The 144,179-nt window shown below is 43.6% G+C and overlaps 1 protein-coding gene across 2 annotated transcripts; it reads right to left on the bottom strand.

The window, feature by feature from the left end:
* Nucleotides 1-5,254: 5,254 nt before the first annotated feature.
* PDGFRA (platelet derived growth factor receptor alpha) lies at nucleotides 5,255-89,037 on the bottom strand. Of its 2 annotated transcripts, none has more exons than XM_029587569.1 (23): nucleotides 88,775-89,037; nucleotides 64,380-64,443; nucleotides 61,007-61,321; nucleotides 57,098-57,361; nucleotides 54,261-54,391; nucleotides 51,818-51,989; nucleotides 51,510-51,699; nucleotides 42,651-42,766; nucleotides 41,095-41,221; nucleotides 40,764-40,957; nucleotides 38,760-38,854; nucleotides 36,026-36,158; nucleotides 33,600-33,704; nucleotides 33,022-33,132; nucleotides 31,636-31,789; nucleotides 29,543-29,709; nucleotides 24,577-24,692; nucleotides 23,168-23,290; nucleotides 18,673-18,784; nucleotides 15,612-15,711; nucleotides 15,377-15,482; nucleotides 12,890-13,125; nucleotides 5,255-9,477 (listed from the first exon to the last, which is right to left on the bottom strand). In XM_029587569.1, the coding sequence occupies exons 2-23, from the start codon at nucleotides 64,429-64,431 to the stop codon at nucleotides 9,330-9,332; spliced, it is 3,267 nt and encodes a 1,088-aa protein (XP_029443429.1). In that variant the 5' UTR covers nucleotides 64,432-64,443; nucleotides 88,775-89,037; the 3' UTR covers nucleotides 5,255-9,329. The 2 variants fall into 2 exon arrangements, with proteins under 2 accessions (XP_029443429.1, XP_029443423.1); XM_029587563.1 differs by lacking the exon at nucleotides 88,775-89,037 and adding an exon at nucleotides 87,679-87,853 and having other exon boundaries at nucleotides 9,330-9,477.
* Between the last annotated feature and the right edge of the window lie 55,142 nt (nucleotides 89,038-144,179).

Consider the following 144,179-nt stretch of genomic DNA (forward strand, 5'->3'; position numbering starts at 1 on the left):
TCATAAATTAGATTGACAAACTAAAGCATAGTAAATCACTCAGACCAGATGGTATATACCCTAGAGTTCTGAAAGCACTCAAAAATGAAAATGGACATAAGAACATAAGAAATTGCCATGCGGGGTCAGACCAAGGGTCCATCAAGCCCAGCATCCTGTTTCCAACAGAGGCCAAACCAGGCCACAAGAACCTGGCAATTACCCAAACAATAAGAAGATCCCATGCTACTGATGCAATTAATAGCAGTGGCTATTCCCTAAGTAAACTTGATTAATACCAGTTAATGGACTTCTCCTCCAAGAACTTATACAAACCTTTTTTAAACCCAGCAACACTAACTGCACTAACCACATCCTCTGGCAACAAATTCCAGAGCTTAATTGTGTGTTGAGTGAAAAAGAATTTTCTCCGATTAGTCTTAAATGTGCTACTTGCTAATTTCATGGAATGCCCCCTAGTCCTTCTATTATTCGAAAGTGTAAATAACCAATTCACATCTACTCGTTCAAGACCTCTCTTGATCTCAAAGACCTCCATCTCATCCCCCCTCAGCCGTCCCCTCTCCAAGCTGAACAGCCCCAACCTTCTTAGCCTTTCCTCATAGGGGAGCTGTTCCATCCCCTTTATCATTTTGGTTGCCCCTCTCTGCACCCTCTCCATCACAACCACATCTTTTTTGAGATGCGGCGACCAGAATTGTACACAGAATTCAAGGTGCGGTCTCACCATGGAGCGATACAGAGGCATCACGACACCCTCTGTTACATTAACCATTCCCTTCCCAATAACTCCCAACACTCCGCTTGCCCCCCCCCCCCCCCCCCCCGACTGCTGCAACACACTGAGCCGACGATTCCAAAATATTATCCACTATGATACCCAGATCCCCTTCCTGGGTGGCAGCTCCCAACATGGAACCCAACATTGTGCAACCACTGCAAGGACCATTCCTTCCTACATGCAACACCCTGCACTTGTCCACATTAAATTTCATCTGCCATTTGGATGCCCAGTCTTCCAGTCCTGCAAGGTCCCTCTGCAATGTATCATAATCTGCTTGTGATCCAACCACTCTGAATAATTTTGTATTGTCCGCAAATCTGATAACCTCACTTGTCATCTTCCTTTCCAGATCATTTATAAATATATTGACAAGCACCAGTCCAAGTACAGATCCCTGAGGCACTCCACTGTCCACCCCTTTCCACTGAGAAATTTGACCATTGACAGGAGATCTGCTACTGGTAATTTGTAACCTATCATTGGGATTGTCCATTGTGCTTGAAGATTGGAGGGTGGCCAATGTAACCCCGATCTTTAAAAAGGGATCCAGGGTGATCGGGTATACATTCTCCCACCTAATTCCATCTCCCCCTCTCTGCCTCCTCCCCCCCTCCCTGTACTTAGCTCCTCCCCCTCCCCTATGCCTTTCTCTTAACACTTTGCATTGAACCCAGGCTATCTTGGTCAATTACAGCTTGTAATTATATATATTAACATCTTATTTTCTGAATGACGTATATTAACATTGTAACATAGTTATCTTATTTTCTGAATGACGTATTATGCTTCTCCCTGCTAACAATATATATATGCCACCACTTGTACATAGTCTAACACAGATATGTTAAAGCTATTCTCCTAACTCTTTTTATTTACACCCTGACCCCTGTCTTTTATTACTCTACTGTTAACATTTGTTCCATGTAAATGTTACAGTTTCTTGTAAACCGATACGATGTGCAAACGGTTATCGGTATATAAAAGCTATTAAATAAATAAATAAAATAAACATAGACTGGTGAGTCTGACTTCAATGCCGGCCAAAATCATGGAAATTATTCTAAAGAACAAAATCACAGGACATATAGAAAGATATGGTTTATTAGGACACAGCCAGCATGGATTTACACAAGGGAAGTCTTGCCTCCCCACTGTCCTACATTTTTTGAAGGGGTTAATAAACATGTGGATATGGTGAGCCGGTGGATATAGTTTGTATGGATTTTCAGATGGTGTTTGACAAAGTGCCCCATGAGAGACTCCTGAAAAAATTGAAAAGTCACGGGATTGGAGGAAATGCCCTATTGTGGATTGGAAGATAGTTAAAAAATTGGAAACAGAAAATAGGTCTCTCAGAAATCTGTACTGCTTTTTAAAATATTTATAAATGATCTGGAAAGAAGAACAATGAGTGAAGTGATCAAATGATTCCAAGTTCTTATCACACAAGCAGATTGTGAAAAATTGCAGGAGGACCTTGCAAAATTGGAAGACTAGGCATTTAAATGGCAGATGAAATTTAATATGAACAAGTGCAAAGTGATGCACATGAGGAAAAGTAACCCACGCTGTAGTGGCATGATGTTAGGTTCCATATTAGGACTTAGCACCCAGGAAAAGGATCTTGGCATCATACTGGACAATACTTTAAAATCCTCTGTCCAGTGTGCATTGGTGGTCAAAAACGCAAACAAAATGTTAGGATTTTATTAGGAAAGGAATGGAGAATACAATGGCAAATGTCATAATGCATCGGTATTGCACCATGGTGAGGCCATACCTAAAGTATTGTGTGCAGTTCTGGTCTCCTCATCTCAAAAAAGATATGGTTGCATTGGAAAAGGTTCAGAGAAGCGCAATCAAACTGATAAAGTGTATGGAATGGCTGTCTTGTGAGGAAAGGCTTAAAGAGGTTAGGGCTGTTCAGCTTAGAGAAGGGACGGCTGAGGGGAATTATGATAGATAGAGGTCTATAAAATCATGAAATGACTTGAATGAGTATATGTGAATCAGTTATTTACTTTTTAAAAAAATACAAAGATTAGGAGACACTCCATTCAGCTAGTAAATAACACATTCAAAACAAAGCAGAGAAAATTATTTTCATTCAATACCCTAATAAGCCTGGAATTCATTGCTAGAGGATGTGGTAAAGGCAGGTAGCATATCTGGGTTTAAAAAAAGCTTTGGAAGAACTCCTGGAGAAGTCCATAAACTGTTAATTAAGTTAATAGTTAACTATTAACTAAGTAGATTTAAGAAATGGCCTTTTGGATGCTAGGAGGGGGTTGCCATCTCATCCCTCACCTCAGGCAACAGGTTGCCTTGAGCTGCCCCTATGGTCTGTGCATACCAGTCTCTCGCTTGCATGGCTATACACTCAAAAGCAATTTTGTATGCTGCTCATTTGTTGCATATGTCCTCATTGGATTTTATTTTTTTTTATAGTAATACTAGTTTTTTCTTCTCTCTTTGTTACATGAGCAGAGGTTACTAGTGGTCATAATTTTGTTTCTTTGTATGTATAGCTATGTTTGTTTTCTGAATATCGCTTTGCATTATTGCTGGCCAATTCAGTTTTATGCCTCTGCTTCTCCAGTGGTATGACTGCAGCTCTTTGTATTAGGCCATATTTAATGAAGATGTCAAGCACTTGTAATCAAGTTATTTTTTCTCTTCTTTCACAACCACGTCACAAAATGCTGCTACTGTGGCTGAAGGAAGACTGCCAAGAAGAGAAGAAGCAGAGGCCCCAAGTCCCATCCTCTGCCAGCACCTGTGAGGAGAGTGGCCATGCCCTACTCCAGTCCATTCCCTCATCATCTAGAGCCATCCGTCAATTTAAATTTTCATTTTTCTTTTTTTAAGCTGTCTGCACTCTCGCTTCTGCATAATTGTTATTTCTTGTGTTTATTAATTCATGCCTTAAATCTATTGTGTGCTGAGAGGCATGCAATAGAAGGTATGAGTGGTCAAGTGGAAACTGAGATGTTATAAATGTGGCCAGGCAACCACTGCTAGTGAAATTTGCATGGATCAATTTGTGTGGTTCAGATTATTGCAGTTGTATGCGTGCGTGGTTGAATCCTGCGTTGTAGGATAGTTCTTATGTATCACAGTAATCTAAATTTAGAACAAAATGTATGAGATTCTTCCATATGTCTTAAGTAGATGAAAAGGAGATGTGTTTATATGAAGTTGTGTCCGTGTGGAAAGTGTGGTGAGGGGACAGTACAAATGTTTCCAGTGTGAAAGCATGAGTACGGCACAGAGTCAGGAAGTTTAGCTGTGAATGAGGAAATGTACGTTTAGAATACGAGACTAGAGATAATGGGCCGGATTTTAATACCTACAGCTGCGCGCATGTTATAAAATCCGGGGTCGGCGCGCGCAAGGGGGTGCACAGTTATGCACCTTGCATGCGCCGAGCCCTAGGGGAGCCCCGATGGCTTTCCCTGTTCCCTCCGAGGCCGCTCTGAAATCGGAGCGGCCTCGGAGGGAACTTTCCTTCCGCCCCCCCACCTTCCCCTCCCTTCCCCTACCTAACCCGCCCCCCAGCCCTACCAAACACCCCCCCCCCGACCTTTATTTTTCGAGTTGCACCTGCCTCTGTAGGTTGCACGCGCCGGCCGAGTGCTGGCGCGCGATCCCCCAGACTAGAGGCCCTACAGAGGCCTCTGGCCTCTGGCCACGCTCCCGCCCCACCCCTTTTTTCAAGCCCCGGGACATACGCACGTCCCGGGGCTTGCGCACGTCACCGGGCCTATGCAAAATAAGCTTGGCACGCGTAACCCTTTGAAAATCTGGCCCTTTAATGAAATAAGTTTCCCTACACCGCAACATACGTGCGAATACATGCAATGCATTGAAACAACATATAGAAATAGATTGAATGCTTGTACATTTCCTACCTATTTTAAAAATATATGTGCATATATTTTAAATGCAAAAATAAAGTAGAGCTTACATAAGTCCCAATTTATGTGTGTAAGTCTGCCAATTAGCATGCACACGTAAATAAAATTAACCAGTTTACCAATTAGCCCACAACTTGCCCAGTCCTTCTCCAAGTCTTCGAGACCCTCCTGGCTCTTCAGCCTGACCTCCCACCCCGTCAGTACTACACAATAAGCACATTTAACATCGCTTACGCCAGATAATAGGAGGTGTAAAATAAGTAAGTTGGCAAATGCACATGCGTGTCTTTTAAAATAGCAACTTCCGTGTGTAATCGCATGCCCTGCCCGGGAACACCCCTAGACTACCTCTTTATTCTGCACATATGTGTGCACACAAAAGTGAAAGCGCGCACGTGTTTTTTACTTTTATAAAATACAGAACATATGAATAGATGCTACTTACACTGGTATTTGCTCATTTTTACGCGTATAAAATTTTGAAAATTCACCATTTTGTGCGTAAATACAAACCCCCTCCCCATCTTTGACCCCCAGGAATGCCTGCCCTTACTTCAGGGAAAAGTACATGCATGGAAGGCCCTATATCACCTGCAGAAAGGGCTTTGAAAATTATACTTGTTGTGTCTAGAAACAATCATTACATTTTTAGCATTCTAGAGCAGCCACAGTACCATCATGTTGGAAACACTTAATTTTTATTACTCTAAAATATAATTTTCAGACATTCAAAAGTGCAACAGTTAACATGCCTGTGGGGTATATCACAGTCATTAAAAAAATAATAAAAAAAAAACAAAAAATCCATGGCAGTGATACAGCTTAACATAAATGTCTGGCAGTATTCCAAAAGACTATATTGAAATACATATATACAAAATTGATGTATAACATCATCATAGTTTATGTCCCATTTCAGATAATAGGACTGTTTTAATACATCAGACCATATTTTACGGAATCTATAGCCATTCCAATACTGAAATTGTGTTCCTCTACATTTTTTTGATTGTCATTTTCCATACATAAAACAGGAAGAACCAGCAGTCATCTTTCTTTCCACATGCAAGTGAAAAGAAATGTATGGTTAATGTGTGACACGGAAACAATAGCAAGATCTAACTCTCTTTGTAAGATATGCCTGTTTTTTATGTCCTGGAGAAACTAGAAAAAGCATAGGATCAGGTCTGAAGATCTAATTCCCTAAAAGAAGGATATGTGATTTTAGAATGATGAATATTTCCCAAAATATCAGGGTCTACCATCCAGAGCCAAAAGCAAGACATTGAAAGCAATTACAGACAGTGTATGTATATGTTCACAAGGAGACTGATATTCAAAACGGCACTTAGCCAGCTAAGTGGCATCACTGAAAATTCAGCTAGGATCAGTGAGTGCCACTTAACCGAATAAGTCACTTATCTGTCTAAGTTTTTAGCTGGCTAAATCAGGGGCGGGGAATGGGCAGATCAGGGAGGAGTTAAGTTGACCGGATAAATTACCCGGCTACCTCGATATTCAGAATTAGCTGGTTGAATTATATGGCCAACTCTGTTCGGGCCATAGGGCTGTCCTAAAGTTAACATAACATACAGCACTAGTTAGCCAGACAAGTTTATCTGGCTAACTAGCAGAGCCATGCATTGGCTGCATATGGACATATATATATATATATATATATATATATATATATATATATATATATATATATGCAGTATAGTCCACTAACAGAGAGAGTATCACTTTTACAAAACAGAATTAAAAAATTAGAAATTGGAAATTTTGCTAAAGTTGCTTGCTAAAGTTTGCATCAGCAGCAAACTTTAGCAAGCTTTTCCTAGCTGACAGCACATGCCAAATCTGGTTGCTGAGGACATTCCATCTTATTATCTCAAATGACATCCCGTGATCAAAAATAAAATTGCAACGGAAAACAAATATTTTTTCAGGGGCTGACATCTGCAGTCATAAAGGAAGTGTCTAACAGTGTCAGTTTCCGAAAGACAGTAGAACCCCCGATGAGGGCAGACATTGCTTTTAGAACAAGGAATTTAAACATTTTCTAAAATGTTTTCCATAATCTTCTTTTTGATTGTAGGGTTGCTAACTGCCTTTTTCAGTAGAAGTTGATCCAGCCTTGGTTTCACCCTATTGCATGCATGAACATGTAATGCCAATTCCCCTATTTATATTCCTAGAAAAAAAAAACAAACCAGAACTACAAGTCATAAGAGGCATAAGATCAGACCTGAATCAGTCTGCCCTGAAAAAAAAAAATGGAGCCAGTTGCCAAACCTACTCAATTGCCACATTAGCCATGAAAATTCAGTAGGTTTCTTCAGTGAGATGGTGTCTTCTAGACCTCACAGATGACTGTCTGAAATGCACATTCCATTTTTATAAAACAAACAAAAAGAGAAGAATAAAGAACACAAAAGGACTTTACAGACATTCCTCTGTATCATAAAGTGTAACATGCTTCAATCAGAAACTGCCAAATTTCAAGCCTGCAGCTTTGAACCTTGGGAAGTTTGGCCCAGTCAGATTGCCATTTAGTTTCCCAACTGTGAGGCCAATGTACTAAGCTGCAATAATGTGGGCCGATATCACGTGTTAATTAATGAGGGATAATAGCCCATTTTAATCGCATGCAAATGAGTTTGGAGGTAAATAGCACACATTACATTTCTCATGTTAATGCAGCCATTGCCATGATAAAAGAACCATGCCTCTCAGAGGTGTAGTAAAGATTTGTGCAATAATGACTGTGTTGACATTCACGCATTTTAATGAATGTTATTTACTATGTGAACATAGGTAATGAGTGATTTACATGATGCTGCTGCTCATTATCTAGATTTGCATAGACATTGCACTCAAGTACACCATATCTAAATAATGCATGCTAAAACCGCAAGTAACACACACACACACACACCAGATTTCACAAATGAAATAGCCTGTGTTATTTGCCATTTTAGCACTCGCTGAGGCAGTGGCAAACCTCAGGGCTGTTAGTACATTGGCCTCTTAATATGAAGATACAAAACTATTAGACTTGTAGGCAGTTGAGAGAGCGCAATTGTAGTAGACCTGGCAAAATATCTTCCAAAGAATCACATATCAATAATAAATACAAATCTTGTAGCAAATATGAGCTTTTGGTGCCTATGATTCCAGCTATTAACATATATGTCAAATACAGTGGTTTTCATATGTCTCCACTGGGATCAGCTCATCACAGTAACAAATCCATCAGCATGAGAAACATTTATGTCACATCTTTAAGAGCTGAGAAACTACTAAATCCAATTCTAAGGGCTATCACAAGAACATATGCTATAAAACAGAGTTCAGATGTTGCCATTTGAAACCACTCTTAGTTGCATTGCTGTTGGATGCCAGACCAGCTCATCATTACAACCAGTGCTTCCCATTCTGATCCACTATAAATTCAGTCCTGAGATGTATAACATTATTGAGAGTTACATCAGTAATGTTAGTAATGTTTTCATTTCTTGCACTTCCACTTTGAATTAACATAAGTAATCTTACAGAAAAGAGATGAACACTTTAAAAGAGGATTACTGATAGTTTGTTACATAAAAATACTTATGTACATTTTAAGAGTCTTAGTACCACACAGGTTATTAAATTCTTTTTTTTATCCACTGAATGGGCAAATTCATGTAGTGGTCAAGGCAATGTTGACTGATTAGACTAACCAAAGTTCTTCTAATACATATTGTCAACTAGTTTTAATCTATATTAAGCACTAATATAATTGATCTATCCACACAGAACTGAAATCTTTAAATTTAAAAAAGTATATGTTCAGCTATTCGGTATGTTAAACAATTGTGCTTTTGCTGGCATTTGCATTATCAAAAAATACATTTTCTATTTATTATTGACAATGCTAGAAATTAATTATACAAAAAGTTATTTGTAACAACTTGACCAGGTATAGACAAACTTCTAATACCCACAATCTGTTATAGAACTTTATCATTATTATTTTCTCTTTGTCTTTATCTACTATAAAAAATAATACTTGATAGTACCTGTACCTTTATACTGTATTTCAAAAGTGGTTTTTACACGTCCTCTCAACAACAGCATAGCAACAACCAATGTTGGGTCGGAGGAGAGTTCGCACAGGAAATGTTGATTGCTTTCTTCTGCAAGTCCAAGAATATGTTTCCCTCATACCTGAACCCATTTGTGATTAGGCAGAGTGCATTATTTACATAATTACAACAGTGAAAATTGGCTGCAGAATGAATTCTCTTCAGTCATGAATGCCCTTGAATCACAAAGTTGCATTTCTATGGCCTCTCCCATTGCTCATCCACTTTGTAAAACTATTGACTGATTTTGAGATGCTGCTAAATTACCACAAGTAATTACTCTGAAAAGCCACTTTTAATGTCTCATTTTGTCACATTCCGGACAATCTCTTTGCCCTCGGTTGAGCCCTTGCTTTGAAAAAAATCAGATTTTCTTGCATATTTTTTGTTTTTTTGTAATAAGTGGTTTTTCATTTGAAAAGTAAGAAGTCTGCAGATGGTATGGCAAGGTTCCCTTTTTTTAATGCTGGCAAATGTCCACCCATTGGGCACCAAAGGTTACAGGAAGCTGTCTTCAACCAGGTCTGAGGAATCAATTCCTATGTCATCTATCATCTCAATGTCCTCAATGGTTTCATCCTCCCGCTTGATGAAAGTAGAACTGCTTGAACCCGTCTCGATGGCACTTTCATCAGAGGTCTGAGAGCTGTGAAAAACACACACACACAAAAGCGAGGTCAATCACACCACAAAACTCAAATAGCTCAGCTCTATGAAAGAGCTGTGCACCTAACTCCTGCCACAAAGGAGATAAGAGATTAATGGGTAATCTTGGAATTTATACTCTCCAGATCACTTGAGCTTCAGTATAATGAGGCTACCAGGAGTGAAGGACCCTGGATTTCAAAAGGAGAAAAGCAAGAGGTTCCCCAGCCATTTACTCACACATATAATACCTGTCCCTGAATTGACATCAGTAGCATCTAAATGAATTTTGAATCAAGTACATTAGGGATGTGAATCGTGTCCTCGATCGTCTTAACGATCGATTTCGGCTGGGAGGGGGAGGGAATCGTATTGTTGCCGTTTGGGGGGGTAAAATATCGTGAAAAATCGTGAAAATCGTTAAAAAATCGAAAAATCGAAAAATCGAAAAACCGGCACATTAAAACCCCCTAAAACCCACCCCCGACCCTTTAAATTAAATCCCCCACCCCCAAATAACTTAAATAACCTGCGGGTCCAGCGGTGGTCCGGAACGGCAGCGGTCCGGAACGGGCTCCTGCTCCTGCATCTTGTCGTCTTCGGCCGGCGCCATTTTCCAAAATGGCGCCGAAAAATGGCGGCGGCCATAGACGAAAAAGATTGGACGGCAGGAGGTCCTTCCGGACCCCCGCTGGACTTTTGGCAAGTCTCGTGGGGGTCAGGAGGCCCCCCACAAGCTGGCCAAAAGTTCCTGGAGGTCCAGCGGGGGTCAGGGAGCGATTTCCCGCCGCGAATCGTTTTCGTACGGAAAATGGCGCCGGCCATACGCGTATGGCCGGCGCCATTTTCCGTACGGAAAATGGCGCCGGCAGGAGATCGACTGCAGGAGGTCGTTCAGCGAGGGTTCCGGCGCCTCGCTGAACGACCTCCTGCAGTCGATCTCCTGCCGGCGCCATTTTCCGTACGAAAACGATTCGCGGCGGGAAATCGCTCCCTGACCCCCGCTGGACCTCCAGGAACTTTTGGCCAGCTTGTGGGGGGCCTCCTGACCCCCACGAGACTTGCCAAAAGTCCAGCGGGGGTCCGGAAGGACCTCCTGCCGTCCAATCTTTTTCGTCTATGGCCGCCGCCATTTTCGGCGCCATTTTGGAAAATGGCGCCGGCCGAAGACGACAAGATGCAGGAGCAGGAGCCCGTTCCGGACCGCTGCCGTTCCGGACCGCCGCTGGACCCGCAGGTTATTTAAGTTATTTGGGGGGGGTTCGGGAGGGTGGGGGATTTAATTTAAAGGGTCAGGGGTGGGTTTTAGGGGGTTTTAGTGTGCCGGCTCACGATTCTAACGATTTATAACGATAAATCGTTAGAATCTGTATTGTATTGTGTTCCATAACGGTTTAAGACGATATTAAAATTATCGGACGATAATTTTAATCGTCCTAAAACGATTCACATCCCTAAAGTACATCCTCCAGCACAGTGTTCCCCTATCCTATCCCGGAGGCACAACTAATTGGTTTGGTATCATGATAGTCAAAATGAATATGGATGAGATAGATGTGCATGCATTGGAGACCGAGGGTTTGCAAATCCATCTCATGCATATTTTTTATGCCTATCCTGAAAATCAGTTAAGCCTCCAGGACTAGGATGGGAAACACTGCTGTAGCATCCTCGTGCCACTCTGAAGGTGAATACATCTCTTCTTTTTAAGTCAGTCAAATTTCTGTTACCAATACAATTCTACTTAAATAATTTACACCAGAGCTTCCCAAACCTGTCTTGGAGACCTCACAGCTGGGTTTTCAGGACTCTGCATGAAATAAATATGCATACATTGGAAACCTATAGAAATTTACGACATATTCTTTGTAAGGATGTGCTGTCATTTTGAAAATTAAAGAAAAGGAAATCGAATGTTGTTCGCGTTTCATTTGGTACCGTGCTGCCATGTTTAAAAACCAGGCTGCCCAGTTTCAAAATAGGTCCCCTCCGTGCCTTATCCCCTGAAGGCCTCCTGGACTCACCCGCAATGCCGGGGTTCCCCTGGGGGCAGAAGTGATCCCCAGTTGCTCCTGCCCTTCTGGTGCCTATTCCAAAATAGTACCAACTGACCAGAAGCCGGCACCATTTTAAATTTTGCTATACAACAAGACAGAGCCAGCCATCAAGAAGCCAATGCCATTTTGTTGTACGGCACTATTCAAAATGGCTCCAACCTCAGGTCATATGGTGCCATTATGAAATAGGCACCAGCGAGGCAGGAGTGACTGGGCATCGCTCCGGCTTCTTTACACACCACGGACGAGGTCGAAGGATCAGGGAAGTGTGGGGGGGGGAGGGGCAATGGGGCGAGGACCCAGGAAGAGTTCTTTGTTACTGCAGCTAAATGCAGTAGGGCCCAGATCCAAGCAGACTTTTTTTTTTTATATCTCATTTTGTTTTTCATTCCTATTTTAAAATGTCATTTGTTTGTTTTTTTTATTTTAAATAAACAAATGAAACAAACAAGAAAAAATAAGAAATAAAAAATATTTTTGATGCCTTGTGGGTATCCTTAAAACTCCTACTGGCTGTAGAGTCCCCAGGACAGGTTTAGGAAGCCCTGGTTTACACTGTGACTACTGCAGCAACAGCCGAGTAAATCCAGCCCTCCGTTGCTAGCCTGGTTTGCATGTAGCCGTGGTATAAAATAAAAGAATAGAACACCTCAGAATGAGAGGAGGAGAAATACGTTCAGAATGCTCTTTTCCTTTCCATTTCTATTTGATGACTTCATTTGAACAGCAGTATTCATAAATACAAGATTTGGAGCCTTTAAGAGCTAGGTTTTAGTTTTGTGCAAAAATAGGGCAATATAAGCCTGCAGATCAGTTTGCTTCTGCTACACCGAAAGAGTACATCTTTTACCTAAGGATTCAATTTCTGCAAGGGGAAAAAAAACCACAGAAAAAAAGTCTGTATACAAAACCTACGGGACGTTTTTGTCAAAATCAAGCATGTATTCCACATGATTTTTTGTACAAGGTTTTACTAGCACGTTTTTCTTTTCCCCCCTGTGGGAATTTATCCATTCTAAAATGACAGTTCATAGAACAATATTTTTGTGGATTTTTCAAAACGTTTACTGTAATTGATATAAAAAGAATTACTTTACCCTTCTAGTCAGACTTGTTTCAAACATTTTACTCACATAGACAATCCCCCCCCCCCCTCCCAAATTCCTACTGGAGGATATAGGCCTTTTTTGAGTCTCCTAGTATTCAAAATCTTTACAAAAAATGCAACTACATTAAATTATATTCTGCAAAACAAAATATTGCAGGTAGTTAATTTGCTTGCCTCCAAAAGCAAAGTTATTGTCATGCTGATTGCTTAGTCAGCAGCTTAGTCTAATAACATGTACATGTTGATACCTGTGCCTGTTCCTTTTTCCCAGTTCATCATCCGAGACCGGGTCAATGTCAGGCAGGGGGATGATGTAACCGCTGTCTGCGCTCAGCCTCTGCTCATCAAAGCCACTCTCCCTGTCCTTCAGCTTGTCTTCATTTTTGTAAGTGGTGTCAAGGTAGGTGTTATCACACTCTGATCTCATACGTGTGACGGCAGGATGATCGCTCTTCAGGAAGTCACTGTGGATTTTTTCATAGCTCTGTAACAGGATATATTTTTTAAATCTCTCTGCATGTATAATGTAATAGCTAAAATGTTCCCACCACCGCAACTCATCTCAAATTAAAGTCCAGCAATTTCCTGAAGCTTTTATTTGTTAATCCACCAACATGGAATTCCTGTAGCCATATTTACCCTACGGAAAATTGTTTGGTTTTTTTTGCAGGTTATCAAACTTTTTATTTATTTATCCAAAGATGATTTTGCCTGGGAGTTTTCCAGGCCCTCTGAAGTAAGGACTTATGTGCTCTTGTAAGCTCATGAAGTCATCAGCTGTGGATAATTCTTATGTTGGTCCATATAAGGATATCACAACCTGAAAATAATCCAGTTTAATCCACTAACAAAATTATCAGCTGTGATGTAGTATGATAAGAAAAAAATAGAACAAAAATAAAAGGTCTTTTTCTTGTGCTGGCCCAGCCTTTTGGGTATGAGTTTCTGCTGAGCCTATATACAACTACAACTTTAAGTAGCTTTAAATCTGCACCAGACTGTCTGATAGCTAATATGGGGGTCATTTTCTAAGCCAGAAGAGGAAATACGGTGAGGTTTTCCAAACTGCAGTACCTGCAGTTCTTGGTACCGCAGCTTAGGGAAACCGCATTATTTTCCACCGTGGGAAAAATACTGTAGCTTGATGCCCTCACAAATGCCATACAATGGCATCCCTCGCAGCCCAGGGCTGCCATTGTGTTAAGGGGCCAAAGTGGCCTAAATGAACCCCCTCCAGCATCCCAATGCTGCACTCCTGCACTCGAATCGTGTTGCCGTATTAACCATATTAACCGTATGGCCATTTTGCAATACGGCAACACGATTCGAGTGCAGGAGGTCGCTCCCGGACTCCTGCTGGACTTTTGGCAAGTCTTGTGGGGGTCAGGAGGCCCCCCAAGCTGGCCAAAAGTCCCTGGGGGTCCAGTGGGGGTCCGGGAGTAATCTCCTGCGCTCGTGACGTTGGGGGACAGGAACCAAAATGGCGCCGGCGCTACCTTTGCCCTGTCATATGACAGGGCAAAGGTAGCGCCGGCGCCATTTCTATTAACACACCTGTGGCCCGAGAGTGGAAGATCACACCGGGACCCCCCCACTGGACCCCAGGTAATTTAAGACATTTTGTGGGGGTTCGGGAGGGTGGGGGATTTATTTTAAAGGGTCGGGGTGGGTTTTAGGGATGTTTTAGTGTGCCGGTTTTCCCGCCCTCCCCCGATTTACGATTTACACGATTTAAAAAAAAAACAAAACCGCGACAATCCGATTCCCTCCCCCCCCCCAGCCAAAATCAATCGTTAAGACGATCGATCACACGATTCACATCTCTACTGGGGATGTTCCTTGAGCCCAGGTGGAGGGCGGGGGTCAATTGTATTAAAGGGATGGGGTTGGAAAGGAAGGAGATGAGCTATGCCATGTAAATTTCTTTTTTTCTTTTTTTCATATCAGACAGGCACTGGGGCTGCTTCTAAGGCAGTGGGGAGGATGGAAGGGGGTCATTCTAGACATTGCGGGGGTTCATTTGGGCCATTCTGACCCTTTTAACTGTCAGCCCTCATAGCATCAGGATCTGTGTTAGCATCCCAATGTACCCAGAGAGTTAGCCGCAATTCTTAAGTAGTAGCTGACTCATTAAAATAACATGGCTTGCGATTTTTCAGGCAAGCCACATTATTTTATGTACATAAAATTGCCTAGTAATGAGCTATACCAGCATTGTTGGGGGTAAAATAATGCAAGGTTTTCAAAATACCATGCATTATCTTTACTGCAAGGCAACTTATCAGGTGGTAAACATCAAACATGGCTTGATAAATTACCCCCTATGTTTCCAAATCTTTTGACACACTACTCATGTAAAACTCTGAGATAATTGTTGTATTATTTCCCTTTCAATATGAGTCATTAACTCTCTACCTCCCAAACCATTGAAAGCAAAGTTTGGTCTTGCTCTGGTTTTCCCAATCAGTAAATAGAAATAAATATAATTTAATAGATGAATGAATGTCATATACCACTGGATGAATTCATATTAGTGTTAAATCAGAGAAAAGACCCAGAACTATTGCTGCATTCAGGTGCTTAAAATAATGCAACATCAGGTCCATTAAATGACTGTACCATTTTGTGCAGACAGCACAGTAGGTAACATTCACCTTTGGTGTACTTTTCCATACAACTAAATTTAAACTGATGTACAATCAGGTCTTGAAAATAGTGATTTCTAATGCACATACCTTCGTGTATTCCCCAGGTAAAAGGCTTTCAACAATTTCACTTAGATGATAAAAGGAAGGTCTTTTTTCTGGTTCGGTATTCCAGCATTTCACCATTAGCTCATACCTGAGGGTAGGACAGAAATAAAAGTAAGCAAATAATTGCAGGGAATTCCAAGAGAGAAAAAGCAATACTACACTAAATACTACATCAGAAAAATGAACAATTAGGTCAGAAAAAAATGCATTTGCATACACTTCATGGGTAGCATGATCAGGTTTTGCCATTCTGTAGCCACTTTTGATCTTGTTGTAAAAAGTAGAATCTACCATCATTCCAGGGTATGGTGTGCCACCTAGAGGGGAAATTATGAAAGGTTTGTTTTATTAATTGTTTTTTCAGTGTGCTTAGAATGATAGAGCACAAATCTTCCAAAAATTCTGTAAGTTTTCATAATGCTGAAATACTATGGGGGTAATTTTCAAAAGAATTTATGCACATAAAAGAATTTTATATCATAGCAATATTCAAAATCCCACTTATGCATGTAAAGTAGGGTTGCGAACTGGCTCCAGATTTTCAGGACAGGGTAATCCAGTCCTGGTTTTACCCCATTGCATGCTGGGACTTAGTCTGCTTTCCTTATTGCATTCCCTAAGAAAAGCAAGACTATAAGTACCTACATGCAGAGGAGTAAAATCATGACTGGATGAACCTGTCCTGAAAATCTGGAACCAGTTGCCAACCCTAACATAAAGTCCATTTACATACGAAAATCCAGCTTTAAGCACATAAACCCTTTTGAAAATTACCCCCTTACAGTGCAAACTCTCCCCAATCCTCACCGTTTTTATGGGGGTAATAATTTCATAGTTTAAGATAACCAACTTATATGAATGAATAATTTTTTTCTGCAAATACATCCTGAATAAAGTAATGTGTCTTCTATGTTAGTTAACTATGGGCCTTATTTTCCAATATCGCATTGGTAACGCATTAGGGGGCGTTACCAATGCAAATGAGGCTTCTTTCGTGCAGTGGGGAAACATCGTGTGCGGCGATGTTTTCGCCATTCGCGAACCCCCGACGCTCATACCTAATCCCCACCCCGAGTTAGTAGGTAGCCCTCCCATAGGGATTCAAATACCTATGTAGGGCATAAGCACTATAGTAAGTCTCTCTCTCTCTCTCTCTCTCTCTCTCTCTCTCTCTCTCTCTCTCTCTCTCTCTCTCTCTCTCTCTCTCCACACAGGTTCCCGCTTTACATATGCTCCGCCCCAACTCCGCCCCCTGAATACCAAATAACTAATTTGCATTTGCGAATCGCGTTAGATGCTGCAGAAGGGAAGGTGCTAGATAAAATTGTTGCATCAGCCAGAAAGTTATAAGACCACAGTATTACAGAGTTATGTTTAGAACACACCAAGGTCTTTGGCACTTTAGCATAGCTGCAGACTCATAGATAGCATTTGCATACAGAGTGAGAGCGAATTTACATACAGATATTTTGATTGTTTATAAAAATGACCAGTCATAGAAATATTTTGACAATTCTCTAACCCAGTTATTGGTTTAGGGGTTGGAAATATATGAAGCATAAACCTTATATAATGCCTTATTATCAGTAAAATCATCCGAGAGAGAGCTTCCTATTGGTATCTTGCATGGCACTCTGCCACTCTCGCTCCATAAGGAATGCTTTATTACATTATTTGAAGGATTTAATAAAATAGAATTTTTTTCTCCAGAGCTGTTGGCTCTAAATGTTTATTTGATCCATAACATTTCATCAGGTCAGTGCACTTCAAAGAGATACAGAGAATCCACAGAAGAGCTATTACACTGGTATCATGTCTGTTCTTTAAGCTTCATAAGGTGAGACTTGAGCACTGCCAGAGAGGGCAGGCAAAGGGAGATAAAACAAAAACATTAAAATACCAAGATACAAATAATAAACAAGAGAGAAGAATTTTTGGTGGAAAGGAAGTACTAGAATACTTAAGCCTGGATTTATCAAAATGTGCTAAGTATCGCATGCGATAGTAAAAGGAGTGTGTTTTATGCTAATATACAGTTTATCACAATTTGTGCTAATTACCTATGCAAATAGCTAAGTTAGCGCAAATTGTGATAACATTTTCAGACTTTGCAATAAATGTCATACCTGTTGTATTTCCTGCATTCAACCACTGGGGGGGGGGGGGGGGGGAGGGATACAAATACCTATCTAGGGAGAAGACATTATGGCTAGTCTCTCTCTCTCTCTCTCTCTCTCTCTCACACACATATGCTCCAGGAGCTTCAAATCTACTAAAACAGGCCTTTCCAGAGACATCACAAAATGCAATAAAACCTTACCATCCTGTAATACAAGCTATTGCATGGCTTAACAATATTGTTTTTCAGATTTGCATCGCATGATATGGTGCTATCACATACGTTAAAGATGTTTTCGCATGCAATGCCTTAGCGCATTTTGATAAATGACCCCCTTAGTCATGATAGATTGAATATGTGTCAACCAAAGAGAAAGTATTTCTGTACAGAAGTGGTTGAAGATGCATGGAGGAATCTCCCAGTGGATGGAGCAGAAGCAAAAATAGTATCAGAATTAAAAAAGTCATGAAACAAGTACAGAGAATCCTTAGCAGTGGACAAGTGAGCGTAAAGTTGGAAATCAAGTGAGGTTTATGATATTACAACAGGTAGGAAAAATAAGCAGACTAGATGGGCTAGAAACTGGCACCATGAGACTTCATTCATAACTACCAGGGAATTTTTTTTTCCTTATTTTATATTCCCTGCCAATTCAGTTAGATCAGTCCCTTCAGTGACAGTCCTTAGTTGGGGACTACACTGCACATCTCTGTCTAATAGACTGCAATCATGGGCCCTATATCTAGCCACTAGGTGTCACCATTGCAAAATGACTAAGTCTCCATATCTCCAGGTGCTCCAGATCTTCTGCTCCAGCTAAACCTAGGAGCAGAAGCCCTGATAAGGGAATCAAACCCAAGATGCCCTGCATGGCAGTGCACAGCACTGCCGCTGAACCACCGGGATGGCTCCTAAGTTTATTGTTTTGATCTGTACTGTTGTTTTGACTTCAAGGTGCACTTATGAGCATGTAGATATTAGACTAGGGCATGCACAGCAACTTTTAAAGTGATATTGAACATCTGACCCAAGGCAGACTCTGAATGATTCTGTGAGTTTTCAGTCTACTAACTTAATGAATTTTCAAAATTGTGAAAAAATGCATGCAATTTATGTGGAGGCTAATATGTTATGCTCAAGAAATGTGTCTACTACATACCCAGGGAAAAGATTTCCCACAGCAGAATGCCATAAGACCAGACATCACTCAATGTTGTGTACAGATTGTCAAAGATGCTTTCAGGTGCCATCCATTTCACCGGGAGAAATGTCTGCAGCAAGCAAAACAAGCATGAATAATTAAATAACAGCTTTTGAGAATATAATATTACAAGATTATCACTGATTAATCAAGCACCAGTAAAATGTTTGATGCTTAGAAATGTATGAGCTTTGGTGACCTTTTATGTGCCCCTCTGTTAAACCTGATAAAAACTGTATATGCAAATTCCATTTAAAGGTCTTAGCAAAGCACAGACATAGGCCCAAGAGTCTACATTACAGGAGTAATTTTATAACAGCGTGCACAAATTTGCAGGTTGTTATGCACCTAAGTTACACCAGGCCCAATATTCATTAAGCCAGTGATAAGTTATCTGGGTAACTTGTCCTGGATATTCAGTGAGATAAACATCCCATTGAATATCTCTGATTAATGTTATCCAGCTGTAGCCAGCTAACTTTAAACCTAACTGGCCAGATAATCTGCCACACAATCAGAAATCTTCAAAAGATATCTGGTAAAGTAGAACATCTATATGTAATGGCTCCCCCAATCTGATTACCATTTCGGCCCTGGGAAAACTCCTTTTGAGCTAGGGGCAGACAGATTGTGAAATGAAGGGGAGAAACCATTCATGTGCAGCCTCTCTCTTTGAGGGTGCATGGATGGTCGTCCCGGTGAGGTTATTTAAGCAGCTGTCTACTGGGAGACTGGAGGCAGTGTTTTGAGTTGGAGTTAAGTGGCAGTACAGGCAAGTTGTTTTGAGTTGGATTTTTTTTACCTACTTGGAGAATCCAGGTAAGCCCTGCCTGGGGAAACTGAGCAAGGTCAGGAAGCTGCTCTTCCAGTCCACTAAATGGCTGGTTGAGTGAACATCCGGGTTGTTTTACCAGGGCTTTTGCATCTTTTCTGTAGCAGAAAGCCTGGAAAGACCCCTGGGTGTTGCTTGGGGATAGGGCACAAGGAATAGGGGGCCCAGGATAAGGAAGACCTGCCCTTCTGCACCCTCGTTAGGGGACCAGTGGTGACTTGATTCTAGGATCTTAATGACTCAGTTGTAGGGGGACATTTTTTTTTAGATTAACTAGGAGGAAGAATTCTGCTGCCCATTCCTGCCTGAAGAAGAACACCGAGCTGCAAGTTCCTGAGATGATCTCCTCATCATCGGATTCGAGAAAAGCCAGCTAGAGAGAAACTCTGTTAACAATGAGTAATATCATCTTGGAACCTTTTGAAGACTCCCCCATCTGGAGTCTTCACCCCCTGGGGAGAGAGGATTTAAGAACATAAGAAAATGCCATACTGGGTCAGACCAAGGGTCCATCAAGCCCAGCATCCTGTTTCCAACAGTGGCCAATCCAGGCCATAAGAACCTGGCAAGTACCCAAAAACTAAGTCTATTCCATGTTACCATTGCTAATGGCAGTGGCTATTCTCTAAGTGAACTTAATAGCAGGTAATGGACTTCTCCTCCAAGAACTTTTTTTGGGACTCTCTGTGCTGAGACTGTAAGTTATCCTTTTTATCTGCGTTGGAAGGATTTTCCTGCCCAAATAGAGATATCCTGCCCACCTGGGGCCTCACTAAACCCAAGCCCTGGAAAGTGAGTGTCTCCGCAGCCCAGGTAGTAGAAACCCATGCACAGATCGAGGGGAAAGACTGTAAACTGAGGTTAACTGTGGTGCTGAGGATTTTGTCAATTGTAACCCAAAATCCCTGCCTGAGCTGATGCAGCAACACCTAGATCTCCCACATCAGTGGGCAGCAATGGCAACATTTAAATGGCGTCATGTCCTTCTGCTGCAGAGCCAGTCTCGCGAGAAGAGCTGAAAGATCACCGCACGTCTCGCGAGACTGGCCCCGCAACAGTAGGACATGACAGCATTCAAATGCTGCTGCTGTTGCCGTCTCATGCTGGAGATCTAGGAGTTGATGCATTGGATCAGGCAGGGGTTTGGGTTACCTTTGCCCAATCAGATAACTAAATCTGAGCTGGCAAGCCTCCTTTTGTGGCTCCTATGCCATGGTTGGTCTGCTGGCCTTTTCTTTACTTCAGACATTTTGCTGCTCCCGCTGCCTGCTTACGCGGGAAGGAGATTCTGACCGTAATAAACTGCACCAGGGAGTGGGAGGAGGAAGAGCTCGGGGAGGGCTAAGAGGCTGGAAATGACTGGGTGAGAAGGTGGAGGAAGGACATAGAGAGCGGGAAGGAATAAAGTGGGGAAAGCATAGGAAGGGATGATAAGAGGGGAGGACGGAGCCTATAGACGAAGGGAGAAGGGAAGAAGGGGAAAAAAGCTGAGGTAGTGACTCACTAAGGGGGGAGCAGAAACTATAGAGGGACAGGGATGGGGAAGAACTGAGGTAATGAGAAGGGGGAAATATTTAGATGGAGGGAGGGAGGGAAGGGGATGAAAAGTGAGAGAAAGAGTAAGGTAGTGTGGGGGAAGGGGAGGAAGAGATGAGGTAGTGAGGGAAGGGGATGAGAAGGGAGGGAAAGAGCTGAGGTAGTGGGGTCATCCGGTAGACCCCCCCCCCATCCCATCCTCTGGTGGCCTAAGCTAAGAAGAGGCTGCAGGCTGCCAGTGGACCCCATCTCACCAGCAGCCAAAGTGGAATGGAGGCCAGCTTGTTATCCCGACCCAATAGAGGCAAAAGTGAAGAGGTGAGCCCAAGGATGCCAGGGGAGCAAGTAGAACAAAAGAAAGTGAAGCCCTGTGTGAGAGAGAGCAATGTCTGTGTGTGTGTGTATGTTTGAGACGGAGCATGTATGTGTGTGTGTATGAGAAAGGGAGTGCATGTGTGTGTGACAGAAGTAAAATGTTAGAGAGGTAATATGAATGTGTGGGAGTGTGTGTGAGAGAAAGATTATCTGTCTGTGTGTGTGAACATATGTGTGAGAGGGAATATGTGCATGTGCGTGCGTGCGTGTGTGTGTGTTTGTGTGTGTGTGCGCGCTTGCACGTGGGAGAGAGGAACTGTGTGCATCTAAGAGAGGAAACATGAGTATGTTATGAGAGAAAGAAAGTGAGTGTTCATATATGAGAGATAGAGAGGAGAAAGTTTGTGTGCCGTCCCTCCCCCACTAATCCACAACAATCTCAGGGTTACTAGAAACCAAAGGTTCCCAGGTATGAAGAGCGGGATATTTTATTTTATCCTTATTATTTTTAATTATTGAGTGTTAGTTGATGTCTGCTATTTTGAAATATTTTATTGGTGTTTGGGAAATGTAAAAAACAATTTATACGAGTTTTTAATTATTTAATGTCTATTCTTCAGCTGTCTTGAAATATTTATTTTCATTATTAATATGGTTTTATTATTATGATTGATGTTTTATATTTCTTGATTTTATTGTTTTATGAAGAATGGTGATGTTTCTGTTGTTGCACTATATACAGAGTATGCCTTGTTGCAGTTTCCAATTCAGTTTATGTCTGCAAATTTTTATTTATACTTTATTGTCTCTTTTTATTCTGTGATGGACTTTTTATTTAGTGATGAACTGTCTGTGTTCTGTATGTGTGACCGAGGTTAGGAATTATGCTAGCAAGTAGCTTCTGTGTAGGGATGTATAGCAGCCTGGCTTGTTCTGTTTTCCTAATAGGAGATGCATTGGTATTTTAGGAGCTGGTTTATATTTGCAGTGTTTCTTTTTCATAGGTAAAATTGTTATTGTTTGAGTGCTGGCAGTTAGTGCTGATTTGGTGTGGGAGGTTTACTATAATTGTTTACTCAAGGCTTTCTGAGGGTCAAGCCCACATCCAAAATGCATTACAATAGGCCTAACATCATATGGGTATTTTTGCAGGGTTTCTGGTTGGCATCACAGCAGTGCATGCAAATATAATATACAGGTTGTTGAACGTGATCCTCAGAAGTCTGTACTCAGAATGTTCTTTTTAATGTAAAATCTGTTATTATAAATGCATAATTTTTAACTGTGTATGCATGTGTGAGTGGGCCTTAAAGTTTGCCTGTGATATCTAATACCCTTGCACTGACCATGGGTTCCAGAGGAGAGAGGGTAGACCTGGGTAAGGAGGAATGTCAGATTTTAAAGTTTAGATTACTAGAGGGAGATGAATGAACTGGGGGCTGGGGGGGTCCAAGCACAGTAATTGCACATGGCAGCAAAAAAAGCTAGCACCGGCCTTGGTCGCACAACTTTCTAATTGGCCATTTCTGCAGGTAAAGCACTGCTTTACCTGCGGAAATCCCTTTGAAAATTACCCTTCCTCTGCATTCCTGTATTTCTACAGACAATTATATCAGAGAAAGATAATTAAAGGAGAGCTGCTTTTCAGCTTAACTAGAATATTGGCTTTTGGAAACATGAGCTGGGTGAAATTTGGGTTGTGAATGTTACCCTTTTCCCCAGGTTGCAGAAAAGTAAAAAAAATGTAACCAAACTTGAGAAAGTACGTACACTGCCTTTAGAGACGTAGTTGGAATCATGCATGATGTCTCTTGCCAGACCAAAGTCACAGATCTTCACGATCTTCCCCTGAGCTAGAAGAACATTGCGAGCGGCCAAGTCACGGTGTACACACTGCTCAGGGAAAAGGAGAGGAAAATATCAACAGAAAGGTGCTACCTACCTGGCATTGCTAGATTATGTGGCCAGGGTACTTAAGCGCATTAAGGGTAAAGCAGATTTACTGCATGCTAAACCCGCATTAGCATGGACTCAATACACATTAAGGCTGCATCACCTTTAATGTCCATGTGGGTTAATCCTCATTAAAGACACATGCTCACACCTTTAAAATAGTAATGCATTACGCTGCATGCAAATGAATCCTAAGCAGGTCATTAAGATTAATTGTACTAAGCAGGGTGATTTGCATTTACCTGCTGGCAAAGTAAAAAGAGAAGAACACCTCCCAGATGTGTAGTTAAGATTTTGCATTAGCATCCAGGGACTAAAACAAAGCTGAACATGAGTCGTGATTACCATTAAGGCTCTGCCCCAATAACAGTAAAAGGCCAAAGGACTCCCCCCCCCCCCCCTTCCCCCTGTTAAATAGACCCTGCAGGCCAAAGGAGCCTTCCTCCTTAAAAGGACCTGCAGACAAAGGGGCCCACCTGGTTCCTCTTCCTCCCCATTATAATAGGAAGAATTTTTAATTTGCCTTTCCAAATAATGCTCGGGGTGGCTTAAGGTATTTCTAGAATTCAGGTACAATAAGTTCCTTTCCCAAAATGCTTATAATCTAATTGTGTACCTGAGGCACAACTGGCTTGCCCAAGGTCACAAGGAGCTTCAGTGGAAGACGTGCGATTTGAACCCTGGTTTCTATGGTTCTCAGTTCACGGCTCTAATTAATAGGCCACTTTTATCCATTCCTGAAGCTGCAACTATATTTTAAGGGGAAGAGGAGAGAGCAGTAGCCCCTGACATCCTGCTGGCTTCTGCAGATAAAATGGTGCTGGCTGACCACGTATGGGAGCATTTTGTGGGGAAGGGGTGCTCCGTGGGGGCCATTTGTTTGGAGGGTGGAGGAAGAGGAATGAAGATGACTGTGGGAGGGGGCTTTTTTGCTACAGGGGCCCTTTGTTGAGGGGAAGTGATGAGGGAGTTCCAGAGTGGGTCTTCTTTGGCCTACAGGAGCCATTTTCTTTCATTTGGGGAGGAGGTTTCTGGGGTAAATATGGCCCAAATTAAACTTTGCTTTAGCTCTCACCGTGCTCATCAGTACATTAGGCAAGTTACACAGCTTATTGCTGGAGATAAGGCCATTAAAGCATGTTAATGGCCAGTTTTAATGCTACTTAGCATATAGGTTCCTATGTATAGAACTAAAAAAGATCACATAATTCATAGTGTCCACTTACATTTTTAGATGCCAGAAACTCCATTCCACGTGCAACCTGGTAGGTAAAGCTCAATAAATCCAGTAGTGAGAGGCCATCAGAACTTTCATCTGAGAGGAGGCTTTTAATCTCAGAGTCTGTCGAGAAGCGAGCAAAATGTAAAATAAAAAACGTTCTCAATATCTAAAATGTCATCTTAAAAGTGTCTCAACAGGTTGCCTATGTGAGGTTGCTCTCTGACTTTCAGCTCACATTTGAATATTCGCTATCTAAAATCTCCTTATCATACACTCACTCACCAGACAGGGAAAACGAAGAAGAACGCACTCATTCTCTAGCAAGTATCATCAGTCCTTCAGACAATGACCATCCTAAAGTCTGATGACACCGGCCGCACAAAGAAAACATTCTGAGCATATTGAAAGTCTCATTTTTGCTCTACAGCTTTTATCATGGGGGGAATAATTCCATAACATCATGGCAAAAATGCACATAAGTCTGCCTTGAAAATTATCCCCTATTCACCAACCAACCTCGTTTCCTTTGTGCAACAACTCCAAATGTCAAGGAAACCCCTTGATATGTGCACACAATTACACTTGCTATTTGGGGCCATAGTTTTGCCCAAAGAATTTATACGCATGCTTTTTTAAATCAAAAAGTCTGTGTATAAGTTCCAACCCTGCCCAGACTCTGAAATATATCTCCCTATATTCATAAAAGTATGTACATAGAGGGGTGAATTTTCAGAGTTATGTGGATAAAAATGAGAATATATGCAGGTAAGTAGCATGTATTCAAGTAATCGCTGTTTTATAAACATTGAAAGTACACATATGTATGTGTGCAAAAAAGGGGCCATGTTCCAGGGTGGAGCCAACAGTTAGGCATGTTCATTGCTATTTTGATAAGATAGTTACGTGCATACATTTGGCAGCTTACTTGCTTAATTTTACACCTAAATATCTTGTGTAACTAATATCAAACTTGTTTATTACACAGGTAAAGTGCATTTACACGTGTAAAACCCAATTTTAATGCGTAAATATTTTTGAAAATCAAGCCCAGAATGCGAGTACTTTTCTTACCAATTTTAAAAATATATGATGTATATTTTACCTGCCGAAAATAAGATTTGCTTGCATACAATCTGATTTATGCTTGGAAATTAGTATATTTTATATGTGCGCGTAATTGAAATTACCTATTTTCTGATTCCCCTACCAGTTTGCCTAATCCTTCTCCAGGTTACTGAGACCTTCCTAGTTCTTCAGCCTGAACTTTTCCAGTTCACCCAACCAATAGTTCACATGTGGGCTTTTGAAAATTGAGACAATATATGCATTTGAATTGTCCACATGATTTACCCACATAAGTACACTTTACATGCATAAATGGATTTTGAAAATTGCTGTGATAGCATATTACATTTATGTACTCAACGCCTTTGAAAATTCACCTCTCAGTGCACTGAAATATTCACTTTCAATATATTGCATATGTTCGTGTATAAGCTTACATGCGCACGTATGTTGGGGAAGAGATCATATGCATACTTTTTAATATGTGCGAATATGATATGCACTGTTGCTAAAATACAGAGTTTTTTTTAAAAGTTATTCTCTAACAGGTGAATTTTAAAAGGAGTTACACCATTTATGTGTGTAAAGTGCACTTACATGTGAATATCCTATGGACAAATCTATATAAATAAAAATGTAAATGTTCGTTTGTTCAAAATCTTAAATCTCCGAAAGTTCTTCACCGATTGCTTTCAAATTTGGACACAACATTGCATTCGATTTCGCGCGTGTTTCTATATACCTATATTATATAGATGTCACACCTGTGACAGGTAAAAACATGCTTTTTGGGAAAAACAGCGCCATCTATTGGACATAAAAGCGACACACGCTATCTCTGACCGACGGACTGCAAATGCGCAGTAGAGAGCAGCTCTACCATGCATGTGCGGACCATTGAGCTCTGCGCTACGTGCTGGGTGTCACAGAGGGGAGGAGAAAAGGGCAGACGAGTCGCCACTCCGAGAAACTGCTTAGCCCGTTCCTCCGCTGCTGGGGAAGGGGGAGGGAGTAGGGACTGCCGGACAGTTACACACAGGAGGAGGAAAGGGTAAAAGAATCGCTGAGCCAGTCCATCCACCGCCGGAGAAGGGGGGGAGGGAGTTGAGACGGCCGGAGCAGAGCTAATGCGCATTGTGAAATTAAACCAGACTGAGCCACGGCAACGCGTGGCCGGGTACAGCTAGTATTGTAATAATTTTTAAAAGCCTACTTATTCATGTAAGTGGGCTTTTGAAAATTGCTACAATATTTGCCATTACATTGTCCATCAGATTTACTCGTGTAAGTGCATTTTACTCAAGTAAATGGCTTTTGAAAATTGCTCCCATAGTAAGTTACATTTGCGCGCGTAACTCTTTTTGAAAATTACAATTGCAATTTTCTAAAGGGTCATTTCTGCAGGTAAAGTGCTTCTTTATCTAAAGAAGTGAAAATTACCCTCCCTAAAGACAAATGTGAGATCACAAACTGATAATCAAAAAATCTTCTCTTCACATAGTGCTCAGTTGCTCTGACCAGAACAAATGTCTTTTAATGGTCAAAATCAATTATTGCATTTTTTTCTGAACAGATTTCTTTCAGGAACTCCCTAATTTTTCCCATGGATAAACATTTTTTTTTCCTCTGGAGCAAGAAGAAACATACTGAAAGTATAGTAATAATTTTTAACAATTATCAGCTTTCTCTGTGCTTTTTTTTTTCATGACAGGCTGACCCACTCCTGATTTTACTATACTGTGCACTTGTATTTCTAGTCCTGCTTTTTTTAGGGAAGGTCTGAAGCACATGCACAGAATGGGATAAAACCAAGGACTGAATTAACCTGTCCTTAAAAAAAATTTCAATCATATGGTAAACAAAAGAACTCTCAAGAAGTTTAAAAATTGTTTTTCCTTAATCAAACCCTCACTTCCCCACCTTTTGGGTTGAGTGAATTTATTGCTGAAAGACACCTGTCCTGTTCCAGGCTAAAGTGGCTGTGCTGATAGTTATGAAGGGAGACTGCTGTTTGCATGATGCAGTGAAAATGCTTGTCAGTGAATAAGAACATAAGAAATTGCCATGCTGGGTCAGATCAAGGGTCCATCAAGCCCAGCATCCTGTTTCCAATAGAGGCCAAACCAGGCCACAAGAACCTGGCAAGTACCCAAACACCAAGAAGATCCCATGCTACTGATGCAATTAATAGCAGTGGCTATTCCCTAAGTCAACTTATTAATAGCTGTTAATTCAACTAATTAATAGCTGTTAATGGACTTCTCCTGCAAGAACTTATCCAAACCTTTTTTGAACCCAGCTACATTAACTACACTAACCATATCCTCTGGCAACAAATTCCAGAGCTTAATTGTGCGTTGAGTGAAAAAGAATTTTCTCCGATTAGTCTTAAATGTGCTACTTGCTAACTTCATGGAATGCCCCCTAGTCCTTCTATTATTTGAAAGTGTAAATAACCGATTCACATCTTCTCGTTCTAGACCTCTCATGATTTTAAACACCTCTATCATATCCCCCCTCAGCCATCTCTTCTCCAAGCTGAAAAGTCCTAACCTCTTTAGTCTTTCCTCATAGGGAAGCTGTTTCATTCCCCTTATCATTTTGGTTGCCCTTCTCTGTACCTTCTCCATCACAACTATATCTTTTTAGAGATGCGGCGACCAGAATTGTACACAGTATTCAAGGTGCGGTATCACCATGGAGCGATACAGAGGCATTATGATTTCCGTTTTATTAACCATTCCCTTTCTAATAATTCATAACATTCTGTTTGCTTTTTTGACTGCTGCAGCACACTGAACCGATGATTACAAAAACAACATGCATAGATATGGAAATGCAAAATTACATGCATTGAAATTTCCTTTGGCCTATTGCCATCTCGGGAACACCTCTTTGACACTGCAGATAAATGTGTGTACCTTATACAACAACACAGTTTTATCCACATTCAGGATGGGAAATTGTCAAATAGCCCTTTTACCCATGTAAATAGCTATGTAGCTGGGAACATGGTGACATTTGAAAAAATTACAATCTTTAAAAATGAAGTAACTTTTCTGTCTTGCTTGTGTGTCTGTAGAATTCGTTTTATTTGATTTTTCAGTAGTGAAAAGAAGTCCTCTATTGCTGCTACTACTACTACTACTACACATTTTTATAGCGCTTCTCGACATACAGATCACTATAATCTAAGATATTGGTGTGGGGAGGGAGAGGAGAATCAGCTTAGGCAGTAGATCTCAAGGATGAGGAGAGAAGAGGAATTGGTGATCTCAGGAATAGGGGATATTAGGAGGTAGGGTACTAGAATTAGGGAGGGGGAAGAGGAGGACATAACACTCTGAGACTGGAGGTGGTAGAGGGAGAAAATGGAATAGGTGCTGGGATTGGGCAGGAGGAGGTGTGTTGGAATCCAGAGAGAGCAGGAGTAATAGAATCCAGGATCAGTAGAAGGAGTTTAAGGATCGGGGGAGGGGGAGGGGGGACAGAAGATAGGATCAATTTAGGGAGGATCCAAATTAAAGATCAAAGTTACTAAACTGTTTCCCACAGAAACAGAATGGAAAAGCCTTAGTAAACCAGGCCCTTAATCTAGCCCTTTGATCTTTATGGGTATAATATTGTTGCAATTTATTCTTGTCAATATTTCTTAGAAGGATACTTCCCAATCTCATCAATGTCATAAAAATAAGGCGATGTTTACTGATTGTTTTGAATGTCTTTTGAGCATGTCATGAGGAGAACAAGTTGAAGCCCATCCTTTTCAGGCTGGCCCAGAGTAAAGAAGCGATATGCCTTACTGCCACCTGTATCTAGGCTTGTGCATGGGCTCTGGCTCCAACGCCTGGTGGCAGAAGCAGTTGGTTCTATTCTGAAGTAAATGAGCTCCATTTTACAAGTACCTGATATGGATTTCTTCTTGTATGAGGCAGGACGATCATACATGGACCTCTGGATATCCGAATATTTGGAGCCCTCCTTCCGTTCAAGCATTGGCACGTACTGAGTGGTATCAGCCTGCTTCATGTCCATGTAGTCCCCATTATTCTCAAAGGACAGAATAACATAACTGCAAATAAACAAAATAGTTTTTTAACCACCTCTTAAAAGTCAGTATTTCACAAGACAAACCCATAGTCCTGATTCTGAGGTACAGTTTGTTATGGAACAGAAAACCTTTTTTCTGTGAATATCTATTTTGCTCTCTTATGCATTGCATATAGAGATTAGACAGCAGACAGAAATCCCATGTACAGTGAACCCATACTACATCCTGGATTATTGAGTCAACACAAAAATAAACTCTTGCTCTTTAGTTCCTACCAAGGTATATTTAATCTAGAAGCATTTCTCAACTGTTATAGTTTTATATCATTAATGGACATAAAACAATCCCCACTCTTTCCAGCCCTGCCAGAATCCTTTAAAAAATGGTACCATCTAGCCCTGATAAAAGCATCAAATGTGATGGCAAAAAGGCACTGATCTCAGGGCACTGATCTTAAGGATCATTTCAGCTACTTTTAGCAATTTCTCCAGCTTTGCTAAGGTCTACTCTTTCTTCTGCAATTATCCTGACTCAGCATTAACTATGTATGTGCTTTTTATGGAAAAACATATGCTGGGGGATCCAGATGTGACTGCACTATAAAACATTTGTAAAGGCAATATCACTTCTGTCAGTGCAGGGCATCCCAAACCAGCCTTGGGGATCCCACAGTCAGACAGATTTTCAGGGTATCTGCAATGAATATATGCAGATACATTTCCATATAATGGGTCTCCAATGTATGTGGGTTTATCATTTGCATATTCATTGTAGATATCCTGAAAGCTCAACTGGCAGAAGAGTCATCAGGACAGGTTTGGGAAGCCTTTTATTAGAAAAATAAAAACCCAGAGTGGATGGATATGCATTCATAGTGTAATCTACAAAGTGATGCTTTAATAGAGTTTTTCATCTCTATCTCTTTGGACAAAGGTTTAGGGATGTGTACATGTTTGAAACGAATGGGTAATCCTAACCAAAATGGGCTATTTTTGTTTCAGTTCAGATTACTCAAATTGGATGCGCCATTCCTACAAAAAGCCGAAACATTTTCAAGTGTTTTGATTTCCATAAATAGAGTGCACATATTTGTAAATGGTGCACACTGTTTCCTAAGGAGTACAAAAAATGTGGCGTCTACCGCTAACTGGGGCTGAGGCCAACCCAGCTGAGTTGAGCTAAGCCTAACTGGGGCCTCCTTGGGCTCCTTCGACCCCCTCGGTCCCTACAAAGACATCAGGTAGGGCTGAGCTGAGCCAAGCCAAGCGGAGGTCTTCCTGGGTCATCCAACCTCCTCCCATTTACCCCCCTCCAGATATCAGCCAGGGCTGGGGATCTCACTGGCCAATGCTTACCCTTTATGTGGGGGCCCACAGGCAGAAAATAGGGGCATACAACGGTGCAAGGAAATGGTGCTGGTCGGCCCTGAGATCAGTGCCTTTTTGCCATCACATTTGACGCTTTTATCAGGGCCAGATGGTTCTATTTTTAAAAGGATTCTGGCAGGGCTGGAAAGAGTGGGGATTGTTTTTGCTCCTTTCGTCTGCCTTGGAACCACATGGAAGAGGTAAGTGGAAGCCAGGGAGGTCCCAAACCCTGGCTGATTTCTGGGGAAGCAGGAAGAGGGGTAGAGGGGTCTGAGGAGGCCCTGGCTGGGCTTGGCTCAGCCAAATCAGGCAGATATGGGCCCTGGTGTCTTGAAGGAGGCCCCGAGAAGACCCAAGGAAATGACAGTGAGAGCCTGGAAACATCCTGTTTCAGTTCTTTTTATTTTGGGAGTTTAAAAAAAATTTTTTTTTTTGGTTCAGCAAATGAACCAAACTGAAATAAACATTAAAACAAAATGAAAAAAACAACCACCCCACGAAACAAAAAAAATGAACCATAGCAAATATATTTTGGCTGCACATCCCTACAAAGGTTTTATTATATTTATTTGTGCTTTACCTCCTTGTGCTCTCATCTGCTGGATTCATCCCAAATATATCCAAGTCTTTTTTCAGTTTTTCTGGGTGTCGGCTCAGGAAATTGTCCCTGTTCTTGTGCAGGTAGTTTACCAAATCCCCATAGAAGCAGTATTCAGTAATAATGTAAATGGGTCCTTAAGAAACAAGGCAGAAAGAATAGGCCACTGTCAGATATTATTATATAGACAATGAGAAATGTAAGTGCAGCTCTGCATAAAGGAAGAAGGAAATGCATTCAAGAGGAAATGGTCAACAGGACTTGCTGTGAGTACTAGATGTCAATAAACAAAAGTTAACTGATAGCACTCTCTTATGACCATCATATCTTCAAATCACCAGACGATTTAATTGCCAAATCATGGCTATATGAATTAGACATAGTAAGCCATAATAGTGCATTTGAGATACGGCATTATCAGGTACTCCCTTGTATTTCTGGAGACATTGAACTCATAAGGGATTGCAATCTCATAGCTACTAATGTATTAGCATTTATAGTATAGATATTTTGGTGAAGAAAAAAGAATATATGATGTTTAAAATGTGACAGCATTAAGAGGTGTAACCGATAGGGCTGAGCTCAATATAAATATCTGAATAATTCCACACTACTGAATCTGGATGTAGTCTCAAGCATATATTAAAAATAAAAATACCATCCCAAATTTTAAAGAGAGCAAGTCGTCCATTATTCTCACCCTCTTGCTAATGAAGGGGAGGGCTACCCACCAGTGCTGAACACCTTGTAACATCCAAGGTAAAAAAAAGACAAAAAAAATTGAAAAAACTACCTTTGAAGCTGAGAGGAGAATGCCCTGGGGAAAGCCATGATTGCGAGACCCGCCCCCTCCCCCGATGTCATCACAAACGGAGCTGGACCGTTGAAAGGCACCAAGCCAGCAGGCGCTGCGCGCCGTGCGGCGCACACCAAAGGGGCACAACAAAGGGGCACTCCCCTTTGTGCACCCCTTCGTGCAACCCTTAGTGTTAACCTTTCCCATGTTTTTATCTCCCTTGTTAACAATTTCCATGTTTATTATTGTTCAATGTATTGACAAAGGAAACGCTTGATTCCCTGCATTTTTTGTTGGAATGTAAACCGATGTGATATGTAAAATCGAACACCGGTATATAAAAATAAATAAATAAATAAAGAGGTCTCTCATAATAAATTATGGCCCCAAAATAAATTATGTCCTGCTAATAAACATGATCCTGCATCTGTCTAACAGTCATTCCGTTTTCTTTTCAAAGACTCTATACTATCCACAGACATGGAATGGTAGGAATGCTTTGGAAAACAGAGCTCGTAGCGTTTGCCTTTCCACATATCACTTCCCTAGTGAATACCAGTTCCATAGCTCACCTGATTTTGTGCATGCTCCTAACAAGTTTACAATGTTCAAGTGAGGCCCAAGATGAGTCATTATTTTCAGCTCTGACATCAGAGCCTGCTTTTCACTAGATCTAGCTGTAGCTGTTAAAGAAGAAAAGAAAGTTTCAATTAAGAAGGCTCTTACCAATTTTTGAAAGCATGACTATTGCATGGTGATTGAAAATGTGACGTCATGCAATTTTCATACAAAAAAGCATTGCACTTTGTTTTTTGATTTAAGCTTTTGATGATATCTTATGGGGGCCTTCAGAGTTTGGCTTAGAATGACATAGCCAAAGGATCAGACAGGGAGGTTTCAGGTACAGATAAAGACTATTGGTTGCTATACTCTGAGAAATGTAAAATTTGTGATTCCAATTAGAGATTTCTGAATCTACAAGTGTCTGTGTGTGCTAACGTAAACCATGTACTCATAGGTACCAGCTCTCTGGGTGCTTGGCTAACCGCAATATTAAGCAAACTCTTTTACTGTGTCTAGGGAAGGGTAATTTGTGTTGAGTTTAGCACCCCAATTAGTTTTAAAAGTCAGCTTTCATACATATACTCACGTTTTAGCATTTTCACAGCTACCTTCATCACTGGCTGAGAACGACTTAAACCATATGCAGTTCCCTCAACTACTTTGCCAAAGGCACCAGACCCAAGAATTCGACCTGTGTAGGATAGATATCAATTGTCACTAACCTTTCATGGAATCGTTTATGCAGTATTGATAGAATTATTCCTTATACTTCCAATAAAGGCATACATATATTCCTTTTAAGGCCTTCTTTACAGGGAGTGCCAGAACTGCCTTATCTTGATGTTCGTCCATAACTTTTTTCAATTTATGTGCAGAACTTTCCATTGCCAGGAAAATCACGAGTAAGTTAAAAAAAAAAGGGGGGGGGCATGGATGGGAATAAGCTCTTCCCTCTCCGGTTTCTGAATCTATTGGTCACTCCCTCCTCTACCAGAGCCACTGGTACTCCTCCAGCTTCTGATAAGCTGCTGACCCCATAGGTGTTGGCATCTTCTAAAGCCAGAGATCAAGTGAGGTCTATGGTACTGCACAAGGGTGTAAATTGGGCAGACTAGATGGGATTTATGCGCCTTACCTACCGTCATATTCTTTTATGTAAATATATTACAGGACCGCCACAATGTTCTCAAGCCTTCCTACAGAGCCTACACGTGAACTGCTGCAGAACATCAGGGGTTCTTACCATAGCTATGCACATTAACCCTAGTAAAGACTTAGAATATGATTTAGTAAGGTTTTTTTTCCCATACTGTGTCTATAGGAGGAAAAAAGCTTACTAAATCAGTCCCCTTATATATACCATCAGAGGTCATGTGGTTTTGGCATAGGATTCCTGCATTGTGATCAGCCAAATCAGTGGACTTTATAAGGATGCTTCTGGCACTGCAAACAACCAGATAGTAAATGTTGCCTCCAATTTTCAGTTTTGGAAGAATTTATAGCAGAAAAATGATGTAATAATGACTTCAGAAGTAACTGTTTCCCATTTGGAAAGGACCCAGTTGGAATGCAGATACCATGAAATGGGCTTATCCTTAGTATTGTTCAACTAAAACAGAGGGTGTGAGACTTCTTTTAATCAGCATTTGGTGGAAGTTAGTAAAGAAATAGAGGTTTCCTTTAGCTTGATTTTTCACTTATGTATGTATAGTTGCTTCGAAAAGGTTGTTTTTTTAATGAAGGCAGACTATGTAACTAAAAAGATGATTATAATAATGAGAATGCACTGACCAGTTTTAAAAACTATCCAACAGGGTCATTCATCTAATCATGTTAGGGCCTTATCACGGACATTAGGGCCCTAATGCCCATGATAACGCTATAACACGTGTTATTTATCGCATCGCGAGATGCATATGCAAATTTTTAAATTGTAGTCAAAAGGGAGGAATTTGGGCAGAGTTTATGAAAATAGGGGGGAGTTAATGTTGCATGCGATAGCATAACACACATTATCACTACACCTTTTTTCTGGCATTATGCTGTGTGATATGCCCAAACCAGGATCTGCACTAAATATTGAGGGGAGGGGGGAGGGAGAGAGAGAGAGAGCCTCTGGAGCAACCCACATATTAATCATCTATGTATCCCACTGTAGGAGGGTCAACTAGTAACTCGAGGTGAACTTTTGGTGGTGTGCTAGGTTTTGGAGGGCAGTTTTACATGCACAGTCAGAGGTACGAAAGCACAGTACACATCAGAGAAGATTTGATGTGATTTGGAATGAGGAAAGGTACACAAAGATAACTTTTGTACAATTTACTCTCACCCTAGCTTGATGCACTCTCTACCTAGCTAGAGCCTGACTTCATGCTCCTTCCACTCCAGCTCTGCAATACTACAAAATCCAATTCCTCATCTATCATCTACTCTTCTGCTTTCCATACTGCACTTAAGTTCCACTCTTGCTGCGTGCTCTGAATGGGCTTCCTGTTAAATGCCACATCATGCTTAAACTCTGTATGGTCATTCACACGTGCATTCACAACCATTCTTCTAATGATATCTTGATTCTTGTTCTCCATTATAGAGCCTATTATTGCTCACTTCACTCTTCTCTGCATCCTTTCCATGGTTTTTCATTGCTTGCACCAGCTCTTTGACACAAACGTGGATCTCATGTCCAAGATGCAGCCCCCTTAACTGTCTGGAGAGTTGAAATGAAAACATATCTTTTCTAACTGGCTTTCCCTGACCCTTACTTAACTTCTTGTATTTTGCTCCATTTATCTTCTTACTTTATCTTACGAGGTGCCCTAGTCAAGGCTCCCAATAGGAAATGAAAAACAAATGAATGAATGATTGCATGAATGAAGGATGGAGTGAAGGAATGAATGATTATAGTATCCTGCATGACTACATTCTTTTCTATTCCCTCTCATTCCCCATTCTCTGTTTCCCTCTTAAGTGTGTTCAAAAGCCAGCATGAAGGGCATGAAGGTTTATACTTACCCAACACAAGTCCGTCTCTAGGAAATTCCCATCTTGAGTCATAGGGCAACTGCATTGGGTCCACATAAATGTACTCATGGCCATCAGGGCTAATGGACTCAATCACTCGCCATCTTATTTCATACCGTGGTTTCTGCAACACCAATAAGAAGTCACTTTTGTTTTTTTCTTCTCACAATCTCTGGGGCCAATGTACTAACATGAATTAACATCAGCCATTAATAAGTATACTAAAGGTCAATGTTAATGACATCCGCAAGAAGCAAATGATAAACTACATCTGTACTTGACCTACAAATGATATTGTAAGAACTTAACTATACCCCCTCAAAGTCCTGTTAAGTATTCCGTATTAATGGATTGGCAAAGCAATTAGCATGCTTAATTTTCACTTTGCCGATAGATAATATTTTGTTTCCTGTTTTCAGCATCTAAGGATTTTGCATTTTGGGGGTCCTCCCCCTGCTATATTTTTACCTTTTTGTGGAAAATGACTCAAGGATATAAATTTTCCCTTTAGCATGTGATTTTGGTCTTTGCCTCTCCCCAAGGGGAGTGATCTTTCTGCTTCTCTGATAGATGGTGCAAAGGAGAGTGGAGATTTTTGAGAGTAGGACAGTACTGGAATTTTAGAAGCTTTGGAAGTTTGGATTTTTGAACCAGTTTCCTGATAGAAGGGCAAACTCCCAGTATCTTGAAGGGCTGGGTTCTGGATCTTTTACCTTTGCAACCAGTTAACAGCAGAGGTTGAAGATTGTGGAGTTTTGAGTCTCTGAGATTATTGGAGAGACTGTTGGTTGGAGTTATTTATTTTGGAGATCTATTTTTGAACAAGGGATTGCCATCTGTTCAGCCCTTGTTTCATGATGGAACTTGAGAGAGGTTATCCTCTGTATCGCTGCATGGTGCGACCTCATCTCGAGTATTGTGTTCAGCTCTGGTCACCACATCTCAAGAAAGATATAACAGAATTAGAAAAGGTACAGAGAAGGGTGACCAGGAAAAGAAAGGGGCTGGAACAAATCCCCTATGAAGAAAGGATAAAGAGGTTAGGACTTCAGCTTGGAGAAGAGATGGCTGAGGGGAGATACGATAGAGGTCCATAAAATAATGAGTAGAAAGGCATGAGTAAATGTTAATCAGTTGTTTACACTTTCAAAAAAGTACAAACACCAGGGGATACACAATTAAGTTATTGGGTAATACATTTAAAACTAAATAAGAAACTAATAAGAAATTATTATTATTGTTCAACTGTTCTATGTAAAGCCCACTACTCTTTTTGGGCATTTAAAAGTTGTATGTAAACCGGATTGATTTGTAGTTCCTACAAGAACTTCGGTCTATAAAAATTAAAAATAAATAAATAAATAAATAAATAAGAGAAAATATGTTTTACTTAATGCATAATTAAGCTGTTGCCAGAGGATGTGGTGAAAGCTATTAGTATAGCTACGTTTAAAAAAGGTTTGGACAAGTTCCTGGAGGAAAAGTCCATTAACAATTATTAAGGGTAAGTTGCAGAGGTTCACTGTTTATTCTTGGGACAAGCAGCTTGGAATCTATCTACCCCTTGGGATCCTGCCAGGTACTTGTGACCTGACTTGGTCACTGTTGGAAACAGGATGCTGGGCTTGATGGACCCTTGGTCTGACCCAGTATGGCAAGCCTTATGTTCTTATTCTACCCTGCAAGAAAAAGGAAATCTAGAGTTGAACACTGGTTCAACTGGGAGAAGAACTACTAGGGGAATTACCATGGACAAAGAGAATATTGCTTTTTTGATCATCATCTTTCTGATCCTGTTCCTAATTTTTTTCCATACTGGTCTGGATTCTTATTTTCAAACTTTAAGTAAATTTTCTTTGAACACTATTCTTAGACTTTGTGGTTATTTGCTAATTGAATCCCCCGTGGACATACGTTGCCCACCTGAGAATACCACTTACTGGTGATCTGAAGAGTAGGGTGAGTGTGATTTTCATGACTGTATCTGTGACTACACCAGGGGCCCAGGAGGTTAATCCTCCCCCCACCAGATAAACCCCGATGTGTCCAGGGGCTCTTGCAAAGCATGTATACGAAAAGGCAAGGCCCGGGATATGGAAGAGCAGCCTGGGGAACTTTGTGACCCCCCCTAAATTTACTACACCTCAGAAAGGGGGGAGAGCAACACATAGTTTTGTATCTCATTACTTCATTATCATCGTTTTTGTGTTAAAATGCATGCAGGTTAGTTTACATGCATTAAAAGCAGTTAACATGTGTAAACTAGCTTGCACATGTTACCAGCAATTTTAATGTACATTAATGCTTGTTAGTACATTGGCCCCTGAGTGTGCGCTTCCAGTTGCTGATTGGCTGCAGGTTATTGGATGGACCACTATGAAGTAACAGTGTTGTGATTTCAGCAGAAAGATCCGTTCATTTTTGACATATCAATTAGATTTAGGTGAAACTGAGGTCCAGGGTAGGAGGTAAGCAGTTAAACTAAAGAAGGCGGAACATTTGCCTTCACAAATGGAATCTATCAAAAAGAAAGTAGAAGGGAAAATAGTGTAAGAAACGGCTATAATAGCATGGTGGGTGCCACTTAATGCCCCTTATGCTGAATGTGCGCCAGCCGGGAAAAGTCACCTGGGGCAAATATCTCTGTGGTGGATGTGGCTTGGGAAACAAAAGCAAAGTTAAGAATTTAAATTCTAAGAAATATAAAAGAAAACTGGATTCAAACCTGTTTCCATATGATGACCAGAACAATCAGTGAGATGATCACAATCACCAGCAGTACCAGAACTGCCGCAGCCACTGTTAATTCAGAGCGTAGCGCTGCAAAAACACACAACAAACAACTACAATATTCATTTACCCATTGATGGAATGCATATTTTAAACTCCTTGGAATACTGGAATTGTTTTTTGGTATAGGACTTTTCTATATTAAAATCATCTATGAATGCCACCAAACTCATAATATGTTTTAAAATATAAATTATGTGTGAATTCAGAGGTACCTGAAATTAATGTGTGAATTTATTAAGCTGTTATTTAAAATGGAAACCTCAGCAGAACAGTAACTATAAACTTAAAACATTGCTACACTCAGGGATAAATCGTTAAAGGTACGTGCGGGCGCAGATTTGTTCGCGCAACCCGGCGCAAACAAATCTACGCCCGATTTTATAACATGCGCATGCTGCTGCACGCATGTTATAAAATCCAGGGTCGGCGCGCAGGGGGGTGCACAATTGTGCAACTTGTGCACACCGAGCCGAGCAGCCTGCTTCCGTTCCCTCTGCCTCCCCCACCTTATCCTCCCTTCCCCTATCTAACCCACCCCCCAGCCCTACCTAAATCCCCCTCCTAACCTTTATTGAAGAAGTTACATCTGCCTCTGGGCAGGTGTAACTTGTGCACGCCAGCTCTCCAACCCCAGGCACGGCGGCAGTGCCAGAGGCCTCGGCCCCGCCCCGGCACGCCCCCAGGCCGGTGCCCCGCCCACATCCCCGCCCCCGGAACGCCCCCTTTTGCAAGCCCCGGGACTTACGTGCCTCCCGGGGCTTGCGTGCGCCGCTGAGCCTATGCAAGATAGGCTTGGTGCGCGCAGGGGGAGTCAGGGGTAGGTTTTCAGGGGTTGCGCGCGTATCTTACGCGTGTAACCCTTTGAAAATCTACCCTTCAGGGAACAAATAATGCAAAATATACTATAAAATAAGATCTATGCCTTGATGGTCATCATGACCCCTTACTATTGTTCAATTGTTTGTTATGATTGATTTGTCTAGTATGTTATTTATATGTTAATGTTGTTCTATGTTTTATATGTTAGCCACTTTCAATGTCTTTGGAAAATGTGGATTACAAATTAATAAACGGAATACAATTTTGATGATTTTACGTATATTTTTATAACAGTTCCTAGTTACTAGTAAATGAATATAAAGTGATGCATGCATTTTATTGCTGATACTTACCTGGCACTTTTCTCAGAAACAGGTTAACAACTCATTTTAACACGTTTGTGCAATACTGAATTCATAACAATACATTCAAAAGGAATCTAAAACAGGGTTATGGTTCTCTAGGTGTGACTTTAACCAGTGGTAATTGAGCAAATGTCAGATCTGAAAATTGCATTTTCTTGTTGGCGGAATATTGTTGAAGTAAATTGCTTCTACAACATTTCCATCCATCCTGCCAGCTTAACTTGCATTGGCTTTACAGAAGGTCACCTGCCCCATTCTCTAACTAAAAGGAGGATTTGCTGAGACATTAGTCACCATAACTAGAAAATTAATGTTGGGTACTCCTGAACAGGAAGAAAGCACTGGCAAATGGTGGGTGGAATAATCCAGCACACATACTGCTTCTCTCTTGGTCAAAAAATTATGAACAATGAATTTTGCTTCGGTGTCTAATTTAAGATTCATGCAAAATCTCTCGCAATTTACATCCCTCGGCAAGGAAATGCTACACGCACACAAAAATCCACCAAAATGATACAAATAATTTCCTTTCAGAATTTTGAAGTAGCTTAAGTTTTGCGCAAGGTATTGGTTTGGCGTTAAAACAAAATCCTGCACAGAACAAAAATTGCACTTACTAAAAGATGTGTAAATGGTGCCACCGGCCTTTTTCTCACTTATTAAATCAGGAGCTTAATGCCATTGGGCTTTGGCTGGTATTCTTTCTGCAGAGCTTGGGGCCCAAAGTGATTATGCTAATCCTTTATACTCACTGGGAGCCACCAGCTTCAGTTCCCGAGCTACGGCACCAAGATCATTCTTTGCTATGCATCGGATTGCTAGAGTTTCTTCTACTTTCTGGAAGGTCACCTGACTTTCCACTGTGTTCTCATCATCCAGATGTGTCTCCATGCTAATATCTGAAGCATTGGTTGTCAGAGGAGCCCAAGAGCTATCATCATTGCACCTGAAAAAAACACATTCTAGTCATTAGATAGAAGGTAGTCGTTAGATATGTTCTATAGGTCAAGAACATACACATGAGGTAAATTAAGGAAAAATGTCAACATTTGTAAACAGAATAAAAGCAGCATTTTCTCTCACTTTGTAATGCCTTTGCAAACCATCCATTCCACCATAGGGACAGGCATTCCTTTTGCCAAACATTCCACTGTCTGCCCTCCAGTAGACCCATGGTGATCATCTACCAGATTTAAAATCAAAGCTGGAACTGCAAACGAACACAAACAGCATCCATTACAATGGTTTCTTAAATTCTCAGCCTGACCATGACCTGATAAGTATTAGCAAAGAAGTGTACAACAATTTCCCTGCATAGTAAACCGGAGGAAATGCCCAAATAAAACATGAAAGGCCCCTCTCACTCTTTTTCTTCTCACATGCACAAATGGAATGGAATACAGTGTTTGAAAACATCAACTACTTTTTGGACATTCATGGTTATTATAAAAACTAATTGCTCATTGTTTTCCAGATTACTGGAAATCAATAATTAAGAGGTTTCTCTACTTACGACCTATGGAAAATGATATTTAGTAAATGTGACTTAAATTTTTCTGGTATTTATTTTTGAAAGCAAAACTAAACTAAGGAAGCCAAAGTTCAAATATACATAGACAAAGAGAAGAGAGAACGTTTAGGAGATCCTGAAGCTATTCATCATCTCAACCCTGTTAATGAAAATAGGCATCATAGCCCTGTTCAATTCAACCCAATTACACCAGGGGAAAAACAATCTTAACCACTTGCCCCTTTTTTTTTTTTACTTTTTTTTAAACAAAAATGTTCTGTATTTCAGAAACTACTGTAATAGTGGAAAAAATATGTACAATTATTGCAAAACATGTTATGTAATAATTATGCTTCTGTTCTATTCTCATTCAATTCTTATCTGCTTTACAGAAGGGCCCTCTGTAGATATTTAAATTCACACCCATACAAGAGTTCTTAGTTTAGTTCTCTCAGCTGGAGTATGGTGAAAAAAAACCAAAGGTCTGCAAGCAAGTCATTGAAAAGTTTGCACATGGTTAACAAAGAACTGTTTAATGGATTGGAATTTACATGTTTATGGAGGATATGTTTGCAAAGCAGACAAGAACTGAATATGAACAATTTGTTTTTAACAATGTTTTGCAATAATTGCACATAATATTTCGAACTGTTAATTTTTGGAGCACAGAACATTTTTGTTTAAAAAAATTGTAAATCATTTGTAAAAAATAATTATTATTTTTTTTAAATTAAAATAGATTTGCACAAATGGGATGAAACAATGTGATTTGCTTTATCCTATCAGCTAAAACCATCGCTAACAGTGAAACTGGGTTGGCTTGAACCTATTTTCCTTAACAGGGTTGTCATGAATAGCTTTGGGCTCTTAAGAAGATTGAATCTTTCAATGTTCTCTGCTCATTGGATGTGATTCTGGCAGCAAATGTGATATGACATGATTAAAAGTTGCTTTCGGAGCCAGAATCAATGATTTACTTCTAGTGAGATTTTATTTATGAAAGAAACCTGGATCAGCTCTGTCTTCAGACACTAGCAGGTCTCCCTACCCCAGCAGATTTAGCACCGCTGGAGTTTTGCCAGGCGTAATCTCTGTGCAGCACGCTAAGCTTCTCTTGTTAAAGGCATACCTTTAATTTGCAGTGAAAATGTGTAACTTTGTGTCTCATCCCCATTCTGAGCTACAATAGTATAGAATCCACTGTCTTCTTCTTTGGTACGAATCAGTTTTAATCTACTTTCATACCTGCAACAACAACAACAAAAAAAGTTTACTTTTCTTTACTAAATATTAGTAAGGCAACAATAAGATTTTTTGCAAACGCAGAATGGGCCGGACCAGCGGTTGAGCGGCAGAGCTGCACAATACAGCAGTTCAGTTCTCAGCTCGGGTCTTTTATTCCCTGGGTTGGTCAGGGCTGGGAGTGCTGTAGAATCAGAATTCTCAGTCTCTGGGGGAGGGGGCCATCGTCCCGCAATGGCCACACTTAATGGCCAGGTTTAAGGCCCATGATTTCAGAATTGTGGAAGGAACCCTGATGCATGGCCCATGACCCCAGCAGAGCATCGTTGTTACAATAAATTCACCTACAAGTTAGAAGGCACCATAAGATAGGGAAAAATAATCCTTGGTTCATTGCATGGTATTGAATCCCAGCCCCACTTTTAATTGAGCTAGAAACGCAAAGGAACAGTTGGAAACTACCAGCATTCTGTTAGGTGCCGCGGGTGGCCACAGTCGACCCCTCCTACCTCCTCCCCGGGCGTTGGCAGTTGCGCGGTGGCAGAGAGTCACTCCCGCCGCAAGCCTTGGCCCTCTTCCACACCCGCGGGTCCGGTGCCGCACTCTGAAACTGCAGGGACGATTCCCGACCCTTCTCTTCGTGGCACCAGGCTACAAGCGTCTGTTCCTGCAGCCTACGTCAGGCAGGGCCCTCCCTAGATGCATGGGCCAGCTCACCTTGATGCAGCCCAGCCTCTTGGATGACATCAGGAGCCAGGTACTACTTATGGGAGCCTCCTCTTCCTGTTCCTGGACTTGGCAACTAGTCTGCTTCAATTCAGTGAGGTGTTCAGTGCTTCATGAGTCCTGTTCCTGCCTTCCGAGTCCTGTTCTTGCTTTCAGAGTCCTGTTCCTGCCTTCCGAGTCCTGCTCCTGCTCCTGTTCCTATCCTCCAGTTCCTTTGGACGGATCTTCTGACCTCAGACTGGCTTCAGTGACTCTTCTGGCTTCTGACCTCGGACTGGCTATCGGCAACTCTCTGGCTTCAGACTCTGGACTGGCTATCAGCGACTCTCAGGCTACCGACCCTGGGCTACTTATCATCATTGCTTCCAGCTGCGATTCCACCGTCTTCACAGGGGTCCACCTATGACCAGCCAGCCCCACAAACCCAAGGGCTCAATCCGCGGGGAACAGGGTTGGTATTGGTGAAGCTCCAGCCGGCCCCTGCATCAGTTCAGCCTCGCCTCCCGATGGTAGGAACCTGTGGGGGTTTACCCTCACAGGTAGCGCCAACTCCTCCTTGGGCAAAGGGTCCACATTCCCCTCCGTGAGCACAACAGATTGCCAAGTCCATGGACCCGGCAGAGGTCTCGGTCCATCAGGCCACTCCTGGCCTGGCACAGTGCATTCTGGAACAGCAGAAATTTTTGGAGACTCAGTCAACAGCCCTTGATCACCTGACCACTCGCTTGGATGCTGCCCCTTTGTCCGCCAAGTTAAGTCCCACTACTATGATTGACAAGCCTCGCCCTACAGTGCCATTGTCCGCACCTCCTCGGTTTTCTGGAGAACCTCGTATGTGCAAGGGTTTCTTGAATTTGTGCAATATGCATTTTTTTCTTCAACCTGTTTACTTTCCAGATGAGGTTACCAAAACCACTTATATCCTCTCGTTATTAGATGGGAAAGCCTTGGCTTAGGCGTCGCCCCTATGGGAAAGAGCCGATCCCATTCTATGTGACCTACCTAGGTTCTTAAACCTGTTCTGGTCAGTCTTCGATGATCCAGGTCAAAGGGCCACATCCAGATCTTCTCTGTTACACCTCCAGCAAGGTTCAGGAACCTTGTCTGACTACATCGTGAAGTTCAAAACCCTCGCCTCTGAGCTCCAATGGGACTTTAAGTGCCTCTGGGTCATCTTCCTGGAGGGTCTTAGCTCATGAATTAAAGATGAGCCAGGCGCCCGGGAATTACCTGAGTCCCTGGACTCATTAATTGATCTCACGGGTCACATGACCGTCATCTGCGAGAATGTTCGGCAAAGATTGAAAAAGCCCGGAGAATCATGCCCAGTCCAATTCGGATTCACTGCATGTCTTCTCCTATACCTGACAACATCCCATGCTATGCCATCATGTCCGGTCGATTCAGGAGATATCCAGGCCAAGGTCCTGCAGGAGGACTTCTTCTAGGTCTGACCTCGCCCGCTCCTCCAGTGACTCTGCCTGTCACCATCAAGGAAAACAGCTAGGAATTTCATACCCTGGTCGTTGTGGACTCAGGGCCCGGGAGCATCTTTATCCTGAGACAACTGGTAGAACACCTCCGGGTACCCACTGTCTGCTCTCCCAGGTAGAGGGAGAACCTCTACCTGGGAGAGTCGCATTTTCCACGACTCCTATTCAATTCCGCACTGGGTCGCTCCATGTCGAAAACCTACCTTTTTTTGTCTTAGTCAAAGCCATACATCCAGTGGTCCTTGGTCTGCCATGGCTTCAGCAGCACTCTCCACAATTTGATTGGGTTAGTCTACAACTCTCTTGCTGGGGCACCTCTTGCCATCACAAGTGCCTGGATTCCGTCAAGCCCATACAGTGTTTTTCCGCTATGGTATCCCTGCCAGACCTTCCTCCACAATCATTCATGGATCTTCTCAAAAAGGGCGGCAGATGTTTTGTCTCCTCAACGCTCATACGACTGCGCGATCAATTTGTTACCTAATTCGGAACCTCCCCGGGGCCCCGTCAATCCATTGTCCGTCTCAGAAACCCTGGCCATGTCTGAATATATTCAGGAGAACCTGGCAAAAGGCTTCATCCAGTCTTCTAAGTCACCCACCAGTGCGGGCTTTTTTTTTTGTGGGCAAGAAAGACAGTTCCCTCCGACCATGTATCGACTATCATGGTCTAAATGACATCACCATCAAAGATCGCTACCCGCTGCCTCTGATTTCTGAATTCTTTGATAGACTCCAAGGGGCAAGGATATTTACCAAGTTGGATCTCAAGGGAGCTTACAACCTAGTTCTCATCCGTCATTGTGACGAATGGAAAACAGCATTCAACACATGTGATGGGCACTTTGAGTACTTGGTCATGCCATTTGGCCTCTGTAATGCCCCAGCAGTGTTTCAAAACATGATGAATGAGGTCTTTAGGGACATGCTGTACCAATGTGTTGTAGTCTATTTAGATGACATCTTGGTGTTTTCTCACGATCTTCAAACCCACTGCCAAGATGTCAGCCAAATTCTTCAACGACTGCGGGAAAATCACTTATACACCAAATTGGAGAAATGCTGTTTTGAAAAAGGGACCATTCCATTCCTTGGATATATAGTCTCCAGTTAAGGCTTTCAAATGGACCCCCAGAAGACTATGAGCATCCAAAACTGGCCTCAACCTACTGGTCTCAAGGCCTTACAGAGGTTCCTCGGCTTCATGAACTACTATAGGTCATTTATTTTGCATTACTCAACTTTGACTGCCCCACTTACTGCCATGACATGCAAAGGGGCCAATCCTTCCCAATGGTCTCCAGAAGCCATGACTGCCTTTCAGGACCTCAAAGAGGCCTTTCTTTGAGAACCATGCATTTGCCACCCAGACCCACAGTGTCCATTCATCGTCGAGGTGGACACTTCTGATGTCAGAGTTGGGGCCGTACTTAGTCAGTACTCGACTAAGCACACATTACATCCCTGCTCCTTCTTCTCTTGGCGCTTTACTCTGGCTGAACGCAACTACGCAATCGGAGACAAGGAACTACTGGCTATAAAACTAGCTTTTGAAGAATGGCTCCCCTGGCTGGAAGGAGCACAGCATCAAATAATGATGTATACCGATCATAGGAACCTAGAATATCTCCATCACGCCCAACGGCTGAACCATCGTCAGGCCCGATGATTGCTGTTTTTTACATGATTTAATTTTGTGTTGCGATACCGTCCAAGTGACAAGAGTACTCGAGCCGATGCCCTCTCTTGCTCTTTCGTCCCGGAGGACGATCCAGAGGCTCCTCGGCATATCATTGACCCTGTTAGAGTACTGTTCTCCACTACTGTACCCGTACCTCGAGGGAAAACTGTGGTTCCCTGATAGCTTCGGTGAAAATTACTCCAATGGACGCATGATTCATTGATGGCAGAGCATCCTGATCAGGCCCAAATGCTTTCTACTCTGCTGAGATACTATTGGTGGCCCACGATCAAAAAAGACACACGGGCATACGTGGAAGCCTGCCCTACGTGTACCCGGCACAAGCCCCCTGTTGGTCATCCTTTGAGTCTTTTGTAGCCACTTCCGGCACCGGATGAACCATGGAGCCATATAGCTACTGACTTCATTGTGGACCTCCCCAACTCGAGTGGCAATAACACAATTTGGGTCACAGTAGACCGCTTCTCAAAGATGGCACACTTCGTGGCATTTCCGGGTCTGCCATCTGCCCCCATGTTAACCAACTTGTTCGTCTGGCATATCTTCAGGCTTCACGGATTGCCCAAACATATATTGTCCAACTACAGAGTCCAATTCACAGCTTGTTTTTGGAAATCCCTTTGTCGGAAGTTCAACATTTCTTTAGACCTGACTTCCGCATATCATCCCCAGGCTAATGGTCAGACGGAGAGAACCAATAGGACTCTTAAGCAGTTCCTTCGATCCTATGTGAATTCGCGGCAGAACAACTGGGCTGACCTCCTCCCTTGGGCAGAATTTGCATTGAATTCACCCCTATCCACCTCTACAGGATCCTCACTCTCCCAGGTGGTCTATGGATGCCAACCACTGCCTCCTCTACCACTTCCATTAGCGGTTCCGTCTCCCGCAGCTCAGGTGACCACTCAGGAGTTACACCAGTTATGGAACCACACCAAACAACTGCTTCAAAAGGCCGCTCAAACCTCCAAAAGGTTTTATCATACCCAACACTGGGAAGTGCCACGCTTCAAACCAAGGGCCATGGTCTGGTTAAGTACCGCTTCATACGACTCAAGCTACCATCGTTCCATTTCACACCCAGATACATTGGACCTTTTCTAGATCTTCGCCAACTGGGCCTGGTCACATACAGCCTTTGCTTGCCCTCATCCCTCAGAATCCACAATGCCTTTCACATATCACTTCTGAAACCTCTGGTCCTATCCGTCTTCTCCCGAAAGCCACCGGAACCTCAGGCCATGTCTTCTGAAGCGGATGTCATATACCAGGTTCAGGATGTACTGGATGTCAATAGAAGGGGAAAGAGATGGGTATACCTGCTGGCGTGGGAGGGCTTCTGCCCTGTGGAAAATAGTTGGGAGCCCATTGCCAATATCTTGGACAAGAACCTTCTCGTTCAGTTCCACCGGGCCCATCCTTCCAAACCAAAACCACCGGGAAGGCACCCTAAAGAGGGGGGTACTGTTAGGTGCCATGGCTGGCCACAGTCGGCCCCTCCTACCTCCTCCATGGGCGTTGGCAGTCGCACGGCGGTGGGGAGTCACTCCTGCCACAAGCCTCAAGCCTCCTCCACGCCCGCAGGTCCTGCCGCGGGATCGGTGCCACACTCCGCGGTGGCTGGGAAGATTCCTGACCCTCCTCTTTGTGGCACCAGGCCACAAGCCTCTGTTCCTGCAGCCCACATTGTGCAGGGCCCTCCCTAGATGCGTGGCCATGCTTCCTCTTATAGGAGCCTCCTCTTCCTGTTCCTCGACTTGGCAACAAGTCTGCTTCACTTCGGTAAGGTCTTCAGTGCTTCGTGAGTCCAGTTCCTGCCTTCCATGTCCTGTTCCTGCCTTCTGAGTCCTGTTCCTGCCTTCCGAGTCCTGTTCCTGCTCCTGTTCCCATCCTCCAGTTCCTTCGGATGGATCTTCTGGCTTCTGACCTCGAACTGGCTTTGGTGACTCTTCTGGCTTCTGACTTCGAACTGGCTATCGGCAACTCTCTGGCTTTGGACTCTGGACTGGCTATCGGTGACTCTCAGGCTTCCTACCCTGGGTTACTTATCATCATTGCTTCCAGCTGCGATTCCACCGTCTTCACAGGGGTCCACCTATGACCAGCCGGCCCCATGAACCCAAGGGCTCAACCCGTGGGGAACAGGGTTGGTATTGGTGAAGCTCCAGCCAGCCCCTGCATCAGTTCAGCCTCGCCTCCCAATGGTAGGGACCTGTGGGGTTTTACCCTCACAGGTAGCGCCAACTCCTCCTCGGGCAAAGGGTCCACATTCCCCTCCATGAGTACAACACATTCCCCCTACAACCACAAAATAAATTGCAGAATATTGTAATTTAACAAAAGGTAAAGCCTATTCACTAGATAACATAATACCAGCTACCTATGCTTCTGCTATAAATGTCTGTGCAATTATTTCATCTGAAGCTTCCAACCAAGGTCAAATTGAATAATGATTTAGAAGAGATTTAGGGACCTATTTCTAAAGTGCTTTAAACTTGGTTTTGAACTGTATTAATGTCAGTTTTTAAGGTGGGCATTATCCACCTATTTAAAACCCAATTACTAAAGGGCATGCTGCATTTAGTAAATACAGTATAAAAACCAGTTTGGCAAGGTATTTAACGCTAATGCATCATTGTTGTCGGTAGTCCATTATTTTTTTTTTTTTTTTTTTTTTTAATATCACTTATATTCCACTAATCCATGACAAAAATCTCAGCAGAGTATTAAAAAAAAAAAAAAACAGTGCATACATCAAAAAATCATAAAAGGAAATAGCATAATTCACTTGCAATAAAAAGGCAGCAACATAAACACAATAAACATCAAATAATCATAACAATAATTCAAAAAAATCACAAGTGATAATATACAAAAACATTAAGCATGGAATAATCAAGACATATGAAAACGTATAAACACAAAAAAATCTGTTAAAAGCCTGGGTAAAAAGCAAAGCTTTAATTTTTTTCCCAAAAGTCATGTAACAATTCACAGATCTAAGCTTAGAGGGTAAAGTAATCCATAAAATTGGAGTGTTAGTGTTACTTGAAGGGAGTTCTGAACACCTCCACCACCATTAAGGCCCCACCCGCATGGCCCAAGTAACCTCCTCCAACCCCACTTCAAAAGTAAAAGTTTCTGTTAGGCTGATGGTTCCTCCCTCCCTGGTTGTATCTCCCACCCCTGAATCAAAAGTATGGGTTGACTATGCTATGATTGAATCTCTTCAGTCAGGTTATTCCCCCACCTACACCATTTGCAGGTGTCAGATAGTGAAAGCAGGACAAAGAAGACCTCCCTAATACCCCACTTACTAGCCAGTGCCATTTCTTTTGAGTCAGTGGATTGGGAGAGAGGCCTTCTGTCTCCTGCCCCCATCGTCAATTAGACATTTATGGGCAAAGTTGGTGGGAAGCTAGTACCTAGCCTAGGAGAAGAAGAGAGGCCAGGGAGGGTCAATCAGACTATGATAGGCCCTTAAATACAGGGTGGCGGTTACCATAAGTTCACCAGAGATGCTTACTTTAAGCTTGAGGGGGCAGTGGAAGTGGGGGAAGTACCACTGGTCTGGTAATGGCCCTTACTCTAGAAGTGAGGTGGAGGTGGTGAAGTACTTGAGGCCACAGGGGTCTTGATGTTAATATAGGGGCTGGGGGAGTTAATAGCTATTTGAGGACATGGGGTAGGTACCCTGATGTTGACTTGGCTGGTGGGTTACTTGAAGCCACATGGGCCTTGATATTGACACAATAGCTGGGGATGGGGAGCTATTTGAGAGCATGGGGAGGGAGCCTTCATGTTGACATAGGGAACATGGGGATCAGACCAACGATCTCCCTTCTTTTGCATTAGGAAAACTGGGCTACAGACAGTATTTTATGTGTACTTGGGTGGGGGATAACCATATCAGGAGGTGCATTAACCTATCAAGTCATCCAATGTGAAAAGTGTTAGCAATGGTTTCAGCTGATAGAATAAAAGAAATCACTTTGTGTCATCCCATTTGTGAAAATATGCTTTAATATTAATAAGCTACTTTACATTCATTTGTATATGACACAGCTAATAGAATGCTTTTCACATTAGTCTGCATTATGACTGCACTAACATTAAATTAAACTAGCAATGTAAAAGTGTGTTAAATAACACAGTCATTACTACATGTTTTAGGGTGATAGTGCATTTTAGCATGTATTTAGAATGTGTTACTTGTGTTAGCATTGACACACTTTAATAAATATGCCCCTTAATTTGGTGATGCAATTAAGCAGCATTTGTTATGAATCATATTCAATAAACAATAACAGAAAATGTCAGTCATAGACCTAATTTACACAGGGTGTTTACCCATGTGTAAGCTATCAATTAAACAATCTCTGCACAGAAAGCACCCAACAGCACCAAAGATTTCTGTATGTGACAGATCTTACATGAACAAAGTCCTGAACAGATAATGTTGTGCCATGATTTTGTTCGCAAAGTAGCATCAGCACAACCAGAGTAAATAAATCATGGTATGTGGAGAAGCACAAATTGGCAGAAGGCATGAGATGCTGGTGTCACATTATAGTTGGTTATATACTGATTATTTAAGTATAACTAGGCCCCAACCAAGGAAGACTCAACCACGCAGTCTGAATAGGAACAGGAAACTTCTTTATTACTTCCTAGAGTGGCCTCTGCTGCCCCATGACCTTTACTAACAACTTTATTAACACTATCTTTAGCTCAACATAACACTTCATATCACAGCTGGATGTCTTAGCTGGATGTCTTTAAGCTAAGACGAGAGTAACTATAACTAACCCATGGTAATTTCTTACCGGGTTTCTTCGGTTTCGATCATGGAAGCAATGATCTCTGTAAGGTTCTCAATCAGCGTCATATTGTCTTTCATCCAAAACACTTTGGGAGCTGGGTAGGCTTGCACATCCACTGTAAACTCTTTGACTTCATGCAGATTTGCCGATTCCAAAATTCCAAATTTGGGCTCCAGCCTAATGAATCCTTTTTCTGCAAAAATCATTTTTAAAAAGCTTGATAAACTATTTGTTTCTTGAACTGATTTGCTAAGAATGTTGTGTGCCTACGCAATAATTATCTTTGGGTACTTGTAATAATTGTGTCGTACCATGAACTGCAATAGAGATCCTCTTTATTTCCTTGGAATCCAGTGTGGCATGTGCGACTTCACATTCGTACTCTCCCGAGTCCTTCTCTGAAGCATTAGCAATGGTCAGGGTGTACTCTATCTTCAGGGATGGGACTTTGGTTTCATCAACTTGTATAGTACCTCTTCCTTTCTGCATTTAAAATAAAGTACACATGCATATTAAACAACCTTGCTCAACAAATAAAAATTAAAGAACTGCCTTGAATGAAGAGATAAGAAGCTCTTGATATGTACCCTAATAAATTCTGCACTCCAAAATAACAGTAAGTCAAGCAAAATTGTCAAACAGTTTCCACTTCTGCCCAGAGCTGGTTTTTCTGTTAGGTAAATTAGGTCGTTGCCTACATACAAAACTTTGGTGGGCAAAACACCAGAAACCTCCAGGTACCACCGGCCGACTTTTAAAGCACAACATTACAAGAGAGAAGGGAAGGGATTCTGGTTAGATGTGGAGAACAGAGCCCAAGAGGAAGCTAGTAGGGATGTGAATCGTTTTTTGACGATTTAAAATATCGTTCGATATATTTTAAATCGTCAAAAATCGTTAGAGCCGCGATACAATAACAATTCCCCCGATTTATCGTCAAAAAATCGTAAATCGGGGGAAGGGGGAGGGGAAGGGGGAGGGGAAGGGGGAGGGCGGGAAAACCGGCACACTAAAACAACCCTAAAACCCACTCCGACCCTTTAAAATAAATCCCCCACCCTCCCGAACCCCCCCAAAATGCCTTAAATTACCTGGGGTCCAGAGGAAGGGTCCCGGTGTGGATCTTTCCCTCTCGGACCTCCTTGCGTTGTAGAAATGGCGCCGGCGCTACCTTTGACCTGTCATATGACAGGTCAAAGGTAGCGCCGGCGCCATTTTGTTTTTTGTCCCCCGACGTCAGGAGATTAGGAGATCGCTCCCGGACCCCCAGGGACTTTTGGCCAGCTTGGGAGGGCCTCCTGACCCCCACAAGACTTGCCAAAAGTCCAGTGGGGGTCCGGAACGATCTCCTACCGCGAATCGTTGTTCCGTACGGAAAAACGATTCGACTGCAGGAGGTCGTTCCGGACCCCCGCTGGACCCCCAGGGACTTTTGGCCAGCTTGGGGGGGCCTCCTGACCCCCACAAGACTTGCCAAAAGTCCAGCGGGGGTCCGGAACGACCTCCTGCAGTCGAATCATGTTGCCATATGGCCGGCGCCATTTTGCGCCGGCCATACGGCAACTGGACCCCAGGTAATTTAAGGCATTTTGGGGGGGTTCGGGAGGGTGGGGGATTTATTTTAAAGGGTCGGGGTGGGTTTTAGGGATGTTTTAGTGTGCCGGTTTTCGATTTACACGATTTACACGATTTACACGATATTTTAAAAACCCAAACTGCGACGATCCGATTCCCTCCCCCTCCCAGCCAAAATCGATCATTAAGACGATCGATCACACGATTCACATCTCTAGAAGCTAGGTGGGTAGGGAGAATTGTGGAGAGAGTGTACTTGGCAGGCGGAGAGAGAGGGGGATACTGGGCACGTGAGGATGGGGAGGAGAGAGAGAGAGAGAGAGGATTCTGGGCAGGCAGGTGGTTGAGAGAGGATGCTGGCCACCGTAAAATGGGGGCAAAGAAATGTGGGTGATGCTGGTGTGCTGAGCAGGGCACAAAGGGGAGAAAGAGGAAGATGCTGAAGGGGGAATAGAGAAAGGAGGGATGATGAACAGAAAGAGAGAAGGGATGTTGGCATTGTGGATGGGGAAATTGAGAGATGCAGGAGCTGGCAGAAGGTGAGAAAAGAGAGGTGGAGGGCAGGGCTCAAAATTGAAGGATTGCTCATGGTGCCTTTTACCAGTCACCAGCTCTGCTTCTGCCAGTTGTTCTTTTTGCCCTAGAGATCTTCCCCTTCCTTTTCCACCTTGGCTCCATCTATAAATATTGAAATTAGTAAGGGCAAATTATGAGGCAAGGGAAAGGAAAAGAAGACGCCTTCCATTTGGTAGCCTCTTGTTGCAAATATCCTCTGAATCTCTTGGCAAAACTCTGTTCCAACACTGAAAGGTCCAGCAAATCTTCCATGTGCTAGCAACTTTGTTAGCAGCGCAACCACTTGGTGGCAGGGTTTGCAAGAGGAGTATTATAGCATCACACCATACACATATTTGCAAATGTATATGCATGTGTAAAATAGATCAGCATTTACCAATAATTGCTACGATTATCAAGCACTGATCAGGTGATTTTCGCATGCCCCATGCCCTGTGCAATTTCCAGTTTCAGCCCAGTGCTGTCCTTGAGGCAATGTGTGGCTCCTTGAGCAATGAGACGTCCGTTCCCTCCTCAAATGCAATCACAGAAGGGGCCCCCAGATGGAAAACCAAACTGGTAACAGAATTCAGTTTTGCTTTCATTAACAAAAGTGGCACTAACCATGCTTCCAGGATACTTCCATTCTAAATCGACTACTTCATTGTCCAGGACCACGCATTTAATTGCGATGTTTTCCCCGGTTTTGAACACAGTCTTCGAGGCCTCAATGTGGACTGGAATCTCTCGTGTAGCTAGAAGGAAGTGTGGGGAAAGCAGAATGCTTTCAAATCATTTCTTCTTTCTATTCGCCTGCGCAGAAAGCTCAAAAAAAAGTGCAAAGTGCTTGCATACTTTAGCCTGCATTTTCAAAGTGGACTTGTGTACCATTGCGCGTGTGTGCATCTACGTGCAGGAAGCGATGCCCACATTTACGCGCACACCATCACTTCCCCACCCTAACCCTGCATCCAGGGATGCCTGTACACATAGAAGAATGGGTGAAATTAATTCTGTGAGTACTTTTATGCATACAACCCCAAAGGCAATTTTCAAAGGGCCTATATACACATGTAAAATGGCATTTTACACGCATATATGCTATTGAAAATTCATTCTGATAGCGGTATCTGTGGTCTTAAGGCATATCTTGCCATATCTCTAACAGGAAAAAAAAATGGCGGAAGATAGAAAGGGGAGAGTGTAAGTGATAGAGTGATAGAAGAAAAGTGTAAAGACGTAAGATGAGACATAGGGAGCGAGAAGAGAGATGTCACAGAGAGATGAGAGAGAAGAGCAAAAGAATAGATGGAGATAAGGGGAGATGGAGGATTAGGAAGGTACAAAGAGGGTGAGAGATGTGTGGGGGGGGGGGGAGTTGGAAAGGGAAAAATTAAGAAAAGATGAGGAGGATTGAGAAGTAATGAGGAGAAGAGGAACTGGAGGGATGAGAGACACATGAAGGCAGAACTGGAAAAAAAAAATCACAGGTGCCAGGTCATTCAAGAGCTGAACCTTTGCTGTCTGCTGCTTTGTGCTCCCCAGAAATCACGGCACTGGCCCCAGGAGAAGACAACTCCCTACTTGGCCCCCTGCCACTGGGCTGCCCAGAAAAGAAAAAGGTTGCTGAGGCCCGGAGCTGCCACATTTTAAAAAAAAAATAGGCTGAGGGTAGGCTCTGCAAGGGAAGAGAATAGAGGAAGGGAAAGAAAATGGGAAACATCGGAAGGAAAAAAAGAAAAAAGCAACAGAAATAAAAGATGACATAAAAATTGGAAAAAAAAAAAAAGCATGCAGGGGAAGGTGGAGGCAGCAAAGAGATTTAAAGAAGCATTTTTGCCTGGCTCTTGAAACTTTTGACAGAATCCTAATTTTTTCAAAAGAATTTCTAGCCCTTCCCGTAGTGCATAGGAGAGAAAGTGAGAAGGGAGCGAGCTAAAGAGGTAGTAGAAATAAGAGCAGGCAAAGCATGGTCTTTGTTTAGGTCTCCTGCTGGTCTGAATTTTTTGCTTATGGATAATGCTTCTGTTTATGGGTTGCTGCTGTTTGTCTCACTGTCTGAGTTTTAGATAAACAGCAGAATGTTGTTGTTTTTATGTGTTTTGTTGCTCGCTGCTATGAGCTAATGGAAAAGCATGTCATAAGTTTGCTAAATAAAAAAACAGAGGAGGGGGTGACGTGGAAGAGAAGAATCCTTGTCAGAGAAATGGACGGGGAGGGAGACAAGAAACGAGACGCAGAAGGAGTTAAAATGGAAAAGAGGATCAGGAAAAGAAATCAGGAGAGGACAGACAAGTTGAAAGTACAGGAGAGACTAAAAAAAAAATGTATGATGAGGAAAAACAAACTTCACATAACTAAAATAAAACAAGTTTATTTGCAGTTTAGATGTCAAGGTATGTGACTTATGTAAGTTTTACATTATAATATGTGGGAGGGTAATTTTAAAAACATTTTACCTCTGTAACTAAGCAATTACCCGGGAGTAATTGTGGGTTGAAAATGATCCTCCCCATGGGGGTGAAAGGTGCAGATATTGTTACTCATAGCATAAAAGGGTGGGGGCCAGGGTGAGAGGCGGCAGGGCTGGCTGACAATTCACAGGGGATTTCCTGCGCTTGATTTTCAGTATGCGCTTTGCATCTGCCACCAGCCCTCAAATGCCCAAAGGAAAACTCCACAGGGAGTTTCCTTTTGAACCTTTGCTTGCTGTCCCCTCCGGCACAAAGTAACCCAGGAGCCAGCAAGCTCTGCATATATTTTCTGAATCACGTGTAATAATTAACCAACAGCACTGCTTTATCCTCTGCTCAGCATTATCTGTGCTGCTGCTGCAGCACACCACAGCAAGTGCTCCAGACGTGGCTCCCAGATGTGGCTCTCGGCACCATCCCAATCCCTCTGGTTTCCCACCACAGGATTCCGGATCAGAGCCGGACTCTATGGGGCAGTTTTCTAACTATCTGCACTGAGATTGAAATCTGTGCATATTTTTGACCTGTGGACTTTGCAGCAATCCTCAAAGCAAACGTCCATGCATACTTTCACTTCGAAACTTGTCCCCAGGTGCAAAGTCACTGTAGTCATGTGCACCTGCTTTCTCTGCAGGCAGATCTTTGCTGGAAAAGCATGCATGAAGATCTGAAAATGCCACCCACTTGTGACCAAAACCCACCCTGGGGAACACCTCTTCTCCGTGTGGCTAAAAGCTGCATTGAGGGAAGGAAATGCTCTGATGGCTGATTAATGCCAGAAAGACACTTTCAAAATTGTCCTCTGGATGTGAATGTGGGTGGGGGGACTGAGCCAGAAGCTTTAGTGGCCCAGTTTCAATCTCTGTGAATGACTCGGTGGCCACACCTTAGCAAACTTACTAAAATTCAAAGCTGAATCCTTGAGCAGACTGTCTGAAAAGTCAAATGATTCTTTGCTGTATTTAGTTTATTCCATTGTTAGATTACCTTTCCAAAGGTGCAAGATAAAGGGCTCCGTTTGGAACTCTATGCCATTGATTGTTTTGCAAACATACGACCCTGCTGGAAAGTGGCCAAGAAAGCCCAGCTTGCTGTCATAGGAGGCGTTCACTAGCTTGGGCTCCTCCATTTTCATCAAGGTGACCTTGGCTTTGGGATCCGTGGCACGGCAGGGAATGACGGCCTCTTCATATTCTTCCACGACAACAAAATGATCCAGGATCGAAGAGGGGACAAAGGCTACCGCTGGATCTATTACAAAAAATAAAAATAAAAACAAATAAAAAAAACTTGCATCTTGTTTTTAAAAAGTCTGTAATCTTCCCATACCTGCAATGTGTAGTGCATTATGCACCAAATGCTGTTCAATACATTTTCAATTTCATGATATTTTGGTGGATTAGTTTAAATCCTAGACTGTAAGTTGCATAGCCCTGCAGAGAATCAAAGACCTTATTTAAAAAAAAAAAAAAAAAAAGACCCTTACTCACCCTTTCCCATTGTAAACATATGAGAAGCAATTTATAAAATCTGTGTGGCGCCTGCAGAGGGATTTTCAAAAGAAAAACTCCCTGCGTATATTTTATTCCCTCCACCCTGAATCCCTTTCCTGGGCCAGGCCCTTTTTAATGGGTCTAAAACTAGACATACTGTACTTTTCTCCACATGCACAGGAGCAATGTTCAAAAGGCGTTTTTTTGTTTTTTTATCAGGAACGCACAACTTTATGTGTTAAAGCTTTCAAAAATTGCCTTCCTCAAGGTTAATTGCTATCGTTTAATACTGTTCTACTGTTTATTAATTGTGCTAACAACAACACCCATCTATCTTTCTCTATAGTTTTCTTTTTTTCAAATTAAATGTGAGATGTTAAAAATTCTGTAAACAATCACTGATCCTCACATAAGGAAGCAACAGAGGAAGCAGTTTCTCATGGGCAATACAACAAATACAAATTTGGTACAACAAAGGCATAGAAGTTGATTCAGCTTTACAGCCCAATAGAAACAACCAGTTTTTGACATTATGGAACAAATGCTTTTACAGTGAAGCATTTGGTGGTCAGAGATTAGTTTTCCAGATATTTTGACTACATTACTAAACTTAACAAAAGTAATAATCATGTGGTGATTTGCAGAATCTGTGACCTAAAGTAGAACCTAATTCTACTGAGCACCATTCCTGCCTTTCTAGATTCAAGGTACTCATGATGGAAATTCACATGATAATGGTGATTATAGGCACTTGTCATAGCAGATGATGGCAGATAAAAACAAACTGGCCCATCCAGTTTGCCCAGTTATCCTGGTCTACACTGCTAAGTTGCCAAATGCAGAAGCTGCGCTATTTGTAGATAGCACTCTTTATCTAGGTCACTTTTTGTTGTCTGACTCTTCTTTGGTTCTCTACCATCCTGGATAGATGATCATACAAGTTTCCACACTAAATTCAGTCCTCCCCATTCCCTCCCACTCATGCCCCACCACCAAGCTCTGTAATAATCTAAAACACTACCAAAATTAGCAAGGCTGTTTCCCAAATATCTAGCCACCGGTGGCCCCATAGCCTTGCTGGGTGACACTTAAGCCATCATCCACCTGCCAGCATTGATGTAGTTGGTTTATGGGAACTTGTAGCTTCCTAGTTGTCATCTGACTATTCTGTGGCCTGCAGTGTTGCTAGAGCATGCTTCCTTTATCCGTGCTTTGTGTTCTCCTTCTCACCTCTCCCCTTGCTTCTGCTCTTGAAAAAGTCAAAGGTGGGTTATTTGCAATAATGCAACCTCTTACCCTTATTCGCACCATTTCTGTCCTGAGAATGTCTGAATTCTTTCACAGTACTGTTTTCCACCACCTCTGGTGATTCTTCTCCTTAGGCAATCAAGTATACTCTTAGCTTACTCAGTTCTATTACATTGACTGGCTACCTACAGGTCATCCAAGATGATTATTCTTAGATCTCTTTCTTGTTGCCCTTCTTGACCTTCTAATTGATACATAGTTAATGGATTACTGTGTCCCACATGCATGATTTTTAATACTGAGCTCATTTTCCAAACCCTCGACCATTTTTCCAGTTCTGTCAAGATGCCTTGCATTTTCTTCACTCCTTCTTACATGTCTACTCTGTTACAGGTTTTTGTATCAACTGCACACAAGCATATTTCCAATTAAGTTCTTTAGCAATGTTGCTAATAAAGATGTTAAAAAGAAACAATCCAAGTACCAAACTCTGGGACATTCGACTGGTCACTTTGCCTTCTCCAGAGTGGACTTCACAGACCACCATACATATGGACTGAATTTTCAAAGCCCATTTACATGCATAAGACCCAGTTCTATGCGTATAGAATGGCCGCTGCTACAAAACCGGCAGGGGCTCTGTTCCGTGTAAGCGTGCGCACATGCCTTGTGTTCTGCGTACTTTTAGGAAAACTGAGTCAGGTTGTGCCAGGAAAGACTCAGCACTTATGTGCTTTTTGATTTTTAAAAGAATGCCCTAAGGTGGATATGCACAAATTACACCCTGTGAAAAGGGTATTTTTAGGTGAGTGAATCTCTGCATGTACCACAAATTTTCAAAACAAACTTCTACAACTAAGATTGCTTTGAAAATCCTTAGTAAAAAATCTATGTGCACATTACAATGTATATGAAGACTTTACTATCCGGGGGGGGGGGAGTTTTATAAAATTATCCTCCCTGTTTTCTGCTGCTCAACCTATTCCTTGCCCAGTTTACAACTTTTGGTCCCACTCCCTGCCCAGCCTGCTTACCAGTGTCCTGTGAGCAACAGCGTCAAAAGCTTTCAGCAAGGTTTGTAGCGTAGGAAATGCAAACAGATTTTAAAATCCATTCCTTCCACTTTAGCCATTTGAAAGTAATCACAACAACAAGACACACCCGACGGTGCATTCTTTTCCCGTGCTTGCTTTGCAGCACATTTTCAAAGACAAACTACCCAAGCAGTTTCACCTGGAGAATCAGCGAGTGCACAGCATGCGTGCTAAGATCGCCTGCAAAGTTTGTGCCTGCTAATCAAGGAAGGGGTGGGGAGGCAGTAAAATAGTATACATACTTCTGAAAATCCCATGGATGCACCCCGGAACACCTCTCTTTAACCTGACTAAAGGTAAACATGCTATGGGGGCCCACATGTACTTTTAGCTGGATAAAGAAGGGTAATTTTCAGAAAGACTGATTTAGCTGAGTAAATCAGTATTTACCTGGATATATGGCTTTGCAAATTGCTCACCACATGTACACTGTAGTACAGCTAATTAAAGGCCCGCGGCATCAGCAAAAGTGCCTCACAATGCAATTGAGATGTTTACAGAGGTTCAATAAATGCAACCTCCTGTCACCCCTCCTGCCAGTTTCTTTGCCCTTCCGGATCAATCTGAACCAGCCTTTACTGTACCTAGAATGCCTGAGTCAACAACTACGCAGGGATTATTTGTTCTCATTTCTAAACCTGTTACCCCATCCAGCACAGCAAAGTCCCTCTGAAGCACAGCACTTTGTTCCCCCTTTTCTTCATCAGTAGCTGTTGCGGTTGAGTGATGGTTAAGGCTCCCTCTCCTTGAGGCTATGAATGCTGCCTGTGCAGCATCCCCAGGCTTGAGTGCCACATTTGGGAAGCAAATGCAGATCGCCTATACGCCATCAAGCTGGACCCCCACCCACCTGCTTCAGTAAAACTCCATTTCTTTCCTTCATATGAAAGCTAAGAAAGTGTATTTGCACAGACAGAGATCCTTGCTGAAAACAAAGAGCACAATTTCCTCTCACTTGATCTGAAAGTGATTGCTAATTTGTCTCCTTTACTGTGGTTTCACAGTCATGAAAGGCACATTTGGCTAAGGCAGCAACAACGCTCTGAGTCTGATCCACTAACCTGGCACGTAAATATAGATTTCTTTCCCCTCTATCTCATCTTCAATTTGACCGTGGTTGTGGTAACAAGTATACAGCCCTGTAAGGTAAGCTGAGGCATTCTTCACTTCAAGCAAAGATACAAAAAGGCCACTGTTGTTCTCTTCACTCCGTATCTCTAGCCTGCCACTGTCCTCATCATGGGTGGGGTACTGCCAGCTCAGTTCACTTTCTCCACTGCACCTCAGAGTAAAAGAGGAATGTGGCTGAACCACCATTTCATCGTCACTGGGGAAGAGGGTCGGCAACGAATCCTGGCAGAGGCCTAACCAGGGCCCTGTGAAGAAATGAAGAAATTATCAACTGGAGATAGCAGGAAAGAGCATTTCCAGTTACCACCAGCCTTAGAAATTACCACCAGCACTGTAAGCAGCAACACAGGAATTGTCCAAAAGGACCCACATACTAATTGCTCATGTGGTACTTCAGAAAACAAAATGTAGAGCTAGAAAGATGACACATCATCAACTACTGTGAAATAATTAATGCAGAGGAATAGTTTGGTTCAGGAGTTATGTTATACAGACCAAAGACACTCAGTTTTGTGGTTTTAACATCTGTTTTTACGACAACTTACATCAATGTTCATAATCTGAACACATTTGTTTCTGTTTGTGCTTTTATGTTGATGGAGCCCTCAGTAAATGAAGGAAGGGTATCCAACTCATGGAGGCTGATTCACCAAAGGATGCTTGCAGTTACTGTGAACACTAATTTGGTTTACCATGCATGTTAAATAATGTGATAATCATTAAAGTCGTATTGTGGATATTAAGATACCTACTCATGCTTTACAGAGCAGACGTTAAACTGTAACATCCACAATGAATATGCATTTCAGAGATTTGCATACAATGGAGGCAGAGCATGCAAATCTATCTCATGCATATTCATTGTGGATATCCTGAAAACCAGGCCTGTTTGTGGCACTTGAGGACCAGAGTTGGCCACCCCTGGTCTAGGTGCAAGCTAATGAGCCTGATGAGATACAAATGAAGGCATAATGAGCTTGTATAAATTAGCATCCTATTCATTAAAGTATGCACTAATTAATTACCTCATTCTATGACCAAAAACTTATCATACACTCTGGATTAAACTCAGGCACTGACTGCACATGCTGTAAACCTCGCCTGCTGGCGAGAGGCAGTTTGGGGGAGAAAACGGAGAAGTTTTGGCTGCTGTGAATACTACTTCCCTGTCATCTACTCTCCTCTCCTTCGGTTTTCTCCTGCTCTCTTCCTTACTATGCCTAGTGGGCCTTAATACTGGAATCCCCCCTCCCCTTTTACTATCTCCTCCCTCTCCAAGATGACCTGTATGCCACAGTTCTTCCTTGAAATTAGAACCTCTCCTCTCTTGCTTATCTTGGCCAGAGTTGGCACTTCCATTAGGCAGACTAGACAAATGACTAAAAAGCAGCAATTTTAGGGGTGGCACCAGAGGCTTTGCTGTACATATGTACACAGGGCTGTGCCCTGATGACTCTATTGATCAGTGCCGCAAATTTCAGGCAGCAGAGAACAATACTCTGCTTCCTGCTCCAGTCTCTTTCCTCCCAGGCGGTGTACAGGAAGAGGAGATTAGGAGGAGAGTCTGAAGTAGAACAGAGCAAGGAAGAGTCACTCTGTTCCCTAATCCAGCTGCTCCCCTCTTATTGATTCCCCCCCCCCCCCCCCCCCCCCCCCCCCCCGTTGTTCAGGGAACAGGATGGGAAGAGGTGAGGCTAGAATGGACAGAGCAAAGCAGAGTCACTCTTCTCCCTTATCTTCTCCCTTATCCTGCCCCTCCTCTCCTGTTGTTTTGCCTTTCTCTCCTTCCTGCAGGGAACAGGAAGGGAGGGATATGGCTGGAGTTTACTCTTTGCGTATATCATCGAATGATGATCTGAAAATAGTATCATGTGCTCTAGTCATATCTTGTTTAGATTATTGCTATTCTTTGTACCTTTGGCTACCTCAACCTACCCTTAGGGCAGGGCATTGCACCGAGTACAAAATTCAGCTGTTCGTGCGATCTCAGTTGCACATGCTCGTTACCATATTACCCCTATCCTCTTTAAGTTGCTTTGCCTTCCCATTGCTTGGAGGATAAAGTTTACATGTTAATGTAGTGTTTAAGGCTGTGCATGGTTTGGCACCAAGATGTTTACAGTGTTAAAATGTATCACCCTCCATGAGTATTGGGATTATTTTTCCAAAATTTGTTAGCTGTTCCATTGACCAGACAGGTAAAAGTTGCTGAATCAAGAAATTGCTTATTTTGCACGGTCAGCCCTATATTATAGAACTCACAACTGGAAAATATTAGAGCAGCGACTTCTTTAATGATGTTCCACAAATGGTCAAAAACTATTTTCACCAGCTTTTAATGATCTAAATATTTTTACTATAATTCTGGTAGGTGACATAGCAGTTTTAACTAGAAGCAGGTTAAGTTGAAGTTGTTAAAACAAAAGGTGATTTTGGTGACGATATGTAATGCATATTTTAATTAATTATCTTTCTATTTTATGGTTAGCTTTATGATTATTTATTTGCTACGATAATGCAAGAGATCAATGCTTTTAAATAAATACATTTATAATTTATCACTTATTCTGATCTTGGTATGGGCGGGGGGGGGGTTGTGTTCTGTCCAACATGAACATGAAGTATTCTGCTAATGCATAATTTCATGTGCTCCAACTTGTTCTGTTCTCGCAATAAGAGGTCTCCTGCTAATAGTAAATGTCAGTGTTTAGTTCGCTGGCCCAAATAATGCTGAAGGTGGCTTACAGCATTTTTAGAACACTCACACAATAAGTTCCTGTCCCAAAGAGCTTAGAATCTAAGTGGGTGCATGAGGCAACAGGAGATAAAGCAAATGGCTTGAGATCACAAGGAGTGTCAGTGGGGGAAGTGGTTTCCCTGCTTCTCAGCCCATTACTCTCTAACCACTAGGCCACTCCTTTTCCAGTCAGCTGGCGCAGAGGAGGAAAGCTGCAGAAGGGCCTCCAGTATCAGAATGACAAGGGGGAAGGAAGGTAGGGAGTGCTGGGATCAGAGAGGTGAGGAATGGTGGCGGTCAAGATGGGAAAAAAATAAAAGAGGGCTGGTTCACAAAGTTTGCCCCAGGGCCCCATTAGTGGTTAAAGTGGCGCTGACTTTTTCTAGCATGCCTGGTAAAAAATCAGGTCACTTATTTTTTTTTAGCGATCTGCATATCATTATCTTAGTAGTGAATAGCACACTAAATACATTCTAGTGTGCATACTAAACTATTTAGTACCTCATTCCAAAAATATTTTAGCATGAACTTTAATGAATCAGCCTCAAGATGTCTACAAACCTTACCTGTCATCAGCAGACACCCCCAGACCAGGACTGCCTTAGGGCCAGACGTCATAATTGGGGACACCTGAAAGAAAAAAAATGAAGGCAGAGCAGGTAAGGTTAGGGAGCAGGTGGGATAAAGCACATGTTGGACTTATAATAATAATTACCAGATCAAAGAAAGAAAAAAGTCTAATCACTTTTTTCCCTAAGAAAGCATCAGTTACTCTTTCCCAGGCCTATAGCACAGTCCAAACCATTCAGTAGCACTAAAACCAGCAGGGGCAACTTTTCAAAGAGCTACTCAGTGGCTGCCCTATTGAGGTGTTACAGCCAGCTTCAGCTGCCATCTAGCTGGCTGAATTGTCACTGAAAACTGGCCTAAATCTAGCTGACTAATACTATAGTTTAGCCATAACACAGCCAGCTAGATTTAGGAATGATATTCCCTTGCACATGGGATAGCCAGCAAGCGGTGAAAATTCACGCTAGCCAGCTAAGGCCTGGATTCATCATTCATGCTGAATGATGAATCCAGCGAAAATGGGGGGCGGGGGGGCAAAGGGGGGGTGGGCCTGCGAAAGCCCGCAGCCTTCGCACCACCGTGGTGTCTTCACTGCCAGCTTTCGCACCGAATAGCGCCACCATGAAAGGTGCCAGCGAAGACACCGCCGAGTCTGCCCCCTCGCCACCCTGACTCCTCCCCTCGCTGCCCCGACTCCGCCCCGAATCGATTTTGCATGCTATCGCACGTGATACGGCCCTATCATGTGCGATAAGTTTTTAGAGCATAACTCCGTAAGTTTGTTCCCTCTCCCCTTGCTCCCCACCACCCACCCAACCATAGCTCCCGAAGGTGGCCAGATATAGCCACCTCGTGAACATAGGCAGCTATATTTAGCTGCTCAGCAGAAGAACAATTTAAAGACTTCGGGCCTAGCCTGCCAACGCCAAAACGTAACCAGCTACACACCTTTTGAAAATCTCTGTTTTACTGTTGAATCCCATGGTTCTCAAGAAAAAAGCAACACCTTTTATGGTTCCATGTTTGACCTTAGCAACCTGCCAGTGCCTGCATTTATCAGCCCTCACAGTCTGCGTAGCCTTAGCTAGCACAGAACAAGGGACAGACAATTCTTCCCCTTTCCCACCCAGGGCGGGCACGTCCCAATAGGAGAACTGGGCAGTTGCCTAGGGCGCCAACCAATAGGGGATGGCAAAGAACAGTCATATAGGGCTGTGAGCGGAGCCCAACTCACTCACGGATGAGAGGAGTAGAGACTCAGCGAGCTGCGAGGAGCAGAGACTTGGTGGACCACAAGCAGCACCCGTCATGCTCGCTGTCAAGAGAAGGTGAGTCTTGCTGGGCCACGAGCGACACCTCTGTTTGTGTGTGTAAGTGAGAGGGATTATGTGTGTACAAGAAAGCAATGATGTTAGTGAGAGAGAGGGAGGGATCCTTACGGGCGCGTGTGTGAATGAGACAAGGAACTTAAGTGTGTGTAAGAGAGGGGCCTGTCTGACTGCATGAGATATGGGGAGCCAGGGGATAGACCGGGGGTGGGGGGCAAGGCAGAAGATTTGCCTAGGGCACCTAATACACTTGCACTGGCCCTGTTGTACTGCCCTTTTTCCCCTGCAAAGAGTCCAGTCTGCAATCCTCCACTTCCCTCCTCTGAAAGGCAACCAATCTGCCACGGAAGAGCGAAGGCTGATCAGAAGAATAGAAACCAAGAAAAAGAAATCCACCTCCTTGCACAACTGTCTGGCAGCGTGACTGCATCAAAAGTCTCTGGCTGCCACCCTTGAGAATCACCCATGTCCCCCCGTGTGCTCAGGTGGCTGAAACATTTTCTGATAACTTGATTGACAGCAGAAATTATTTAGGGCCCAGGATACAAAACTTTCTCCAAAACAATTTTGGTTTTCTTTTTGCTCATTTTTCATTAATGTATTTTATTTTGCTCTTTGATTGGTCAGTTTTTATTTTAGATCGCATTTTATTCAGTTTTTGTCTTTTTTTTCTCTCTGCCCATTTCCTTACTCCAGCCTCACAGGACCCAGCTCAGCAGCGGTGGGCAGCCACGGCAGCTCCTGTTGGGCTTGGGGCAGTGGCAGGTGGCAGGCTGGAAATTTTAGGCACCCAAGCGACCAGGGATTCTTTTTTAGTCCTGCATATGCTGTTTATGCATGTATTTATATTGTCGTCATGATGCATGTGAGTCTCATTCTGTTGAATAATTTCCTTTGTTCCCTTAGTCAGCCATTTTAGGAAGTTTGGCTGAAATGTTCACTGGACAAATTTCTAGTCATGCACAAGAGGGCGCACCAGTGCAGCACTGTACTCACCTGTAGCTGCCCATTTCTAATGTCAACAGAAACTAATTGGTACATTACCAGTATGCACTGGCAAAGTGATGATATAGTGTATTTATTTACTTATTTATTCACATTTATTACAAAATCACTGCTAAACATCCCTGAGTGAGGTACAACATTCATAAACAACAATAGTCTATGATTCCATTAACTGACAGGTACCTTAGTATCCACCATCTCTGAAATGTTTTTATAAAGAGTAAGACAGAACAGGCTAATGGAAATACAACTTTAACTGTTACAAAAGCCCCTTAATTTACAATATATAAACACCATATCTATGTATATTTATATTTCAATAGATAGCTACTAATGGCAAACTCAAATTTCTGTATGGAAGCCCTATTAGCTTACTTGCTGTTGCTGTAGAAATATGCTTTAGTAAGTGCTCTGTCAAATTAAAGCACAGAATATTCTAACAGAAGGATTCTAACCAAGACCAACAAAAGAGACCATATCACACCCATCCTACAAAACCTGCACTGGCTCCCAATCAAATTCAGAATCTTGTACAAAGTCTTATCGATCATCCACAAAGCCATTCACAACATCACCCCACTGGATCTCGTGATCCCACTTCAGCCTCGCACAACCTCCAGACCGGTGAGAATAGCATATAGAGACACCCTACAGGCCCCCCCTATCAAAACTTCATTAAGGAAGAGAGCTCTCTCCACCGCTGGCCCAATGCAATGGAACTCGCTCCCTCCAGACCTCCGGCTCAAACAATGCCCGAGCACCTTTAAAAAAAGACTCAAGACCTGGTTGTTCAACCAAGCCTTCTCTTAACTCAGCTATCTCATCAAATCTCCCACTAGTAGACCTCGCCCTTGGCAAGTCGCTATTTGTACATACATTCTAACAAACCCGCCTTCATAGCACCTATTCCCTGTGCCTTCTTCTTAGACACCGGGCATTACACCTAGCTAACATTAGGCTTGCCGGTCAAGTCTCTTCCTCTTATACACTATGTTAAACCCAGTTCTTTGTATCCAAGTTTGATCATCCTGGTTCAATGTAAGGCATTCTCATGTCATGGTTATTGTTGGAATGTAAACCGAAGTGATTGGTAACTTTGTTACTTGAATATCAGTATATAAAAGTGCTAAATAAATAAATAATAAATAAATATGTAGATTTGTCGAAAAAATAGCTGTTTTGTCCAAGTATATCACAGGAACTCAATAAAAGTTAATACAGTGGCTGCTGGCTATCCCGTAAGGGAAAGAGATCTCATCCAGGTGTCTTGTTGTCTAGGGAGGTAAGATGTCTGATCCTGGTGTCCTGAAGATAAAAGATCTAAGCTCCTGGTAGGGGTTAGTTCTGCCTGGGCAGCAGAAGCAGCAGCTGCACTAACTGAGGAGACAGACCGTCTTTATCTTGGTGCCTCTCTAGGATGCTTGCCTTCTCCATTGGTAATGGTAATAGTAATGGTAATTTTATTGTAATTCACCAATTCTCTCAAAAATCAAAATGGTGTACAATAAAAAATTAAAACAAATAATAACAGTATCATAATATAGACAATTACATGACCAACAATGCAAAACAACAGATAACATAAAACATACACCCATTAAAGGAAACACCTTGATGTCTGTAGCATAAAACAATAAAAGCCCTGATAAATTATTACAATATATTCCAAACTAAAAGACATCAAATGTCCTTAAAATACAGATGGTTAAAATAAATCAAAAACGTGTAAACAGCCACATTTTAAGAAGTTTCTTGACTCAAAAAATGTTTCTCTGCTCTATGGTCAAACAGGAGACTATTCCATATTATAGGTGCCTGATATTGAAAAGCAGTTTGCTTTGTATTTCCAGTCTTATTTCATGGGGGGGGGGGGGGGGGGGGGGGGTGGAGACCTTCCTTAATAGTTCAAGTTGAGAGGATCTCAGAGTTCTTACTGTCTATGAGGAACAAACAGTTTTGCTAGGTAAACTGACTGCCCTCTGTAATAAGCTCTATAAGTAACACAAAGGTTATTGAACATAATTCTGTACCACATTGGCAACCAATAGTGTTCTTGTGATAGTGGCATAACATGTTCAAATTTTGAAACTCCAAAAATTACATGACCTGTGGTATTTTGTAATAACTGTATTCTCTTCAGAGAAGCCTCAAACATTCCTATATACAGGGAATTACAGTAGTATAAGTAAGGTGAAACAAGAACACAATTTATTTATTTATTTTAAACACATTAGAAATGTAAAAATTTCTCCATAAAGGGCCTTAATCTCCGAATCATTTGAAGGGAAAAGAAGACTGATTTTGTCAAAACTATTTAGACATTGACAAGATACTATCCAGTCATCCCTAATATTTTTATCACATCAACTAAAAGGATAGCTATCCCCTTCATCTTTGGAATCAATTTAATATCCAGATTGTGCCTACCAAACCTTATAGTTTGTGACTTCTGTAGATTTACCTTCAATTTGTGATGGCATAACTAACTGGCTATGTCATCTTGATTAAATCTAGATAGATCTAATAATGAATCTGAATTTAAAAAAAGCTAAAACCCATACATCATCCACATACAAGTGACAACTAAATCCCTGGTCTTGAATAAAGGCTGCTAAAGGTGATAAAAACAGATTAAAGAGAAGTGAGGAAAGTACAGAAAGTACAGAACTTTGATGTACTCCAGCTGTTAGCAACGTGACTTCTGGCACTTCTTGATCCCAACCTACTTGAAAGGAATGATTGACAAGAAAAGACCTGAACCATCTTAATACTGTGCCAGCTATTCCCAACAATTTGAGTCATAATAGTAAGAGATTATGATCAATGGTATCAAAGGCAGAGCTCATGTCAATTAAAACCAAAATTACATCTTTACCCCTGTCAATATTAATTCTGATTTCATTGGTCAGTGCTATCAGTGTGGTTTCATACTGTGTTCTCTCCGAAACTCTGATTGCCTTGGATGAATTGTTTTGACTTTATTGATAAAATTGGTGAGTTGGGCATCTACTACCTTCTCAATTACTTTCATAATGAAAGATAAATTAGACACTGGTCGATAATGTTGGAGCTCTGAAGGATCTAGGTATTCTCTTTTAAAAACAAGATGTATCTTAGAATAATTTAAGGAATCGGAACTATGCCTCTCATTAAACGTTAAAGAAATTCTAAAAGCTGCTATTCCATATCTCACAGCTTGGTTGGCATTGGATCTAGCTCAGATGTACTATTATTCATAGTAGATAAGATTTACTCAATTCCCACTTTTACCACTGGATTAAAAAACTTCCAGTGAGTCTGTCTGATTGGACATTTCTCTGTTGAAAGCATGTCAAGATATAGTTGCGATGGAGAAGGTGCAGAGAAGGGAGACCAAAATGATAAAGGGAATGGAACAGCTCCCCTATGAGGAAAGACTGAGGGGAAGAGACGGCTGAGGGGGGATATGATAGAGGTGTTTAAAATCATGAGAGATCTAGAACGGGTTAATATGAATCAGTTATTTGGTACTCTTTTGGATAATAGAAAGACTGGGGGCACTCCATGAAGTTAGCATGTGGCACATTTAAAACTAATTGGAGAAAGCTCTTTTTCACTCAATGCACAATTAAACTCTGGAATTTGTTGCCAGAGGATGTGGTTAGTGCAGTTAGTATAGCTGTGTTTAAAAAAGGATTGGATAAGTTCTTGGAGGAGAAGTCCATTACCTGCTATTAATTAAGTTGACTTAGAAAATAGCCACTGCTATTACTAGCAATGGTAACATGGAATAGACTTAGTTTTTGGGTACCTGCCAGGTTCTTATGGCCTGGATTGGCCACTGTTGGAAATAGGATGTTGGGCTTGATAGACCCTTGGTTTGACCCAGCATGGGTCCATTGCTATGCTCCTCTGTCTCTCATCAATTACAATAAACCTTTCCACAAAGTTTTGTGAGCTTCCACTTGTGGATATAAAGTCATAAAATAATAAGGCTGGAAAGGACCTCCAGAGGTCACACTGAGTCCGTTCTTCTTTGTCAAGGCAATATCCACTCTACCTTTATCATCTCAGGTAGATATCTAACCTGCTCTTAAAAACATGCAGTGATTGAGATTCCATCAGTCCTCTAGGTAATTTGTTCCAGTGCCTGACTATTTTCATAGTTTCAAAGTTTGGATTTAAATTCTGGATGTAATTGCTCACCTTTCCAAGGCCGAGCTGTAGATACAGAAGATAATCCTCTGCACCAGATGGCTTACAATCTAAGTGCCTGATTTGCTTAGGCTTTTTCCCCAGTCTTTGTGTATGGGAAAAATGCTTAGTAAATCAGGTCCTAAGTTAGTACCCGAGGAAATGAAGGGTGAAGTGATTTGTCCAAGGTCACAAGGAGCATCAGTGGGAGAAGCAGAATTTGAACCCTGGCTTCCCTAGTTCACAGCTCTAACCATTAGACGACGTGTTACTAATATATTATCTAGTTCATTTAAGCCCTTTAATTCTGTCCTTTCCTAAATGAAGGTTGGAGAACAACTGTCCTCATTATAAAGCTTTTTATGTATCTGAGACTGTTATATTGAATCACCCTTCAGTCTTCTTTTTTTTTTTGTGCTAAGCAAACCTAATTCCTCCAACCTACTCTTCTAGGTCATATTTCTTAGGAATCGTATTATTTTTATTGTTCTCTTCTGGATTATTTCTAGTTCTTATATGTCCTTTTTGAAGTGGGGGGCCCAAAACTGTACACAGTACTCCAACAACGGAATGGGACCATTTATTTCTTCACGTGATTTACATGTAACCGTACTGTTACTACATCTGAATATGCTGTTAGCTCATTTATAACATGACTAGCTCACATTTAGTTTATGGTCTACGACGGGGTGGCTAACTCCAGTCCTCAAGAGCCACAAGCAGGGCGTGTTTTCAGGATAGTCACAGTGAGCCACGCATGAGATAGATGTGCATACAAGGGAGGCAGTGCATGCAAACCTATCTCATGCACATTCATCGTGGATATCCTGAAAACCTGGCTTGTCATTGGCTCTTGAGGACCAGAGTTGGCCACTATAACTCCCAGATCTTACTCTGCAACTGTGCTTCTCAATCCAGTCCTCAGGGCAAATCTAACCAGTCAGGTTTTCGGGATATCCACAGGATTTCCACAGGATATCCAGAAAACGCGACTGGCTAGGTGTGCCCCAAGGACTCGGTTGAGAAGCACTGCTCTGTAGTATTAAAACCTAGCCAGTCATTTCCATTTTATACTGAAATGTGGATTTCACTAGGAGAGGGATGGTGAACTTCTCTCCTTGAATGCCACAAAAAGTTCTGGGTTTTTTGGGATCTCCACAGTGAATATTCATGAGGTACAATTGCATACATCTAATCCAATAACCAGGTTAATTTACATAGATTGGCTCTCCTGAAAGTCAGAATCTGTTTGTGGCACTCGAGGACCAATGTTCACCATCTCTGCCCTTGGGGTTAACCCTAATATATCCTAAAAGATGTTGCTCAGCGTCATTGCAACAGAGATAAAGCTGAAGTGTATTTTTCTGTTTCATGGACCCACTATACAGCTGTGAATGCCACAGGAGCAATCTGCTAGTGATTGTATCCTTGACAGCAAGCAAATGAAAATCTTGGGGTTGTTTTTTTTTTTTATTTTATTTTACCAATGTCACAATAGCAATCAGAGACTTAAGTATAGTGCATTTCTGAGGAATATGGCACAGCTTGCATAGCTCGTGGTACAAGTTCTTCCAGGGCATGTAAATAAATCCTATACATGCATATCATTTTACTGTCTTCTCATTGGAGCCTGCTGGCATGCTATTATGGAACACGGGCTGAGAACATGACAACAGAAATGAGTGGAAAAATACGGAATCAATTCTGTTTCAAGAAATGTTGAATGTATTTTGCAGCTTCTCCATGACAGAATGTAGCACAATTATTTTGTACGTACTCCTCTTCTACAATAACCTGTCAACAGGACAGGGATTTAGCATGTGAAATGTGGAACATTCCAGGGAATGGAATGCTTGAGGTCACAGGAAGATTTACAAACCACCGAGGGAAACGGGAGCCACCGCCTTAGAAATCAAAGTGGCAGAGCCCCGGCATGTCTCTTTATTTTGTACATTTAGCAGCTGTGGCCATGTGTTCCCATATCTGTCTCTCCTGATAGCTGGCACTTCGGCTTCAAAGAAGCTCTCCAGTTTAGGGCTTCCTTGTCCTTCTTATCACATTTTATATCCTGCCTTTCTCATATAGGTCCAGCCCAAGGTGCATCTGTAAACCATTCCCATGCCTCCCAGCACAGATTAACCGCTCCTCACTCCAGCTAAGCAGGACAAGTTTCTTTTCAGCTACAATCAAGATTAACAACATACCAGAAAAGCTTCTGCTTCTCAGAAACAGGGATCACATTCTCATAGTGAAATATGATTACCAAATATTGAAATAAAATATTGTTGGAAGGTCACTAGTGAAAAGTCATTCAGGCTACAAGATGCATTAGTTATTTTGTAGAGCAATTGGGGGTTAGGACAAATTCTGACCTGAGGAAGGGGAGCATAGCCCTCAAATGTTTGTCACAAATTGTATTTAATCCAATAAAAATGTATAACCTACAACTTGTCGCTATTTTATTGTCTGTCAAAGGAACTGAGAGCTATCAAAGTTGCATTCCATTTCTGTACTTATGACAAAGATCTTTGATAAAGTAGGCTGCAAATCAGTATTTAACAATTTAAGAGCTAAACTACTAGAGAAGCTCTCAGATTTCAGACACTATTACAATCTCTAGAAACTTCTGGGAGATATTCCCATATTTGAGTAGTTTGGGATGAGTGCCCAGGAGCTTTTCAGGTGACCTAAAGTAAGGTTCTATCATCACCAACATCAACTGTAGACCGTAAAAGAGCACGAGATGTGGGGTTTGATTTAGGGAACAGCGTAAACCCAATATTTTAAAAGAGCTCCAGGGGCGATCCGGGAAACTACAAACCAGTTAGCCTGACTTCAGTGCCAGGAAAAATAGTGGAAAGTGTTCTAAACATCAAAATCACAGAACATATAGAAAGACATGGTTTAATGGAACAAAGTCAGCATGGCTTTACCCAAGCAAAGTCTTGCATCACAAATCTACTTCACTTTTTTGAAGGAGTTAATAAACATGTGGATAAAGGTGAACTGGTAGATGTAGTATCTTTGGATTTTCAGAAGGCGTTTGACAAAGTTCCTCATGAAAGGCTTCTAGGAAAAGTAAAAAGTCATGGGATAGGTGGTGATGTCCTTTCGTGTATTGCTAACTGGCTAAAAGACAGGAAACAGAGAGTAGGATTAAATGGGCAATTTTCTCAGTGGAAGGGAGTGGACAGTGGAGTGCCTCAGGGATCTGTATTGGGACCCTTACTTTTCAATATATTTATAAATGATCTGGAAAGAAATACGACGAGTGAGATAATCAAATTTGCAGATGATACAAAATTGTTCAGAGTAGTTAAAATCACAAGCAGATTGTGATAAAAACTGCAGGAAGAACTTGTGAGACTGGAAAATTGGGCATCGAAATGGCAGATGAAATTTAATGTGAATAAGTGCAAGGTGATGCATATAGGGAAAAATAACCCATGCTATAGTTACACAATGTTAGGTTCCATATTAGGAGCTACCGCCCAAGAAAGAGATCTAGGCATCATAGTGGATAACACATTGAAATTGTCAGCTCAGTGTGCTGCAGCAGTCAAAAAAGCAAACAGAATGTTGGGAATTATTAGGAAGGGAATGGTGAATAAAATGGAAAATGTCATAATGCCTCTGTATCGTTCCATGGTGAGACCGCACCTTGAATACTGTGTACGAATCTGGTTGCCGCATCTCAGAAAAGATATAATTGCGATGGAGAAGGTACAGAGAAGGGCTACCAAAATAATAAGGGGAATGGAACAGCTCCCCTATGAGGAAAGACCAAAGAGGTTAGGACTTTTCAGCTTGGAGAAGAGACAGCTGAGGGGGATATGATAGAGGTGTTTAAAATCATGAGAGGTCTAGAACGGGTAGATGTGAATCGGTTATTTACTCTTTCGGATAATAGAAGGACTAGGGGGCACTCTATGAAGTTAGCATGTGGCACATTTAAAACTAATTGGAGAAAGTTCTTTTTCACTCAACGCACAATTAAACTCTGGAATTTGTTGCCAGAGGATGTGGTTAGTGCAGTTAGTGTATCTGTGTTTAAAAAGGATTGGATAAGTTCTTGGAGGAAAAGTCCATTACCTGCTATTAATTAATTTGATTTAGAAAATAGCCACTGCTATTATTAGCTAACAGGATTAAAACTGTCAGACTTTTCTGTGATACCATGTGAATGAAAATAGTTCATGCCTATATGGGCCCACATGTTAATACTTATTTTCTTCAGCGAATGGGACATCCTGATCTTCAACCTGGCCTCACCTGCAGGGTCTCATTTTTCCACATATCTTTTGCCTCTGTGTATTTCCACTGCATTGCCCTCGTTGCAGTGGCATAGTGGGGGGCAGGGGGGGCAATGACCCTGGGCACCAGCTTAAGGGAGGCCGCAGCAGCTCGAGTCTTCCAGCTCATTTTTTTGCAAAAGCACATTGCACATGCAAGCAAGCCACTGAGCCTGGAGGTCTGTCTCGAGTCAGAGTGCTGCTTCTCCGCTGTTGCTGAGATTCTGTCTGGTCCTGCTCTGCTGCTAATTTTCATCAAGCACTGTCACTCAGCGGGACAGGTTGGGCCGGGTGTTTTTTTATACTGCTCTGCTGCCTAATTTGTGTGGGTGCCTAGCCTAGGACTTTGTTAGCTCACCCCACCTAGGCCCCCGCCCCACTGCCAACTGCACAGCTGTCTCTGAGTCAATCCAAGAAAAAAACAGTATCTTGAGGGTGTGACCATTCTGCGTCCTCTCACTGCCTGCAATCCTGAGCAGCACTCTCGCACCTGACAACCTCTGACTTTCTCAAAATGGCGGATGCAATGTTATGGCTACGAGTGGGCACATAGGCATCGAAAGGGGGGGCCCCGCAGAGGCCATGACCCCCCCAAATTTCCACCAGCTATGGAAGGAGAAGTCTCATTGGTGGCAGGTGAGACAGCGCATGTCCTTTCCGCCTTCCTCCAGATTTTGCCACAATCCCTTCACTCGCCCTTTCCGAGCCAAATGAATCGAAGGGATCGTGATCTTGCTGTGCTTTGGGATGCCTCCTCCTCCTTGGCTGCTGCAGCCTGAATGACATCATCATGTGCCAACAGTTGAGGAGGAGGAGGAAGCAGCCTGCATGGCAAGGGCTCGCTCTTCTAAAAGCAGATCTGGCTGGGCTGCCATGGAACCTATCCCACGGCAGCCAAAAAAGAACCCCAAGCTGCCATGTAGCCCATCCTGCGGCAGCTGAAAATGAGGCCCTGGCCTACCTGTGTGCATGTGTGTGTGTCTGCTTGCTTGCTTGCATGTATATATGAGGGAGTACCTATCTGCTTGAATGTGAGTGAGAGAGAGTGCCTGCTTGCTTGAATGTGTATGAGAGTACCTTCCTACCTACCTGCATGTGTGTGTGTGTGTGAGAGAGAGTACCTACCTGCGGGGGGGGGGGGGGGGGGTGAGTGCCTTTCTATCTGCCTGCGGGTGTGTGAGTGCTTTCTTATCTACCTGCATGTGTATCTGTGTGAAAGAGTACCTGTCTGTGTGTGTATGCATGACTGCCTGCAAGTGTGTATGTGTATGTGAGAAAGAGTGCCATCCTTCCTGCCTGCATGTATATGTGTGAGTGCCCACCTGCCTGTGTGTGGTGTGTATGTGTGTGCTTGCGAATGCTTGCCTGCCTAAGTGTGTGAGTGCCTGTCTAGTTATGTGTGTCTGAGAAGAGTGCCTTCCTGCCTGCCTACATTTGTGAATGTCATCCTGCCTGCCAGTGCCTGTGCATGTGTGTGAGGGAGTGCCATCCTGCCTGCCTGCATGCATACATGTGAGTGCCTGCCTGCCTGAGTGTGTGTATGTGTGTGAATGCTTGCCTGCTTGAGTGCATGAGTGCATGTGTGTGCGTGTGTGGTTTTGTGTGTGTGTGTGTGTGAGAGAGAGAGAGAGAGCTCATTCTGCATCAGCCCAAGATGCGGAAGCCATGCCACAGGACTGCCATGGAGCTCATCACAAGAAAAAGAGGCCTTGCAGCAAAGAGGCCCGCAAGAGAGATAAGAGGCCCTGATAAAGTGTGCATGCATGTGTGTGAGAGAACATGTGAGAGCAGAAGACTTTGTGTGTGTGAATGGGAGCCAGCATGCGAGAGAGTATGTGAGAATGAAAGTGAGAGATTGTGTGTGTGTGTGTTTTTGAGAATAGGAGCCTGCATGTAAGAGCATGTGAGAGTGAGAGCCTGTTATGTGGGAGTGGGATTCTGCATGTGAGAGTGAGAGCTTGTGTGTGTGTGAGTGAGAGCCTGTGAGAGAGAGCATGTGAGAATGGAAGCCTGTGTGAGAGAAAACATGTGTGTAAGAGAGCACATGTGAGAGATAACTGCATGTGTAAGAGGAAGGAAGGAAAGAAGACAGGAGGAAAGAGAAGAAACAGAAAGAACAAAAGAGAGCATGTGTATAAGAACATGTGAGAGTGAGAGCCTGTGTGGGTGGGAGTGGGAGTCTGCTTGGGAGTGCAAACCTGTGTGAGAGAATGTGAGCGTGGAAGCCTGTGTGAGAGAAAGCATGTGAGAGAGATCCTGTGTGTGTATATGAGGAAGGAAGGAAAGAAGACAGGAGGAGAGAAAAGAAATAGAAAAAAATAAAAGAGACCCTGAGAAAGGAATTAGGAAAAGATAGACAAGGGAAAAGGATACCGGGACCAACCAATTTGAAAAATAAGATCAGATAACAAAAGTACAAAAATATTATTTTGACTTTCAGTGATTGGAATATGCCATCTTTGAGAATGGGAATGTGCATTTCTTATATGTTTGTATTTTGCTTTTTTTTCAGTATTCCACTGTTCAGAGTCTGGTTTCTCAGGCTTTCCATTTCAGTTTTGTCTGCATGTTTCTGTTTCTAATTTGTAGTTCCTTATTCTGTATTAGGTAAGGGCGGTCTGTGTTCTGTGTGACGGAGGTGCAGTATTTCGGCTAGCATGTAGTTTCTCTAGGAATTTGTAGCAGTCCAGCTTGTTGTTTGGCCACTAGATGGTGTATTAGTGTTTTAGGACCTGGTGAATATTTGCATTGCTGCCTTTTCATAGATAAGGTTGCTGCTATTTGAGTCCAGAGTTACTGCTGTTCTGGTATGATATGGCAAGGTTCTAATTGGGTTTTTTTGTAGTGGGTTTGTGTTAATTCATAAAATGGAGGGAGTTTATTTTGCTGTTACTGAGGTGACACAGAATTTGAATATTTTTTTTGCATGTTCTAGTTCTGTTCTATACTTATTGCAAATCTTAAGCTCTTATGATTACTATGATTATTGCTGTTTTATTGTAGTTATGATATTCTCTGCACTTTTAGAAAGAGGGTTCATAAAAGAATACATTCATATTTCTTTTATTACGTGATTGGATCTGATGTTTCTGTTAAGCGTTCTTTGTTTACTTTTTGCATGATTTTGTATATTTATAAACTATTATGAATTAATGCAGATTAATAAGACATTTTTAATATTGGTAAGTGCTTGAAGTAATTTAATTAAAATATTTTAAAGTGTCACTCAAGACGGATGATGGTTGTTACACGCTACTTAGAGATCCAATGTCAGATGCACTCTAAGGCATTATTTGATCAATAAGAGTGCAACTAGGAGGGCTCAGACCTGTATGCTACACCACTGGGCAGTAGGCTCCTGCTGGTGGGGTTACTGCTCGTGAGCTTGAGTTAAACAGAAATGACGGGAGACTGTCTTTCTGTGCCTCAGGTAACTGTTTTGGCCTTGGTCTGTGGTATTGGGGTGGGGAGTGCAGTGCTGCTGGGCTTAGCCTGGGGACAGAGGTGGGCGTGGGCATTGGAATGGTGCGGACCACCCTGGACCTGGCCCTACTGAGGATCTTGAGAGTTTTGGCCTGGCCAACAAACCACTAATGCTGGCAAAGAGAAGCTTTCGCCCCCATAGGCTGTTCACAACAGTCACTCAGTTCATTTCTTTTGGGGGCTTGTATTGGTGTGACTTTCTGTAACCTCAATCATTAATAGAAGAAGGATGGAGGGAGGTGCACAAATGCATTGACCCTTGGGCACCGGAGACCCTCGTTATGCCACTGCCTCATTAAGAAATCAGCCTGATGAAACTGAAATATCACCTGCCTGCCAATCAAACCAAGAGCAGAAGACAGGAATAACTTGTACTTTTGACACATTTAACTTAAAACGATGTGCCAAGCAGTTGCAAGGACCCTCACTGTAATGTATACTTGATAGGGAGCTGGTTGGGTGGAAGGCAGAAGCAATGAGGGAAAGGATGCAAGTTCAAACAGGTTGCAGCTTGGTGATTTGGCATGACCTGGCAGAAAGTCACCACTGGATGGGTGGGGGGGGGAGTAGCTGAACGCCTCTACTGTTTTGAACAGTAACCTACCATCCAGTCCTCCTCACACTTTTATTTAGAGGAGCTGCCAGCCCAGCCCCCAGTTTTCAGCTGCCGCTCAGGAGCTGATTCTGCAGCTTGAGTCAGAAAATTCTTCGGGAAGGTTTCTGAAACTCTGTGGCAATCCTGCAGCAAAAACCCCTTATTTTATGTTACAAAAATATATTTTTCTGAACTCTCTGAGTAATTCGTACTCTTCTGAGTTTTCAGTTTGGGTGGTGGAAAAGGGATCTTAGTCACTAGTGCAGAGAAGAGAGGAAAGGGGACCAGCGTGGGGAGTGGGTCATAGTAGATGATGGCAGACGTGGCCATCCAGTCTGCTCAGCTATTCCTACAAGTGATCATACCTTAGCCCTCCCCAGCCTGCCAATAATGTCCCAGCTCCTTTTGGATACCAACCCAACTACTCCAGGGCCTGCTTCTTTTATCTGCCCTCCCTTCACTTTTGTCCTTAATCACAGCTCCCCTTGCGATATCGAACAGATGGCCCCCAGTCTGGGAGGACCGTACCCTTCATGTACAGTGCTCAAGGGCAGGCAGCATCGGAGCTCTCCGTGGCATTTTTTGTTGAAGTTTAAAGGAGAGGCATTTTCCCCATCTCTGGTAAACTGGGCCTCATAGTAGGAAGGAGACATTTTACCTCTCTGGTCCACAACCTGGGTGAAAGGAATGACCTCAGTTTTTGCAGTTTGCCGAGGAGTTTGGGATTTTACTTTTGGGGGGTTTCCTTTAAATCTCCTCGTTCTCACTCTTGGAGAAAAGTCCCCCTGGGATGAGAGATGCTCTTTTTTTTCCATCTCATATCCAGTGGATGGATGGGTGACTCTATTCCGAGTGACTGCGTATTTTAGTGAAGAGTTTTTCCTTTTGTTCAGGAGAAGTAAAGTTTAAATTGGAACACCCGGCCAGGTGTTCAGTCTGCATCCATTCAGCAATGTACACCTGGCAGAGAGTCGTTCCCCCCCCCCCCCTATACCTGGAGGCCTGGCCGTTTATCCTCTCCTCTTTCCGAGAATCCACACCTCAAGGCTGTTGGACTGTACAAGGACTTAGCCCCAGGACTGAGTGTGACCCTTGGCTTCCCAGATACCAGGATAAGGGCTACATTTGCAATACTGCAACCTCGACCATTTTTGGCTCCACCTTCTGTATTATGAGGCATTCCACCACTACCTCCCCTATTCTATGAAGAAATATAGTCTGATGTTGCTTGATGATACTCCTAGGTCTACCCCCCACCCCCTGAGGTCTCTGCCCTGACTGGGGCACAATGCTGTCTCGCCAGCCATCACGCACTCTTCCCTTGGATTTCTGCACCCTGAATGAATGATTCTGCGCAGTGATTTTACAGTGAGGGAAACAATGTTGTGGCCCTTGCCATAGTTGTAGAATTTTTGGAAACCAGAGTACTTGATTGTCTGCTACAGAGTGGCACAGGGTGCACTGTCAGGTTGAAAATAAATCCTATGTACAGTGTAATATTTCAAAAGTACACAAGGCAAGTAGCCCTGGCAGCACACATGGCAGTGGGATACTGACAGGCATGCAGATGCGAGACCAAATCACTCCTATCTCGGGAGTTGCTGTATTGGCTTCCAATTAAACGGCGAGTGCAGTATCAGCTTGCAACTCTAACCTGCAAATAATTATACGGTGAGATAACTCTTTCGGTGAATGCTATACTGCGTGTTTATAAACCTGCATGCTCTTTGGGGTCTGCTAATAAGAACTTATTGGAGGTGCCATCAGCTAAGCTGGCACGAGAGAACGAGCTTTTCCCACAGTCGGTCCAAGATTGTGAAACTCCCTCCCAAAACAGTTGCCATCTCTGGCATGTTTTAAGTCATTTAAGAAGGCTTTAAAGCCGTACTTGCTCTCACGAGCTTTCACTGAAGGCTAACCTCCAGGACTTTTAGCTCTATCTGCTGCTGCAAAGGTAATTTCATGTTTACTTGGCCTATATTTCTTGCACATATTGATGTTTTGATTGTTATCTCCATTTTAATGAGGTTTGTTTTAAGATGTGCCCGGCCTCAACTATGTTCTGAGAACAAACTAGAAATTCTTTTAAATAAATAAATACTCTGAATTAAAAAGTGGACTGTTAAGCATTATTTGAAAATCTCTCAGTAACGGTAGCTGTCCCACAATTCCCCTGAACTCCCTCAAGCAGATGTGTTAGCAAAACAGGTCAGGAAATTACTTTACACTTACTGGATAAGATTATTAGTCCATTCTAGCCAGGATATCATAAATGTACTGCAGGAAGGATTCTGAGTGATCCCAGTCCTAAAAGGTCATGTGCGACCCTGTTCTGTACCTGGCGGGCTGCTCCCAGATGTTTGGGGGAAGCTGCACAAAACAGCTTACAAGCTCCCCCGGGGAATGTTTAAATCCGCAGCAGCACTTCTGAGCCTGAGCAGTCTTCCGTTCTGCATCCTCACCCTAAGATGGTTTAGGGGCATCAAGGTGGCCTCCCCTAATTATTTGGTTGTTGAGGGAGGGGGAGGGGACGCTGGCATTTTCTTCCTGTTCCTTTGGACTTGTAGCTCAATGGGAACCAGGGCCAGGATTTAGCTCCACAGCCTTCATTCCCAACTTACCAGGGGATATCTCCCCCTATTGTGTATCTCCTCCCAACTCTCTTCTCCCAGCCATTGCAGGGCTCCTTCAGAGAGCTGCAATCATGAGCCTTAAATCCGGTCATTAGGGGCTGCCATTGTACGAAGACCGGGACCCCGCTCCCCTTTGCACCATCCCATCCACAGCCCTGGCCAATCCAGGGAGCGAAAGAACGGACCCAGAGATCCAACCCCGGTCCAGGTCCTCCAGACAGTAATGCGCAGCACTGCCACTGAGTCACAAAGCCAATGTTACAAGAGTCTACAACACAGGTTTCAAACTTCTGCAGCAAAGTCCATACAATTTTATATGCAGAAGAAGCTATTTTTTTTTTATTGAAAACCTATCATTTCTAAACTACTTCTTGAAAATAAAAGATTTTTCCAACCTGTTTTGTTTGAATCTTTTTTTTTTCTTTTCCAGTTCGCTTTTCCCACTATTTTCTGCTTTTTAGTTCTAGGTTTTTTTTTCCCTTCTGCCTCTTCTCAGACTTCTTTCTCTCTGGCATTCTTTTACTCCCATTGTCCAAAGTGCCTTTCCATCTCACCTGCCTCTACCAGTCCCTCCTTTTCACTGCTCCTCACAGGTCCACCCCTCTATTATCAGTCCTCTCCCACATATCAACTCTTCCTCAATGTCTGGTCTTAACCCTCCCCTTCAGTTTCCAGCCCTTACTCCTCTCCATCTACCCTTCTCTTCCTCATTCTGATTCCTTCTCCTCTCCTCCTTCCCCAATCTCACCCTCCCCTTCCTTCCTTCCTTCCTTCCTTCTCTACTCCTCTTTCCCTCCCTCCCCCCCCCCCCTCTTCCCCCCGGGGCAGTTTGTGGACAAAATGGCAGAAAGGGCAAAGGCTGCTTCTGGCCACCCCCTTTCCCTTTCGATCGGGCTCACCTGCTCACGGATTCACAGACTGATTGAAAGGGCAGGCTTGGTGCCCCTGGTGCTGCTGGCCCTGTTTGTCCGCCCCTAGCAAATGCCCTGCTTCCTCCTTCCTCCACACCCTGCTTCCCTCACCACCGTAGTCACTGCCAAGCACTAGAAGCCCAGCAGGAAAGTAGCAGGGGGGAGCTGCAGTGCTGAGGGGCCGCTAGATGGTGCCGGAGACCATGTCTGGGGGTGGGGGGGATACACCGTGAGAGTTTGTTGTTGGAGGCCAAGAAGGAAACATGCCGGGGCTTTTGTCAAGTGGGAGCAGGAAGGAGGAAAGCAGGCAGCAGGCTGGGAGAAACGGGGAATGGCCGAGGTGGGTGGCCGGCACCGGCAGGAGGAGGAAGCGGCGGCTGCAAGGTTTCTGCTCTCCTGCTGGTCTGCCTTAGCGGTAAATTCTGCGGCGGCAGCACAGATTCTGCGGCAGCTGCAGCGGCGCAGGAAACCAGGGGCCCCGATTCTATAATGCAAGAAGGCGTTGTGGATTGTACTAGGGCTTATTCGCTACAGCTTTGTGCTAGCTTTGCTTTCTCATGCAAAAAAAATTGTGCCAAACTTATCAACGATCACATCCTATTATTTTCAGTTGGGACAACGCCGTGGGGCTTTTGGTGACGAAGAGAACGTGGCTATTTAATAAACTAACCCATGGAATTGTTGCCTACACCCACTCACTCTGGGGCTAATCAAGAGAAAGAAAAGAGTTTAAAAAGACATCACTGTGGTCAGTCCATCAGCGCTTTCTGTGGAAAGCAAGCATAGCAAGAAAATCAAATGAGAACAAACTAGGAGAGAGAATTTTACACAGAATGGGGAATTTGAAATAGATTTATTCAGACTAATAGTAGCTACCATGTACAGTTACCAGAAAAGGGTCCCAGACAAAGTTATCCCTATCGCTAGCCACGTTCATCTGCCATTAGCCCAGCTGACCACCGAAGGGCACTATTGGTTCACACAAATCAAAGCGTAATTTCTTTAGCACAAAGAAACAAGCATTTAAGTCATTTCTTCGTAGTGAATTTCTCGTTAAATTTATATTTTGGGGGACAATGTTTGGAGTGGTGAGAAGACATTTAAGTTTCAAGAGACAGAGAACTAAAATGTTAGTTTCTCCCTCAGAAGAAAAGCATTTCTTTATTTTTCAGAGTAATTCTCTGTTCCAAGAATCTAATTCTCTAGAGCCAGGGCTGAATTGTATTAATAGTGCTATTGGGAAAAAAAAAAAAACAAGCAACAATGGGCTTTAATGTCTCTATTATTTTTAACAACAAAATCGCTAATTAATTGCCAAGAACTTTAACCAACCTCCCAAAGAAAAACAAAGGAAGAACGTTATTAATAATAAAAGGATTACAGTTTCTGAGCAACGGGGAACCTGAAATGCGTCATGTAAAATTATTGAAAACACATCTCTATTTCGAAATAACAGCTGAGTATAGATACAACGAACGAAACTAAACTAGGAAAATATTTTAATTTCCAGTCGCATGTCCTGTAAGATTGTTCTAGCCGTTAAATAACGTGGATTTCAGTATCTATTGCTTAATTCGTATCCCCCTAAATTAGACTAGTTCACAATGCACTCTGAAATCAGCCTGCAATTCATGCTATAAAAAAAAAAAGCTTCCTGAATGTACTGAGGTAGCAAACGAACTCTTACAAATACTAACCAGGAAGACCTTTCCCGACGTTAATGAAATGCCCTACGACAGCTGTCATACTAAGAATGGCCATTGAGGGGCAGCAGAGCTCCGCAAACCCGAAGCCGAGTCCGGGGTAGAAAGTGCGGGGACCCAGAGCAGTCTCAATTCTCGCATCTTCCCGAGACAGATCCAGCCTCTGGCACCACACTATCTCCCACATCACACAGACACCATCCTGAAACGGATCTGGTTTTTTTCTAGCTGCCTAGATAAATCTTAAATTTTGTTGCTTCACAGCAGTTTCAACACCGTACCGAGCAGATTTTGCTCCCAGGGGTACGTCCGTGTGATTGTTCTTTTAAACCCCCCCCCCCCCCCAAAAAAAAAAACCCAAAACTGCATTTGTGGTTAAATGTGCTCTAGTAGTGCTGCATAAATAGCAGCATAAATAGCAGCACTACTGCTGCCCTAGAATCTGAACTATTTCTTTCAGAAAGCAGAGAGAGAGCGTAAACACCGTCTTAGGCCGCCAAAAATAAAATTCAAATAAACCCTACAAAGTGGTTGCCTAGAAGTGATGCTTGTATTAGGCCGATGATGTTTAAAAATATAAACTTGCGGGACGTTGCCTGATAAAAGGCCCTTCATAGCCCCGAATGTTTTAGTTTTATAACGGGATCAGCCTTACTCAACTCTTTTATTGGCTTCTTTCATTTATTTGAGTTGTTTAGTGGTCTTTAAAATAATAATGATGGTGAAATAATCAAATCTTACAACAGATTAACAAAACTGTTTTATTGTGCTATAGACTGAAGAACGGATTTTTAGAGTAATTTGAAGATGCATTCTGAAACAAGGAATGTAATCATCATACGGTAGCATCATCCTGTGACACCAGGAAAATAAACCGATTACTCCTCAACGGCTCCCAGAGCCTGAAGCAACGCAGCCCCAAATCTCTACCTAGTCATACTGCCTTCAGCCCCCACCCCAGCACACTGACGTCAGAGCCTCTCTCCTGAGGTCAGCAGTGACGCATTAATATCACTTTGGCACAGGAAGGTGTGTGTGTCCAGATGTGTATCTGTAGGTGTTCATGCTTGTATGTGCACTTATATATTCGCACGGAAAGTAATGCCATTGCTAAAGAAAAAAAGTCTCTAATTTCGAAAAAAAAAAAAAGTGCAAACGTCAACTTTAACGATAACAACTTATTTACATGCAGAAGGACATATTTCCATTTGCCCTCAGAGAGCCGCATTTATACCACGTGAGCAGCTTGCAGTATCTCTTATGCTTGCCACATATAAACGGCCTCACCGTGCTTCACCTGAAGTGCCAGTATAATAATTACATTGAATCACATCCATCCGGTGTCGGGGGCCAGTAAATTAACCCTCCAAACCACCATCACCACCACATGCAGTTCAGAAGCCTGGGGCACAAATTCTGTAATAGCAGTCTCCCGACTGTCAATGACTGGATCTGAGGGGTGAATGAAGATCCAGCACAAGGACTCTGCTTGGGAGAGTGACTTATGTTCCTGAGACATTGGGCAAGGTAGGCCACTGCTCCTCCTGCATTCACCCAAGTCACCAGGCGGGAAAGCAGGACCCATTCAGCTTTCTTTCTGGTTTGCAACCTCATTATTCACCTCACTTTCAAACAGGAGGCCTGCCTTGAGCACCTCTCTGTCACAGTAAACCCATTGGCTTTCCTTAGATCTCTCTCTGCATTAGGCCTGAAGATGGCACCCTGGCACAGCAGAAGGGGCAGTGACTGGTGGGTTTTTTCCCCCGGATATGTGGGACAGAGAAGGTATAGAGATGCCACGGATGCTGCCTGTAGAGCTCCAATGCCCTGGGGCACAATTTTAATAGTGTAAAGTGAAAAATAAAGCCTGGTATATGGCCCTAGCGGCTACTACCCTTATCAGAAAGCTCGGGGATAGCCTGCACAGAAGGGCAGTTGCTACCACCCAAAAAAAAAAAAAGCCATGTGGGCAAGTTGGTCTTTCTCTGCCATCTTTCACTATATTCCTGTCAGGCCGATACTATATAGCGCCTGGCGGGGCCTGGTGCTCTTTGCCGCCCTGCCTTAGCCAAATCCGGACTCTGGGCTGGTTTGAATTTCCCTTTACTTGGTACTAAATTGATGGGGTCTTTTAGAAAACGGGATTTCACAGATGAAAATGAAGGTAATACCCCTAACTGAGGGTAGGTAGTAGCCTGCAGAAGCAACTACCATGAGCAACTTGCTGTGCGGACTGGATGGACCATTGGTCTTTATCTGCCATCCTACTATGTGAAGCAGGGTTACCTTGCAAAAACTCAGGGGGAAAAGTCATATTCCTGACAAAGTCATATTCATGAAAAGTGAAAGGAAACAAGAAGGTGACCAGCTGACTATTAACTTTTTTTTTTCTTCCCCTTGAACCTCCCCTAGTCTGCAAGCAACCTCAGCCCTGCTGATACATCTGTATATATATTTTATTTGGTCCAAAAAGCTGGCTAGGAACGTCTTCTGAGCTCCAGAAATTCCATCCAAAAATGTTGAGCAATGCTCTTGGGAGCCAAGAAGCCATTTCCCGGCTCTCCAGCCTGGCAGGAGGTGGGTAGGATGGATCTGCAGCCAATGCTCCTGGGAGCGGGAGAAAATACCCGGGCCCGGCGACACCGCTTCCTGCCAGCCCTGCCCCGAGCCCAAACTACTGGGTCCTGGTCAAGAAGCCACGGGAGACCGAAAGGATGGAGCCAGAGAGGACAGGAAGTCCACGGTACGACTGCTCCCCAAGGAGTCTGCCACATTCGTTTCCTCGGGAGCCCAATTACTGTTCCTGGGCTATTTCTTTCATGCAGGCGAGGAGGTTCCCTTGTCTAAACGCCTTTCTCTCCACTGGCTCCCCTCCCATTAATTGTGAAAATCCACTTACAGGGGGGATAGACAAACACAAAAAAACCCCCCACAAGGATCAGAAAAGGAGGGGGGGGGGGAGAGGCAGAAGGGACCCCCTCCGTTCCATAACAAAGCAGGGGGAAAGGTACCAGAAACAGTTCAAGCAAGCTGGAGACACTGAAGGATGCACACAACAAAACCTGTCCCCGTCGTTTCCATCCAGGAAAAAAGTAGAGCTTGGGTGAAAGTCAAAAGAAAGTCGCGACGTGATAAGAGAGTTTATCATGGAATAAAGCGAGTCTTACCTTACCTTTCAGAAAGCTTTCCCCAAACTCCCCCACATATGTTGACTGCACGGATCATCCAATTACCATTGGCAAACTTTCTACTTCCCTTCTTGTTATGTGACTCATCAAGAAGTCATACATGTAAAGCAAGAGATGTATTCCAGCCAGGAAGGGGAGGAGGTGGGATCCCTCCCAGTCCTGGGAGCCCCGATCCCAGCTCCAAATTCCAGAAATCCCAATTCCAAGGAATGTGCGCCGATGGCCTCTCCTTTCACAAAATGTGTTTAGCATTAGTGCCCAATCTCTTCTGCCTCCGAGGAGACCGTGCCCGCAAGCCTGGGAAGAAAAGGCATCCCGGGGCGCGGGGCACCGGGCAGCAAAGGTCCCCCAACTGCACCAGAGCCAGCGTCGCCTCCACTCTAGGTGTCCGCGCGGAGGATCTGGGAAGCGGACGCAGGCTCCTCGCTTCCTCGCCCCTGCGGAGCCTCCTTGGAAGTTTCCTCAGCGCCAATCCTTTTGCCGCGATGAAGGCGCCTCTCCCATTCAAAGCGCAAAAGAGAAGAGCCCGGTCCTGGGACCATCCCATCCTCCAGGGTCCATCCAGTGCCCCCCCTCCCCCCATTTTCTGCATCTCTAAGCACAGCCTACGTTTTCTTTTGCCTTCCCAGACTACGGTATTCCCGTTTTCTTTTTCCTCGGAATAGATCTACAGAACAACCTTCTCTCTAAGCCCTCTCTCTCCCCCCCCCCCCCCCCCCCCACCCCAATCCCTCTTACAATGTGGCCATCGAATGAGCCACTTTAATCGCCGCTGGCTTTAAAATGTTACAGCTATAGTTGTTTTAGAGACTCATCCCGCCCTTAATTCTCCAGAAATCGATGCCTTTTTAATATAATTAAGGTAAAATCAAGCCCTCGCATCCTCCTGATGGCAGACTCTGCGCTCAGCACTCTGCTGTCAATTGCAAAACAATCCCACATTTTTGCAATGTATTATTTGCAAGATCTATGTACCTTGCTAGCTCTTCAGACTGCACTAAACTTCATATTTAAATAAATCTGTAGAATTCAAGTCTGGTTAGGAATTTCCTCCTGCAGAATTTGAAATTAATCCCTTACCTTCTTGAATATGGTAATCCGTAATTTAAACAACAACAAAAAAAATAAAAAAAGACCCAACAAAGTTTTTTTTTTGTTGTTTTTTTTTTTTTAAGGTCTACGGTCCTGTGACTTTCCTCCTCTTTCTCTCTAGTTTAAACTGCAATGCGCTCAAAAACCGCGTCTTGTAATTGATTCAATGTTATAGTCCATCCTTCCAAGACAAATCATCTGCTTTAAGTAAATAGCTGTCAGGAAATGAAGCTCCTCTGGCTCTCTTCGCAGTAAGAGTCCTCCCCCGGTTCGGGTAGCCCTGGGCGCCCCCTGCCTGTCGGCCGCAGCCGCTCTCTGACTCTTAACGCAGCAGGGCTCAGCTCTCCCCCCACCTCCAGCCACTTCTGGGCGGGGGAGGAGGACTGAAACTTGCCATATGGGAATCTTGCTATCTCAGATTTGCAGTGCTGGAGGGGGTGAAACGCAATTCTATTTCAACCCCAAAAAGGGTTCAGATTTTCATAAATGATCTCTCGGCCACTGGAGAGCTCTTCCCCCAAGTAGGAGGAGGGCAGGAAGGTTTTGTTTGTTTGTTCCTGCTCTACCCTATCATTTTGTGGATACAGCTCAGATGAACATGTGTTGCTCTGATCTGCCACGCAGTAGATTACTGTACTAATGCGGGACGATGACACAGATACAGATTAGAAAGATAAAAAAAAAAAGGCACAGGGTCTGGTGGCACTTTATATAATCTTTATAGAGAGCTAGATATACGGATCGTTCGTAAAAACTAAAAATAGTTGGGCTGCTGGTTAAAGCAATTCTGTGTAAATATACTTAGGCGTAAAAAGATTCAAAGAGAAAGATTTAAGGATCTCAAATTAGAAAAGACTTCAGAGTGATATGTAGGCAGTTACTTGGTGGTTTGCAGCTCTTTGCCGAAGTTTCTTGGATGTGCACTCAACCCAGACTGGGACAGATTTAGCAAACGTCTGTTTCAGTTTTGATCCAGTGCAAAAAAAAAAAAAAAAAAAAGCTTCAAATTTGTCAATGATAACATCCCAACATTTTCAATAGAAAACTGCAATGGCAAAAAAACAACAAAACAAAAACAACAAAAAACCCCCAAACAAAACAACCCTAGAAATATTTTTATATTGAAGCAAAACTGAAGCAATTTTTGGATAAATCCATCGTTATGATTGTAATGGGGTTCTCGACTTTTTTTTAAGCTTAAATCTTTAGTGGGGTAAAAAAAAAAACATTCCAAAGCCTATTCGCACTTTATGCGAAAGGGGGCGCTGCTGCTCTAAAAAAGATAATCGCCACTTCCTAGCGTTCCAAGGCTACTCAGAATATATAGGCACTTTCTCTCTATATAGAGAGATTTTTTTTTTCATTTCTCTTTTTCGTTGTTATTGTTAGAACCTTAGCTTTTAGTGCTATCAAGAAGTCTTCGAAGTTTGCGAAGCCTTTGAAAGCGTTATATCGCCTTTTGCACGAGGATCCGTGGCCTTTCTGGCAGACAGAGGAGGAGAACGACTGTGGTAAAGGAGGGTTTCTGCTAATAAACTGCATCAGGAAACATCTGCAGGTTGAGGGCCCCTTGTAGCTGGGCTTAGACAGGGCTGCTCCTGGATCCTGGTGATCGCAGAGCCTGCAGCCTTTTCTCTGCACGTCCTCCACTCAAATATCTCCCTGCTCGGGTGACTGCACAGCCTCAGTATTGCTTCCACATGTTCGGCCAGGAAATCTTTAGAGGCCAATATATGAACAGACCCTTGTTCGGAATGCTAACAGGATACCGTAATGCTCAGAAAGGAGTAACAGGAATCCAGTCGACGAGCCAACGCAGCAGCCATCGGAATGCAGATGAATATAATAAAGATTTAGGGGCCACTACCTGTTTGTTTGTTGTTGTTTATTTTTTGTTTGTTTTTTACCGTAAGCTTTCTTTCACCCATCCTGTGGCTATGGAAAATTTACTCTTGGTGGGATGGGGGGAGTGTATGAAAAAGTTCCAAGTCTAGAGAAATTGTAGCGGTATCGCAGTTGAGAATGGCGAGAGAACTTGCCGAGCTCCTAAAAGGTTTAAAAACATTTCTACAGAAGAGGTAATTCTGTGCCCAGATAACACAGCAACATCAGGCAGGCCCCCGCCCCCCCCCCCCCCCTATTGTTTGTAAATAGTTTGGAGTACAGTAGATACGAATCACCTTCCTTTGTATTACTTTTGGAGAAATCGCTCTTCGCCGTCTAAGTATAATAATTAGCTTAGCAGATATGTGGGGCCTGGGGCTAAGTCAGACAAAGATTAAGGGGGGGCTGGGCTTCTGCGCCAGATGTGAAGGCAGAGCTCCTCTGGAGGAAGATTCCCAAGCAGCCTTCCAGTACCTTGGAGCCGCCCCCTCTGCTTGTAATTACCAGGTTCATTTGAATAATTTCTTTGTTTTCACCATCGACAAACATTTGCAAAGGGTTTCCATGTGTGAAGTTGACATTAGTCTTACCGAAAGCCCATTTGCTCTGGAGATTGAATAGTCAGTGTGGAACTGCAAGCTACTGAAAAAAAAAAAACCCAAAACCAACAACCAGATAGATATGTAAGGGCCGTTTGTATCTCTCTCGGAGATAAAGATGGAGCCAGCAGAGATTTGCCAGCGGCCTACCCTACCCCTGCAGTGGGTTTGTGGGCCGGAGGAGAGCAACCAGAAAGCCGGGGTAGTCCTGGAGCTTTTCAGCCCTCACGTCTGGGGCGAGGAGGCCTGTGAGGTCTGGAAAACTCACCCAGGAGGGGTCTCACAGGCCCCCGTACGAGTCCAGGTTTTCACTGGAGACTGGGATTCCTGAAGTCCCAGAAAGAATTGCAAAGAGGTTGCCAGATTCTTCTTTTTTTTTTTTTGCACAGTTCTTCTTTGCATTTCTGTCGACCCTCTCTCTCTGCATTTGGAAGAGACTGCAGCTCAGCTGGGTCCTCCAGCCTGTATTGTCCTAAAACAGATATGAAAGAAAAAAAAATATCTCCTCCTTTCCAATGTTTTTCTTCTGAGTTGGTGGAAGACAGAGGCGGCTGAGACACGTGTGGTCCTGTGCTTGGGAACTGGGGGGCTTCTTGCATTTTACAAGGCTGTTTATTTGGCTTCTTATCTGGCGCTGGGGAGTTGATAGAGAGCAAGGGAGATGCACACCATATGTGCCCCTGGGAGCAGAGCCTTCCCCGTGCCCTGCCAGCTGCCTGCTTCCAGCTCAGCTCCCCGGGGCCATGTGCTGGGAAGAGACCCCTTACTGGGAGCAGCTCCCAACCCCCCGCACTCTGCCAGAGGGAGCCAAAAGGTTGATTCGCTCCGGAAGGAACGAGGGGCTGCAAAATCAAAGGACTTGGATTTTTTTTTTTGACTGATCACTCCCCTCTACGACGCCTCCCCCATCAGGTGTCCGTTTTGCCTCCTTATTTCGCCGGGACAATTGCATCTGGAAAAGAAGCAGCGACACTGGTCTTCCAGCGGGGCCATTGCTGGTGTGGATCCTTTATTTACAAGGAGGGGTGTCATTAAGGTTGATGTATTTAGGCAAATGCATTACACAAGCTCGCCAGATGAATTACAGCCTTGCAAATCACGTTGTGTCTGCCCCATGTGTGGCTTCTGTGGCTGCCCCTTGTTTTTGTTTTTTTTTAATTTAAATCCCATTAAACTCAAATTGCAAGAGTTTGGGCTAAGCGTTGTTGGTAGCAAGGAGCACTGCGATTAACGCATCGAACTTTTCGTTCTCATTTCAAAAGTCGGGCAGGATGCTGCAGACGTTGCCCGAATATTGTTAAATCCTGAATTCAAAATGGTATTCCGCTGTGCAGCTAAGAGAAGGGTTTGAAGGGCAGCTCCCAGAGATGGCAGAGCTGTGCTTCAGACAGTGCAATTCCACGAAATATGATATATATATATATATATATATATAAAATTTAAATTAAATTTAAATTTAAATTAAAAAAAAACCAAAAACAAGGGGCAGCCACAGAAGCCACACGTGGGGCAGACACAACGTGATTTGCAAGGCTGTAATTCATCTGGCCAGCTTGTGTAATCATGCATTTGCCTAAATACATCAACCTTAATGACACCCCTCCTTGTAAATAAAGGATCCACACCAACAATGGCCCCGCTGGAAGACCAGTGTCGCTGCTTCTTTTCCAGATGCAATTGTCCCGGCGAAATAAGGAGGCAAAACGGACACCTGATGGGGGGAGGCGTCGTAGAGGGGAGTGATCAGTCAAAAAAATCCAAGTCCTTTGATTTTGCAGCCCCTCGTTCCTTCCACACACACATATATATATATATTAAACGAATTAAACGAAGGGGAATGAAGAGCAAGAACTATTTCGATCGTGGCACCAGAAAAGAAAGCGAGAAAAGTCGATGCCCCCCCCCCCCTCCCCAAACAGGACCCTTAGATTGATGAGTGAGACTGGGACACCCCGGACTTGCAGAGGGACGCGGAGATCCAACCTTTTCTGAGAAAAAAAAAAGACAAAATAAAAGGCAGGAGTGACTAGTTTGGGCTTTAAAAAACCCCCAACCCTCAGAACCTCGGCACATGTAACCATCTGTACACAGAGTCTTTTAACTGCTTATAATCCAGAAAGCATAAGGGGGGAGAGAGGGGGAGGGGTACGCTGCGCGTTTAATCTGTAAATAATTGCAGCAAATCGTTTCCCTTCGGTCTGGTCTGCTGAAAACCCGGCGCGTTTTGGCTTTCCAGCCTTTTTACAGCGTTAAACACCTCCCCCGGGGGGAGGGGTGCAGGGCGCATGGGCTGCTCCGGGGGGCCCCTGGCTTGTTTATACCGCAGGCAGAATCTGACCTTCCCCACTTGCTACAATTTATACAAAACCCTGGAATTGCAGTTGGAAAATGTTTGCCTGCAAAATGCATGTTTATGCTTCCATCCCATACTTAAATGTATATACTTTGCTGCTCGGCCTGACCTGAAACCCCATAACTAGTTATTTTTGAAAAGATGGGTCTAGCTTGGATTGTAAAGTTTACAAGAATCCTGCCAAGTGCCAGGGGAAAGCTGCAGCCAGTGAAGGGGATGCGTTTCACGTTCGGGTTTGAGGATTTTTATTTTTTTTATTGGTGCGGAGGGCGCCTGCAGTGCTAATAAACTCCCATTCCCAGGGCTCCCACGTGTTAAATTGAACCAGCCAAGCACCTTAACCAGGCTCATGGCGAGTTCATTCGGGGGAGGGCTTTTTCTTTTACTACACGGGAAGGGCTAATGAACCATTTTCTTCTAATCCTCGTCCTTTGCTCCTCATTAAGTTTTAATTTACGCGCATTGCTCTCATCACCCCGAGCAAACGCTGGACGTCCGAATTATTCCTGAGTTGCCTCTTGATTTATAGGATCATCAGCTTGAATTTATCACAAGCAGAGCTCGCAGAAAGGGCCGAAGGGGGTTTCAGGAGCCCAAAAACCTGCTTCCTAAAGCAGACGTTAGCTTAGCAACGATCTCCTGTCTTAACTGTTTTGATCATTTATTCATGCATGCGTTTATTTTGAGGTTCCTATATGCAATAAAACTGTTCTAGGCGGATCATTATTATTATTTTACAAATTTCACAGGGGTAAAGTATATGCAGTGGGATTTGATATTCAGTTTCTTACTGGCGATGTCATTCCATCTCCTAATTCGGCAGACCTGGCTTCCATTACTGCTCTACCCCCACTATTTTCATTTGAAATGCTGACTTTGAAGCCAACTTCTGTTGGATTTCACTTGGAACACACCCCCCTTATCCTGCTTTGCCCTTTTCTCTGCTGAGGCACGTCTGAGATTTTTTTTTTTCCCTAATCTTGCAGTTTCCCTCACTGAGGAGTTTATTCCCCCGCTCCAAGCCATTTCATATTGGGATCCCCTGCTCATGGTACCCTGTTTCCTCTTCCGATAGTTGCTTTTAAGTCCAGAGAGAAGGATAAGCACCTTGTGCTTGGCCTTGATCTTTAGTGCTTGGCACAGGCGTGCGCTCAAAGGGTGGCCCAAGAGCAAATTCAGTGGTCAGAATTTTTTTCACCTCTGGGTGTTTGATTTCTAAGCCTAACATGAACAAGGGGAGAGCGGCTGTTTTCAGCTGAAAAAGGAAGTAAATGAAGTTACAATCTCCCTTTTTCCGGAGATGCTAAAAATCTGTCCGTTTTGGAAACAAAAGAAAGGTGATTCTCTCTCTTCAGCCTAACTTTTCAGGCAACTCCTATGGTGACGTGTGTGCACATACAACATTCATTCTCTCTCACACACATACAAGGGGTTTCTCTCTCTCTCTCTCTCACACACACACAGACATAGACTTTCTCTCTCTCCTATACACACACACACACACACACACACACACTGTCTCTCTCTCGCTCTGTCACTCCCCCCTCTCTCTCTCACACACACATAGACTTTCTCTCTCTCCTACACACACACACACACTCTCCCTCTCTCTCTCTCTCTCGCAATATGTTCGTACCAGTAAAACATTTCTTTTCTGAAAAGCAAACATTCTGGCCTTTGGCTGAGTGTGTGCGGTGGGAATGAGTGAGCGAGCTCCTGCAGCCGAGTCCCGTCCTGCCCTCCCCTCTCTTAAGGGGGAGAAAATGAATGCTCGAGCAAGGTTTACTTTACTTCAGAGGTTGGTGTCTGGCTGTGTACTTACAGTCTTGCAAACTTGTCTCAGTTAAAATTAAATCAGTTTCCTTAGAAATGACAGAGAGACAAGACGGTGGGAGGGAGAGGAGTAGGACAGAAAACCCTTGATTAGACAAACTATACTAACTGTTCACTAAATCTTCAGAAGACGGTAGGAAAACTGTGGCTTTACCAATTTAAGAAAAATAATAAATCTTTCGACTTACTAATGTTAATTCGTCTACGAAAACATGTAGTTTGTGTATATTGGCTCAACTGAGAAAACTTTGAACGTCTTGCCATAACACCCCAGTGGAAGTTGGATTCCTTTACTGAAATAAGATAAAATGGCTTTTAAAGTGCTTACAGTCCTATAGTTTAGTATGACTTAGGGTATTCCCAGTCATGGTACCAGTAATGCCTTGTTAGCTTCCGTGCCAATAGCCTAATGGCTGCTTGGATCGTTCATTCATTCATTCATATTTTCTGACCAGAAGCTGCTCCGTCTCCTGGTTCCATCGCGGACCGTAATTGTCAAAACCACTAGAGGGCGCTCCGAACCAGCAGAGTTTGCGATGCTGCTGCTCGCAATGGGCAAAACTGAAATTCAGCCAGGAAGAGAAATCGGTCACCTTTGTATGAAATCATCCAGTTCTTTCTCTTTGAGTAATGCATCTGTATCATTTCGATTAACATGAAGCATGGAGAGGATTTCAACAGAACAAATTCTGCCCGGGTGTCCTTTCGTGAAAGAACAGATCTGGATTCCTTACTGAAACTGAGGTTCTGTAGGGAGCATTCTATTTTTAACTTGGCTTTGTTTTCCTACCTCTAGGAAAAATTTTTATATTTAATAGCTAATGTAATGGAAACTTATTGCGGTGCAAAAGAACTCTAAACTTTACTAGTGAAATCATTCCAAGGAATTTACAACCACAGAGAAGGTTTTTGTTTTGGGGTTTTTTTTCCTTTCCTGAAGTACTAGCATGAACTCTTTTTTCTTCCACAGATTTAAAGTGCTGACAACGGGGACAGCACATCAACTTTGATTTAATGAATACTAGTTGGGCTTTATTAACCTTACTGCCCATTGAATTAAATGCACTTTTATTTAGGGTTAACAGTTACCTATTTTTTGCTTCAGTTAATCAGATTGACAAGAATCAGGTCTTCAGGGTGTCTCACATTTATAACAAGTTTATTTAAGCAGAACCTCTTGACAGAGTAAACCAGGCAATTTCATTTTGAAAGACAGCTAGGAAAATTGGAGGATGGTACCCTCTAAGGATACTAATGAAGCAGTAGACTTAGGGCATCCCAACAGAAAGGTTCAAATAATAAGAAAAGTAGTCTATGTCCTATAAGTAAAGAATCACCTGAGCTAAAGAATTCCAAATTATTCCTGTCTGCTGAAAAGCAGAATAATAATACAAACAAAAGTCCACTTTGAAATGTTTGTATGCCAATGCCAGAAGTCTAAGAAGTAATTTGGGAGAGTTAGAATGTATATCAGTGAATGATGAGATAGACTTAATTGGAATCTCAAAGAAATGGCGGAAGGAGGATAATCATTGGGATAGTGCTCTGTCAGGGTACAAATTATATTGAATGATAGAGAAGACAAACTTGAGGGGGGGGGAGGGGGAGTGGCACTTTATATTCGGGATGGCATTGAGTCCAACAGGATAAAGATCCTGAAAGAGACTAAATGCACAATCAAATCTTTATGGGTTGAAATCCTTTGTTATTTGGTAAGAGTATAGCAATGGGAGTATACTACCATCCACCTGGTCAAAATGATGAAACGGATGATGAAATGCTAAGAGAAATTGGTAGTATAGGAATAATGGGAGATTTCAATTACCCCAATATTGACTGGGTAAATGTAACATCAGGACATGCTAGAGAAATAAAGTTCCTGGATGGAATAAATGAGAGGTTTATAGAACAATTGATTCAGGAACCAACGAGAGAGGGATTAGATCCAATTCTCAGTGGAGCACAGGATTTAGTGAGAGAGGTAATGGTGGTAATGCTGCTTGGCAATAGTGATCATAACATGATAAAATTTGAATTAATGACTGGAAGGGGGACAATAAGTAAATCCAGGTTCTAGCACCAAACCTTCAAAAGAGAAACTTTGATAAAATGAGAAAAATCGTTAAAAAAAAACCCTGAAAGGTGCAGCTACAAAGGTTAAGAGTGTGCAACAGGCATAGACATTGTGAAAAATTCCATCTTAGAAGCATAGTAGAAATTAATTCCATACATTAAGATAGGTGGAAGGAATGCCTAACAATTGCTAGCATGGTTAATAGGTGACATAAAAGAGGCTATTTTAGCCAAAAGATTTTCCTTCAAATATTGGAAGAAAGATCCATCTGAAGAAAATAGGGAAAAGCATATGCATTGGCAAGTTAAATATAAAACATTGATAAGACAGGCTAAGAGAGAATTTGAAAAGAATGTTGCACAGGAGGTGGACCCTTGGACCGAGATGGGGTTGACGCTACCCACAGGCTTCACCAGTACTAGCCCTCATACCCCGTGGGTTCAGCCCTTGGGTGCCGGGGCCAGCTGGAGTTAGGTGGGCCTCCATCCAAGGTCTTCAGGAGGATGATGATGAGGTCAGCCAGGGACCAGCAACAGTAGAACAGGAGAGTCTGTACTGGACGAGGCGGAGTCCTGGAGACCCGGGCGCCAAAAGGAACAAGAGTCAGACAGGGGGCGCCCGAGCAAGAACAGGCCGAAGCCTGAAAGGCCAAGTCCAGGACTAAGACTGTAGAGGTGTGGACAGGCTGAAGTCAGGGCAGGCAGCAATCAAGGACCAGTGTCAAGGTAAGGCTAAGGTCAAGTCCAAGAGATGATCAGAAGCGTAGTCAAACAAAGCAGAGGTCAGGACTAGGAGATGATCAGTAGTGTGGTCAGATGAAGCAGTGGTCTGCACTAGGAGATTATCAGTAGCGTGGTCAGACGAAGCAGTGTCTGGACTAGGAGATGATCAGTAGCATAGTCAGGTGAAGCAGTGGTCAGGTCCAGGAGAAGATCAATGGTGTAGTCAGGCTAAGCAGTGGTCGGGTCCAGGAGAAGATCAAAGGCATAGTCAGGCAAAGCAGTGGTCAGGTCCAGGAGCAGATCAAAGGCGTACTCAGGCAAAGCAGTGGTCGGGTCCAGGAGAAGATCAGTCCATAAGAATAGCTGAGTAGAACGAAGCACAGGAACCAGGAGAAGACGAAACCAGGAACAGGGACACGGAAGGAACAGGAACCAGGAATACGAGGAAATCACCAAGGAGGCAACGAAGTACACGTCCAGCGTGGAGACCTGTTGCAAAGGCGACTAACAGGAGCTGAGCCCGGCCTTATATACTGGAGCTCAGTGACGTCATAATCCGGGGCCACGGGTTAGGTTCCTGCTGCGGCCCCTTTAAAAGGAACAGAGATGCGTGCATGCGCGCCTAGGGAGGGGTGCGGCAGAGGATGGCGGAGTCTCTCCGCAGACCATGCAGGGAGGCCCGCTGCGGAGCACTTGAGTCAGCTGTAGAGACAGGAGCACTGGGGACGGCCCATGGATGGAGACGGCGGCCCACAGCCACGAGGGAAGTGGAGCCAGATGCTGGAGCAGGCAGAAGAAAGTAAGAGGGCCTGGCTGTGGGCCTGCTGCGGCCAGCACATGCAACAAAGAAGTTCAAAAAAGAGGCAAAAACTCATAATAAAAACTTTTTAAAATATATCTGAAGCAGGAAGCCTGCGAGGGAGTTGGCTGGACTGATTTACGATTGAAGGGTTAAAGGGGTACTTAGAGAAGATAAGGCAGAAAGACTAAATTAATTCTTTGCTTCGGTGTTTACGGATGAGGATGTTGGAGAGATACCTGTTCCGGAGACAGTTTTCAAGGGCGATGATTCTGATCAACTGAATCAAATCACAGTAAACCTGGAAGATGTAGTTGGCCAGACTGACAAACTGAAGAGTAGTAAAATACCTGGACCGGATGGTATAAACCCCAGTGTTGTGAAATAACTTAAAAACGAAATTTCAGAACTATTACAAGTAATTAGTAATCTATCATTAACATCATCTGTTATACCTGAAGGCTGGAAGGTGGCAAATATAACCCCAATATTTCAAAAGGCTCCAGAGGTGATCTGGGAAACTATAGACTGGTGAGCCTGAATTTAGTGCTGGGAAAAATCATGGAAACTGTTATAAAGAATAAAATCACTGAACATTTAGACAGACATGATTTAATGGGAGACAGCTAGCATGGATTTACCCAAGGGAAGTCTTGCCTCACAAATCTGCCACACTTTTTTGAAGGGGTGAATAAACATGTGGATAAAGGTGAACTGGTAGATGTGGTGTATTTGGATTTTCAAAAGGCATTTGACAAAGTCCCTCATGAGAGGCTTTTAAGAAAACTAAAATGGCATGGGGTAGGAGGCGATATGTTTTTGTGGACTGCAAACTGGCTAGAAGACAGGAAACAGAGAATAGGATTAAATGGTATATTTTCACAGTGAAAACAGGAAAATAGTGGAGTGCCTCAGGGATTTGTAATTGGACTGGTGCTTTTTAATATATGTTTAAATGATCTGGAAAGAAGTACAATGAGTGAGGTGATCAAATTTACAGATGACACACAATTATTCAGAGTAAAATTACAAGTGGATTGTGATAAATTGCAGGAGGACCTTGTGAGACTGCAATATTAGGAATCCAAATGGCAGATGAAATTTAATGTGGACAAGTGCAGGATGATGCATATAGGGAAAAATAACTCTTGCTGTACTTACATGATGTTTTGTTCCATATTAAGAACTACCACCCAGAAAAGAGATCTAGCCACAAATGTGGATAATACATGGAAATCTTCATCTCAGTGTTCTGTGTTAACCTCCACCACGAAGGGGCGAAAAGGGTCCGGGTGTCGAAGACATGTGTTTTGTAGGAAGGCTTCCTTCAGGGCCCTGAAGGCCTCGATTGCCTCAGGTGGCCAATGTTTAGGATCTGTCCCCTTCTTGGTGAGAGCGGTAAGGCAGCGATTCTCAACCGGTGAGTCGCGACACACCAATGTGTCACCAAGTACCAGCTGGTGTGTCGCGGCTCCCGGTGTCCCACAGCCCCAGTTATACTTCCCTTTATCTTTTTCCTGCCCCCGCGGGGCAATTGGAAGAAGGGAGGAGGCTTCCGATTGGCCCGCAGGGGCAGGAAAAAGGGGGGCATCTCATAGCCCGGGGTGGGGTGATTTGAGGGGGGCTGAGAGGAGCGGCAGTGTCCAGGCCCGTGGCGGTGAAGAACCCCGACTCTGTCGAAGCACGGCCACCATGGGCTGGAAGTGCTGAAATTAAACATAGTGGTGAGCCACAAAGAAAAGAGGCCAGCCACGCCAGGATTTCCCACTTCCAAAGCAGCAGGGAACCACGATAGAGTAGGGATTCCCCAAAGCGGCAGTGAGTCGCAAACATGAAGAGGCCGGTTGCTCCGGGGATTCCCCCCCCCCCCCCCCCCCAATGCAACAGTGAGCGTGGCAGAGCCGCGATTAAAGTAAACGTGGCACTCAGCCATGCTGCTTACAGATGGGGCAATTGGAGATCCCAGCAGCCGTAAAAGCAGGCAGATGGGGCGGCCATGGGAGCCTAGGGATATCCCGACAGCCAGAAGAAAGGCCTGAGTGGCATGGCATATTTTTCTAAAATAAATGTTTGCTGCTTCAGTGCGGCTGAGAAGGCAGCGGCAGCACTGGGAAATCTGCCACTGCGAAATTAAAGGGGAACACAGCACTGGGGCTCTAAGCAAAGTGTGTGTGAGAAAAGAGAGAGACTGGGCAGGGAGGTGACTTGGGTGTGTGTGAGAGAGACAGAGACTAGGCAGGGAGTTGACTGGGGTGTGTGTGAGAGACAGAGAATGGGCAGGGATGTGACTGGGGTGTGTGTGAGAGACAGAGACTGGGCAAAGAGGTGACTGGGTGTGTGTGAGAGACAGAGACTGGGCAGGGAGGTGACTGGGGTGTGTGTGAGAGACTGTGACTGGGCAGGGAGATGACTGGGGTGTGTGTGAGAGACAGAGACTGGGCAGGGAGGTGACTGGGGTGTGTGTGAGAGACAGAGACTGGGCAGGGAGGTGACTGGGGTGTGTGTGAGAGAGACTGGTCGTAGGGTTTAATTGGGGTGTATGTGTGTGTGTGTGTGTGTGAGAGTGACTTGTTGTGGGTCCTAAAGAAGAGGACTGTGAGGACAGAGTTTCAGCAGCCGCTGCTGCACCTGGTATGTGCTTTCAAGGGAAAAGAGTAGGAGAGTTGCTGGAGAGGGTATGTAAAAGTGGCATTTTAAGTTTATTTTTCTTGATTGACTGCCATTTTAATTATTGAGTATTATGTGATGTGTCTGCTGTTTTAAGATATTTTATTGATATTTGGACAATTTTTAATAATTTTTATGAGTTTTAATTGTTCAACGTTATTCTGTTCATCAGCTGTTTTGTAACATTTATTAATATAGCTTTACAATTATTTCTGTGTGGGGGATCTATAGCAGATTGGCTTGTTCTGTTTTCCTAATAGGAGGTGTATTAGTGTTTAGGGCCTGGTTAAATATTTGTAGTGTTGCCTTTTCATAGATAGGGTTGTTACTGTTTGAGTGTGTTCTATAATGCAGGTGTAACTTTGTGCGGCTTAGTTTCTGTGCATATTGTAGATCCTGGGACTATGTTAGGTAGAGATGTGCATTCGTTTTTGCCGAATTGGAAAACTGCAACGAAATTGTCCAATTTGGCATGTTTCAGGGAGCCCGAAAAAAATCAGGATTTTCCCGTTTTTTCGCAAAAATTCATTTTTCCAATTAGTGCGCACTAACGGGAGTCAGTGCGCGCTAACTCCCCGTTAGCGCACGCTAACACCCGTTAGTGCATACTAACAAAAACTAACAAAAAGTAACAAAATCTAACGGTATTTGTTAGCGCGCGCTAACGGGGAGTTAGCGCGCACTAACTAAAAATCGATTTTTCGCGAAAAAAAAGACCCGAACCGAAAAAAAAACGACATTTTTCATGGTGGCCGAAAAACGAAGAACGACACGAACACAAAAAATGATGCACATCTCTAATGTTAGGTGCTATATTTCTCTTTCCATTTCTCCAGGTTTGCACTGCATCCCGAGTAGCTTTTTTTGGTTTTCCATTCAGGTTCTGTCTCCATATTTATAATGTCTGGTCTTTCTGTACTTAGTGAAGGTCAGTTCTGTGTGTATGACCAAGGTGAGGTATTTTACCAGCATGTAGGCATTTGTATGAATCTTATTTGTTGTGTTTTCTCAATAGGATATGCATTAGTGGTAAATTGTTGCCTTTTCATAAAGAGGGCTATTGTGCCTAGTAGTAAATGGAGTTTATTTTGCTTTTACTGAGATGTCATCGGAACCAGAATATCTTTTTTGTATGGTGAGTTGTATGGGTAATGCCCTAGTTCTGCTCTGCATCCATTTTTGGGGGTCAAGGGGGTTCCTGTGGATGCAGAATGTATATTTACTTTAGCCCCGTGATGGTCACATGTTCAGTGTGTCACGCATGTGGGAACCATATGTCAGGTGTGTCCCGGCCGAAAAAAGGTTGAGAACCACTGTGGTAAGGGGTGCCACTAGTTTGGAGTACTGGGGAATGAAGCTCCATTAGAAGTTGGCAAACCCCAAGAACTGCTGCAACGCCCGTAGTCTGGATGGTTGTGGCCAGCTCTGGATGCTGGTAGTCTTTTCAGGGTCCATGTGGAAGCCGGTGGTTGAGACGATGAAGCCCAAGAAGGGCAAGGATTGTTGTTCAGAGAGGCATTTTTCTAACTTGGCTTATGATCTCGTAGCCGCTGGAGTATGCGTCTTACCATTTGGTGATGGGATGGCAGATCTGGAGAGTAAATTAGTACATTGTCCAGGTATATGATAATGCTGGAGTGGAGCATGTCCCGGAAAACCTCATTCATAAGGTGTTGGAAGACCGCAGGGGCGATGCATAACCCGAATGGCATCATCACATATTCGTAGTGACCATCCCGGGTGTTAAAAGCGGTCTTTCATTCATCGCCTGATCTTATTTGTACGAGGTTGTAAGCCCCTCAGAGGTCCAATTTAATGAACATCTGGGCACCCTGAAGACGATCCAGTAGTTGTGGGATGAGGGGTAATGGGTAGCGGTCTCTCCTGATAATGGCATTGAGCCCATGGTAGTCTATACAGGGCCGCAAGGGCCCATCCTTTTTAGCCACAAAGAAGAAGCCGGCACCAGCTGTTGTGGTAGACAGGTGAATGAAGCCCCGGTCAAGGTTTTCCTGGATGTATTTCAACATGGCCTGAGTTTCAGGCAGCGAGAGCGAGTATACCCGACCACTGAGTGGAGTGGTGCCAAGAAGGAGATCAATGGCACAGTGGAATGGGTAATGTTCGGGTAGTGTTTCCGCCCTCTCTTTGGAAAAGACATCTGCAAACTCTGCGTACTGCGGGGGCAAGGTGAGTGGAGTGGTGCCCAGAGGGACTGTGGGCCACGAGATCTTCTGGATGTAGGTGGTGTGGCATCGGGACCCCCAGGAGGCGATCTGCAAGTTGTCCCAATCAATCAGAGGGGAATGTGTCTGGAGCCAGGGCAGGCCCAATACCACTGGGTGGATGGCCTTCTCCAGCTGAAAGAAAGAGATCTGTTCCTCGTGGAGGATGCCCGTGCCAGCTTCACTGGGACGGTGCTGTGCTTACCCCGCCAAGAACACGGAGTTAGCAATCTGTTACGCTCTCCTTCTCCAGAGGGGAGGAGCCAGCAATCTATTACACTTGCCTCCTCCAGAGGGGAGGAGTTAGTAATCTGCTTCACTCACTTCGCCAGGAGGGCGGAGTTGGCAAGCTGTTCTGCTGTTCTCCTGAAAGGGGAAGGAGTAGTGATATGACATGACCTGCTCCTCCAGAGGGGAGGAGTTAGCTATCTGTAGATCGTTAGCGAATTGTTGTAGATTCTCCTGTAAGGAAGGAAGTAGCAAGCTGTTACCAATCTGGTAAGGAGTAGTAATCTGTTATGGATCAATTCTCCAAGGGAGAGGAGTTGGCAATAGGTATTTAGTAGGGAGGTGAATCGTTTTTTGACGATTTAAAAAATCGTCCGATATTTTTTAAATCGTCAAAAATCGTTAGAGTGCGCGATACAATATAAATTTTCCCGATTTATCGTCAAAAATCGTTACTCCCGCTAGTGTCCACTAACGGGAGTTATTTGGGGGGAGGGTGGGAAAACCGGCACACCAAAACTACCCCTAAACCCACCCCGACCCTATAAAACTAATCTCTTACCCTTCCCCACCCTCCCGAACCCCCCCAAAACTTTTTATGAGTATCTGGTGGTCCAGTGGGGGCGCGGGGACCGATCTCCGGCTCTCGGGCCATCGGCGCCATTTTGTCTCCCACTCAAAAATGGTGCCAATGGCCCGATAAAAAAAAACCCATCCGACCCTTTAAAAATGACCCCTTAGCTTCCCCCACCCTCCCGATCCCCCCAAAACATTTTAAAATTACCTGGTGGTCCAGTGGTGATCCCGGGAGCGATCTCCCGTTCTCAGGCCGTCGGCTGCCACTCATAAAGATGGCGCTGATGGCCCTTTGCCCTTACCATGTGACAGGGTATCCGAACCATTGGCCGGCCCCTGTCACATGGTAGGAGCACTGGATGGCCGGCCAGATGGCGCCGGCCAGCCAGATGGCACCGGCCAGCCAGGCAATTCCGCTTTTTAAAGGCATAAGAACATAAGAACATAAGAAAATGCCATACTGGGTCAGACCAAGGGTCCATCAAGCCCAGCATCCTGTTTCCAACAGTGGCCAATCCAGGCCATAAGAACCTGGCAAGTACCCAAAAACTAAGTCTATTCCATGTTACCATTGCTAATGGCAGTGGCTATTCTCTAAGTGAACTTAATAGCAGGTAATGGACTTCTCCTCCAAGAACTTATCCAATCCTTTTTTAAACACAGCTATACTAACTGCACGAACCACATCCTCTGCAACAAATTCCAGAGTTTAATTGTGCGTTGAGTAAAAAAAAACTTTCTCCGATTAGTTTTAAATGTGCCCCATGCTAACTTCATGGAGTGCCCCCTAGTCTTGCTACTATCCAAAAGAGTAAATAACTGATTCACATCTACCCGTTCTAGACCTCTCATAATTTTAAACATCTCTACCCAAAAACTAAGTCTATTCCATGTTACCATTGCTAATGGCAGTGGCTATTCTCTAAGGGGCGGATTTTAAAAGGCCCGCGAGCGTAAATACTTCTGGATTTACGCGCGCAGGGCCCTCGCGCGCTGGCGTGCCTATTTTGCATAGGCCGCCGGCGCGCGTAAAGCCCAGGATGCGCGTAAGTCCCGGGGCTTTCGAAAAGGGGCGGGAGGGGGCGTGTCCGGGGCGTTCCCGAAACGACGTGGCGTTTCGGGGCGTGCCGTGGCGTTTCGGGGGCGGGCCCGGGGGCGTGGCGCCGGCCCGGGGGCGTGGTTGCGGCCTCCGGACCAGCCCCCGGGACCGGAGGACAGAGCGGGGCTACTGGCAACGCGTGCAAAGTTATGCCTGCTTTCAGCAGTAACTTTGCCGACAAAGGTAGGGGGGGGGGGGGGTTTAGATAGGGCCGGGGTGGTGGGTTAGATAGGGGAAGGGAGGGGAAGGTGGGGGGAGGGCGAAGGAAAGTTCCCTCTGAGGCCGCTCCGAAATCGGAGCAGCCTTGGAGGGAACAGGCAGCGCGCGCTGGGCTCGGCACGCGCAGTTGCACAAATGTGCACCCCCTTGCGCGCGCCGACCCCGGATTTTATAAGATACACGCGGCTACGCGCGTATCTTATAAAATCCAGCGTACTTTTGTTCGCGCCTGGTGCGCGAACAAAAGTACGCAATCGCGCAAATATTTAAAATCTACCCCTAAGTGAACTTAGAGAATAGCAATTCCTCTTTTTTTTTCTTCTATGTTTTTGTTTTTTTTTGAGCCAAAAAACTTTAACTTCAGGGCTCTGGTGCATGCTACAGCATTGCTTTGCCTCCAAACTTATTCTTTGGCAGGCCCCACAGCAAACTTTAATTCACAGTCCTCCCATGGAGAATTGGGGTTTTTTTCTGTGCCAAGCTTAGAAAAAATCCCTGACCTGACACCATATGTGAGGATGACTGAGCAAATCTTCTGTGCTGGAGCAGAAAACCACACGGACTGCAGCCTTTTCTAATGAAATCTCAACTTTTATTAACATACAGGCCGATACAGAAAACCCTGCGGGAGAGCCGGCAAGCGCCCACTCTCCTGATGAGCGCCCAGGCCACTCTCCTGGACGCGCGATTCAGAAAAAAAAAATATTAAAATGAGGGCCCGTGGGAAAAGGAGACGCTAGGGACGCCTCTCCTTTTTGACAGAAGCAGTGGCTGTCAGCGGGTTTGACAGCCGACGCTCAATTTTACCGGCGTCTGTTCTCGAACCTGCTGACAGCCACGGGTTCGGAAAATGGACGCTGCCAAAATTGAGCGTCAGTCTTCCAACCTGCGGGCTGCGGGCAGATTTTACATTTTTTTTAAATTTAAATTTTTTTTTTTACTTTTGGGGCCTCCGACTTAATATCGCTATAATATTAAGTCAGAAGGTGTACAGAAAAGCAGTTTTTTCTGCTTTTCTGTACACTTTCCCGGTGCCGGGAACACTGAATAGAAATATTTGTTTAGAACTGCTGCCTTTTCCTAGTCTTTCTTGAGACATTACTCCTCAGCTTTCACTCTTTCAGTTTCACCTTTGGCCTTCCTCCTTTCTCTGACATACAGTATCAAAAAAATGTCATCTCGCTTTACATCATTATGCAATCTTTTCTTTCACTCGCGCTTTTGCCATCCTAATTTATTTCCTTATCTCATTCAGCTTTACCAAATATCATATCATTTGAACTGTTTGAAAGCCGATCCTGTTAGAAATATTAGACATGAAGGCAGAAAAAGACCCTTCGGCCCATCCACATTTCCTACTCAGCTTTATATTCTTTTACACACACACACACCCAACCCAGAGATCCTCTGTGCTTGTCCCATGTCATCTTGAATCCTGATATTGTCCTTGCTCTACCATCTCCACAGGGATTTTGCCATTTTTATAGCTCCTTTTAGTTTAGCCCATTGTTCTTACATTTCACCTATCTCCTCCCAGCCTGCCAGCTCCTTCTCAAGGCACTTCCTCATTTTACCAGGGTCAGTATTTTTTTAAAATCCAGGCTGTTTGTTACATATGAAACAATTTAAATTTCCAAGTGCAAGAATCAGAGTCAAAAAAATGCCAACAAGGAGAGAGGGGCAACCAAAATGAGCTGCAACAAAGCAACCTCAAGGACAAAGGACAGCCAAATAAAGTTAGTTCAGAGAACAAAAACATAGAAACAGAAATATACAGCAGAAAAGACCATATGGTCTATCTAGTCTTTACATCCACACAGCTCAATGCCAGAATCCACACCTCTTCAGATATTCCCATGCTTTCCTGAATTCTGAAACTTTCCTTGTCTCTACTACCTCCATGGAGAGGCTATTTCTTGCATCTACTACCCTTTCTATAAAGAAAGACTTCTTTAGATTACTCCTCTTTCATCTTCATCCCATGACCCCTTGTCTTGTGCAATGCCTCTGAGATATTTACTGTAAATGTCTCTATCACATTTCCACTCTCTCTCCTTTCCTCTAGGGTATACATGTTTAGATCTTTAAGTATCTCCCAATATGATTTACAATGAAGATCACTAACCATTTTAGTAGCCATCCTCTGGACCAACTCTATCCTGTTCATATTCTTTAGAGCAGAGCTTTCCAAACTTTTCATGTTGGTGACACACTTTTTAGACAAACATAATTTCACGACACAGTAATTCAGTCTACTAGTAAACCAGAGGTTAAAGGTTAAACGAACGAAACATATTTCGACAATTTATGTATGTTTCCTTAAATATATACATAAATAAAATGTTTCACGACACAACCTATCTCATGAAAACCTTAAATTTATATTAAAAATATATATTCCAAGATTCATGTTATTGTTATAATTTAGGAGAAACAATAATAAAACAAATTGTCTGTCCCCCACACACACTCATATCTCTCCTCCCCCCAGCACATGTCTGGCCCCCACACACTCATATCTCTCCCCCTCAAGCACATGTCTGTCCCCCCAGCACGTTTGCCCCCCACTCACTCATCTCTCTCCCCCCCAGCACATGTCTGGCCCCCACACTCATGTACCTCGTCTTTTTGATTGTTGCCAGTTAAGTGCTTCACTCCCTTCCATGATCACCAGACACTGCTCCTTGCAGTCAGTACTCCTCATGGCCAGGCCTCATCGGCAGCAGCAGCAGCCAATGCAAGGACGGCTGGGCTCGTTCCACCCACCAAGCCCCCCAAAAAAACACGATTGACAGCAAAAAACACCCAATAATAAGCAACCCATAAACTGAAAAAAAAAAGTGAATCTCTAGAAAAAAAAAAAACCCAAACTCGCATCAGAGTTGACCGGGCTTGCGCGACACACCTGCACACTGCAGGCGACACACTAACGTGTCCCGACACACAGTTTGGAAAGCTCTGCTTTAGAGGGTGTGGTCTCCAGAACTGTACACAATATTTCAAATGAGGTCTCCTCAGGGACTTATTCAGAGCCAAGAAGTAAAAAGGTTGTCCCTGGTGTAGAGCCCTGGAAGAGAGAGGGTCATTATTCCAGTGAACATACCTCCAGGGGCCTGGAGAGAAAAGTGTGACCAGAAGAACTCAAAGGGGTCTGGAAGATGAGGCAGGAAGCACGGCCAGTCAAGATCTGCAAGGAACATTTGAAAGGAGGCAAAAGGAGCTCAGCATAGTAGAATGAATTTCAGGCAAGACATACTAGAAAGGGGAGAAAGGAAAGGGCTGTAGGAGAGCTGAGAATTGCTGGGCCCACTATTTAGAGAAGGAAGGGGCCATCAGCCACAGCTTTTGGCGAGAAGTTGTTTTGGTTGTGTTGCCTTTACGCCTTGAGTTACAAAACAGAGTCCATTCAAGAAAAGTTGATCCAGAAAATAAAGGACAGTCCCAGGTTGGTAAGTGGGCTCTGAAGCCTGTCTACATGGGAGTTCATTCTTCAGATGATGGCTACAGTTGGATGTGGATACCCAACTGAGCCTTTCACGGTATTTGTATGCTCATTCTAGGTCCTTTGTGTGGTCCTTTGTGTGACAGGGGTTCATTCTGTGTCTTACTGCCAGTGTAAGCAGGAAAAGAATTATAAAGGATGGTATTTATATAAGGTGGAGTTCTGAGAAATTGCCCAACATGGTACTCTTTCTTGTGACCTTTGACGCCTTCACTTGACAAGATTTGCTTCAGTTAGTGTTTGATGGCAAGGTTCTAAAGCTAATGAGTGCTGTCAGTTTTTACACTGTAGCTACGTCAGTTATTGCTAGCCCTCCTATTTAAGTAAATATTAGGAAAAGGAGAAACAAAACTCCTATTAAATAAGCAGTCTACAAATTGTAACTGTGGTATAGCACACGCATGCATACACTTGCACCACTCTCAACTGAAAAAGACAAAAGTACCCATTTTCACATCTTTTTCAATGCCTTCTGAGTGCTGAAGAAAGCATATGAAAATTTTATGATTTTTTTTTAATATGAGGGGTTAATATCACTGGCCACAGCAGGGAAATGTAAGCTTCCTTTTACAGTTTTGCTAATGATTCTCACCTGCATTTTCACTGCTACTCTTTGACAAGCAAGATTTCAGATAATTTCATGTATCCATATGTGGTTATATTATCATGTTTTTGGATTGAAAAGTGATAGTAAAACCCAGTGTTAGCCTATGGTAAGAAAACCTATAGGACTAATTTGGAAGAGACTGAGAATTAATATTATTAAGAGCCTAGAATACCTTGGAACATGTCCAGTTGGATAGAAGGAAGCAGCAGAGGACAGAAAAGCCTAGAAGAGGATGGTTTTATTATCAAAATACTTTAATGGCATAAAAAGCTCATGACATGAGGAACAAATTCTCCAAATATTAAAAACAGCTTTTAAACTTAAATTATCTCCACATTTTTTCATTTTAGGAAGTTTTTGTACAAATTTTGGAAGTATTTCCAAGTATACCTGAACTGAAGCTCTATCTGGGTATCTCTTGCATAGTCTATCAATTTACTAAACTGTGTTCTTTTTTTTTTTCATTTGTAGAGCACTTTCAAGTCAAGTGCAAAGCTTAACATTCTGAAGATCAGCTGGAAGGACATGATCTCAAATGAAAGAGTGCAAGAGATGATGGAATGTGGAAGAACCCTGGCAGAAGACCTGGTCAAAGAGAAAATGAGATTTGCGGGTCATGTACTGAGAAGATTTGGTGGCAAATTAGCTAATTTAGTACTTGATGGCATGATAGAGGGCAAAAAGATATAGAGAAAAACGGAAACGCCACCACTGAGGCATGACTCCACAGAATTCCTCTGCCTCCTTTTCCCAAAATGCCACCATTGAGGCATGACTCCGCTGACTTTCCCTGCCTGCTTCTCCCCAAACAGTTGAGGTGAAGCAGGCAGGGGAGTTTGGTGAAATCATGCCTCAGTGGTGACATTTCAGTAAGAAAAAGCAGAGGAATTCTGTGGATTTATGCCTCATATGGCATTTGGGGAAAAGGAGGGAAAAGGAACTCTGTGGAGTCATTACCTGGCTGTGGTGCTTGGGATCAGCAGGCAGAGAAAATCAGTAGAGTTATGCCTTAGTTCTGGTGATTGGAATATGGCAGGCAGAATCAGGATGTAAAAAAAAATCCCTGTGGTGGTGTTGGGATATGGCAGTGGAAAGCTGCTGCTGGATGTACTGCCAGAGCCTTGTAGTAGCAGGACCCAGTGTGATTGTTGGGGGACATGTAAGGAGGAAGCAGGAGGAGTGAAGCCCCAGTGTGGTTGTTGGGGGACATGTAAGGAGGACGCAAGAGGAGTGAAGCCCCAGTGTGATTGTTGGGTGACATGTAAGCAGGAAGCAGGAGGAGTGAAGCCCCAGTGTGATTGTTGGGGGACATGTAAGGAGGACGCAAGAGGAGTGAAGCCCCAGTGTGATTGTTGGGGGACATGTAAGCAGGAAGCAGGAGGAGTGAAGCCCCAGTGTGGTTGTTGGGGGACATGTAAGGAGGACGCAAGAGGAGTGAAGCCCCAGTGTGATTGTTGGGTGACATGTAAGCAGGAAGCAGGAGGAGTGAAGCCCCAGTGTGATTGTTGGGGGACATGTAAGGAGGACGCAAGAGGAGTGAAGCCCCAGTGTGATTGTTGGGGGACATGTAAGCAGGAAGCAGGAGGAGTGAAGCCCCAGTGTGATTGTTGGGGGACATGTAAGCAGGAAGCAGGAGGAGTGAAGCCCCAGTGTGATTGTAGGGGAACATGTAAGCAGGAAGCAGGAGGAGTGAAGCCCCAGTGTGGTTGTTGGGGGACATGTAAGCAGGACGCAGGAGGAGTGAAGCCCCAGTGTGATTGTAGGGGAACATGTAAGCAGGAAGCAGGAGGAGTGAAGCCCCAGTGTGGTTGTTGGGGGACATGTAAGCAGGAAGCAGGAGGAGTGAAGCCCCAGTGTGATTGTTGGGGGACAGGTAAGCAGGACGCAGGAGGAGTGAAGCCTTAGTGTGATTGTAGGAGGACAGGTAAGGAGGAAGCAGGAGGAGTGAAGCCCCAGTGTGATTGTTGGGTGACATGTAAACAGGAAGCAGGAGGAGTGAAGCCCCAGTGTGATTGTAGGGGGACATGTAAACAGGAAGCAGGAGGAGTGAAGCCCCAGTGTGGTTGTTGGGGGACATGTAAGCAGGAAGCAGGAGGAGTGAAGCCTCAGTGTGGTTGTTGGGGGACATGTAAGCAGGAGGAGTGAAGCCCCAGTGTGGTTGTTGGGGGACATGTAAGCAGGAAGCAGGAGGAGTGAAGCCCCAGTGTGATTGTTGGGGGACATGTAAACAGGAAGCAGGAGGAGTGAAGCCCCAGTGTGGTTGTTGGGGGACATGTATGTGGGCGAGGAAGAGCATGTGAGTGTGGGTGAGAGAAAAAGAGCACATGTGTATGCAACATCCCCCCTTCCTTTCTGCCTAATAATCCATGACAATTTCAGGGCATCTGAAATCAAATGTTCCCAGGTATGGACAGCGGGGAATTTTTTAAATTGGGTATTATTGATGTGTCTGTTTTAAAATATTTTATGGGTATTTGAACATTTTTACGAGTTTTTAACTATTTGATGTTCTTCTCTTTGTTAACTGTTTTGAATTATTCTCTTTTTATTGGTATGGTTGCTGCTTTGGTCCTCTCACTGTGGGGTATACTTGCCATTACAGCCACCCAGCTCCTGTAATGTGTCCCTGTATGAAAAATGTTTTCCCACCATTGCTCTAATACTCACCAAATGAGATGACAAATAATAAATATATAAATTTGGAATATCAAGACCTCCATTGTCCCTAGACGGTTATAGTAAACTTTATATGTAGAGATCTTCCATTTCATTTAAAGGATTTTATATCTCTACATACAGAAGTAAACACAATATGAAGTATATTACAAGGTAAATAAGTATATCACATGTGGCAGTAAATTCATCTTCACCATATATGCTCTTCCCAACAAAAAGACGAGAAGAGATGACCATCGAGTTAAGTCAGATTTCAATTTTTTTTAATACTATGGGAAAGTTTACATTATACAATTTCTATATATGAGCAGAAAGAGTGATCCTTATATGTTTAGACCCTGAAGTAGTTATTCAGAATCCCCCTAAACTATTAGGGTGTCTTTCATCACAGTTGATTTAGAATAATTTACATTATATCCTGATATGCTTGGGGTTCTAGAGCCAAATTAAAAAGTAAGGGAGACAGGACACCTCTGCCTTTTACCTCTCTGTAAAATGAAAGGATTGGAATGCCAACCATTAGCTATCACCTACACCTATAGTGGAATGATGAATCCTGAGAACTGATTACGACAGAGCAATGAATAGATCAAAATTCATGGATGTACAACTGTCAGCATTAAACAACATGTCCCTCTTGGCAGGGTAGGAAAAGGTACTCACTTCCTATCCCATACTTTTTCTTAGACCAACTTGGAAAGTTGGTAAATATCTGCACCATATCTCACATCATCCTATATATCATAGTAAGGATTGAAGACATGTACCTCTCCTTTAATATACTCATATCAAAACTTTCATCTATTGGGGGAAATGCAAAAGTAAATATACCAGGTTTACTCATTTATCCTCGGATATCTACTCTTCCTCCCAGTGCAGGTTTCCCTGGACAGCTGAAGTATCTGGAACCTTTGAGGTATTACTCTCTGAGGACTCACCTCACCTTCGGACATCTTCTCCTGGACTCCTGGTTAATTCCCCTTGGAAGTAAATCCAGGGATCAAGCAGGAGCCTCATTTACAAGTTGCTGCTTCCTTCAGAACATCACAAGATCTCTTTGATCAATTTTTTTTGATTGGGTGACTAGAGAATTAGATCAAGGGCATGATCCGGATATGGTTTATGTTGCACTGGAGGTGGACCCTTGGCCTGGTGAAGAGTTGGTATGACCCTCTGGCCAGACCCGGAGAGCGCCTGCTACCAGGAGGCAGAGCAGACAAGAGACGGAGGCTAGGTGGAGCTTCACCAATAGCAATCCGGGGTTTCCACAGGTTGAGCCCTTGGATTCCCAGACCACCTGGACTTAGATGGGCCTCGGGTAGTCTCCCAGAGAGGTAGCAGAGTAGTCAGGCAGGCTGTGGTCAGGTTTGGAGAAGATGGCGTAGTCAGACAGGCAGAGGTCGGGCTTGGAGAAGACGGCATAGTCAGACAGGCTGTGGTCAGGCTTGGAGAAGATGGCGTAATCAGACAGGCTGAAGTCGGGCTTGGAGAAGACGGTGTCTGAAACAGAAGGATTCAGGAACCAGAAGTCACCTGGAGACAAAGGACATGAGGAACCTTGTTGCAAAGGCAAAGGCTGAAGTGACGACTGAGCCCTTTTGTAGGGCTGTAGGTGGAGACGCTCAGATGACATCACAGGAAGGACTAGGAGGTCTGGCCCTTTAAATCCGACAAAGAGACGTGGCCCTGTGCCTTAGGAGGAAGCAGGAAGGAGTGCAGGACCTTGGACAGTGACCCTGCTGAAGATGCAGAACAGAAGGAGGAGCAGGCCATAGGATAGGCCCTGATGTGGGAGGTGGCTTCCTGCCACACAAGGACGCTGAGAGTGGCTCTCCCTGCCACAAACCACCAGCATCTGCAGCCTCCAGGCTGCAAGAAGAGGAGTCTGGTTGGCGGCCCCTGCCGCAGGAAATCCCGGCGTCGGCGGCCTAGCTGCGAAGAAAGATAAGATGCTGCCCAAGGACATGGAGATTTCGGATCTCGTCTTCCTTGAAAGCCAGGAGGGATAAAAACCCCTTCATGGCTTGATTACTCTTGATTATCTTGATTATCTCTTCCAACAAGCTTTCCCAGACGCTTAATCTTACTATGACTGACAGACTTCCATCCCTTAACTATGGACACTGTATAAAGTACTACTTTTAAGAATCTGCAACTGGACAATTATCTTTGAGCTCAAAAATTCACTTTATTTCATATATATATTAGGCATTGCTTATATTTATATTTATTGCTATGTTAAATAGTTATACTTCTTATATAAAATATTATATTTCTTTATTTATTACCAGTTAAAATATTATCACTTTATTTAGCACTATGTTAAATTGTCAACCAGTTATACTGTTCCATATGTTATACGGTTCCATGTAAAGCTCCGCTATCTGTTGAGCAGTTCTTCGTTTTATGTAAACCGGAGTGATTTGTAGTCCCTACTAGAACTTCGGTATATAAAAATTAAAAATAAATAAATAAAATAAATTGATTATGCCTTTTGACAAGGGCTTTATGTTCATTCATCCTCTGTCTCAGCTGAGCCTCAGCTGGTCAAAAACTGGTCAAAAACCTCAGCCTGAGCTGGTCAAAAACTGCCTTTGGAACATCCATTTGGAGAGAACTGGATCTGGTCTGGATCTCCTGAGTTTCCTGAGATGGAAAGGTGTTGAGCAGGGCAGTAGCCATGGTTACAGACGGAGGAGACTCAACTGATCCCCGACAGAATTTGGAACAATATGTTCCCCACTGGATCAGGTCAGCCGATTCCCAATCAAACTGAGGCTGATGCTTCCTTAGCCATGGTAGGCCCAGAATAACTGGGTTCACTGCAGTAGGTAGAATATAAAAGAAAATAAGTTCAGAGTCGTCTGGACCGATTTTTAGAATAAGGAGTTGGGTAGCTTGGGACACCACTCCGGAAGAAAGAGCCAGTGGAGGAATTACTGGATACATGGGAATTTGATATTGGTCCACGAGGTCCTGCAGAATGAAATTGGTCTCTGTGCCGGAGTCCACAAGGACCTGAGTAGCAAATCTGAAGGAGGATGTCTCCACTGAGGTAGTTGTTCAGGTAACAGGAACAACGGTGAGTTCGTGGTAAGTCCCAGTGTTATTGTCTCAGGAGCCTCTTGACGTGAGATTGCATTCCTCTTAGGGCACTGGGGCAACAGATGGCCTGCATTCCCACAGTAGACAGAGGCCAAGTTGACGACGATGAGACCGTTCTCATCTGGAAGGTGGGTATAGACCAGCTGCATGGGTTCTTCAGAGGAGTTTCCAGAAGGCAAGGGGTGATCACCAGAAGGGAGTAAGTCCCTGAGGCAATTCATCAGGGTAGTGCGGTTCTCCCGAGATCATTCTTGGAGACATCTATCAATCTTTACAGTTAGATCAATAAGGCCTTCAAGGGAGGTAGGGAGTTCTTGTGCCGCCAATTCATCTTTTATCCTGGGGGCCAATCCCTCCAGGAAAATACCGTGCAAGCTGTCCCCTTGCCAATTCAGCTCCGTGGCCAGAGTATGGAATTCAATTGCGTAGTCGGAAAGAGAGTGGGTTCCTTGGCGAAGCTGCAGAAGATTGGATCCCATAGCTGACAGTCTGCCGGGTTCTTCAAATACTTGTTTAAAGGCGGACATGAATTGCAGGAGGTTGGAAAGCATGGGGTGAGAGCACTCCCACAAAGGGGAGGTCCATGCCAGCACCTTTTCATCCAAAAGTGACAAGATAAAGGTTGTCTTGACCAAATCATTTGGGAATAGTACCGCTTGGAGTGTAAAATGCATGTAGCATTGGTTCAAGAATCCCCGACAACGTTTGGGATTCCCTGAGTAATGCGGAGATGCTGGCATCGAAATGACCACGTGTCCAAGGTCGGCTGCCAGCGTGGAGGCCACAGGGATAGGTGGCGGGATAATAGGCTGAGACAGAGAATCTTGTCGAGCCTCAAGACGGTTTACGTCTGCCACCACCTGTTGCATGCTTAGCTGAAGGTCCTGGAGCTTCTGGAGTATCCCAGGAATGGATTTTAATGCAGCCAGATCCACAGGATAGGAATCCAGCCTGGTGTGGAGACGTTCCAACAAAGAGGCCAGATTTTCAAGAAAGCGCTGTTGCTCCTGCACCTTGGAAGCTAGACCCGGAATGGCCTGCAAGGCACGCGGCTCCACCGAGTCCATGGCCTTTGCAATCTGTTGCGCTGGAGGTGTGTTGCGTCCATCGCTGCTTGACGTCCTCACTCCGCCCTCTTTACCTCTGTGGTGACTCCCTCCGGGTCTGATAGATGGTTAGCTGCCACAGTGTCTCCATACTGTCTCTCTCCAGTGTCCCCGGACCGGCACAATGCTGTGGATCCGCCATGTTCCTGATGACATAGGGCGCACATGTGCACACGCTCCAATTGATGTAACTGCAAGGGCGCGAACCTCGGGGGCGTCCCCTGGGATGATGTCATCCACTTCCAATATAAAAGTTCTCATTATTTGCTAACGAATTGAGTTAGCAAGGACTCTCTTTGGATTCGTCCAAGCTACTCTGCCTCCTTGGACTTACCAGGGGTACCTGCTCCTCGGGGGCCTCACTCTTTTTATTTATTTCAGATTGCAAATAGGAACCGGTACTTGCTCCTCGAGAGCCCATGTTCCTGAACACTCTGAAGATTCTCTACTGCCTGGAAATGATTGCAGATATAGACATTTGTGAGTTACTATTTCAGATTGCAGATTGGAACCGGTACTTGCTCCTTGAGGGCCCATGTTCCTGAACACACTGAAGATTATCTACTGCCTGGAAGCTATCGCAGATACAGTCAATTGTGAGTTACCATCGCTCTCTCAGAGCTTTCCCTGGAACCAGGTACTCACTCCTCGAGGGCCTAACCCTTTCCAGCTACTGAGCTTCTTTAAGACCTTATGTGAGTTTTGTCATCTAGTTCTGGCTATGAACACAGCATACCCTGTCTACTCACTATCTATAGTTTCTCTACAGCTCAGCAACCCTGGGATCGCTGTTCCAGTTCCTGAGGGACTTCAGGCCTGCCGGGCATATCAGCTCAATACTGCCACCTCTGGTGGTTCTACTAACCTGTCTAATAAAAGAACTATCGGTATCTGTCTCCATACCCAAGCCTAGCTGGTGGTCCCTCTCAGGATATCCTCCTGGGGGCGCTGCCAACGGCCCAAGGACCCACCTATTTACTTTCCTTTACAGCCGAGTGCTCTCTCCAAGCACTCCGCTGGTAACAGATTGCTAACTCCTCACAGAGTCTCTAACAGATTACTAACTCCTCCCTTCTACAGGAGTTGAGGTATTAGAAGATTCCTAACTCATCCCTCTACAGGAGCAGACCATAACAAGATTGCTAACTCCTCCTACCACGGGAACTTATTCATAACTGATTGCTAACTCCTCCCCATCAGGAGTCTTCAGCATCAGTTTCCTATCAGATTGCTAACTCCTCCTACCGCGGGAGCAGATTCATAACAAGGTGGACCCTTGACCTGGCGTAGAGTTGGTACGGCCCTCCAGTCAGACCCGGAGAGTGCCTGCTACCAGGAGGTGGAGCACACAAGAGACGGAGGTTAGCTGGAGCTTCATCAATAGCAATCTGGGGTTTCCACAGGTTGATCCCTTAGGTACCCGGACTGTCTGGACTTAGGAGGGCCTCGGGCAGTCTCCCGGAGAGGTAGCGGAGTAGTCAGGCAGGCTGTGGTCAGGTTTGGAGAAGACAGCATAGTCAGACAGGCTGAGGTCGGGCTTGGAGAAGACGGCATAGTCAGACAGGCTGTGGTCAAGCTTGGAGAAGACGGCGTAGTCAGACAGGCTGAAGTTGGGCTTGGAGAAGACAGTGTCTGAAACAGTTCAGGAACCAGAAGTTATCTGGAGACAAAGGACATGAGGAGCCTTGTTGCAAAGGCAAAGGCTGAAGTGACAGCCCTTTTGTAGGGCAGAAGGTGGAGATGCCCAGATGACATCACAGGAAGGAGTAGGGGGGCTGGCCCTTTAAATCCAGCGAAGAGACGCGGCCCCATGCCTAAGGAGGAAGCATGAAGGAGTGCAGGACCTTGGACAGAGGTCCTGCTGAAGACGCGGAACAGGAGGAGGAGCTGGCCATAGGACAGGCCCGATGTGGGAGGTGGCTTCCTGCCACATGAGGACGCTAAGAGCGGCTCTCCCTGCCATGAACCACCGGTGTCTGCGGCCTCCAGGCCGCAAGAAGAGGAGTCTGATTGGTGGCCCCTGCCGCAAGAAATCCCAGTGTCGGTGGCCCAGCTACAAAGAAAGGTAAGATGCTGCCCACAGCCCCAGCGGCTGGCAGAAACGCAACAGTTTACTTGGATTTCAGCAAAGGTTTTGATACTGTCCTGCTTAGTAGGCTCATGAATAAAATGAGCAGCTTGAAAGTGGGTCCCAAGTTGGTGGACTGGATTAAAAATTGGTTGACTAAACTATAGCAGAGGGTAGTGATAAATGACATACACTCTGAGGAGAGAAAGGTGATTAATGGAATGCCTCAGGGATCAATTCTGTTCAATATCTTTGTGAATGATATTGTTAGAAGGAAAAGGTCTGTCTTTTGCAGATGACACTAAGGTTTGACAAAGGACTGGACACCTTGAGGTAGTAGAGAGCATGAGAAGTGATCTAAGAGAACTTGAGGAATGGTTAAAAGCTTAGCAGTTAGATTCAGTGCCAAAAAGTGTAGCATCATGCATTTGGAATGTAGAAATCTGAAGCCGTTGTATGTGATTTGGGGAGGGATTAAGTGAGAGACTGATATTAATGGATCAGGAGAGAGATTTCAGGGTAATAGTGTCTGATAATCTGAAGGTAGCAAAGCAGTGTGACACTGGGGTGTGTAGGCCAGAAGGATGCTAGACTATATAAAGAGAGGTATGATCAGCAGGAAAAAGAAGGTGGTAATGTCCCTGTACAGGTCATTGGTGAGACCTCACCTGAAGTACTGTGTTCAGTTCTGGAGACCATATTTGAAAAACGTTAAGGTAGGAAAGAAACAATCCAGAGAAAGGCAACAACATGAGGGGTCTGCACCAAAAGATACATGAACTCAAGAACATAAGGTATGCCATGACGAGTGAGATCAAGGTCCACAGAGCCAACATTCCGACGGTGGCCAGTTCAGGTCGCAAGTAATGGGCAGATACCAGACATATGAGATCAGGCTTGAGGACCAAAATATGTACATAAAATGAAGGAGGAGAAAGATGAGGGGATACCATACCGACTTTTAAATACCTGATTGGTATTAAATATGCGTAAGGAAAAAGCCTATTCCAATGGAAAGGAAGCTGTAGAACTGGGGATTATGAATGAAGCTCTAGGGGTGCAGACTGAGGAGCAATACCAGGAAATACTTTTTCATGGAAAACATAGTAGATGCTTCGAATGCCTCCTTGGCGAAAGTGATGAAGACAAGAACAGTAAGAGAATTGAAAAGGGTATGGAACAAAGAGGATCCCTAGCAACAGAAGGATGGAAATAAAACACTGGTGTAACCTGTGGTGATTTTTCTATATGGGGATAGCATGCACGGAGCAGCAGTTACAAGCCTAAATACCTTGCCAGGCAGAATGGATGAGTCTTTTTGGTCTTTATCTGCTGTCATTTACTATGCTAGTATATAATCATATCAACAAACTCTTTTTGCTTATACAATCACCTTTATTTTAATTTTTACATATTGCTCTCATAGATAAAGTAAAATTTGCATTGACTGTATTACACACTCGTTTAGTATAAGGCTGATTAGGCCTCACTGTTTTTTAGAATGCGGAAATTTTCAGCAATAAGGAGGTCCTAGGAGTGTATTAAAGGTTTGAGTGATAGGATCAATTCCCGACAGGGCGAGTCGTTGGTGCACATTTTTATAAAGGTGACTCCATGAGTCACTGGGAGCCATTCATCGACCAAAGGAGAAAAGGAGAGGAAGCAAGGACTATGGCTCGCGTTAGTTTCAGGTGGGGAAGGAAGTGGTGCCTTTTCTTTCCATTAGGAGAGGTTTTTTTCTCTCTTCAAGATGTTGGAAGGATTCCAGGAGGGGGGTCCCATAGTCTCCCGTACTCTGGAAGGCATTTGGCCCACATCTCAAGAGCAGGACAGCTTCTTTGGGAGCCTGTAATCATCAATCAGGTATTGCTGAACTTTCCAAGTGGGAGAGGAGAATTCTTCAGTTTCTGAAGGGTGGGAAGGGAGAACTTACCCCATTGGGAGCTAGAGGAAGAGCCAGGTATTCTATTAATGGACTGAAGAAGCATAGGAAACTAGTTTTGTGCTAAAAGCACTAAGATGCCTAAGCACTTTTTCTTCCGCTGCCTAAGCTATTTAATATATGTATATTAGTTTCATTAAATCTATGGTAACCCGCCCCCCCCCCCCCCCCCCCCCACCTTCCAACCTCCCTTCCAACCCCCTTACAATCCCTCATTCCTACCCCCTCCCTCGGAATACCTTGTTACCCCAAAAAGCCAACTCTTATCAGTTCTTACCAGTTTTGACACGTTACTCCCCATGCTTAAGCTGTATCCAAGTTTTTCTCTCCCCCTGTTCTATGTAAGACAACTTTGTCACTGTTTTTATGGTTGCAATGTAAACCGGAGTGACTATTAACTCTGTTATTTGAACTTCGGTATAGAAAAGTTATAAATAAATAAATAATAAATAAATAAAAGCTATACATTTCTCAATGTTGTCTTTCCCCTATTTTTGTAATGCTGAAACTGTTTAATTTTTTTGGCTTCAGTAAAGTATATTTGTTTTGGAACTACACCCACTTGTGGACCTTTTTTGAGATACTGTGGGCGTGATTGCCTTGGGTCTTACAGCTTTTCTGACCCTCTTGAAAGAATCCTGATCCGGAGCTGCATTCAGTCTCAGCAGTATTTGAAGGTGTCCCCTGGCCTATTTCTGGGAGTGCTTGTAAAATTGGAGCTTCATAAGTACTGTATCAAAACTGAATAAAAGATAACGTATTTTTCTACTCCAGTACTGGAAAATAATCCCATTCTCTTCCTATTGGCATGCTCTACATGACATGTGCTTTTTAATGGTGGATATGAGAACAAACTTAAGGATGCTTCCAATTCATTTTGGTATAGAGTTTGGGAAGTAGGCTTCAGGTTGTATCTCACTATTCTGCAACTGTATCATACAAGACAGCAGACTTTGTTTTTTCTTTTTCTTTCTTACTAGTGAATTACTCAGGAAGACCCTAGCATGCTCCATTTCTCCCCAGAGCACTGTGGTTTCTAGTGCAGCCTGGGCAGTAACAGCGCAAGAGTCCCCACATTATTCTGTCAGTCTGACTCAAATGTACTCTGGTGGAACCACTTTTAAGGGTGATAAATTATGAATTCAGCCTCCATTCCTGTGCAATTTCTGGCTGTTCTTTTGAGACCATCAGTGATGAAGGAAACATTGAAATATGACAGAAAGTGCTGAAAGTCCCATCTAGTCTGCCCAATTTATCGATATATTTCTTGGTGTATCTCATAGATACTAGTTGAACTCTAGTTTTTCATTCACTTCTTCATAACTAGGACTCTTCTGTGCTTACTCTGTGCATTCTCAAATTCCATTTCTGGTTTTTGCCTGTACCACCTCTCCCAGAAGGCCGTTCTATGTATCCACCATGCATCTCTCGGGGAAACAATAATTTCTGATGTCATCCTAAGTCTGTCCCCTCAGAGCCTCAAAGCTTTACCTCTTGTTTTAGAGCTATCTTTCTGCTGAAAAAAAAAAGATTTGCTTCTTGTGTATCATTTAAACATTTGAGGTATTGTAATGCTAAATTGCAGTGCCAGTTTGTGAGGTGGGTACCTGCCCACTGGTAAGTGGGCAGGTACCCACTTACCAGTGGGTACCTGCCGATGTGGTAGTTAATGTGACACAAGCTGCCAATGTGGCAGCTTGTGTCACATTGGCTACCAAATGACTTTCACTGCTGAACTAAACCCGAGCTGACCTGATTATCCAGAGGTGAAATGCTCTGCAATGCCGTGCTGATTCCTTTGCGCCATCCAGTCTCTTGCAGCTTTTGTTTTTCAAGTTCTTATGCTATTTTATACTAAATTATACCTCAGCAAGAGTTCCACACCCACCAGCTATATATAACTCCCAGCCTGCTATTGGAAATGAATATGAAACTTTAGACAGGGCACCAGCAAATTTCATTTTTATAAAAACTAGTCTAAACATAAAAACAAGAACCAGGTATATTATATGCATCTTCAGTACTTTCATGATAAAATTACTTTTTTTCCAGTCTACTTGAAAAGGTTTGCACACAAAAACATAAGAAACTACGGTAATTACTCAAATAGTAGAAACAGAGAGGTTGATATTGGGAAAACCTTGTCATTAAGCAAACTTTTATAATTACCTTTGATTTTCTTTCACCATTACTGTAGTAAAAGAGATTATTTCAATGAACAAAAACAATTTCTTTCTCAGCATAAAAATACTGCTTTGTAAATGAGATGGCTTGCTGTGCAGTAGAAATAAGGTCAGATTAGATGGATTTATGAATTACCCACAATTTAGTCATAGGTTATTGTACTGAGCACATATATGACATTAATCTATATGATGAAATTCCCAAGGAAAGGAAAGACTAGCTTCCCCTAATGTAAGTATGAAATAAATGCATGAATAAAGGTGATAATATATAACAAAACCTTTTATTTGAATCATTTATACAGAGCCTATCAATTCCATTCAACATGCATGCTTATAATCAGGGCTGGAAAAATATTTAAGAACATAAAAAGTTGCAATACTGGGTCAGATCGAGGTTCCATCAAACCCAGTAACCTGTTTCTAACAGGCCAATCCTGGCAAATACTCAGACATTAAATAAATCCTATGCTAATAATGCCAGTAATAGCAGTGGCTTTCCCTAACTCAACTTGATTAATAGAAGTTTATGGACCTCTCCTCTAGGAACTTATCCAAACCTTTTTAAACACAGCTACAATAACTGCCCTAACCACATCCTCTGGCAATGAATTCCAGAGCTTAACTGCGCATTGAGTGAAAAATAATTCTCTCTGATTTGTTTTAAATGTGCTACTTGCTAACTTCATGGAGTGCCCCCTAGTCCTTCCATTTCCAAAAGAGTAAATACCCAATTCACATTTACCCATTCTAGTCATGACAGCATCTCTGCAGGTAAAGGTACTGTGCACAGCTTAGCAATGGTGGAGAGGCAGTAACCAAGAAACATATAGCTAAAGAATTGGCAATGAAAAATCTAAGACTCTTGGGAAACGTGCACTAAAGTTTCCAAGATCTATATTCAGAGGTTGTAGACTAGTGTACTCTGGCCTGCTGCAGTTGCAGGAATAGTTCAGGAATATAGAAAGACTGGACCAATTTAGTTATGATGCAGATATTTATTTACAGTGCTTCAAAAAAACAAGAATCAAGATAGTAGCTCACCTTGTATCAGGCACAATTAATAGGTAAACGGCCACTGTCAGAGGTCCTACCAGCTGCCCAGAGCTTCCCCAAGACTTTCTGGGCCTGGGTTCTTATGGTAGGATGAAAAAAACCTCCCTTCACTCATAATCCTTTGCCTTGTTCTGCCTGAAGGAGGAATGGGTTTAAACCCTTGAACCGGGCTCCTTAAGGTAGAATGAGGGAGTTATTGGCACACTCCATCACATAGGTATTTAGCTGAATAGTTCACTAGTTATCTGGCTAAATGAATATTTGGTCACTTATCCAGCTAAATTTTAGCTGGATCTCTTATTATTCAGCTAAAATTTACAAGGGTCTATGACCTTTGCACCCTAGGCAGACCAATGTAACACTGTTCCCCCACCCAAAAACAAAACCCACCCCGAGTTGAAAGTGTCCTTCTTACAGTGGGAAATATATAGAGTGTCAGATTGCCTTTTTAAGAGTCTCTCTCTCTCTCCCTCTCCCTCTTTCCTTATTCTTGACGTATGCGCGTACTTCCCAGCTTCTTAAAATTTACATTACTTGCGCATGTATGGGGCCATTTTTGTACAAGTAATGTTTTTAAAATGTAACTGGTAAAAAGCCATGATTTGGTTACATTTCTAAATATCAGCTAAGGATTTAAAGGTGAATTTTAAAAGCCGGGTGCGTGCCAAAATTGGGAGATGTGCTCGCATGTAGCAGAGGTGTGGGTCCCCCTGATTTTATAAGCTGCCTACTTGCACTAAGGTCTCAATGCACAAATATCTTGCATCGGGGATAAAAGGGGCAGAATGTGGGCATGGTGTGGGTGGGGCATGGGTGTTCTGGAGCAGGGCCAAAAGATGTCCGCGCAGGTACCTACACGCCTGGACATGTACCCAGGTATATGGACTGTAAAGTTACTTCTGCTATGGAGGAGATATAAATCTCAATAAAACTATTTCCATGCATCTCTGAGGTGTTTGAGGGGTCTGGGTTAACTGGAGGAAGTGCAGGCTAAAGAACCAGGAGGGTTTGGAGGACCTAGCTGTAAATTGGTCAGGGTATGGACACTCTCCTGTTATAATCTTCTCCTTCATGGCCATGCCGCTGTCATGTGTCCCGGTCCCACCAGCATGGTGAGAGGTTCCCCTCCACCGGCTCGCATCTCCTCTCCTCTGGTGGCACCTGCCGCCCCGCGGCCCACATCGCCACCAACGCCTTCCTCGGCATCCTGCTCCTAGGCGCTCGTGAGCGCACACCACATGCCGAGATTTAAAGGGGCCACATCATTAAAAGCTCTTGTGGTCCCCACTGATGGTGTCAGCAGCTCAGAATATTTAAGGCAAGCTCTGCCAGTCACAGCTTGCCTTGGCAACAGGTCGCTTTGCCTGTCATTAGTGTTGTTCCTGAGATGCCGCTTTTCTTCATCCTGAGTTCCAGTCTTCGTTCCTGCTTGTTTCTGATCCTGAGTTCCAGTCTTCATTCTTGCTTGTTCCTGATTCTGAGTTCCACTACCCGTTCCAGCTCTGCTTTAGTTTCTTCATCCTGCTCTTTGGATTGACTTTGGCTTGACTCCTGGACTGGACCCGACTACAAGTTTGCCGCCTTCCTCTGACCTCTGGACTGAACCTGACTTCTCTTGTTGCCTGCTGTGGCCCCTGGACTAGATCCTTGCTGTTTCTTGTCTCGCTCCACGCTTAGCCATTCCCGGGATCATACACACAGAGGCCCACCTAGGACCAGCCGGCCCCAGCACTCAAGGGCTCAATCTGCAGGGAACAAGAGCTGGTATTGGCAAAGTTCCTGTTTGCCTCTGCTTCCCGTCCGGCCTTGCCTCCCGATGGTGGGGACCAGTGGGGGGCTCCCCTCACAGGCCAACTTCTTTTCAAATTCTCTCTTAGCCTGTCTTATCAATGTCTTACATTTAACTTGCCAACATTTATGCTTTATCCTATTTTCTTCTGTTGGATCCTTCTTCCAATTTTTGAATGAAGATCTTTTGCTAAAATAGCTTCTTTCACCTCCCCTTTTGACCATGCTGGTAATCGTTTTGCCTTCTTTCCACCTTTCTTAATGTGTGGAATACATCTGGACTGTGCTTCTAGAATGGTATTTTTTAACAATGACCAAGCCTCTTGCACACTTTTAACTTTTTTAGCTGCTCCTTTCAGTTTTTTTCTAACAATTTATCTCATTTTATCAGTTTCCCTTTTGAAAGTTTAGCATGAGAGCTGTGGATTTGCATACTGTCCCCCTTCCAGTCATTAAATCAAATTTGATCATATTATGATTACTATTGCCAAGCGGCCCCACCTCTCTCACCAAATCCTCTGCTCCACTGAGAACTAGATCTAAAATTGCTCCCTCTCTCGTTGGTTCCTGAACCAATTGCTCCGTAAAGCTATCCAGGAACGTTATCTCTCTAGCGTGTCCTGATGATACATTTACCCAGTCAGTATTGGGGTAATTGAAGTCTCCCATTATTACCGCACTACCAATTTGGTTAGCTTCCCTAATTTTTCTTAGCATTTCATTGTCCGTCTCACCATCTTGACCAGGTGGATGGTGGTATACTCGTATCACTATAGTCTTCCCCGACACACAAGGGATTTCCACCCGTAAAGATTCAATTTTACATTTAGTCTCATGCAGGATGTTTATCCTGTTGGACTCTATGCCATCCCGGACATAAAGCATCATACCACCTCCCGGGTGCTTCTCTCTGTCATTGTGATATAATTTGTACCCCGGTATAGCACTGTCCCATTGGTTGTCCTCCTTCCACCATGTCTCTGAGATGCCAATTAAATCTATGTCATCATAATGCCTCTGCATCGCTCCATGGTGAGACCACACCTTGAGTACTGTGTACAATTCTGGTCACCGCATTTCAAAAAAGATGTAGTTGTACTGAAGAAGGTACAGAGAAGGGCAACCAAAATGATAAAGGGGAAGGAACGGCTTCCCTATGAGGAAAGGCTGAAGAGGTTAGGGCTGTTCAGCTTGGAGAAGAGACGGCTGAGGGAGGATATGATAGAGGTCTTTAAAATCATGAGAGGTCTAGAAAGGGTAGATGTGAATCAGATATTTACTATTTCGGATAATAGAAGGACTAGGGGGCACTCTATGAATTAGCAAGTAGCACATTTAAAACTAATTGGAGAAAATTATTTTTCACTCAACTCACAATAAAGCTCTGGAATTTTATGCCAGAGGATGTGGTTAATGCAGTTAGTGTAGATGGGTTTAAAAAAGGTTTGGATAAGTTCTTGGAGGAGAAGTCCATTAACTACTATTAATCAAGTTGACTTAGGGAATAGCCACTGCTATTACTGGCATCAGTAGCATGGGATCTACTTAGAGTTTGGATAATTGCCAGGTTCTTGTGGCCTGGTTTGGCCTCTGTTGGAAACAGGATGCTGGGCTTGATGGACCCTTGGTCTGACCCAGTATGGCAATTTCTTATGTTCTTATGCATTAAATTTTAAAAAATAAATAGCTAAATTCACACATAAGTTTTGTTCACATGTATTGGTTGAATATATATGTGTTCAGTCATTGTAAAGCTGTAGTATATACATATATTTTCCCCATAAGTGTGTGTAGAATTGGTCCATAATTGGGTTAACTGCAGGTTCCATTTCATCAGAGAGAGTCAGACCCGATCCAGAGTTTATCTTTAATGCTTTCAATATAGGATAGCACCTGGACCAGCTCTGTCTCCCTGATGAAATGGAAGCTGCAGCTAACCCAAGTTCATAAGCTCTATATTGGGTATAAGGAAGGCAAGGCATGTGTGGATGAATAACTTGTTGCGGTTCTGGCCGCGAGCGCCGCGACCAGACCCTTACCTCCGTGCTCCTGGACCTACTCCCGCTTCTGGAGGCCTGGTTTGCGCCCTGTTCCGTGGCGTCCCTGTGGTGGTCCCCTCTGGGGGCCGCACCGCCGGGAAGCTTCCCATGGATGCCCTGCTTTTAGGCGCGTGCGCGCGCCACTTGGACGCTTTTCTAGGCCGTTTCCCGCCAGCGGTGACTCCGCCAAGTTCCTGACGTCAGACGCCGCGGCCTTGATAAGCTGGTGGCGGACACTCAGTCTTTGCCTTGCAACGGGTTTACCTCCCGGTTCCCTGTTGCGTTGTGCCCCGGAGTGAGCTGCCTTGCTACTCGCTCGGTTCCTGCTTGCCTGCTACAGTACCTGCTTGGTTCCTGCTTGCCTGCTATAGTACCTGCTTGGTTCCTGTTTGCCTGCTACAGTTCCTGCCTGGTTCCAGAACCCGAGCCCTGTTACATTACTTATCTACTATCCTAGTCTGGTTCCAGTTCCCAGTCCTGATCATCAACCCACCTAAGTCCCAGCGGTTGGGCTCCTACGGGCTCCTCCCGGGGGAGTTCCAGCTTCCAGGGTGAAGAGCACCTCTACGTCCTGCCTGAACATCTGCCTCCCGGCCTGCCACATACTAGAGACATTGACCACTTTTCCCAGTCTCCTGCAGGTCGGCCCAAGGGTCCACTAAACTGAGACTCCATAACATAACTCATCATCTGAAGCTTTGAATATTTATATTTTTCCTTTGATTTTTTTTTTTTCTTATACACAGTATTTTATCAATAAGGAAAAGAACCTTCAGTTAGCAACTAACAATCCTTTTGGAAACTGTATGTGTCCTGTGCATTAGAATATATTATGCTCTGCCAACCACAGCAACTCACCACAGCTGTCTGCACTTCCCCAAGGCATACCGAGCACTGCCATGCTGCTTCATTGATCCCTCTCATAAGCGCGCACACACATTTTCTATGTTTGTAGCCCCCACGGCGGGATCTCTCAGTGTAACGCTGCCCTGATGGCGTGAGAGCTGCTGGACATTTAAACGTACTCTTTCCTGTTGGTCAGTGCCTTTGCAGTAGATCTCCTGCTTGCATACAGTAGTGTTCATTGCCAGCATTTTCCTGCATCTCCCTGCCTGTTGCTTTCTATTTCCAGTTGTTCCTGTTCCTCTCCTGGCTGTGCTCTGTGTCTGGCTTGTTGCTGTTCTGTTTCCTCCTGTCTGTCCTGTGATGACCCCCTTTTGGATCTGTCTCTTTCTTATCTTGAGCCCTGACCGGACCTTGACTCTGCTTTGCTCTCAGCCTACTTTGACTCCAGACCAGTCCTCCTTTCTGCTGCTCCATCTGCTGTCTGCCTTGATCTCAGCCTGGCCTTGCCCAAATCCATGTTCTCTTCTGGATCTCAACCTGTAATTCCTGCCAGCTGCCAGAACCCGCATGTCCAACCCAAGGGGCAGGTGGTTGGTTATGCAGAAGATCTTGGTTGGTGATAATTCAACTGCTGCCAGTTAAGGGAAAGGCCTATTTTGTGCCCAAAATAGACGGTATCAACTTAACAGCAGTCTAAGAGTTCACACTTAACTCCTTGTGACAGATTGCGAATACCATGAGCTCCACTGAGTCACTGGCACCAGTTCCTGCAAGGACTGGCCTTGCAGTTTCAGAAGCTTGCAGGGTCTATACAAACTCTGTGCAACTGCATGGATGCCTTGCAGACAGAGAGAACAGTGACCCAATCCATTGTTACCACACTGCCTGTCTAGGTGCAACAACCCTCACCTGTGGCTTCTGTGGTATGCCTCTCATCACCACCAGACAAGTTGTGGTATTGTGACTAATGCCAAATAATCTTTAAACTATAGTTCAGGAGCTTCCCAATGGACTGGCCTAAGGTAGCCTACATTGTTTCTCTTCTTATTGGGCAAGTGGTGGCCTGGGCATCCCTGCTTTGGGAACAAAATGACTCATTACTGAACAATTTGGACAATTTTCTAGTTCATTTTCATAGAGTCTTTGAGGAATCTGCCTGCTCTTCCTCTGCAGTAACTAATCTCCCATGTCTCCTCCAGGGGAATCAGACAGTGGGTGACTATGCTATCCAGTTTTGGACCCTAGCTGCCAAGTTACAGTGGAAAAATGAAGGCTTAACCATCATATTTTGGCAGTGTCTGACAGCACAGATTAAAGATGAACTGGCGAGACAGGAGATTCCCAAATCACTTGATGCCCTTTATTCTGTGTTCTCAGAATGATGTCTGATTCCTGGAGAGGGCCCTGGAACGTGGATCCACCCATGAATCACTGTGTGTAGCTCCTAGATTCCAGAATCCACCACTCTTCCCATCCAAATATCCCGTGCCTATGACCACCCCAGAGGAGGCTATGCAAATTACTCAATCTCATCTAACAGAAGAAGAGAGATGCCGATGATGACTGCAAAAACTCTGTCTCTACTGTGTGGCCACTGGACATCATGTCTGAACATGTCCCTTGAGGCCGGAAAACTCCAATACCTAGGGTTGGCTGGAGAGGCAGCTTAGATCCTGTTGGAAAAACTCCCCTTTCTCAAATTGTTCTACCAGCCCACCTCCAGATGGACATCATGCTGATCCTCACGAAGGCATTCCTCGACTCAGGTGTGGCAGGAAATTTTATCAAAGAGAGTTTGGTACAGTGTCATGCCATCACTGTTGAACAGCTACAACAACCTCTCCTCATCTCTTCCATCTTTGGGGAACCACTGCCCCAAAAACATCACAAGTATCATCTGGCCCATTACTCTCAGGGTGAGCCTCCTACATCATGAACAAATTTATTTTTAGGTCCTCCAAAGGTCTATCTATCCTTTGGTCCTGGGCCTGCCCTGGCTACAGCAGCACTTCCCCATGGTGTACTGGGGTACAGGAGACATGCAGGCCTGGAGCCCATACTACTTTCAGCATTGTCTCTGCCTAGGTGAATCGCCTACTGCCTTTGCCCTGTCAGAACTTTTGATGACTCCCAGTCTCCCTTGGGCCTATGCAGCCTTCCTGGATGTTCAGCCAGAAGCAAGCAGAAACCCTTAGCCCTCACCGACCATATGACTGTCCAATTGACCTCCAACCTGGGAAGATACCACCTCAGGGCAGGGTCTATCTATTCTCAGTGCCTGGAACTCAGGCAATATCTAAATATATTATGGAAAACTTGGAGCGGGGATTCATCCGCCCATCGTCATCACTGGCAGGGGCAAGATTTTTCTTTGTTAGTAAGAAGAACAGTTATTTCAGATCACGATAAAGACTATCAGGGTCTGAACTCCATTACTATAAAGACAAATTATCCTATATCACTCGTTTCTGATCTATTTTATTGACTCCAGGGAGCCAAGATTTTTACTAAATTAGACCTGTGTGGATTCTACAATCTAATAAGGATTAGGTAAGGAGATGATTGGAAAACTGCATTTAATACAAGAGATGGACATTATAAATACCTAGTTATGCTGTTTGAACTCTCCAATGCCCTTGCAGTGTTCCAAAACTTCATAAATGACATCTTCAGACCACTGAACCCCAGTTGATACTGGACCAGGCTAAGATTCTTGCTGCCACCTTCTTCACCATCCCTGTTGGCAAGACAGTAGTACCCACATCCCTTCGAGAGAAAGTTCTCAAGTGGGGTCATGATTCCAGGTTGGGCAAACATCAGGGCTTCTAGAAGATGCTGGAATTGATTTCCCATCAATATTGGTGGCCAAAAATGGCCCAGGATATCGAATGCATGTGGATCTTGCTGTATCTGTGTCCAAAGCAAACCATCACATCAGCGTCTGTGATGACTTCTCCAACCTTTGCCAGCTCCCGACAAGCCTTGGACTCACATCGCCACTGATTTTGACACAGACCTCCCTATATCCAATGACTGTATGGTTATCTGTATCACCATGGATCGTTTTTCTAAAATGGTGCATTTTATTCCCTTACCATCTCTGCCCTCAGCAGCTAATCTAGCATTTCATTTCTTCAAGGAAATTTTCTTTTTACATGAACTACACAAACACATTGTGAGCAATGAAGGGGTATAATTCATGTAAAGCTTCTGAAAAAACCTCAGTAAGAAACTCAATGTGTCCACTCAATGTGTCCCTTGACTTCTCATCAGTGTATCACCCCCAATCAAACAGGCTTACATAGAAAACCAATCGGACCTTACAAGCCTTCCTTCGGGCCTACATTTCTGAACAGCAGAATAACTGGTCTCAACTTCTATCATGGGCTGAGTTTGGTTATAATAATCATGGTCAAGAATCATCAGAGTTTTCATCTTTCTTCTTTGACCATGGTAGGCATCCAAGAGTCCCCCTTCCTCTACTTCTAACCACTACAACATTGGCAGCTGATCAAATCACGGCTAACCTCATGGAATGTTGGAACAAGATTCGTCAACTTCTTCCTAAGATCGCCAAAGTCTACAAGAAAAAATCCGACAAAAGAAGATGTCCCATTCTCCCGCTTCTACCTGGAACTTGGGTCTGGTTAAGTACTCAAAATCTCTACCTGAAACCCCATTCCACAAAATTTGCTCCCCATTTCATTGACCCACACTACCACTTTGAGACAAATAAGACCTATTACATACCAATTGAAACTACTTTCTGCCTTGTGTATTCACAACACCTTCCATGTCTCCTTGGTGCTGATAATTCTTAAATGGAGGCACAAGCAACCACCAATACCCAAACAAATTCCTCTGACTCTGACACAGAATTTGAAGTATGTAAGATCTTAGATGCTAAGGGGCGGATTTTAAAACGAGCGCGAATAGCCTACTTTTGTTTGCGCTCCAGGCGCAAACAAAAGTACGCTGGATTTTAGTAGATACGCGCGGAGCCGCGCGTATCCGCTAAAATCCTGGATTGGCGCGCGCAAGGCTATCGATTTCGTATAGCCGGCGCGCGCCGAGCCGCGCAGCCTACCCCCGTTCCCTCCAAGGCCGCTCCGAAATCGGAGCGGCCTCGGAGGGAACTTTCCTTTGCCCTCCCCTCACCTTCCCCTCCCTTCCCCTACCTAACCCACCCGCCCGGCCCTGTCTAAACCCCCTCCTTACCTTTGTTGGGGGATTTACGCCTCCCGGAGGGAGGCGTAAATCCCCGCGCATCAGCGGGCCTCCTGCGCGCCGGGACGCGACCTGGGGGCGGGTCCGGAGGGCGCGGCCACGCCCCCGGGCCGCCCCGGGCCGTAGCCACGCCCCCAGAACGCTCCCGACACGCCCCGAAAACGCCGCGCGTTCAGGCCCACCCCCGACACGCCCTCCGACACGCCCCCTCCGAAAACCCCGGGACTTACGCGAGTCCCGGGGCTCTGCGCGCGCCGGTAGGCCTATGTAAAATAGGCTTCCCGGCGCGCAGGGCCCTGCTCGCGTAAATCCGCCCGGTTTTGGGCGGATTTACGCGAGCAGGGCTCTGAAAATCCGCCCCTAAGAGAATATGAGGAGTACTCCATTAATTAATTTCATGGAAGGTGTATGATCCAGGGAAGAACACCTGGGAGCCAGTCAAAATGTCCATGCCCCTCAACTAACCAAGAAATTCCACAGACTTTTTCCCAATAAGCCCAAGCCAAGGGGTTTGGGGGGCTTAAGGGGTGGGAGTACTGTCATGCTCTGCCCACCGTAGCAACTCATTGTGGCAACTCTGCACATCCCTACCTCACACCGAGTACCACCATGCTACATCATCTTGATCCCTATCGTAGGTGCGCACACATGCGCACTTCCTATGTTTGTAGGCTCCACAACAAGAACTTTCAGCACAGCACTCCCCAATGATATCAGAGCCTCTGGACATTTAACCACAGTCTTTCCCATTAGCTGGTGCCTTTGCAACATGTCTCCTGCTCATCTTCAGTAGTGCTCATTGCCAGTGTTTTCCTGTGTCTTCCTGCTTGCTCCTATTTCCAGTTTTTCCTGTTCCCCTCTTGCTTGTGCCTTTGTGTCTGATTAGTTCCTGTTCCATTTTCTCCTGTTTGTCCTGTGTTGACTCCCTTTTGGATCTGTCTCTTGCCTGCCTTGATCCCGGACTGAACATCGACTGCTGTGCTTTCAACCTGCCTTGATCACCAACTGGACCTCATCTCTGCTTCTCCGTCCAATCCGCTGCCTGCATTGATCTCAGCCTGGCCTTGCCTGAGTCTACTTTCAGGATCTTGACCTGTAAGTTCTGCTGGCCACCAGAATCCACAGGCTCAACCCAGGGGGGAGGTGATTGATTAGGTGGAAAACCTTGGTCCGTGGTTATTCAGTTGCCGCCTGTTAAGGAATATCTTGTGCTTGCACAAAATAGGCTGTACAGCAGTCCAAGGGCTCACACTTCACTCCCCATAACAAAATATATCAGGAAATGAGTTTCTACTGGGTCTCAACTTGGATTGGCCACTGTTGGAAATAGGATACTGGGCTTGATGGACCCTTGTTCTGACCCTGTATGGTATATCATATGTTCTTATATGTTCTTAAGTACCTCTACCCTATAAACTATGTGTAGTGTAATTGATGTCTGAATGGAAAGCAGCTGATACAAATTACGGTTGTGACCAACTTCAAGGGAATGATTAGAATTTGCTGAAAATAGCTTTAGGTGAATGGGGCTCCTTCCTAAACATCTGTGTGACACCTCTTCTTTGTTGGAAGTGGTATTGTTATTGAAATGGTCATTTAACAGGTGCTCCTTGTCGACCTGTGCAGATCTTTTAGTAGTGGGGAAGCATAAAAGATGTTTCCCTCTATAGACTATACCTGTGTTTGTGGCTTGTCTGAACTCACATCTTAGACACTCTTAAGGAGCTAAGAGGTAAATGTTAAAGTTCTGAAGTGTTGTGTCCATTACAGAAAGATCATTCAGGGAAGCTAAGTATAGAATGCACATCCAATTAACTAGAAGTTACACATAGGCAGCTGTAAGGGTAGATGAGTGGAGGTTAGAGATTACAATACAGAATTGCATGGCATGCTACATGCATGGCAACATGTGGATGAGAGTGATTGCAGTAGGTTGTCCTGAAAAGGACTCAACTCTGGGTGAATATGGACCTTAGCATGCATAAAAGAAAAAATTGCTGAATGTCTGACTATTCTGAAGGGGTGGCTGACGAACAACAAGCTATTATTAAATATAGAAAAGTCAGAAATTCTTGACCTGTCTAGATACCCTGACCCTGATGTTCCTAAATCTTTGACAATAGGTGAAATTGTGATCCCGATAATTACTGAGGCATGGAATCTCGGGGTTATTATGGATTCCACTTTGACATATTACTAAGGTGGTGAAAGCTACATATGTTGAGGAGATTACGTCCATTTTTAAGTGAATATGATCTTAAGATTGTGATACATTTGTTGGTGCTAACATCCTTAGATTATTATAATGCACATTATCTTGGTCTTCCTCAGAAATCCATCAAAGTCTTACAATCTGTTCAAAATATTGCAGCTGGTATTGTAGCAGGGATTTCAATTCATAAGCATATCACAGTATTTTTGATGAAATTTCACTGGAGGATCTCTTTTAAGATTTTAGTTGGTATTTAAAGGCTTGAATGGCCTAGTACCCAGAAGCTTTAATGCTGCTTTGAAATTTTATCTCACAGTTAGGTCCTTGCTTTGGATATATTTTTTAAAGTTTTTATTATGAGTTTTTGCCTCTACGGCCAACTTCATTTCAAATTCTCACTTAGCCTGCCTTCTCAATCTTTTACACTTAACTTGACAATGCTTATGCTTTTTCCTATTTTCTTCAGATGTATCTTTCTTCCAATTTTTGAAGGATGTTTTTTGGCTAAAATAGCCTCTTTCATTTCATCTTTTAACCATGCTGGGAACCGTTTTGTCTTTCTTCCACCTTTCTATATGCGTGGAATACATCTGGACTGTAATATGAATCAGTTTCTACACTGATATATGCCTATTGACTGTTGCCATACCAGAAAACCACAATGGCCCCTATTACCCCCCCCCCCCCCCACAACTCTCTTCACCCCCAAATGCCCCCCAAACCCACCCATAACACCCATACCCCCACCCCCCAAATGCCTCCCAAATGCCCGTCTCTACCTCAATCTCAACCCCATAAGCCCCACAAACTCCTTAAACCCCCCACCCCACCCCCAAAAGCCCCCAAGTGCCCCAACCCATATCCCCACCCCCCAAAAGCCCTAAATGCCTCTATGACTTCCATGCCGTTATCCCCCAAAGCCCCTAAATTCCCCCACTAATACCCTATACTCACTCCCCCAAAAACCTCCTCTATGGCTGCTACTGACCACAGGAAAGTTTGTACCATCATGGTGTTTAGCATTACAAGGAGAGCACGTTTTAGTGTCACACAGATTTAGGATATAGAAAGAAACCTTTTTCCTGTATTCTTCCAGAGAGCTATTACTTCTTCCCCATAACCAGCCCCTTTGACTTGAAATGTTTAGTGTGAGGGGTCGGTGCTGGTCTACAGTAACACAGTTGCTGGCCTACAGTTACCCCAAACATTTACGGTCTAGGGTACTGACATAAAGACATAAGTGAAAAAGCACAGGACTGCTTCTATGGCAAAGTCCCAAAACAAAGAATGCCAAGCAGCATTGTCTGAATTATCCAGAAGACATAAGGGAAAAAGCCCAGGACAGCTTCTATGTTCAAGTCCCAAGGCAAAGAACGTCAAGCAGCATTGTCTGAATTATCAAGAAGACTCCTTGCCCAGTAAAAATGTTGCTAGCAGAAATTTATGTGTTTGACAGTTGCTTGGTTTTGATTGACTGTAAATATTACTACCCTTGTCATAAGGCTTAGAGGTAACTCTAAGTTACTTCCTTTAAGGGAAACATGGGAGTATACTGCACAGAGTGGCATAAAAAACTTGCTGGGCAGATTGGATGGGCCATCTGGTCCTTTTCAGCCATCATTACTATGTTACTATGTTACCATGCTTGAGGTAATTATTACACATAGGAATAATTCCACAGCTGTCATTCGCATAAAATTATCTTAGTACAGTGCATAGAAAATTGAAATTTATCCCACATGGTTGATTTGTAAAGCTACCCACAAATTTACTATGATTTAGGATGCTTGGCATCTTAATAGAAACTCATGCAACTTTATCACGTAGGAATCTGGAGCTTCTGACATGAAGACCCTCTGTGAAGAGCATCAAATTGCCAGAGGTAAAAATTAGAGGTGTTCCTATGGGTTTGGGAGAATATCAAAAGAGAAATATATTAGAAGTTGTTGAGCAAAATGTTTTTAATAAAAATGCCATGTTTATATTTCTGATGAGTTTTCCAGTAGCATAATAGAAGGGGATTAGGGTTATTCAGGGAATGGGGTGCATTTTATTTATTCAGTAAATAAGATTGGTTTTTGAAAGTTTTTTTGTTTGGGGGGGCTTGCTTTTTTTGGGAGGGGGAGGGGATGAAAGACTGCTGTGTGTGTTTGTGGTATTAAAACCAGTGTGGTATTTGTCAGAAGGAACAGGTGTGGTTGGTGGGAAAGAGGAGCTGACCTATTTGGCAAAACATACTAGTGGAGGCAGGGCCAAGGTACAGGTAACTCCTGACAGGGATCCCTGCAGGCTGAAGAAAAAGGAAGTGCTAGGAGTATCAAAGACTTCAGGTTTTGATGGAGTCAGCAAGAAATGAGGGTTCGCTGGGAGGGTCATTAAACATTAGATGAGCAATTACCCTATCAAATCAAGATGCACCATTTTGGGATATTTAAAATGAGCATGCGGGCACCCATATACACGTGTATCAGCACGTGAACGTTCATACACTGCAATTTTAAATTGTGCACGCAGTTGCATGTGAATGATTTAAAATACGCCTACTGAGCATATGTGTGTTTCTAATTTTAGGCAGTTACTTGAGCAAATGTATTTTGCATTATCTATCTACCTTAGGACTTTGTTAGTTTGAATGCACACAGGTAAATGGATTTTAAAACATGCTTATGTGAAGGACATTCCCGGTTTTACCAATTAGTCCACCAGTTTGCCCAGTCCATCTCGAGGTCAAATAAATCCCTCTGGTTCTTCAGCCTGTACTCCTCCCAGTTGACCCAGACCCCTTCACCCAGTCGTTGTAGGCCTAAACAGAGATTTTTGCAAACTTGCACCTTTTCAAAAGCAGAAGTAAACATGTGGAGCCATTGGATTTAAAATTCGGATTTACGCATGTAAATTTGGGCCCGCGCAGGAACACACCTGACATGCCCCCAACCCCACCTATTTTTTTTTTTTTTTTTACTCTAGCACATGCATATACACGCATAATTTGTGGTTTTTGAAATATGTGTTGCTTATGCATGGCCCATATACTCGCATCTATGGACCTTTTAACGTAAGCAACGCTTTTAAAACTCACCTCTAAGTAAACAAGGATCAAGAAAAGCATAGAGGGAGAGGCTTGAGAAGGAAGAAATCATGAGACTTGCTCAAGCTCATAAACAAAGTGGCAGAGATGAGATCTGAACAGACAAAGCATGGCAATATCAGATTTCAGAGCTCTGCGCTCTAATGACTAAACCACCAAATCACCATTCTAGTGCTAGAGTGGCATAATGTCTCTGGGATTCAAAGGCTGCTGATGTGAGAAAATCAAAAGCCTGAGATTAAAATAAAGCCACAGTCTGAACTTTGGAAACCTCAGACATGGCTGTGGATTTGGCAGGTCTCTTCCAAGTATTTTTAGATCAGTGGGTGTGGTTCTCAGTTCAGGGTGCAATGAATAAAAAAACTAATGGGATCCATATTATTAGTAGCCAATGTCAAAAGGTTTTCTCCAGGGAATGATTATTATATGAGGTGTGTACTAAAAGCCGCAACATCTGAATCCTGTCTACTGAAGAAACCCCAAGGAGTATGAATCTATTCATACCGGCTCACAGATGTACATGCACAACTGAGAAAAGGTTCGGGAGCTAACCTGAGAAAAGCTGAAGTGAGTTATCAACAAAAGCAACCAAAAGAGGCACAAACTTGCATTAGTGGTAAGATGTGGTGGACGGATCAACAACGGTGTAATCAGATGGCTCCAGGCCATGCAAGATAGGATAAGCCAGCCCTGGCTTTATCCCATTGGATAATGTTAGTTTTAATTTGTTTTTATTCATTATGTATGTCTGGTTGTAAACCGTTTTGATTAATTCTTTTGAATTGTAATGGCGGTATATAAACATTTTTAAATAAATAAATAAATTTAGATTTTTCTTAATTTTTTTTAGGAAAATCAGAACTGCAAGTTCCCACATACTATAATAAGGCAAACCCAGGACTGGCATAGATTCTCCCTGATGACATGTCTTCATCTGGTATCCTGAAACCAGTAGGGATGTGAATCGTTTTTAAACAATTAAAATTATTGTCAGATAATTTTAAAATCGTCCAAAATCGTTAGAGTGCATGATACAATACAAATGCCCCCAATTTATCGTCAGGGGCATTTGTATTGTATCGTTAAATAGGGCGCGGGAAAACCGGCACACCAAAAAAACCCTAAAACCCACCCCGAACCTTTAAAACAAATCCCCCACCCTCCCGAATCCCCCCAAAATGTTTTAAATTACCTGGGGTTCAGGGGGGGGGGGTCCCGGCGCGATCTCCAGCTCTCTGGCCACGGCTGCGTTAAGAGAAATGGTGCCGGTAGCCCTTTGCCCTTATCATGTGACAGGGCAAAGGTAGCGCCGGCGCCATTTTGGTTCCTGGCTCCCGACGTCACGCGTGCAGGAGATCGCTCCCGGACCCCCGCTGGACCGCCAGGGACTTTTGGCCAGCTTGGGGGGGGCCTCCTGACCCCCACAAGACTTGCCAAAAGTCCAGCGGGGGTCCGGGGGCGATCTCCTGCACGCATGACGTCGGGAGCCAGGAACCAAAATGGCGCCGGCGCTACCTTTGCCCTGTCACATGATAAGGGCAAAGGGCCACCGGCGCCATTTCTCTTAACGCAGCCGTGGCCAGAGAGAGGGAGATCGTGCCGGGACCCCCCCATTGGACCCCAGGTAATTTAAAACATTTTGGGGGGGGGGGTTCGGGAGGGTGGGGGATTTGTTTTAAAGGTTCGGGGTGGGTTTTAGGGTTTTTTTGGTGTGACGGTTTTTCCGCCCTCCCCCGATTTACGATTTTTAACGATTAAAAAAAAAAAAAAAAAAAACCCACGATGATCAGATTTCCCTCCCTCCCCCCAGCCAAAATCGATCGTTAAGACGATCGATCACACGATTCACACCCCTAGAAACCAGAGACCCTGGTACTTTCTGAGGTGGAATAAAATGAATGAAAAAATATTCATAGAGTCAAACATACTGTCATTTTCGTCTTATAATAAAATCAAAGTTTTGTTCTAACCCTGTTTAGTTTCTTTTCATTTTTAAAGATTTTTTTTTCTCTTTCCTTTGAATTTTGTCTGAAGGGAAGGAGATTTTTGCTTTAAATGTTTTGTATTCTGAGACTTAATAGCACTTGTTAAAAAGTATTTACCACATCTGAAGATTGGTGGCTGAGATTATGGAGTGTGTTGCCCACTACCTAGTTCTGCTCCTTTCCTGCTCTGACTCACTTCTTGCCTAGGCATACAGGAAGCAATGTACACAGATCATTCTCTTGTACTGGTGCTTCAGCAGGAAGACCGACATCTCCAATGCCACTCTACTTTGCTGCTCTACCCCTTAACCTGCAAGAGTCTTTCTTCCATTCAGCATCGCTGCCATACCCGGTCTTTTCACCTTGAGGGTCTTGCTGTCGCTCTGCCTTGGTCATACCCCAGACTCTACACCTTGGGATGCACCTCTCATGGTGCCTTGGTGTGTTGATGTCACTCTTTGCGCTGCTTTGTCCCTTTACCAGTGCCTTGAGATTTTTCCGCTTTGCTTCCCCTTCATGGTGCCTTAGGATGTTGATGCCATTGTTGGTGACACTTTGCCTCTCATGCTGCCTTTGAGGGTTCATGCCATTGTTGTTGGTTCTCTCTGTTGAAGCCTTGGGGTGTTCTTTCCACTCTTGCTGCTTCTTTGCTGCTCTGATGGTGCCTTGGAGAACACCTGTCACTGCTGCTACCTCTTTGCCCCTTTACGGTGTCTTAAGCTAGTTATGCCATGTTTGTGCAATGTTGACATGGTCTTGATATGTTGTCATGTCTTCATTCTTCTGAATATATCTACTCACTAGAAATGATTAGAAAATCCCAATTTTGGAGCCGAAAATAGACCGCAGTGTTTCCTCATTGATTTTAACGGTAAAATAAATGAACAAATAAAACAAATAAAATAATTTTTTTGGTTTGAAACTAATGAACAAAATGGAGGTGCTCTATAAAACAAATGAATGAATCAAAAGAAAAACGTTTCTTCTGCACACCCTTAATAGCTGCTGAAGTTTGATGTTATTTAAATTTCTAATCCTTTCAAAATCAAAGAGTTCTGCCATGAAAAATATGTAAATAATTAATATGGGGTAAAATATAAATTGCCTCAGTAGATCAGAAAGCAAATTTTCATATAGCAATTAATCTTTTCCAGGCTTAGAGAAAGTTTTCAAACTGGGAATGTCCTTCACTCAAGCATGTTTTAAAATCCTTTTACTTGTGTACATTCAAGCTGACAAAGTCCTAAGCAAGATATGTGAAATACATTTGCTGAAGTAACTGCTTAAACTTAGGAACACACATACATGCAGTAGACGTATTTTAAACATTCACACGCAACTGTGCGCATGATTTAAAATTACAGTGTATCAGCACTTACACACTGATACACGCATGTATGGGTGCTCGCGTGCTCATTTTAAAGCTAAGAACATAAGAACATGCTATACTGGGTCAGACCAAGGGTCCATCAAGCCCAGCATCCTGTTTCCAACAGTGGCCAATCCAGGCCATAAGAACCTGGCAGGTACTCAAAAACTAGTCTATTCCATGTTATTGTTGCTAGTAATAGCAGTGGCTATTTTCTAAGTCAACTTAATTAATAGCAGGTAATGGACTTCTCCTCCAAGAACCTATCCAATCCTTTTTTAAACACAGCTACACTAACTGCACTAACCACATCCTCTGGCAACAAATTCCAGAGTTTAATTGTGCGTTGATTGAAAAATAACTTTCTTTGATTAGTTTTAAATGTGCCACACGCTAACTTCATGGAGTGCCCCCTAGTCCTTCTATTATCCGAAAGAATAAATAACCGATTCACATTTACCCATTTTAGACATCTCATGATTTTAAACACCTCTATCCAGGGCTGGTACAAGAGGATTTGGCACCCTAGGCGAGCCTTCTCCCTTGCGCCCCACCCCCCCGGATCACGCCGCCACCCCCGGTCATAATGTCTCTGTATCGCTCCATGGTGAGACCACACCTTGAATACTGTGTACAAATCTGGTCGCCACATCTCAAAAAAGATATAGTTGCGATGGAGAAGATACAGAGAAGGGCAACCAAAATGATAAGGGGGATGGAACAGCTCCCCTATGAGGAAAGGCTGAAGAGGTTAGGGCTGTTCAGCTTGGAGAAGAGACGGCTGAGGGGGGATATGATAGAGGTCTTTAAGATCATGAGAGGTCTTGAACGAGTAGATGTGACTCGGTTATTTACACTTTCAAATAATAGAAGGACGAGGGCATTCCATGAAGTGAGCAAGTAGCACATTTAAGACTAATCGGAGAAAATTCTTTTTCACTCAAAGCACAATAAAGCTCTGGAATTTGTTGCCAGAGGATGTGGTTAGTGCAGTTAGTGTAGCTGGGTTCAAAAAAGGTTTGGATAAGTTCTTGGAGGAGAAGTCCATTAATGGCTATTAATCAAGTTTACTTAGGGAATAGCCACTGCTATTAATTGCATCAGTAGCATGGGATCTTCTTAGTGTTTGGGTAGTTGCCAGGTTCTTGTGGTCTGGTTTGGCCTCTGGTGGAAACAGGATGCTGGGCTTGATGGACCCTTGGTCTGACCCAGCATGGCAATTTCTTATGTTCTTATGTTCTAAGTTAAAGAAAGAGGAGGAAAAAAGTAAGGTTGGGTGGGGGGTGTGTTTCAAAGAGAATATCACTATAGGCAAATGAACACACACAACTTGATACATTTTACTTACAAAATCACCCTGTCTGGCTGGCCACCCTTATTCACCCACACACCCACCACCATGAGGATGGTCTTGCATATGAGTACCGACACCTTTCTTTCTAAAAAAAAAAAAAAAGCAATAAAACAGACTGAACACATAAAAATACACCATTTGTGATACCATCTTTATGTAAAAAAAAAAAAAAGGCAGAAAAATTAAGGGTTGGAGTACAACAAAAATAATAGAAAATGCAGTCTGTACAGATTCAACAGTCCATGGCAAAAAAATACAGATTCTTGTGCCCCATGAGTAGCAACTGCAGGAAACTGGGACTTCTTGTTCCAAATTGGTTTCTTATTCTCCAAAACCCTTTTTGCAAACAATAAAGCCCTTTTAGTCTACTTGAACAAACAGAAATACCTGACTGGTACAGCAGAATCCTGAACAATTCTCCTATGTCCAATTATTGGGATGGAAACCTTCCTGGACCACTGTAAGCTGGATCCATAGCCAAACCCACTCCAAACAGGTAGAGAAAGCGACTCACTTTCCTAAAAGGAAAAAGAAGATTAACTACTCTTCCCCTTCCAGGAGCCTGGAGAGCCACAGCCCTTGATGCCTCTTCCTAGTTCCTCTGAGTGATGGCTTCCCCCAGTGGAGTTAGCTTTATAAATTTTAGAGAGAGACCGAGCCCTGTAGGGATGGACCAGAATGATCAATAAAAAATACTCTACAGCCCTGGAACCTCCTATTGTTGGAATTTTCCTCACTTTAACCTTTGGTGAAGGTTTAAACACCCTTAAACTAACAAGTACATTTTAAACAGAGTACGCATATACACAAAAATATGCTCAATTTTATATCCTTACTCATATATGGAACCTTTACATATAAACTCACAAGTGGGAGGTAGAGAGAGAGAGAGAGAGAGAGACTCTTTTAAAGAGGTAATCTGACACTCTATATGTCTCCCACTGTAAGAGGGACACTTTCAA

The sequence above is a fragment of the Rhinatrema bivittatum genome, chromosome 1 (genome assembly GCF_901001135.1).
Source record: "Rhinatrema bivittatum chromosome 1, aRhiBiv1.1, whole genome shotgun sequence".
NCBI lineage: Eukaryota > Metazoa > Chordata > Amphibia > Gymnophiona > Rhinatrematidae > Rhinatrema > Rhinatrema bivittatum.

Coding starts and splice junctions, on each gene's coding strand:
- PDGFRA (XM_029587569.1), bottom strand. CDS start 64,431: ATGACGTCTGGCCCTAAGGCAGTCCTGGTCTGGGGGTGTCTGCTGATG. Junction 38,855..40,763: donor ACTGAAGCTGGTGGCTCCCA/GTGAGTATAAAG, acceptor GTGTTTTTGCAG/CGCTACGCTCTGAATTAACA. Junction 13,126..15,376: donor TACCTGGGGAATACACGAAG/GTATGTGCATTA, acceptor ATCCTGTTACAG/AGCTATGAAAAAATCCACAG.